The sequence below is a fragment of the Rhipicephalus microplus genome, unplaced genomic scaffold (assembly GCF_043290135.1).
Source record: "Rhipicephalus microplus isolate Deutch F79 unplaced genomic scaffold, USDA_Rmic scaffold_50, whole genome shotgun sequence".
Lineage (NCBI taxonomy): Eukaryota > Metazoa > Arthropoda > Arachnida > Ixodida > Ixodidae > Rhipicephalus > Rhipicephalus microplus.
Genome location: NW_027464623.1, coordinates 2,064,001 through 2,208,179, shown reverse-complemented (window position 1 = coordinate 2,208,179; position 144,179 = coordinate 2,064,001). Strand labels below are relative to the sequence as shown.

Genomic DNA, 144,179 nt, shown 5'->3' with positions numbered 1-144,179 from the left:
TTTTAAATCAAGGTTTAAGCGTGTCCCGAGAATCGAGTTATACTTTTTAAAGTGATTTTTATTTCCCCCTTTCTTTATGAAGCCAGGCTAGCAAATCAGAACACGATGCGGTTAGGGCCGATTACACTATTGCTTTTTCTCTTAACTGTGGAGCTCAAGTGTTGTCCTACTTTTTTTTATTCTGAAATGCTCTATATAGTTATTCTACTTCCTCACCTGACATCAAGCCTGTACTTGGTCTGTTTGCAACGGTGTTTTGAACACCTACATGAATATGTAGTGAAACACTATAGGCTGCACATGGAGTGCCTGGGTTTAAATACTATTTATCTTGGATATATTTTTAACGTGTATATTATTTATTCCTCCGTTCACGTGATAGATGTTACGGACGCAGCTGGCGGCGGCGGACAACTACGTGGCCAAAATTGGCCGTTATTGTCATCTCATATTAGCTTTCGCCGTAAATACAAACAAGGATACAGGGCACCTTCACATTAGCCCCAACTAGGCTTCAGAGTGTAATTAAGTTTCGGCCTTGAAAACAACATAAATGTTGGGGCGACGCTCATCATGCGCCGCATAACAGTTTGTGCCCAACTTGAATTTTTATGACAAAAGTAGCGTGTTGAAAATGTGTGAAAGAAAAACTGTTTACCATATTCTGTGCATAATATGAGCGAAAAGATAGATTATTGCGCCTGCGTAAACTTTAAAAAGGGCTCAGCCATTCTTAATACTGAAAAGAAGGAATATAAACCTACAGTGAAGCTCATCCATTAGGTTTTTCAGTTTAACTGAAGCAAAACGCAAAAATTAAAATAAAGTACTCTCTCTATCCCACTATGAATAGAGCTGCATTGAAATCTCACATGCTCTCAGAATATCAAGTTTTTTTATCATAATATTAAGTTTTTTAACTCTGGCGCTCTTCCGGTGTTCCGAGGAAGACACTTATCAAGTGATGATAGATTGTTAGCCTGTCGTCACCGTCAATTATTTATGCGCAAAAACTTATCTATTCCTATCATCGACAGTGTTGTCTTACTACGTCAAGAAAAATGACAGCCAAGGAGTCATGTTACGAAATTATCTATCGAAATGGAGTGACTGTTTAGCCTTTGAAAGGTGTTCGTGAAAAACACCAAGAATTTAAAATTATTTTTACGCGAATTCATGCTGTCAAGGGCGAAAATTTGTGCTACCTCAATTGCACGCGAAAATTTTCACGAGTTTAACGCGTCGAAAGAGACGTAGATATAATCCCTTCTAAAATTGATGCGTGGTAGTCTATGAAACCATAATTCATAGCTTGCTACAATGTTTTTGAAGTGGATTCATTAAAACATGGCATCCAAATGTAGTGATTTCTAAACTGGTACAGCAGTCCTAAAGATCGCACTGTTTCACCGAATAAACAAGTCAGATGGTTCCAAATACGACCAAGCACATTTCATGAATAATGAACATGTAGCACACACTTTTTTATCTGTTTGAATCCCCCTTTGCATTGAACAATGCAGCCAGGAGGCATATGTAATCGGTGCACGTCCAGTCTTCGTCCCTGCATTTTTGCATTTGTCGCTAGTTTGCCCATTTTTCTTTCAATTGTTTGGTCGAAAACCTATACGATCGTTATTATACTTGATGCAATCTTCAACGCAATGCTTATGATATGGTTGTTCAAAAGTAAGTGATCTTTTCTAGACAATTAAATATGCTTAAAGACAATTTATTTCCAGTCGTAGGCTAAAAATCTCAAAGAGACCTTCATGCTTTCAAATCAAACACCTAAAAACTTGAAAGGAATTTCTTTTTCTTTTCCTTGCCCGCTTCACCTGTGCAGGGTAGCCTACTGGGGCTCAGCCCTGGGCAACTTATTTGCCTTTCCCCTTATTCATTCTCTCTCTTTTCTTTTACGTCAATGTGTTGACCCTCCCGTCAACCTCCTAAAACGTTCTACACCTGCATCGGAAGGTTGCCTGTTCGAATCTCGTCCGAGGTCACCAACTTGTGGGAACAGATGACGGGAAAAAACAACAACCACATTCATTTGTTGGGTGACTATAAACTGATGTCAGGGCTTTGATGTTCGAGGTTCTCTGTCTCTTCGCCTTTCGCTAATGCGAAGCACACTGCACACTACAATAATCGTGCACTACACGAAATGGTTGGCTCATGTTTGACGAAGTGACAATGGGATGTAAAATCATCATCACGTGACCTCAGTCGTACATTCAAAAGTTCCAACACCTTTCGGAAAGTCAACACGCTTCAATGAGAAAATGAAATGTACGTGTAGCAACATTAAAGTCATCAAGTTGGCACTCCGTCGTCGTGTTGACCCAACGCGTGAAATTTTTCGGTGGTGTGTCTTCTATCAAACAGAACTTTTTAGACAAACTCCGAACGGAAATACGACGACGTCTCAGGAAGCGAAAAGAGAAAAAAACTAATATTGCTGACGTCCGTTGCCATACACAGGATAATTGAAAAAGTCCATTAGCTTGTATAGGTTGTCCACAATAGCGGAATCACATGTAAATGAAGGCTCTTTTGTGAACCGGGCTCTCGCGGCCTACACTCCACAAGTGCTGAAAGAAGTCACTGATGAAAATCTTAGTTCACCATCTCTTCGCCGTCAAAGCGATGCCAAAACGAAATGTTTTAATACGTATGCTTGATGGGCGGGAGTCAACTTTAGGAACATGACTGAGTACTGTTGATTGAGTACGTTCCCATCCGCCTTCTATATTGAAAAACTTGGCAATGGTTGGAAGTTCTTTATTTTGCATCAAACAGAAGAACTGTTTAGGACGACAGTTAGGTCAAGCAGAATGAACAGAACACTATCACCATAAAACGGCACGTGATCTCTTCATTCTCTTCTGTCTCTTCTACAAAATTTTACGTGGGTCAGATGCAATAAATCTGATGAATGAGAACAAAAAACACAAGGACAGAGAGGGAGATCTAGGAAGATAAATGGAGATGTAGAGAGAAAGAAACAAATAAAAACAAAAAAAAACAAAGACAGCAAAATGAATAAACGAGTAGAGTAGAAATACGAGATTAATGACCAGGAATGTAGTAATAAGAGAAATCAAGGCAGAAACAGAAATAAAGAAACAGAATTAAAGAAACCACTAAAATGATAAACATAGAGAAAGAGGAAGCAAAAAAGTATAAACAGCCACAAGAAAAAACACAGAAAGAAACGAATGGTATCTCCACTATACTGTGAAACCGACGGTTATGTTAACATTTTAGTTTTTTGGACTGGGACACTCGGACAGGAATATACTTAATGCTGTCGAAAAGTTAATAGGCGAGTAAGTTACTAGTGGAATCAACCGCTCATAATCTTTCTGTATGTCATCCTAATAAAAAGTATGTGGTCATTGGGAGGTCACGTAAGATAGTGCACTCTAAAATTATATTCATCATAGTTGACGTTTAAGGCAATCATTTTTAAAATGGTAATACTAAATCTCTAGTCTGAATGATCCACCCGGCTCTTGGCCGATCCCTTTATGTGGGTGCTCGGCAGAACGAATTTGATAGTGGCTTGTGAGAGCACTCACTTCGTGGGAAATCGGTGACATGGGACCGCCAAACTTAACATTAAGGTCATCCTCTTTTTGTAGCGTTAGCTACACTGACCTCGCTGAGCCAATTTCGCGTGGCACTGGACTGTGCATGCGCAATGATACTGCGCCACCGCCGCGCGCGGCTCGCCGCTGGTGTGCGCGCAATTCGATGCGCTGCGCAGATGATCAGTGGTGTCACGCACCGGAGCTGGCACCTCCCTCGCACGCAGCCGCGGCCGCGTGCGACTCGCCGCTGCTGGTGTATGCTTTCCAGAGAAGTGCCGTCATAGCCTTGGTAGAAATATGGACACCGACGTGCGCGCCTTCCCAGTGCAGCCACCATCTGACACTGCGCTGGAGCCGCTTGATAGCGCCTCTGACTGGCGTTTGCCACTGTGGTATATCCATGGAGAAGGAGAGTGCAAATGCTGCTCAACGGTGCAGTAGAGCGGAGAAGCTATCAGATCCCGAAGTAGTTGCCCGGCAAAATAAATATACATGTGCCACATACTACGTATACCGTGCGTGTCATTGAAACAGCTGTAAGCGTGATGATCAAGCTAATTCTAGACAATCAGGAAAGCTTTCCAGAGGAGTGTTGTCATGGCCTTGACAGACATATTGGCGCCAGCGCGGGCGCTGCTATGCTATCATAGAAAGACAGACAATTCCAAATACCGTGTTGGGGCCATAAATTTGGCAGCGTGTTACTTCACGGACCACCGAGCCGCATTTGTGGCAATAGAGAAGCTACCTGGACGTCGAGCAGAAAATATACATGTGCCACATGATACGTATGCCATGTGTGTGCCATTGCAGCAGCAGTAAGCATGATAATCAAGCTAATCGTAGACACTCTGGAAAGCTAAGAATAATCAGCTGAACCTTTGCTAACGCTACGTATATCCTGGCATAGCTGAGCTAAGCCACTGCCATTCCAACATATATTTAGAATTCTTTTCTTCTTTCATTATTGTAACTTTGCGCGACAGTGCTTGCGGAGCCTGGTGGTGGCAGACAATTACCCAAAAGCCATTGCCGCTGTGATCTGATAACAGCTTTCGCGGCGAAAATAAGATGCGAAGGCATGTGCACATTGTTTAAGGCCGACAGATCCTCTATGTCGGCAAGATACTTTATCTTCCTCTACAGCAAGTTGACGGGAGCATTTTGACGTTTTGTCATTTTGATGTTTCGTTTTGGGACGTTGAAACAAGATATGAATCAATTCGATGTATCGCTGTTCTGATTTTTCGGCACATCATATTTGCAGTTTTCCGTCAACTCGGCCTTTTAAATTTGCGTTCTGCATACTGATAATTTGCCATTTTGTTTATTTTTGGTGTTTTGTATGCCCCCAGGTAAACATCTCGTAATGAAAAATCTTCATTTGATGCTGTGTGGCTTTTTGTACAGCTCCATCAATAAGTACGGATAAAGCATGGCTTATGGCTGTTGGACACACATGGAAGTGGTGTATACGAGGCAACAAGTGGCAAGTGGGAAAAAATTCCGTGATTGAATGTGCCCTACCACATAACACAGTTAACGTCACTTGCATGCTTCTATACACCCCCCCCCCCCCCCACACACACACATGGTATGTAAAAAAAAGGAACCTTCAGTATGGTCTGCGGTTGTCCCTGCCAGCTTGTCATCCGTGTTTTCTCCCACGCAGTATACATTGATTCTGTTTGTACAGCATGCTAGCCTGCGTCGTTTTTGGCGTCTATGCCATATACTGGAAGCTGTCTATATTGCCAGTGACGTCCTGAGAGCTGGAGTGTAAATCAACATGGCCGCTCACCACTTAGACGCCAGTGAGTATTGGAACACACTATAACACATAAATCATTGGCTACAATTGAAATAAAGAATTTTATTGGAATAATATTTAATTTCGGAGCGTAAATGTACTTGAATTAAGTATCAACTGATTGACAGAATAACTGATGAAAATTGATCTTGAAATGTGGTCAGGAGCTGGGATTTTCACGCCACCTGGTGGAGCAGATCACAACGCATGTCTTTTCGCATGGCCTCTGAGACGGTTTTAGGCAGCGCAACAAACCACACTATGAACAAAAAAACAAAAAAACACGAAGGCATAACAAACAGAAAGCTCAGCTTGTTGCGCCTGTGTTTTATTACTGCTGCAGGAAAGGTATCTGTCGCACGTATAATCAATGTAAGCAAAAAAAAAAAAATTACGCTAGCCATTATTCAAGCGCAATCAAGATTGACTGCTGGATTCAAGTTTATAATTTTAAGCCGCCTGGCTCGTGTGTCGTTAACAAGGTACTCACGGGCAACCAATCACGTGACATGACGTCATTACCTGTCAGTTCCGGTAGATGCGTTTCACCCTATTTGTTCAAAAGCCGGACATGCAATCTTCCAAGTGCAAAGGGAAGGCAAAGCGGTGCATCATTGAAGAAGAGCGTGTTTTGCAGCGCGTATTACGGGCGTAGTGTGTCGCTGATATTTTTAAACACGAACGGCCCCACTGAGACGCGGGGACGCTTTTTCTATAAGGCCCAGATTCTCGCTTGACAACGTGCCAGCTTTCGCCCCTTACTAGCGCAAAATAAGTAGATAACGTTTGTTGACGCAGACAATACGTAAAAATGAAAAATTAATAAAAAGGAGGTGAGGAAAGAAACAGATTGATGCCAACAGGAACAACAGAAACTGCTCGTCATTTAAGTGCTTTACTAACTTGTTAACCGCTATTTTGAAGTTACAGCAAGGTATTCAATAAATACTTAAATCACCCTTAAAACAGCTTTCACTTGGCTGTGGTGGGCCGCGGAATAATTTAAGGCACATTCGATTCGTCAACGTACAGATACTTTGTTTTTTATTTACCAGGTTACAGGCGAAAATAGACGAAACGATACTCAAAGACGGGTACCACGCGACTACTGACTTTCAGTTGAAGCTTACTAAAAAAGAAAGCAGGAAGCAATCTCTGCATTTTGTCTTCATCGAAAGGCGGCTGCTACGTGTGACATTAGATTCCGTGCTCAGGTACTCAGCAGCGAAACTACACATTTCGAGGGCTAAAAATAAACAGAAAACGAGCCGAGACACCGGAACCTTAATCAATAGCAACAGAACTGAGAACGCAGATAGCGGAGCTAGCTGGTTAGTGTTCGACTTCATAAGAAACCAAAAGCAGCGTGCACACTCTAGACGTTTCGACACGGGTCCATGTTTTCAGACCTTGTGTCTTTAACAACCAAGCTAACATGTAGCAGTGCCAGGACTCAACCGCTTGCGGCCATGGCATTTAGAATGCAGCACAGCACTACAATACCGCGGTCGCCAGCGATCTTACTGCACCACCCAAAACAACATTCCAGAGATTTGATAAGAATTATGGATTGAAAAATGTCATACCTTTGCGTACGGTGTGTGCATCAATTCCTGGAATGGCGCGCATCCGTTGATTCCGAAGAGTGCTCACAGACTTTAGAAAAGTGAACGTTTGCGCCAGGGCTTGACTCTTTGTCGCTGATAAGGTGATCGCTTCTGAAACGTAGTGAACGGCTCTTGCACGGCGTCGTATTTTGATTGTTCACACTGCATGTAGTTCACACTTCATGTTGCAAAGCGGTACCCGACAACAGTTTGAGGAGGCACGCCTGGGGGCACGTCAGCGTGACAGAAGATCGATTCTCGTACTGTTCAGTCAAACACTGTCAATTACGGGTGCCGTTCACATGCCAGATAGATGGATGAATGAATCAGGCTGTGCCCTTTAGATCAGGCGGTGGCTCAAGCAACCTAGCCATAAAGAATTTCACTGTCACCTCGATTGTAGCCACCAATCCGTTAGCCTCCTCCTGGTTATATATACCAGTTTAAAGTCTAATTCGCCTTCACTGTCCCTAAACTGCAATGCTTTGAAAAGCATTGGGGTTCAGGGAAAATGATGAGATTAACGAAAAAAGTGCCCCCTACTTCTCATTCTTCATTCTCAACATAGTTTTGACGTGACGTAGTTTTGACGAATATTAATGCAAATAAGAGCAAGATAATGCGCTTCCATGAGCGGAACAGTGACACGTAAGATCCGCTGTCAGTCACCCAATTTTAACTCCGATTGTGTGACCAGCTGAGCCCTCTAACGCACCTGAGGGATTACGATATGGCTTGCCACTTTTCGCTGCAATGTAACACGCTTTAGTGACATTATGTTAACATGCTCAATACTTTGGGAGTTCCAGAAAAAGCGCCCCCAACAAACGTTGTCATACAGCTATCGGCTTCGTCGAGCTGGTTCTGCAACGTGTCAGAACAATCGACCAGCTGGATGGGTAGTAGAATTTTTTTACTCAGGCTACAAACTGTTATCCAAAAGGTCAGGCTTTAGATCTAGTAAAGATATGGTTACACATTCTCGCGCGGCTTGTGTAAGAGACGCATTTTTTTTGTGAGATCTTTGTCTTAAGCGGTCATCTTACACTGGTGAAAGCACGCAGTGATGCCTTTTTCAATGTCAATGCTTTTCTCTCTCTTTTTTTTTTTGCTTTTGGAGCTAGGCCAACGGCCAGACCAACCACACGTGCGTAATATGAACGAGATGAGGTGGCTTTGAGTGGTGAATGCTAAGAATAGCATAAAAAGGATACAAAGCGTCACTCTACAAATAGCATCGCCAGTTTAAGTCGTGTTTTTCTCACCTTCCCTTTTTGTTTCAGAAACAGTCTGCTCTAAATACATGACAGCATAAGGGCTGCACGTCGCCATGATGGTATATGGTGGTTACAGTATTCGAATGCTGACCCCAAAAAACAATCATTATATCTCGGTTGAAAAAAAAAAAACTTATAAGACAATTGCATTTATTGCTGTTCTAAAAAGCGTTGATAATAGGCACCTATGTCACCTTGAACTTATGAACGGCGACCAAGAAGACAGCATCACATGTTTGATAGGCGGTTATTGTAATTGCTTACAATAATTTCTTTCGCAGCCGCCGCCCCCATAATATTTATGACTAGCCATCTAAGTCCCTTCATGTCACCAACTTCAATAATATGGCCTCTGTACTGACTGAGTGCAGGCCTCCATTTCGATATTTCTTAGCGTTAGCTACTCCTGCAACACAATATCCTGCACTATCAACATTATAAGGACCGCCCCACACTTTTATATCACAAACTTATCTCGGGTTTCCCGACGAGCGCACCACGAGGATGACTGCAGTCAAAAGAAAGGTGAGGTAAAACGTCACTTCGAGGCTCGAACTAATCAGTGTAATTAATCTCCGTCAGAATGTTGAAAGCTTTTAAAGAAATGCACGATTTATATCCGACACGTGGGGTTCACGTTTTTCAAAGGAAAAAATAAAAAAAAAGGTGTTTACCTCGCGAAACACCTAAATACGACAATCATTCTAGAAGTACTTTAGCGCGATAAATTTTGGCCTGTCTGTTATTTTTGTCTTGTTCTCCGGCTGTCACATGATTTAGTCACCTGGCCAAAGTTTAAGCACGCCGTGAAGGCTAAGCCATCTAAAACTGGTGGCTGCATTTAAACTTGTGAACTTCTGTGTCAATGAAAAGTGAACATTGCGCATATCTAAAACGCAACATCAATAAGTGCGCAATGGTCGGTATGTTTTTACTGCAAAGTACATACATGCGTTATTCTAGAAACCGTAGTGTTTCTTACGCTGCACTGTTGATGTGACGGTATGGAAGAAGAAGCCCTCTGCCAAATATATGGGGCTGCCACCTGGCAGGACGAAAATGGTGCGAAAACAGCTTCACGGGTGGCAACGGATGAGACTAGGACTCACGTTGCACAACCAACAGACGATTGTCTTTCGACGGCATTTGCAGCGCCGTGCGCAGACACACGGCTGATGTTTCGTCTTCACTCCTTCTTCCAAAAACGCTATATCCTTTTCAGCACTTGTTAATTAAAAAAAAAGAAAAAAAACGTGGCTGATGTAAGTAGCAAGTGTTCAGCGAGCTTTCCGAATACTCGCTATTGTGTCCACCTGTGCCGTCGAAGACGCACAAATCAAAGAAAAATAAGTTTATCGCAGATGATAATGTCAGACAACGAAGGATGTGCACGCGACTGCATGGCGAAGCAGGATAGAAGACAATTTATCACTGATATGCTTAGTATGCGGAGTGAGATATTTTCTGAAGAAAGCTTAAGGACACAACCGACGTAAACAAAAAAAGAGGGGGGGGGGGCAGGATGCTGTCTTCTTTTTTTTTTCGTCTACGCGGATCGCGTTCTCAGCCTTGTTTAAGCATGAATCTATTAGCCAAACAACACATTCTAGTAAGCCTATTTTCTCGTGACTTCACTTGAACAAGAGTGCCAGTGTGGTGAATGGTCCCAACATGACGAAAAACGCCAGCAGAAAATAACTCCCTGAATCTTTTTTTTATTTTTTATATGTTGTTTAGAGCCACTTCGACTGATTACTCATGCAGGTGCACCGGAGTGCACAGACAGAAAACCCCTTGTCGTGAAACAGCAGCATTACGATAAGAAAAAAATACGAAGCGTTTACCCTGCACATTTCAAATCGTTCCCAATGACGCTCTCAAACAACTCGATTTGCAAGAGTGCATGCAAGCAATTCTTAAACAAGTAGCCGCCAACGCACCAGTTGTAAGTCGGGTTGATTAATTTTCTCTATTTAATTTTATCTGTTTACAAACACTGTCTATTCAAACTTGGAAAAGTGTATCAAAGGCTCTTGAGTAAGCTCGAGCTTTTTTGCTCCTAGCCGTAACGGAGACCGTCACTTGAGCCAAAATGCCTTGCCTGAATAATTCCCAATGCTTCTGCTTTTTGTTAGCGAAGAAGGAAGCGTTCGTCGAGCTCCGGAACACAATGAACACTCCGCGACAATAACTAGATTTTCTTGTCCCGTGTTTTTTTAAATGTAACACACTTTGTTTGGAGAATCAGCCTCGGAGCACTACTTCTTGTGCATACTGAAATGGGGTCGTTGGGTACATCGGCATCTGCAAACGCAGTTTCTGACTTCTCGGTAAAATGTGTGAATCACATAACACACAGATCTTCAGAACTTATAAAAATGTATGTATAAGGTTAGAGCCATTAAAACCTGTGACCTATCAGTTTTGATTATCGCATTAAAGGCATTATGCTTGAAAAAGTGAACGCACAGATATATCTAGGTGTCTCGATTGATTCAAATTTTTGATGGGAGGCGCACATCAACAATATAACTGCAGTTACTCTTCGCAAGCTGTTTTATCTTCTCTGATGCCTCCGTGTGGCCCCTCAATCTACCAAGTATTTAGCCTATACCACGAACATTAGATCGGTATTAGAGTGATTGATACGTGGGGTTTAACATTCTAAAACGCACATATAAATAAAATATGAGAGACGCTGTAGTGGAGGGCTGCAAAAATTTCGACCACCTGGGGTTATTTAACGTGCACCCAAATCAGAGTCACCAACCGCCTTCTCGCCTCCATCGAAAATGCAGCCGCTGTAGCCGTTATTCGATACCGCGAAGTGCGGGTCAGCAGCCGAGTAGTTTAGCCACTAGACCACCGCAACGGGGCAGAAAGACCGGTATTAGAATACGCTAACACAGTGTGGTTTCTTTACATACTAACTAACATAAAAAATCTAGAAAATGAACAGAGAAAGACCGCGAGATTCATCTGCAACAGATCTAAGAGAACTGATATTCCCCAAAAATATGCTCACAAGCTCAGGCCTCCAAATACTAGCAATGAGAGCAATGCAAGCGGGCATTAAATTTTTTCCAGCTTCTTCACAACTAGTCTAAAACTGAAAGATCATTTTACATCCGCTCAACAGAGTGCCACACAACTCGACACAAACATTCACTCACAGTAAAAGAGTACACTTACCACAATAAAACTGTGAAGCACTCGTTGTTTCCACGCTCTGTCAAAGAGTGGAATCGCCTGGATCCCTCGATTACTAACAAAATTTTATCGTAAGATTTTGTATAAAAATACAAAATATCATCTGGTTGTACAGTAACGTTCCCTGTAGCTGAATCATTTCATCTGCACTCCAGGCATGCCAGTGTTCTAGTGCATTGTGCAGAGTGTTTTCTGGTTTTCTGTAACGTATACACGCAGCCCTCCCATTTTGTGTACTTTTTGTAATATTTGTAAATGATGTCTTTTTAAATATTTCTTGGATATTTCAAGCTGATTTGTATACTTCTTTGGGATGTTTATATGTACATACGGTTATTGTTTGAGAGTTAATATTAACAACGGACATGGCATACCTCTTTCAACAGAACACTGCATGGCTGCTATTTTTTCTGTTTTGTTTTTGTGTAGATTTTTACCTGCTTGTCAAACTCTTATGCTCACATGCTATGGGGTCGGAGACTGGCAGTATTCAAAATAAAAAAAACAAAGAAAAAAATAAAAAATAAATAACCTAGGTCAAGCACTGTACAGCTAGTTAGATGGATAAATTGACAATTCTTTTCTTTTATTGATTCATAATAATAATAATATTATTAATAATATTAATAGTAATAATATGTTGTCTATGTTGATAAAAATATTAACATTATTTTAGTAGTAATAGTAATATTTACTGGAGAATTAAGAAAATGTAGCAGCTGCAGTGAGAAATGTCTGCATTGCTCCACAGCAATGAAATGCGAAAAGAACAGAAATGAGCAAAAGGAACAACCTGGTGCTACCAGTACAGAAGGTACGTGTTTGTACCGGCAAAGGGCACCACTAGAAGCCGAAGTATGCGGAGCAATAAGCGTCTCAATTGGTAGAGCATCGGAGAGAGCTATACTGCGCTCCAAGCCCACACCACCAGCACCACAAATGACTACGTCAACAACTACACAACAGCAAGTATACGTAACTGTTTGCCACTGCACAGGTAATTAGCACATTTTCTTCGCTTTTTTCAACATGGTAATACACAGCTCGCAGAGCATGCAAGGCACAGAAGGCAAGAACGGGTTGCTCACGGATTACGCAAGCGCGAGAAGAAAAAAAAATCAAGACAGCTTATTGTGCAACTGGTTGCCCCGTGGTTCTTTCGAACCCTCAGCGAACCCTTCTAACCTTAGATAAAAACACGCAGCGGCAAATTACCGCTGGCAGCAGCTGCCGAGGGGATTCGCGTTAGGAGATTCGCGCTTGCAACGTTGTTTACGGTGCACCCCCACTGTAGCAGAGTATCAGGCAAGGAAACACTAATGCCTGTTCAGTGGTTTTGGCCCGGAAAGTGAGCGCAACTACAACCATCGAGGATGATGGTAAACAGGGAGGCCCGCAAACATTAAAGAGGGAAATGTGGGGAACTGTGCCGTCGACGCATCAGAAACAGCACTGTTGCTGCTCCGATCTACGTGCAAAGCGGGTGGGGGCTTCTGCTCATTGCGGAGAACAACACAACACGGTGTACTTTGGGAACTTCGTAGTGATGAGCGTGAGGTATAACCACTAGCTGCTAATGGGTGAGATTTAATTAGGGCTGGAGCTGGTGACGGGATGCACTTGTATTATATACGAATCGATCGCATGCTTTGGTGGTCGTGCGTGGTTGTTTCATTAAATGCATTTGCGGTTTTGTTATCGTCCTTCGTTTGTCTTTTCTTGCCGTGCCAATAAAAAAGTAAAGTTATTGTTGCAAAGCTTACGAACTATTTTTTTCTGCTTGTTGATCAGTTTACACAATAACCAATGAAATACAACCATAACTTCTCTCGATCTTGGCCAATATTCGAACCACAGCGGTGACTGCATGATGAGAGCGTTCGCTTTCAATGTGGGATGTAACAGGTTTGATTCCCAGTGTCGACCGGGAACTCGGTGGTTTTTAAAAATGTGTAAAGGCGCACACCGCCATAGCGCTCGGTTGTTTGAGTACTCATCCCGAAATGTAACCCTATAAGGTTTGGTGAAAAACCCTAGGCGTTAGGAGGAACTTGGACATTGGGAGGTCACCAAATCCGTAAGAAATGTGCGGCATGGGAGGGCCAGGCTTAAAATTAGGATCAGCCGCTTTTTTTTTCTTATTCCAGAAGATACCGCCACATTGGAGTATTCTGGCCACTGAAAAAACAGATATAGTGGCACGCAGAGGCCCGCAGAATCAAAACTATATGTTAACTTATTTCGATACCTTCAAATGCTTCCTAGCTGACAAAGAGACTTGCTTCCGAAGAAAAGAAGTGGAAGCTTCCAAAACGTTATTCTTTTTTTCTTTACATTAGCGAGCCACACCTCATAACGAAACTCGCCGCTATATTTCAAGATCTGGAAACTCTGTAGCACCGTCTTCGACTACATAGTCCTCTTGCAAACAGCTTGCGGTACCGCTTCGTTCAAGCCGAAAATTCGCACGGCAATAACTGTGGCTCCATAGAAATTGTTAAGCATATTTTGTTTGAATGTCGTGCGTATGCCCACAAGTGTGTGCTCTTTGAACCTTGCACGCTTTCCTTCATACAAAAAACTTTATGTATTGACTGTGTTTCGGTCCGTTTATCGTGCCTTGCGCAAAACAGGCATGTGATGAAACTAGTACTTAGCTATTTAGAGCATGTCAGTCAGCCCGACAATCTTTAGTGACAGCTTTAGTGATCTATCTTTAGTGATCTATCTATCTATCTATCTATCTATCTATCTATCTATCTATCTATCTATCTATCTATCTATCTATCTATCTATCTATCTATCTATCTATCTATCTATCTATCTATCTATCTATCTATCTATCTATCTATCTATCTATCTATCTATCTATCTATCTATCTATCTATCTATCTATCTATCTATCTATCTATCTATCTATCTATCTATCTATCTATCTATCTATCTATCTATGTAGCCGCCTATGACATTTAGCTCTCCTGGCCATTTCGATAATGGTATTGATCCAAAAATTGGTATGGCATAACATGACTGTATGAAGAGCATATTTGACTAGTCACAACATGAAAATCATGACATGTATGTCATGAATGTCATGATTTACATTTCATGGTCCTGCAGCTTTTGCGGTGGTTTCGTTCACATGGCATGTTGCAAAACTGGTTTGGTATGACATGATTGCATGCCGAATACAAGCAACTGACCCCAACTCGAAAATTATGATATGCGTGTCATGTAACAACATGAATACATTCAACGCTCATGATGCGCTCGCGGCCGTTTCGCTAGCGTCAAATATACCAAATTTGGTATTGCAGTACGTGAATGGATGGCGAAGGTATGTGACTGGTGCAAACATGATAATCATGAGATGCGTGTCATGTAACAACACGACCACATGCCACACTCATGATTCGCTCACGGCCGTTTCGCTAGCTCTCCATGTATCAAATTCGTATCAGATGGAGTGAATAAATGATGAAGGTAAATGACAGGTCCAAACACAATAATTATGACAGGGAACTTATGTACGGCATAGTTCACCTCCACCTCGTAACGTTGTTCTGATTTTAAACGGACATAATAACGTTCCTCATTCGTGCTTCGCATATCATTGATTCCCACTGTACGTGGGATCAGCCAATTTATTATTTTTATTCACATTTACCATAGGGTGGAAGTGAAACCTGCACTGCTAATACTGTTTCGCAAAATAAACTTGCATTCCCCATTTTCCTCCATAGTTAGCTAATTTAATGGAAAGCTGTAGCGCTAGCTTTCTTTGTTTATACTCCCCACTGAAACAGTCCTGTCACGCTAGAAGTCTGATCTCGCTGACAACACCGTCGTGTCTGTCACGCGTACGCATCTCCTCATTAGTATAGTGGTCAGTATCCCTGCCTGTCACGCGGGAGACCAGGGCTCGATTCCCCGACGGAGAGCACTAATTTTAAATGCGAAGCATTTCTTAGCGAACTTCAGTGACATTGTACGTATCTATCTATCTATCTATCTATCTATCTATCTATCTATCTATCTATCTATCTATCTATCTATCTATCTATCTATCTATCTATCTATCTATCTATCTATCTATCTATCTAGCAACCAACGACTTTTAGCTCTCCTGGCCTTTTGGATAATGGTATCAATACCAAACTTGATATGACACAACATGACTGTATGACGAGCATATATGAGTAGTCATAACACGTAAATCATGATATATAAGGAATGTCATGATTTACATTTCATCGTGTTGCTGTTCTTGTGGTGGTCTCATTCACATGACATGTTGCAAAACTGATATAGCATGACATGATTGCATGACGAACACAAGCGCCAGACCCTAACGTGGGAATCATGACATGCATGTCATGTAAGTCATGAGTCATGACTACATGCCATTCTCATGATGCACTCGCAGTCATCTCGCTAGCTCACATATACCAAACTCGGCGTTACGAGATGCGAATGGATGACGAAGGTATGTGACTGCTGCTAACATGATAATCATGAAATGCGTGTCATGTGACATTATGACTACAAGTCACACTCGTGATGCCTTCGCAGTCGTTTCGCTAGCGTCACATACACCAAAATTGCTATTACGGGACGTGAATGGACGACAAAGGGGTGTGACTGGAGCAAAATAATAATAATAGGATGTGTGTCATGTAACAACATGATTACATGCTACGCTCTTGATGAGCTCGCTAGCTTCACTTGTACCAAATTCAGTATTACGTGACGCAAACGGACGACATATGTAAATGACATGTCCAAACATAATAACCATGACATGTGTGTCTTGTAACAAACAACAAGACTACATGCCGCACTCATGGTGCGCTCGGGGCCGTTTCGCTAGATTCATATATGACAAATTTAGTATTACGTCATGTGAATGGATGACGAAGGTATGGGAGTGGTGCAACTATAATAATTAGGAGATGTGTGTCATGTAAGAACATGACTACATGCCACACTCAAGGCTCCAATACACTTAGACGTGACCCGGTGCGCGTGTGCTCCAGCGTTCGTTTCGTCGCGTCATGCCGGCTATGCCACGCCCGGCGCCGATCTGCCTGGCATATACTCGCAGGCACGCGCCGCACTGCGTTGCTTTGACGCATGCGCGTTTGAGCCTGCCCCGCGTCCCTTCGTCAGAAGCTAGGCAGACGTGGTGCATTCTGGGTAACGTGATCGATGCGAAACGCGATGTCGCACCGGTTGCTGCCAGACTGCGCTGCCAGACGCTGGTCGCGTCTGGCGTCAGACTATAGAGTGTTCGCGTTTTGCTAACGTAGCGTCGCTGCGCCCAGGGTGCGCTCGTCAACGTTACGTCGCAGTAATATGGGCCCTTCATGATGCTCTCCCCACCGTTTTACTAGCCTCACACAATCCACGTTTGGTATTACGGGACGTAAATAGACGATGAAGGTATGTGACTGGTGCAAACATGATATTCATAAGATGCGTGTCATGTAGCAACACGACCACATGCCACGCTCATGATTCGCTCGCGGTCGTTTTTATAGTTTCACATATACCATATTGGTAATGCATGACGTCAATTGACATCAAAGTCAAATGACACAATTTGTCAAAATGGTTGATTGGGCGAGTTGGTGATACATGACTAATTATGAAATGGAAGCGCACAACGTAGAAGCAGACGGAAAGACAGGGACAAGCGCTAACTACCAACTGAAAGTTTATTCGGAAAAAATATGAAATATATACTAAAAGATGATACAGTGTCAAGGCACATACGATAACACCAAAGCACAGACCAAAAATGGCAACACCGATAGAATATCTTAGTGCGTCAGCCCTACCTTACCATCGCTTACTGTGCTTTACATTGATTAGTTAACTTCTACGGCATCTGCTAATGTTTAAAAACGCTAGCTCCTTATCGGACAAAGCGATTGATGGTTTGCTGACGCAAGCCCCGTGTTCCGCTATGTGTGCTGCTTCAATTATAAGCCTTGTGCGCTCATCTTTGTGCTTTTGGAGAACTACTGTCTTATCAAATTGTACTTCACAGCCACATCTAGTGACATGCTGGGCAAGAAAACCATCATTGCCGCTACGAACATTGCACGCATGCTCACGCAACCTGTCGTTGAGGCATCTTCCAGTCTGCCCAATATAACAGGCACCGCACGAAAGTATGATCATGTAAACTACGTCACTAATGCAGTTGACAAAACGGTTCCTGTGCTTTGTTTTACACCGCTGTTCCCTGTGTCTAGCGCCACATGTCAGTCTAGCCAGCTGAGAAAGCTAGCGCTTGTCCCTGTCTTTCCGTCTGCTTCTACGTTGTGCGCTTCCATTTCATAATTAGTCAAATGACACGTCCGAACATGATAGTCATGATATGCGTGTCATGTAAAACATGACTACATGCTACGCTCATAGCACGCTCAAGGCCATTTCGCTTGCTCCACATATACCAAATTTGGTATCAGATGGCGTGAATAGATGTAGGTAAATGACACGGTCAAACATAATAATTATGACAGGGAGCTTATGTACGCATAAGTTACCTCCGCCTCGTAACGTTGTTCTGATTTTAAGCTGACAAATAAACCTTCCTCATTCGTGCTTCGCATATCATTGATTCCCACTGTACGTGGGATCTGCCAATTCTTTTTCTTTCTTTTTCGCCAGTGCCCCCCCCCCCCCCCTACTATAAAGCCCGCAAACTTCGAAATATAGTTTTGAGCACATGCGGATTTTTCTCAGAGGCATTGCAATTTTAAGTGTTCTACTATGGGGGGCGCCATTCTACAGCAGAATAAAAACCCCACTTATAAATAAAACGCCCCAGTGCTAACTTTGCCTCTCGTACTCCTTGACCCGACATTTTCAAACGAACACAAAGTTGTATAAAAGCAGGAATCAAATGTTTTCTCGCCTTATAGAAGCTTCGCCAACAGCGCGGCAGCCTTTTCGACTGAAAGAAAGGGCGCCGCAATGCGGAGAAAAGAGCGAGCCATGCCCACCTTTGGAAACACGCACTCTTGGTCTGATTCTGACGGCCGGAGAGAAACCCGCCGTGCGCCCGCAATCTCAGAGGCCATGGTTGGGGTCACACGCTTGGGTTGTCACATGTGGCTAAATTAAAGGTATGCGTGAGGCCAGCCATACAGCACCTTGGCACGCACTGCGTGCGCTTCGTCGCGCGGGCGACCAAAGATGCTTCGGGAGCCCACACTAGTTTTTGACTTTTGGGACATGAGCTGTGGTCCTGGGTCCACAAGAACGCAGGACTCCAAACTTGGCTTCGGTTGTGCGAATTTGCCCTGGAGGGTCGAGAACTTGATTGATTGATATGTGGGGTTTATCGTCCGCAAACCACCATATGATTATGAGAGAATCCGTAGTGGAGGGCTACGGAAATTTCGACCACCTTGGGTTATTTAACGTGCGCCCTAATCTGAGCACACGGGCATGCAGAGTTTTCGCCTCCACCGAAAATGCAGCTGCCGCAGCTGGAAGCCGATCCCGCGACCTGCGGGTCGGCAGCCGAGTACCATAGCCACTAGACCACCTCGGTAGGCGCTTCAACTATTTGTGGCCCCAACTCTCAAACTCTCATATATTCACATCCTAAAACACCCCATCAGAAATGCCGTACAGGAGGGCTTCGAAAATTTTGACCATCTCGTGTTCTTTGATGCGCACTGACAACGTACAGTACACAGGCCTCTACAATTTCGCTTTTATCGAAATGAGAGCGCTCCGACCGAGATCAAACCCACGTTCTTGGAGTCAGCAGCTAAACACCGTAGCTACTATTCCACCAAGTTGGGCGAGATACAACGTGCTACAGAATTATTCTGGTATGTCCCACAATGGCATAGATTGTACTAAACTAGTATTTATACGAACGTAAAAGTGAAATATTTGTTCTCAAGGTAACCTCAATTTCAGGTCACAAAAACCACGTTTGAGTGCATGAGAGTTAAATGACATTTTAGCAAACACTAGCATCAGTATGGTAGTTTAGTTACAAGTGCTTTGTCTTACTAAGGACAATTGAAAACTTGCTAAAATGCAGCTAAACAACATTGCGGGCTACGTATTGCGTTTCCTTTTTACAAAGCGTGGCGCGTCCCAAGAAACACGTTCGACACTATGCCTTTATTTTCATACATTCATCCAATAGTTTAGCTAAGAAAACACCAAGTAAAATATTCCTATTATCACAGAGTGACAGTAATCAATATATCTCTCTCTTTTTCTTCGTTCAGCGAACTAGGAGCGCAGAGAAAACACAAAGGACGAAGCGAGGAACCACACAACACGAGCGCTCAACTAACAACTGATTTATTTTCCACATCGGAAGGACATATATAAACACAAAATGCGCATGAATTTGCATGAAACACAAAATGAATTACCAACTGGCCCACATTTTGATCCTTTTGCAATATATCTCTCTCTTTCAACTTATTTGCATAATAAATATGAGCCCCGAGTCAGAAAGAAGGATTATAAAGAACAACACCTACATATGCACCGTTCATTGCCAGTCTTGCTGGCTACTGGAGGAATAAGCCACAAATAGAGCTAAGCTTGCGAGACATGTTGGGGCGCTCTGAAACTTTCATTAGCTACAGCTGGTTGAGTGACAGACTACTTCCTCCGCCATGCTGCTGTAGGGGCGGCCCACGTTGCGTGACCTGGCACGTTCGCGATGGTTGTTCTATGTACGCATTATTTATACCCGTCAGCAGTACAGAACATTTGTAGTGAACCTTTACCTGGTTGACAAGTGTATGATAGGGCGCATTATGTCACTGCAGTTGGTGGGATCGTGGCGACAGGGCACCGCTGACGGGGTCCGGGCCAGCCCTCTCTCGAATTTGTCTGTTTTATATCGTAGGGAAATATCCATTGAGTGAAATGGGGCAACAATATTTAGGTCTTTCGAAGTGTGAACTAGCAGGTAGAAGGAAGAAAAAAGAGAAGTTGTGAGAGAGGGAAGGGGAAAGTAAATTAAAGAGACTTGTAGGACACTCCATCTTTGGCTTCAAGGTAGAACGCGATAGAGTGACTGGCGCTGTGCGCAGAGTGTTCTCAATGGCTAGACTTACCTGTCTTTCGTTTTCTATTTTTTCCCTCCCATTTCCCCTTCCTCTGAGCAAGGTACCAAACCGGGTTCAATCAGGTTAATTCTCCTCCTGTTCGTTCGGTTTTCTTTCTCTCTCTCTGGCTCTGATTTTCGGTGAATGTATCAACCCTGCCGTAAGAAAAACGAACAACTATGCTCATGACCATGGCCCTTTCAAAGAAGGCTAGAATGCTTTATGCAAGTACACTTACTAAGTGTTCAATTGAGTGTCCACTTAAGGTAAATGCACTGGACACTTGTTAAGTGTTCAGTGCAGGGCCCACTACCCATGCGCAAGGCAATACACAAACCTATGACAATGCCTGACCTATGACAATAACTATGGCAATACACGAAGTTATGGAAACACGGCATGCGAATGTGGTGAGACAGTATGGTAGCGTCCCTATATTTCCACTCGTTGTGCTTTTGCCGCATTTAACTCCATAGCGACCGTGTTTCCCCGAACAGCAGGAGTCTCGTCCGTGAGAATGACGACAATGAGGCATGAAAAGCCTATTGTGATTTTTGACGAAAACATTTTTTCTTATGGGGCTGTCCTCACTAGCAAGCACATTGCCAATGACTGGTGAAGGAGTAGCACTGCCATACGGCAGTGGGTTTGCGTACTGTATTTATGTAACTTGGTATAGCCTCGTAATGCCGTTGCTGCTGGTGATGAATAAATATTTTGGATCTTGAAGGGCTTTTGAAACACCCAATCTATGAGCAATTCACATACTCTGACAGCCTAAGTGATTTTATGCTTTTACCACGCATGTTACACGAGTTTAGAACAGTCCTACTCATATAGCAGGTTTTATTTAACACGAGAGTGTTTTATGACGCGGTTCCGCTGACGTACTTCCGTCATCGAAGTGAAGTTGAAAATTGTATGCCGGAAGATCGCGAAGAAAAAAAAAGCAGAAGTAAAGCACCTGTCACGCTTAATCGAGCCAGCAAGCTCTCGAATCTCAACGTGCGGCGCTAAGCACTACTTTTCAAAACGTGCGTTGTTTGCTACGCTAAAGGCAAGTCATTTATATACACCATACATGATATGGAAGTTCTCAGAGCTTCAAAAATTAAGAGCTTCTTCACTATCAGTGCGATATGGCACGACGGGCTCGCGTTAAGCGCGTTCTAAAAATCGTCGCCTCCTGGACGTAGCACCTGCAGAGAGCCTGGTTTTTCGGAAGTAGTTTCAAGCAGAAGCATCGCACTACTGTGTAACAACTCCATGCACACAGGTGATCTGGGTTCGAGTGGGATTCTAACCACGGGTTCGAGTTGGATTCTAACCACATATATTTAAAAATTATTTTATTTGAATCTTCTTCAACATTTTAGTCACCGACAAGATGATTTGTCGGTCACAATCAATAACGCTGGTGCCAACGCCAGCCCATAATTTCTTTAACACGACCTCGTTAACACTATTGCATTAAAAAGAAGAGGCCAGGGTAGTTGACCAGATACACATGTCTGGATGGCTGCTCTACACTGAAGAGCTGGAAGAGAAGGATCACAGAAAAAAAAAAGGAGACAAGGCGCAATAACTGCGCTGGCACGTATGCGTCCGCTGCACTCTACAAAAGTCACAGGAGTGCACAGGGGCCTGTCCTTCTCAAAAAGAACAAGTGTTATTAGGGGCGAAGCACCTTATGGCATGTGTAATGAAAACCGACTTTGTGTGCACAACAAAAAAAATATAAGACAGTACAATGGATGATCACCAGTGCCATCCATCTGTTTACTCCTCTGTGCACCTGCCCGTCTGTCCATGCGTCTGTCCGTCCATCATGCGTCCACCCATCCATTCACCTGTCCGTCCATCTTTTGCGCAAAATGGCGACTTTAGGGTAGGCATTAGAGACCCTAAGACCTAGCTTTATCCGCTCGTCATCATGCAACTCCTGGAGATATGTGTTTAATAAACTGCCTTGTTGAGCCGACGAGAGATGAGAACAGCGATTCAACAGTGTCTCAACGAACAGCGTTCAATGTAACAACTATCGCAGCTTGTCAGAGAATTGTCACCTTCAGGAAGAAAACTGAGAGCAGCGCCATATCCATGCCTACATAGGTGCCACATACCCCGAATACCACCTTGTCGATAGTAGAATTAGGGCTTCGTTATCCCCCAACTTGCCACTGCTGCAATAAAACTATAATAATAATAATATTTATACTACTACTACTACTACTACTACTACTACTACTACTACTACTACTACTACTACTACTACTACTACTACTACTAATAATAATAATAATAATAATAATAAGTTGAGTTTATGTCCGAAAAACCCTATCAGATTATGACAGACGCCGCAGTGGAGAGCTCCAGACATTTTGACAATCTGGTGTTCTTTAACGACATCACAGAGAACACGGGCCTCTACCATGTCGCTTATTTTGAAATGCGACAGCCACAGCCAGGAATGAACCCGCGACGTTCGGCATAAATAGGAAAGTCGGCAACAGGAAAGAAACGCGTGGGCAACAGGAATAGGGCATATGAAACTAATCACTACTGCTCCTCTGAAATAAAGGGGACACATGAGCGGAAAATGTAATTAATATTCCTGACTAGACATACGCAATAGTCAAAGAAGACCTTAATGAACCGTCTGGATTAACCCAGAAAAAAAAGAGGAATAAACTGAGGCCAGACGTTAACTCTGCTGTTTAACTAAATGCAATCAGAGCTCGGACAGAGCTTTTTCTTTTTAAGGTGAACTGATTTAGTAAATGATTCCTTGTGTTTTTTTTCTTGTGATAAAGTTTATCTTCTTTTTCTTCTCCGGTAAACTCGTGAACTCGGCCGGATATGCCGCACAGCAAATGGGATGCTCCACTACCGAGTAAAAGGGAAACCAGGTTTGTTCGCACGGACAAGTACCGCCGATCGTGCAAAAATCCACTAAGCTGGAACGCGTGTTCTTCGTCTTCTTCTTCTTCATCTTCGACCTGGCTCTAAGAGTGCGCTCATTTGCCCGGCCTTGAATGCAATATCTAGAAAGGGCAAGATAACAAGTACAAATCGAGAGGAAGCAATAAAAAAAAAAGATAGAGAAATATGGAGATGGAAAAGATAAATGAAAAATAGAAAGAAATAAAGAAATAATAATGTAGAACGATATGATAAAAAGATATGATAATGATGAACTATATGATAAAATAAATAGAAAGAAAGAGACAAAAAATAAAAACACAGCGAAAAAAACAAAATCTCTAGAAACAAGGAACAAGAGAGAAGGAAAAGAAAAGAAAAAGCCAGAAATAAAGAGAAAGCGAGGATTATAGACAGAAAAGGAGGGACGAAAGAAAAAAATAGAAAGATCGAGACACAGAAAGAAATAGATGATGAGATAAAGAAAGGAATGAAAAAAAAACAGTGATAAAAACAATAAAAAATAGGGAGAAATTTAAAAAAGAGGAAATAAAACGAGTAAAAAAAAGCAAGGCCACCATACTCCACTCTTCCATCAAGGGCCACTCAGCAGGCTTTCAAAATGCAAAAAAAAAAACCACAGCACATTCACGGAGTCAATGACGACGAATGGGGCGAAGTTTAGCGGGCTCTCGATTCAACTCGTCCGTCTGCCCATTCATCGGCCTCTCTGTCTCCCTGTTCATCAGTCCGTCCGTACGTATCTCCGTCCACCATCCTATCAAACCCCTATCAAGCCAAAACGCACGCAACACTCGTCCACGCCATCCAGTGATCGCTTCACGTACTGCAGCAATTCAGCGCCATCTAGTGAACAGTGTGAGAAGTGAGGGGTGTTTACTTCAGAGGACATACTGAAACACAGCGTAAAGATCTTCGCCCCTAAACGAGCACGATTTTCTCTCCTGATACTTATTTATATTTCTTCTTGCGCAGTACTGTGACGCAGCCTGTAAGTGTTGTGACGTCCTAGTGTACATTCTCTTGACTGGTTTATCATCACGAACTAAGAGACGTAATTTGTCTCCTGCACTGCATCGACATGCAACCTCACATTCGTTTTTTCTTGTGTCACATCAACACCGTGTAAAATCAACCGATCACACTTCACTTAGTGTGTTTACAGCTGCGCAAGTGTAGATAGCAGCGTGTAGACCAGAAGGGCCAAATCCTGATAGGCACTAGCGCTTAGTGCTGACATTTCTTACATGCTTAAATTAACTAGGGCCGAGGCGGATACATGGCATGTGCGAAAGGTTGCGAAGTAGAGGAGAAAACCACCCTCTCACCTTTGAACGCCTGGTGGTGACAGGCCTTTTGAGGCCCAGCATCGTTAGTGCGAAGCCTTCAGTTCGTTCGTTTATTTGGTTGGTTGGTGTATAACCGGCTGATGTTTTGATTGATTGATATGTGTGGTTTAACGTCCCAAAGCCGCCATATGTATCCGAGAGACGTCGTAGTGGAGAGCTACGGAAATTCTGACTACCTGGGGTTCTTTACCGTGCGTCCATATCTCAGCACACAGGCTCACAGCATTTTCGCCTCCATCGAAAATGCAGCCGCCGCAGCCAGGCTTCGATCCCACGACAAAAGGATCAGCAGCCGAGTACCTTAACCACTTGGCCACCGTGGCGGAGCCGGGGCGATGTTTTTGCAAGATAGCTGAAGAACAGAATTAAAGCGTGCCCAAAAAACGGGAGGTTTTTTGGGTGAGCATTGGAAGTGTTGTGGCTGTACTCCCGAATTTCAATGCGCACAGTTTTTTTGAGATATTCGTGGGGAAAGACAACGCTGAACGAAATATTGTAGAAAGTTTTTCATCCATAAAGCAAGAACAACTGTGTTAGCAGGCCTTCCATAGTTTCTTCAGACGCTAGGGTTGATCATCGCGAAGGCTCTATTTATTTTTCGGTTCTACTGGCACACCTTCGTCTCAGACGTCTGCTAATTTTGTCGTCATATTCATAGTTTTTGTTTTCGAAGTGCCCTCCTGTGCTCACGTTTTTTTTACTTCTTATGGTGCTCTTTGATTCTAGCACGCTTGCTTCAAATAGTTTTCTCTGCCAGCAAAAAATAGTTACGATTGTTTTCATTCCCTTTTGTTAAGTTAAATCAAAACGTGATTGTCACAGTGATTTTTGAGCAATAATTACACACATATGTATACCCTGAAGAAGGCAATAGAGCCAGTTGTCAGCACCTTTCGCGTTTACTGCGTGTTTTCTGTTCACTTGTTTCATAGCGGAGTACCCTAAAAGTTCGACTTTGGTGGAAGGCTCCTGACACTTTTCCTACCTGATGTTCCTTAAAGGGCCTTGACGTCGCACAGAACACAGGCCTCCAGCATTTCGCTTAAATTATTATTATAATTATTCCGCTTAAATTGGGATGAGACTACCGCGGCTGTGATCGAACCTGGGGCCTTCGGGTCAGTGTCCAAGCATTTTGACCCCTACGCCACAAGGGCGGGTAAGCGTTAGTGCAAGCTTCATAAAAGTGCAGGCTTCATAAAAGTAAAAGGGGTAAGACAACGTTTCTTAAGTTCTCTTGTGTTCCTACGTATAGACACCAAGCACCTTTCCAGGACTAATATGCTCAGAGTGGTGATCAAAATGGCATGTGCTTTGCGTAACCACAAAATGATGACAAAAAGATCGTGGCGAACTTCCGTAAGTGGAGGAGTGGTAATAGAACACCAGGAAATAATTTAATTAATTCAAAAACTCGCCAACAACTGCTAAAACTAGGCGATGCTGGTAGTATACGAGCTAGTTTAGTAGCATTCACTTGAGCCAGATCTTTTTGTTCGAACGTTAACCATTTTTTCAAATGTATATTTAGTCCTGACTACAGATCGCTAGAGTAATTCCAAGTTCTTTGCGTCACATGATTGATACTAGTTTGATACCAGTTTTCACTCGCAAAGCGTTTCACTAACTGAAAAAAAACTGTTTTCGAAACAACAATTTCCTTTCCACAGACTATCTCGTATTTCGAAACGCAGCGCCCAAACATTGCAACATAAAAATGTGCTCCACGAAAAGTTGGACCAGATAGCAACGACGAATTGCCGGTTCATGGAGCGGCACACTGATCGATACGCGACCCTCATAACACCACAGACTCCGTTTCATACAACCAATGGCGGGAAAGAAAAATATTGGCCAAGTGCGGTCGTTCGCTTCGGCTGTGCTACGCATCGACCATCTCCAAGGCCATTGCCAAAGGCCCTCAGTACTCATTTTTTCAATAAAGATGGCACCAAAAATAGGCTCACTGCCTGCCCCAAAGTAGCAAAATGCATTGAAAAGCTTCAACCAACAAAAACGACGTGCATGGCTTTATAAATGCAGCAAGGTAGTCACAAAAACAAACTAAACTAGGATGTAGTATGTGTCAAACTCACGATGTAACAAAAAGCACAAAGTCCTGCTGGAGTTTGACAAACGCGAAGCCTTAGCAGGTAACTGAACACGGCTGACCTTGTAATTGGACTCCGCCCATTTGCAGCCGCCCTGAACAAGAATAGAGCACGTGCACTCGAGATTAGCGAGAAAGTACACTCGGCCGACAAGCGGCCATAACAGGAAAGGTATTTACAGACAAGGCTAAACCAATTACGGTAAGGCTGGTATTTTTCGTCACATGTTTCACCGTTTTTATGATGGCGAAAGCTTTAGATGCCTCATCAAACACAAAATCTTACCATCAGCCTGCCATGGCGTCAGGGAAGAGCGACGCCAATAATCGTCATCACGATCATCGAGGATATGCAGAATAAATTTAGGTGAAGAAAGGTTTAGGAGAGTGGTAGGGCAGCATCATTGGATTGGCTGAGAGCAAACAAAAGTATTAGCTTTTGCCTTCGAGTAATCCTAAGTGAATTCAGAACTCGGCGAGTTTCGTTTTTTTTGCTTGATCTCACAAATGGGCGAGAAACACAGAAAAGAGTGAGAAAGGGAAGGAAAGGTGATGAGGCCATTTTTTAACCAACCCGCCCAACTGTCCCTGCTAATTTAGGGAGGGGAGGGAATGCAAGAATGACGACGAGAAAAATGAGTACGAGAAGAAGTAAAAGAAAAAATTAAGCATAACACAGACAAAACGCTAAGAAGGAAAATAGTGTGAAATAAATAGACCAACACAAAAATAGAGTGACACAGAGACAAAGATAAAAATAATAAACTGAAGGAGCAGGTACACAGAGAAAGAAAAAAAAAAGATAGGGACAAGTTAACAAAAATAGCAGATCCCACGTACAGTGGGAATCGATGATATGCGAAGCACGTGTGAAAATTTTTGATATGTCACTTTAAAATCAGCCCAACGTTACGAAGTGGAGGTTAATGATGCCGTACATGACTTCCGGATCATGATTACCATGTTTGAATGTGTTCTTTGCCTTCGTCATCTATTCACGTCACGTGATACCAAATTTAGTATATGTGGAGCTAGTGAAACGTCCACGAGCACGTCTTGAGAGGGGTATGCTGTTATGTTCTTACATGACACGTGTGTCAGGATTATCATTTTTGCACCAGTCATATATTTCGTCATCCATTGACGTCACGTAACACCGAATTTGGTATATGTGCAGCTAGCAAAACGGCCGCGAGTGCATCACGAAGGGCACAATATACTTCAATGCATCGTTGACGCACGCGCACGCTGAACACAGTGACGCTACGTTAGCAAAACGCGAGCACTCTATAGTCTGACGCCAGGCGCGACCAGCGTCCGTCGGCGCGGCCCGACCGCAACCCGTGCGAAATGCGACTTGCTGCATTTCACGCCGATGCGTTACCCAGACAACTCTGCGTCTCCCTCTTTGCGTGACGGAGGGACGCCGGACCTGCTGAAACGTGCATACGTCAAAGTAACGCAGCGCGCGCCTGTGAGTATATGGCAGGGACGGCGCCTTGCGTGGCAACGCCGGCGTGATGCGACGAAATAAACGCCAGCGAGCACGCTCACCGCGTCACGTTGAAATGTATTGGCACCTTTACTGTGGCATGTAGTCATGTTTTCACATGACACGCATCTCATGATTATTATGTTTGCACCAGCCACATACCTTCGTCATTCATTGGCGTCACGTAATACCGAATTTAGCATATGTGAAGCAAGCGAAATGACAGTGAGCGCGTCATCAGTGTGGCATGTATTAATGTTGTTACATGACACGCATGTTGTGATTATCATGTTTGGATGTGTCATTTACTTAAGTCGTCACTTCGCATCACGTAATACCAAGTTTGGTACATGTGAAGCTAGCAAAACCGCCACTAGCACATCATGAGCGTAGCAAGTAGTCATGTTGTTACATGACACACATCTCTTGTTTATCATGTTTGCACCAGTCACATACCTTCCTCATCCATTCACGTCCCATAATACCAAATGTGGTATAATTGAAGCTAGCGAAACGGCTGCGAGCGCATCATTAGTGTGGCTTGTAGTCAAGTTGTTACATGACACACATGTCACGATTTTCATGTTAGAGTCTGTCGCTTGTGTTCGCTATGCAATCCCCCCCATACCATACCAGTTTCGCAACATGCCATGTGAAGGAAACCACCGCAAGAGCTGCAGAACCATGAAATGTAAATTATGAGATTCTTGATGTACATATCATGATTTTCATGTTATGACTAGGGAAATATGTTCTTTTTACAGTCATGTTATGCCATACCAAGTTTGGTATCGATACCATTATTGAAACGGCTAGGAGAGCTAAAAGCCATAGGTAGCTAGATAGCTAGATAGATACACTCAAAGTCACTAAAGTTTGCTAAGAAATGCTTCGCGTTTATTAAACTAAGGAAATAATAGAAATCAACGTAAAAACAGACGAAAATGAGCAAAAAAGAAAACAGAGCGGAAGGAAGAATTCTTTTTTTATTATCTATGTAAATACTTAGGTGCGTTTACGCTAACCTCTGCTTCAAGTTTTATTGGCTCGGTTCCATATCAGTATTCTCTAATGCAGTCGTCGTTCCACGTGATGGTAAACAACATCCTGTAACAGCACCTTACAAGTTGTTTTTGCCACACAAACATAATGCTTGCAGTGATGCACACTTTACACGAAAACATGCGCTTGGCAAGACTACAGCAAAGCTTGTTTAATTGTTTTTGTTGTCTATTTATTCATTATGCGCGTTCCCGGTCACGTTCGCTTCAACTTTTTTTGCCACCGTTTCGTCTCAGTATTCGATGAAGCAGTCGTCGTTCCTTTCGACGATAATCAATGTCTAACACAGAGCTCGTAAAGTTGTTTTTGCCACATAAAACCTATGCCCACAGTGATGCATTTTTTAGAGTGAAACTTGTGCTACCTTCAAGTACACGCGGAGCATGAAGCACTTGATTTTTAACGGCGGAAAAAGGCCCAGCGACGTTGTTTCATAAGAATATCAGGAGCCATTTTACAGTAAGCTTTAAAGATGACGTTACTGATAATAGTAGTCCTATACGTTTGGGTTTGCGTCAGTTACGAAAAATCACTCTTTTCTTTCGTGGGGTCCTATCCCACAACATTCGTGTATCACCGAAAAAAACTGCGATTTTTCACCCAATTCAATGCTTCGAAGCTTTCTTAAGGATCGTTACAGCACAAGAAACGAAACATAAGTAACGTTCCTGTGATTTATTCGAATATGTGTGTTTAGAAAAAGTGGTTAACGATTTGGAGTTAGTACTCTACGAAGAGCTTAGGCTCGATGTTTCAGATATACATTGCTATCACGCACTGTATGTGTGTTTTATTACATGCGTATAACACACAAAAAAACTCAAGTGTTAAGTACGAATATGCAGTTTACTAAGAAGTTTATAATGAGGCGCCTTTCATCGCAGCTAAAAGTCAAATGCTAGAGCATCGGATACGTAATTCACTGCTTGTGGGCTGTGATCCTATGAGAAATAAAGGTGAATATCATGTTCTTTAATTCATTAGTACTTGCGGAGGTACTGATACGAAATTTCCACATATTATTCTTTGTGTGAAATGATATGCCAACTCGCCAGAATGTAAAAAGAAAATGTACCGGTAAGCGGGAGTGCGCCATGAAAAACTAATTACAGAATTTTTTTAAAAAACTAGTTTGGTTCCTACCGTACCCCGACGTTATGACATAGTATGAATAGTGCCATCATATGGTAGTATGGGCATGCGCAAGTTTTCTTGGCGTAGCCGCATTTACGCGTCTCTTCTTTGAACGATTCCTGTGCCCTCTGATAAGCGTATATCTTGTATTGGCGCACACGTAGAGTCAGCGAAATCTTTACCTATCATAGAGAAGGGACAGTTTTAGGCGCGAAGCTTCTTAAGCCGTGGGTCTGTACATGCCTGTCTCTCTTGGTACATAATCGCCTAGTTCACTCAGCAGGTGTGGACGGACAGATGAATGGACAGACGGACGGACAGACGGACGGACGGACGGACGGACGGACAGACAGACAGACAGACAGACAGGCAGGCAGACAGACAGACAGACAGACAGACGGACAGACAGACAGACAGACAGACAGACAGACAGACAGACAGACAGACAGACAGACAGACAGACAGACAGACAGACAGACAGACAGACAGACGATGGACGCGCAGATGAACGGACGATTCCCGGTTTACCGATAAAACCTTCTGAAACTTCGCCCCACTCCGCATCATTCACTCCATTGATACGCAGCAATTTTTTTGCAGCAAAAGCTATTATGAGATCACAACTCGGGTCACGCGAAATTGTCCGCCGCCGTCGCCTGTGTCCGTAGCACAACGCACGAAATTAGCAAAATAAAAACCTAGCACCAAAAACACTGTGGGGCTTAAAACCCGGGTCTGCTGGGTGCCATTCGCTGGCACCCAGTATAGCGAATGCCGGCCTACTACTCAAAAGATTATGATTAATGCCCTAGTGGGTATCAAGCAAGTGCGCTTGCAGTAGTTACCCAATGGGTGCTTTGAAAAGGCTCTGAAAGGCTCTTCTAGCATTCGCTGTGACTACGCTGCGCCTTTCGCGCAGGCCTGATGTTTTTCTGTGTATATTTGCATACGACTAAATTAAGTTCCACTTGATTTAAGCTCAAAGTTATGCCTATAAAGCTCACATCAAGGAGCAATATTTTGTAACATTGTTCCCTAATATGGCGCTGACAGACAAAAAAGTCGCCGCTGTACACAAGAGCTGAAGTTTCGACCAACGGTACGCTGATTTGTATGGCAGAGTAAACTTGCTTTCGAAAGAGGGGAGTCAGTACCTTTCCAAGTGCCTATCTCTGTCATTTCACCTCTATCGAATTGCGACCACCGCCAGCGGGTATCGATCTCGCAACCTTCGAACACTAGTCGGTCACCGTAACGACAATACCATCGTGGCAGGTTACCATCACCATCTTGAGATTCAGCACTGAAAGCAACGTTAGGTTTAGCCACATCTAGTTCAAAACTTGTGAAAATCATCACTTTTCTTTCATTCGTTTATTCGCTCCCCCACCCCCTTCCTGCCACGGGTCGCGTCCCATGCGAGACACCAGGCAGACACGCAGAAGGCGCAGGCCTGATTTAAAATGGCTGCGCTGTTTCAAAAAGTGAGATAAATGTAAGGGAATGTGAAAGCAAAAGAACAGGGTACCAGCCTTGAAAAAAAAAAAAGTGATTTTGAGTGTGGGCGCGGGCGTGCGTGCGAGAGAGAAGAGGGAGAAAGTGAAGGGAAGACAGAATGCGCGTTGAAACAAGGGGAGAAAGGGAGAGTCTAGGCTCCGCCTCCCGGGGTTGAGGGAAACGGCCGTCGAACTGCGCGCTCCCGGCTCGCCCAGAGCGGGCTCCAAAAGTTGAGCGCGCGGCAGCGTCTGCTCTTCTCCTGGCGTCGAAGTCGGCGCGACACTCAGCGAGCTCTGCTGAGAGTGAAGAGTCTGCCATTGAAAGTTTTGCGAGCTCCAGAAAAAAAAAGTACGCTGGTGCTGTCGTGGAAAGACCAAGAAGAAGAAATGGGAGGAGGAAAGCGCTAGACACCTTGGTTTGTTTTATAAACCTAAGGCCCCATCAAGTTTTGTGACTGTACGTTGACTTCTCTGATTCTGTGACTATACCCGTGAAGTTTGAGTGTTTCGCTAGACGACTTACTCTGGGAAAGCACCGCAAGAAGAAGGAAGCGCTTGTTGGGTCGACCGGAGAAAGGTAAGAGTTATCTGTGTTTTTATAATAAATAGCGGTCGATTTCGTTCGCTTCAAGAAAGTTGGAAAGTGTGTGATGCATGGAGGGATAATATGTAATGCAACGTTCACAGTCGTTTAATCAGAACAAAAAAAAAGTGGGAGCAGTACCCTAGAGAAGTATTTGAGGACTCTAATTATGGAAAAAGCTCTCTATAGTCTTTTGATGGCCCTTTTAACTCGTCAGGGATAGGATATGGTAAGCTACAGTTACCGCCTTGTGCAATCTGCATCTTTGAATCATGCGGCTATTTATTGAAAAGCTCGTTTTTATGTCAGTAAACTTTCTCGATCGCATACACTGCAAATATGACGACCATGTTTCTGTTATTGATGTTTGTTTATTATTATTGGTAGTACTATTAGTATTGTTATTATGATTTTATTGTATTGCGAGACTATTATGTTAAGCTTTGCAAGTGTGGTTGCGCATTAAGGAATATACCTGAAAAAGTGTGCATAAGGCAAAATCAAGACAAACAAATTTATCATACAACTATTTACAAAAAAATCTAACGACATACAAAGACTTATATAGCAATATGAAAGATACGCACGAAGAAAAAACACGATGTTGCGCATGCATTCTTTTTTTGGAAACTGCTTCAACTATGTGCACCAACATCTTTTCACGTTTGGTTATCTCACGTGTTAGATAAATCACTAGTTGTGGTGTGTTCGATTTTTTTGTTTCATGAAAGAATAAAAAGTGCGAAAACAAGCCGAGCATTTACATGTGAGGTGCATGAAAAAACGCGTCCACAAGCGACACGTCTGTAAGTGAGGCTGGTTTTAACGCTACAGCCATGAATAGCTCGTTTTTTAAGAATTTCGAAGTCAGGGTACTTCGAAAATCTAAGCGAAAAATCTTTGTCTTGTTTATAACCAAAAAAGTGAGGAAAATGCAAATGAAATAAATGAACAAATTTTAAGTGCGAGCGGAAATCACACCCAGGCTGTCTGTGTGGTGAGCAGGTAATTTACCACAGAGCCGCGATATTACCAGAACCTTCCACGGGGAAAAATTTATATGTATGGTATGAAGTGGAATGTAATGGGTGGTCCTCTAAAAGGTCCCCTTGTGATGCAACGCACATGTTTTGACATCTAAGGAGATTTTATTATTCTGCCACGCAACCATACAACCGTTAAAGGGACCATAACGGATATCTTACCGGTTGTAATATTGCGCTTCAGAGGCATATTATCGCACCAGACATCAAAACACGTGAATCACACCATGAGTTAGTGTTATAAAGGCCCACCTATTACAAAGTGCTCTGACATAATCATCAACAGCTGCTAAAGTGTCGAGAAAGTGGGCAGGTTGACGCGTTTTTCGCCCTTTTCGCAAAGTGAAGATATACGGCTCAGTAGGCTATTAAATAAGTTGTTATTGCCCACTTCGCCACGCAAAAGATATTCTAAAATGCCAACTGCAAGTACATATCTATATTTGCAGTAGACATTCAGTAATAGTTTGAAACTGCTAATGTTACGTGCACAATCGTCCTGTTCCTTACGACACTAAAGTACTCTAAACACTATAGTCTAAAGTACTCGGCTGCTGACCCTCAGGTCGCGGGATCGAATCCCGGCTGCGGCGGCTGCATTTCCAATGGAGGTGGAAATGGTTGATTGATTGAGTGATTTGTGGGGTTTAACGTCCCAAAACCACCATATGATTATGAGAGACGCCGTAGTGGAGGGCTCCGAAAATTTCGACCACCTGGGGTTCTTTAACGTGCGCCCAAATCTGAGCACACGGGCCTACAACATTTTCGCCTCCATCGGAAATGCAGCCGCCGCAGCCGGGAATCGAACCCGCGACCTGCGGGTCAGCAGCCGAGTACCTTAGCCACTAGACCACCGCGGCGGGGCGGAGGCGGAAATGGTGTAGGCCCGTGTGCTCAGATTTGGGCGCATGTTAAAGAACCCCAGGTGGACCAAATTTCCGGAGCCCTCCACTACGGCGTCTCTCCTAATAATATGGTAGTTTTCGGACTTTAAACGCACATATCACCAAACTCTCCTAATGTAACTTTTACAAGCACACTGTCTGGGCACCCACTAAGCCATAAATAATCATAATTATATTTAATTCAGTAGGTCAGCATTTATTATGCGATCCTTCGTCATTTTCGGGAGAAGCGTGGTATCCGCTACACACTTGCTAGGAATTTCGTGAAATGCTTTTATCCAGTTGCTGACGACGATGAAAAATTATGTCTAAGTGGATATGCGCCATATTTATTAGGTGATCTAATGTTTTAAGTTTTTTTTATTGGGTTGGAGCTTATAACGACCCACTCCTCAAGCAATTCGCATTTTGTGACGCTTGATTGTTCCTTTGATGTTCCGAAACGCCTTAGTACTCATATTTACGCCAATCTTTCCCGAAATCAAGCATGCTTAAGGTCAGTTTAGAAAATAATTTCCAGCTGCGGTGCGGCTCAGTGGTAGAATACTGGGCTGGCACGCAGTGGAAGTGGGCTCGAATCCCATTGTGTCCTTGGTGTGTTATAATTGCTATGTTTTTTTTTCTTATTTCTTGCGATACTGGTTACGTACACCGGCGGCAGCAGCGCCATCTACGGCACCGCACGTGAGCCGTGTTTCGATATCGTAACAGCTTTCGCTGTAATTGAGAGCCCTTTCACTGCTGCGAATATGACTCTGAGGGGTGCATGGTATACAGCATGTTGCGCTAGTAACTTTATATGCTTTCGTTACTTATCATATTGAGGAATCAAAAAGCCACATACTCAACGATCCTCGCTTTTATGTTGCGCATTGACTATGTTATCACACTGGCAGGAACCGAACGAGCTCTAAAAATTAAATGCTGTATTACACAAGAAACGCGCTTGTTTCGAAACTACAAAAACTGGCGTGACGTTTCCTTTCTATGCAAACGGTGACACCTTTGAGGCAAAATTGTTCAAGTCATTCTGCCATTTATACGAATTATTATGCCTTTTTTTTCTTTACACCCTCATTAAAACCAACACATGCAAGAAAGTTTGTGTTTTAGAAAAAATTGTATACGATTCAGAGTAATTACTGTTCAGGGTTTACGATTCAGAGTAAGTATACCCCACAAGCGCTGTCTGTGTATTTAGAAAAACTGGGTAACGATTCAGAGTACATAGGTACTGTACTATTAGTTTTTGTAAAAGGTTCTTTCGAAGTGCGTCTTCTGGTTTAAGAGAATTTTATTTCCAGATATATCTTTCATCGCTTATGTGCACACAGAAAGATAGACAATGATAATCATGCATATGTACAGTGCCAGCTGTTATATACAGCAAAAATAACTTGTGTTTAGAAAAAAAATTTTAGCATATCCACGGGGGGAATGATAGAAAGTGGGGCGAAGAATCCATTCGTCTGTTCGTCCTTGCTTCCATTCGTCCATGTGTCCGTCTGTGTTACCAGCCATGCGTCCATCCACCCGTCCGTCCGTGCGTCTGTTCGTGCATCCGCACGTCCATCCGTGTGTCCATCCCTGCGTTCGTCCATGCATCCGCCGCTGCGTCCGTTTATGCGTCCATCCATCTGTGCAGCCAACAGTGCCTCCGTCCATGCAACTGTCTGTTTTGTCCGTTTTCCATCCAGTCAACACTCCAAGTACCACCATCTTACCATGTTTTCATCAAATATTCCGCATATGAAAGAACCCCCACGCAGATGACATTCGAAGGACTAAACAAGAGGTGGCACACGCAGACTTTCTTACCGCTTACGCTTCTTGTCTACTTCCACCCTTTAACCACCTCGAGTTCATGGTATATACTAGTTCACTGCATTCACGGCACTGGGGCCCAACGCTCGCTAAACCTTTCTAAAACCAAGGAGGTTACGCCCAGCGAATATAACGCAGCACCCTTTCTTGTCAGATAGTGCTCAATGTACATGCCGATGGCTGATAACGGCGAATGAGAGACAGGAGAATTCGGCTTTTAGTTAACTCGCGCGCTGCGAATTTTTAATTGTTCAACAACGCACAGGAGAACTCTCCCACTGGCACCACCTTGCAGGTCAAAGCATAAGACTGGTAACGCCCTACGACTACGACGAGGGACGAACGGGTGCCGCTTTAAGAAGTTTCGCCCCTAAAAATGTTTAATGATTTCAAGTACTTCGTACTCATGTATGGGAAAGCACTGAGCGGTCCCGCTAAATTACTAATGCCGCGTATAGCGGATAGAACTAGGCGCGGACTAGAATGAGACTGTGTTTAGAGATAAGTGGTCAACGATTTCGACTACTTCGTACTCTATGGGAGAGCAGTGATTTAAGAGAATTTCATTTCCGGATATATCTTACACAGCTTATGTGCACACAGAAAAATGGACAATGCTAATCAATGCGTATGTACAATGCAAGCTGTTATATACAGCGAAAAGAACTTATAGCGTATGCAGTGACGTACAATGCGAAAATTGTACAACAAAGGCAGGACGTTGATGACGTCGAGATGATTAAACCTAAATATACAGTAAGGCTACATGGACAAACAAGGGGGGAGGGGGGGTCATTCACAGTGTAGGGTGATGTTTTGCATTCACCTGTGAGGACAGTTTGCTCTCGCGCTCAAGAAAAATATTGCACAAAAAGGACATGTTTCTAAAGAAGAAAAGGAAAATACACACTGTAATGTCACAGTGGTACAAGCTCTAGCCCACCTCCTCAATAGGGGAGGGAAGGCATGGACACTCTGTTGTTTTTTACGATAATAAATCGCGTAGACCAGCGTCGGAGGAAAGCCTCCTCTCCCAGCATGACTAGTTCTGCGTTGAGATGCATAAGCATTACGTTTCTGAGCCGATGTAGCAGAGGAATCACTTCTCTCTGAGGGCGTCCCCTCAGATGGGCCAGTCCCCTCCGCTTCCATAAGACGAAGGCTCCGATAGCCACTAAGATTTCGACGAAGTTATCCCTGTGGCTAGACTTCCACTAAATGCTTATTTGGAACATTCTGGTAACCATGCGCCAAATGCTGCGCGCTACTATACCTTCATGGAATACATGGTTCAGCGTTTCGACGCGACCGCATTGCGGCCTTGTGGTGGAGGGCACCACGCTGCAAGGCGGTCGGCCGTTGGTAAAGCCTCCCATTCGCTAAGCCAGCTTAGGTCACGGACCTCGGAGAGACGTGTTTGTAAGAGTCCAACATATTTTCTCCCGGCACTTCCGGTGTTGTTTTTCAGATAGGCTTTTCAATGCTTCAGATTCGCTCATGTCGGTGAGGGACATTTCCACAAGTTCTTGAACTGGAAAATCATTTTGCCACTGTTGCAAATATTTTATAACATGTGTGCAATACGCCGGTGCCTGTTCGGCAGCTGGTCCCGTGTCGTTTGCTAAACCAAAACAAATGTTCTATAGGTTCCTAGCAGATACACTAGGAGTCTCCTGCCTCGATACGATGAGTTCCCTAAGAGTGCCCAAGGTGTTTTTGAGAGCCAACATGCGGCACATTACAACTAGGTTGGGTATGCTGAGCCCTCCCAATTTTACTGGTAGGCAGACCAAGGCTCTGAGAGAGCAGTGAGACTTATCAACTGAAGGCAGTGACAATTTCTAATCACCCCCCCATTGAAGGTTCTAATCATGTCTCTTGTATATGCGAAACCTCGCAAACAGTGCAAGTTAATGACTGCAGGATTATACACTTCATTTCAACACCCTATTGCTTCAAATGATCATACACTCATACACCTTATTATCAGACACCTGACATCATATCCTTATTATCAAACAGCCCATTATTTCAAAGGCTTCTCCGGTATCACAGGTACGCTTGTCCTTGTGCCTGTTCACTACAGCATTTATTTCAGCTCCACAGCATAACCACACAGCCGGCCACATAGGCAGTGCAAAGCATTACTACAGTTCAGTGATGCCAAGTTTTCGTATCTACAAGACACCAGATTAGAAGCTTGGCGAGGGGTAAGTGATACAAGTTCATTCGGTCTACAGTAGACGCGAGTAAACTCAACGTCACCGGGCAAAGCCCACCCTAGGACCATCAGGTCAAAGCTGACGGCCTTTGCACAGGCCCTCTGGATGGACAGGGTTTAAGATGTTAGGTCCTGTGCGTTGATGAGTTCCTTCATTTTTTGAGCGAAACAAGGAATAGATAAGGCGTAGCTCTGGAGGACGCGCTCAAAGTCAGCACAAGCACACCGAAAGGGGCAGCCTGGACTTCAGACGCTTGGTGCAGGGTGGTAATGTTTTGTCAGCTCGTCCTTTCTGTTTTATATATCACGTGTTTTGTTTTGTTCAATTTGAAGGTGGTAGACTGCGCTTGTGACGTGTATTTTTTTTTTTCAATTCGTGTCTTGTGTGTGATGGCCGGAACAAGTACGTTCCAACTTGTCAACTTTTCTGCGTTGTCTCTACGCCCTGTACAGTTTTTTTTTACGCGAAGATACCAGATTACTAAATTTTATCCGCACGCTACAAGTACTTCCTTATTGCGTCCATTTTTTTGTGTAGCTGATCCTCTGGAACCCAGACGTTAAAGAGCTTCGCTTCAATATTTCTAATTAGACAAATTTACGAGAAAAAGCGTTCTGTGCCCAAGCAATTTTCCGGAAAATGCATGACCAACGCAAAGTCCGTGCTCCCCAACTCAACTCCGGTAAAGCCTAGAAGTGTCGGTTTAAAAAAAAATGAATAACGATTTAAAGTATTGAGTACTCTACTATAAGAGAGCATTAAGCCATCCCGTGAGCCTCGAAGTGTGTTTGGAAAAAGTTTTGAACAATTTAGAGCACTCGGTACTCTACTACGGGAGCGCAAAAAGCCGTCCCTCGACAGAAATTGCATAGCTCTAGGAGAGCGCACGTCCAAAGTGGTCTTGCCACTTCCACATGCTTAGTCTGTCACATTATACATTTATGCTCGAATAAGATTAAAAGTGATGGCACGCAGGAATGTTTACGTACTTGCATATATTCATGGGCATTAATAAATAAAAAATTATGTGCAGGAAATTGTCCTCTTTTTAACCAATTTTCACTCCTCCGAGTACATCACACCAATAAAACATTAAGAGATTTGCAGTTGCTATGCCTGCAACATTTGCTGGCAGAAAAATGCATGAACAAGTGAAGTTTCAAGTACTCTAAGTATTATACTAATAAACCGAAGATGTAATTCCTAGTAGGTATCTATGGCTGTAGTCAACATACACAACGTTCTATCTTAATACTAGCGTCCTAGGCCAACGGCATTTAAGGTAATAGGCTTCCTTTATATAGCATCGCACGCCAAGTTAGAAAAGCTAGACCCCCCCACCCCTCATTCAGGAGCTGCATATTGATAGGAAATCGCTAGAGTGGTTCCCTCATATTGCTACAGAATTGTAATTAATCACTTAGATTAGTCGAAGTTAATGACTTCAAAGCACAACAAAAGAAAGCTTTTCCTCGTCTGGTTATGAGACGTTGTATTTCCTTGTTCTTTATTGGTATTCGTCGTAGCCCTCGTCATTTTTTTTCATTCCTAATCTTCTTTCCTCTTTCATCCCTCTAATCTTTGTTTACTGTGTTTCTTCCCTCCCTCCTTCCGAAAGAGTGAGCTGGCGTTGTGCCCCTCAAGGTGGCAGTTGCCAGCATGCTCTCTCCCTCTTTCCTCGGTATTCTTGCGTATCTGTGTATTGTGCATACAAATCAAATCAAATAAATAAATGAATACGAGCTCACTCATATATCTCGCCTTGATATGTTTGAATAATTAGTAGCGCGTAAACAGCCACGGGCTGTGAGAACAATGCTGCCGTAGCCTTGTGCAGCCGAACTCGAAAAGCTGAAACGCCTTTCATTCCTCTTTAGTTTCTCTTGCGGTTGGTCTCTGCCGTTTTAATGAATAACGGTTAATTGCTGACCAGACCAGCTTCCGAGGATTGCTGGGTTTCATGCACGAACAACGGATATAAACGAGTGTATCAGGCTTCTAATAAACTTGGTATGCCTGCTATCACCACCCCCCTATTCCTGTGATTAGTGATTTGAATAAACAATTTCGACCTAATCCATCTCTTCATGTTATTTCATTCTCATACTTAACTAAGGTCTTGGTGCTGATGAACTCGACATTGATATATGATTACCAGGTGAAGACGGCTGCATTTAGAATGAAATGCAAAGAAATAAAGAAAGTAAGAAAATAAAAACACCAAAAAATGTAGAGGGAGAGAAAGTAAAGACAGAAAAAGAAAGAAGGAAAGAAAGAAACGCACCCATGTATTGAAGTGCCCGTTATCGCCACTTAGGCAGTGAAAATAACCCTAGAAATTTCTGGAATAAACTGCCTTTTTTAGCTAAAGTATAACTGAGTACATCGTAACTTTCCTTTCAAGTTTAATCATGCGCGTTCGTTCAGCGTCTGAGAAGTGGCGTTGGTATACTAGAGAACGCTGGGTGGATTCCCAGCCGTGGCGGCACCTTTTTAGTTGAGGCCGAATTCGGGAGAACACGTGCTCTTGAATTCAGGTGCAGGCTTAAAGGTTGCCAGAAAGTAAATCTTAATACGCAGGCCCTCGCTACGACTTGACTCGTAATCATATCCTGGTCAGAAAAAGGAATCCCCTCCGAAATGAAAAAAAAGTGTTAATAGTTGAAGCTTTAAAAATTACCATTCAGTTCAAAGCCTACTCTTGATTGATATGTGGAGTTTAACGTCTTAAAATCACCATATAATTATGAGAGACGCCGTAGTCTAGGACTCTAGAAACTTCGACCGTCTGAGTTTTTTTAACGTCACCCAAATCTGAGCACACGGGCCTACAGTATTTTCGCCTCCATCAAAAATGCAGCCACCGCAGATAAGCTTCGATTCCACGAAAGCTTAACCTTGGTTTCTGAGTTAAAAAAATTAACTTCAAAAAGATGAGGGCTGACAGTAGTAAAATCTTGACAGAATGTTTCCGGCGTGTACGCCGGAAATCCCTATACACGCTCCTGTTTTTATTTCTTTTTCGAAAGCGTCAATAAAGAGTTCACAAATATGAAATAAAATTAAGCGGCACAGAATCTGAACTAAGGAATTGCAAACACAGTAAATTATAAAAAAATTGTTTCAAAATCATCGATCCTTTTGAAGTTATTACACCCCAAGAAAACTACCATTTAATTATTATCACTATAAAATTATTGTAGAAAGCTACAGCAGATTAGCATAACTTATCTAATATGTGTTATTTAGCGGCGAAATATCTTACGATCAGTATCATAAGATCAATTTTTTATTTTGTAATGTTCTTTCCTGGATATAGGTATAATGTGCCTTGTATTAGAACAGGGCTCTGGAGGACGGCTCTGGAGGTGGTTTGGGTGCAACATAAGGTGACATGACGGGCTGTTTCGGTGCAGACATCATTAGCGTAGATGAGACAACATCAAGAGGCTCCGGAATCATCAGTGGCCCCAGTGGGTCTTTGAGTACTGTGATGGGTGCCGCGTGCTGGTCTTGACTTTTAAGAAAGTAGTGTGTGTCAGGCAGAAAAAGAACTGGCACCTCGGTGTTCACACGCGCTGCTAGTCATCGAGGGCACGTCATTGACAGTTATTACTGGAAGAAGGTCGTGTTCTCCGGCGAGGAACAATACTGGTGGCCAGTGTTGCTGTCTGCCGCGTAGCCTTCTTCGATGCTCTCTGTTCGGGAGCTGCAGGGCACAACTGCGCCTTCTAAGTGGCTTGCGTTGCAGCTCGCATTCGTGGTGAAGCGGGTGCCGGAGGAGATAGCGTCACAGAAAAGAAGGTGAAATTTATTTGTGAGGCTGGTACACGATTTAAGCCAAGATTTCTGATTAGTGCCCTCGTAAGCATGCCATACCTCGGCGGCATCGCGAGGGTGGTCGATGGCAACGATTCACTTGCAATACTCTGGCAGAGTGAGGAGGATGCCGAGAATTTAATGGTCTCGACCAACAGGAAAACGCCGCCCAAGGTGCCGCAGAACACTGGTACTGCCCAAAAGGTCAACAAGGGTGAAGGGGCCAATTATAAACCGGAGTTCCCTGACGGCACGTTGCGGACTGGACACGATAGATCTGAGGGCCCATGCCGGCATTCCGCCCAGTTGACCGGTTAAGGCAACCGACGAGTCCTCGGGGGTTTACCGGGGAGTGCACGGTGGTCCCCTTGCTCCATGTGACTGCATCCTTGGCTGAGGACATGAGGACGACGTCCCTTGTAAACAGGTACTGCAGCAATTGTGCGGAACTGCTCAGGTGGCCTAGACGCCGTCCGGAAATGGTGGTGGCAGTGATGGCAGATGAGCAGGTGCCGAGAAGGCTGAGACGCGATCCTCAAATTGCGCTTACTACGGCTGCACGCCGGTGGGTTCCATCGATCAGGAATCGAAAATGCAGGACTTCGTTTTCAGCGACTGCATCATTGTAAACGAACGACACAGAGACATAGTTAGAGTGTCTGTTCACTACATCAATTGTTCCTTTATCTGCCTTTCTGTCTTCATTCGCCTCTTATTTCCATTAACCGTGTTCATGCCAGTGCAGCAGCACCAATGTTCTGTCAGTACAATATATATATATATATATATTCATTTTTTAAGGGAAAGAATTGTATACATAAAGGCTCGTTTTTCGGTGTGTTGACAATCATATATAAACCCAATAAAGTGGCTGGGGGGATGATTGTCGTGGTAGCTCAGTGGTAGGGCACCGAAAGTGTTATTCGAAGGTCACAGGTTTGGTTCCTGCTCACGGAAAGTTATTTTTTTACCCACTTTGCTTTGTTTACATTTACATTACAATAGGGTCTAGTAACTTCCCCTACACATTCCTTGGCATTATTGTCTGTTAGATCTCTCATACACATACACACCACACACAGACGTATATATATATATATATATATATATATATATATATATATATATATATATATATATATATATATATATATATATATATATATAAGGAAAGAAGTGTATACTCAAGGGCTCGTTTTTCCGTCTTTTTACACAATATTATTGAGATCTAACACACAATAATGCCAAGAAAAGTATTGGGGAAGATATTAGACCAAGTTGTGATGTAGTAAATATGAAGAAAAGTGGGTGCAATGGTAACTTGCCGTGGGCAGGATTTGAACCTGCGACCTTTGAATGACGCGTTCGATGCTCTACCACTGAGCTACCATGACAACTATCCCCCCAGCCACTCTATAGGATTTATATGTACATTAAACGTGGGAGTGTCAGTTAGCGCCACCAGTAGCCATGGCGGTGTTATGACCGGCACAGCAAGGACGTGGCTTGCAAGGGACGCTCATCGGCGTGGCGGTGAAATTCTGTCCACGTCCTGCAGGAACGCGGGAGGCGTCTGTGTGCGCCGTAGGAAACGCACATCAGCGTCGCTGGGACACACAGCCTGCGTCTGAGAAGATGCTCATGCACGGACGAGGGGTATAAAAAGCGTCTCGCGTGTGCGGTCGGAGCTCTCTCTCTCTCTGGACTTCACTGGCCCGCTCGTCTCGAGTGCGCTCTGGGCCCTTGCGATGGAAAGGCGCGTCAGTACGCTCTCGTTGCAATGTACTTTTCTTACAAATATGTAAATAAACGCATCTTCTACTTGTTCGTGAGACGCGTCGCAAGAGTCGTTCTTCGCCGGATCCTGGGTGGCAGCCTCAACCCCTCCCCGGGCATATCAGCGGCGAGTTTGGCACACTCTTTTGAGCGTGTTTGGCGTCATGTAGCACGTGAACTATATATATATATATATATATATATATATCTGTGTGTGTGTGTGTTTGTGTGAGTAGACGCATAGCTACGCGTATATAGCATGCCCAATAGAAAGCGAAAACTCGTTGATTCAGATTTCCCCGCATATAAAAAAATTTTAGAGTTAAGAGATTGCAGACTTATTGAATATATCAAGAGAAAGATAAAAAATTGCCTATTACCACAAAGCGTTTTTATTCCCGTAATGAATACTTAAATCTTGTGTACACATTTTCTTAGCACACCCATCCCTATTTTGTCTATCTGTGAAGCTGACTTTGCGCCCCCCACCCTTCTTATTTTAAGGAAGGTGACCACCCTCTTTGCCTCCGTCCCTGTCCCCCCCCCCTCTCCACTTGGGAGCCCGCCTATGTCAGCTGTCGTTTAGATTATTCTACAACACCGTTACCACTCATTTAAGTCACGCACTTGCAGTGGTTAATGCTTCACCCCAACTGGCAAGGATGAATGGATGGATGGAGGAAGTTTATTTGTAGTCCCGGTTGAAACGCGACTAGCACGCAGCGGGGTTCTCCCAGGTTGGGACGGGCAGACCAAGCCTGACCGCCGCATGGTGGGCTCTCTGGATGGCTGATCCCACATGTTGGTGGGGAGGGAATCCTCCCAATTAAGTGCCTTGCGGCCAATTTGCATTGAATCGACGAAAACTTGATGCTATTGAACAATATGTAAATTGACTGGGAATAGAGAACCTGTGCAAAGTATGTCGTGCAAATCACAAGGGGGCGAATTGGAGAGTTTTTATGGTAATTTCACACAAGAATGCAATGCCAAATTATTATGCACAGATAGAGAACGCTTTCATGGCTGCGAGGAACGCCTGTAGTTGTTTGTCGTTATTATTTTTGTATGGGCATATCTGTGAATATTTAACTAAAAAAACCTCCGTTGCAGACGGAAACACATTTCCGGGATGTGTTCGACAATTGCATTTTCCACATACATATTTTTCATTAGTAAGATATCCGGAGAGCTTCGCAGAGCAATTTACACGGCTACGTTCGAGCACATTCATTGTGGGCCGTTGGAAATCGGTTGGTGTTGATTGTTTAGACAGTTGATGAATATCCTCAGGTTATTGAAACAACTTTTTATTTGTCATAAGCGCTCAGGGCTGCAGATATTTGCAATGAATCCTTTAAATGCGGAGGATTCTAAAGTTGCACCTACTTGCAAATTAAGCCTCGGCCACCCCACTAAGCACGTCGCGGGTCACCTGCGGATTCTATACGATGGTATCCAAAGTACTCCAACCCATGTAGTACGGAAGAAGTCACTCAAGTTAGAAATCTAAGCTAAGGGTCTCCTGTGGGTAATTAACGACAGAGCACTCTTTCTCATCGACGCTTGAAACATCCTTTTTGTGCTTATATTAAATAAATTCTTTGGATAATATGACCCTAATGATGCCTGACATCGCACAGCTCAGGCGCTTCTATGATTTCACCTCATTCGAAATGCTACCAGCGCATCTCAAATCAAACCCACCACTCTCGAGTGAGTAACCATGCACCATAACTGTGACCCTACGGTGTCTAAGTCACGTGTTTCATGAATGCTAACCTAGGGCTGCAGTACTTAGAGTGACGCTACAGTTTGTCAGAACAGCTAAAATTCTAAAAAGAAAGAGCGGTCAGTCTTACATTTTTAGCATTTATTCAAAATAGCAAGCAAATATTCTCTCAGGGGTTGCATCGTGCAGGTGCTGCTGGTAAGAACATGTGCATTAATTGTTCCTAATGAATTCTCGGTTAGTTATCTTATGCCCCCACTTAAAGTCGTAAACATAATGATAAATGCTTAGGGTTGCATCAGTCTACATCACGCCTAAAATAATACATAGGCCACTCTTATTTTGGAGAAATCTTGCTCGGCAATAAATAAAGCAAAAAAAACAATCATAAAACAGGGCGCGAAGAGATGATTAATTATTATGTTTCCATTAGTATTTTTTGACCTTGTCAATTTCTACAAGATGTCTTGATATATCGTTTGTTATTTAGCTCAGATATGCCAATCGATTAGTATTTTCAGGGAGCGTAACGTTTACTCTACCACAAACATTCACATATCAAGCATAGCATTTTAGTTAGTTACCTAAGAATAGCTATTTAACCACGCAATAGAATAAATGTAAAGAAAATGTTTATTCTTTTCTTAAGATTATGAACTTGATATCTCACTTTCCGCTAAGCTGAGTGTACATCACTGACGAGACGTCAGCCATTAGTTATAGAATTTCATAATAATCATCCCCACGTCACTAACACAATTTTGGGTACAAATAAACAGTAGAGAAACTTGGGGTGGGGGGTCTGCTAGGTATATTGAATCTTTAGTTGTTCTATCAGCTGTGTCACAGCACTTATTTAACAAAAGACGGTGCCGTTGCATTCCTCGAGTGTCTCTAACACAATGGCCATACCACAAGTCAAGTAAATGTGAACTCTTACTTTCCCTCTCTGCCAAAAGGTTACAGGAAGTAGCTTAACAAATCGCATTGCAGGATGAAGTTAGGTTGGCTTAGACACGCAGCGCTGGTGACTCGACAGAGTTACGTCAGCGCAGCTAGATCAGTGAAGACTTTTAGAGCTTCTTTTTTCAAAGTGTCGTGCATTACACTAGCCTCTAAGGCTTCTACTATTGTAAGTTCAATTAATTAATGGGAACACGACAATTCAACTCCACGAAGTTTGATGACATGAGCGTACCAATTATTGATAAAATGGGACACATTTACTGCCGTTTTTGCTTACTGATTTGAAGAAGATATATATTTCAAATATAGGAATTATTTGCTGCTCATATAAAGAAGAGATATTTCGAAATATAGAAAGACAACCACGAAGGGGAATATTTACCGCAAGTATATTCCTGGCATGTAGCTATACACAAAGAGGGCCAAAACGAGCTAAACATAGACGAATCTTGCTACCTGAGTGAATATGTGGCCCGGTTCGTGATTCGAACACAAGACCAGTAGGTTTCAGAGGTTGTGGTGCCAGAGCGTGAGCTAAGCAGTCGGATAGGACAGTGCAGAGTGTGGGTGACTAAATCAACAACTGTAACCGTAAAAAGACTGGACATTGACTGTTAGCATTTTTTCCCCGAAACCTCAGAATACATTTGGCGTGATGTGTCTCCTTTTTGTGACCTAGCACCTCGTCCTCAAGCCCGACCTTGACTAGAATTTATTCTCCCACTGCAGCAGTTGTATAAGAGCGTAGCTCTTTGACATTTTTTTTTGTTGCTATAGTGCCTCATTAAAATGCACCAGTCTATTCTTTCGAGTGAGCCGATTCCATTCATATTCTGAGTAGAAGTGTAGCACTCTTGTTGAGTGGCGCATTCTTCTACATCTGGGGAAGTTAGGTTTTGTTTGGACTGGGAAGTGCAAGAGAATATAAGTGTAAGAAATGTAGAAAAAGAGGTCATCATTTCCTAACTTTTTATCTTGCACTGACCGTAACATGACTGCCCAAGAACACACATTTCGCAACGGACTATTTTGTAAAGCGAATCGCTGTTTTATCTCTCAGCTGGCTTTTTTTTCCCCGGACTTTCCAACTCAACGCCAAGTGCCACAGAAAGCTGAGTCCGAGGAACTTTCTTATTTCGCTCCAGAGGACCGAGCAAAAGAAGTCACTCTGAGAAGTGGTCGAGTACGGCGTTCTTATCTCTCCAGGCCTCACTGTTATTTTTTTTGCCTCTACCCCTTTTGTTATCTCTCGCGTGATTGTTTCTTTCTCTCTTGATTCTACGCACTGCCCGGAACACGACGTCAGAGCATGTTTCATTCGCAAGCCACAAAGCGACAACGATTCTTTCACATATTGTTAGCTTTTTCCTTTTTTTTTCTGCTAAGAGCCGCAAAGGTGAAAATCAACCTCTCCGCTTTTTGCGTGCCAAATATGCGACCTGAACCTGATGCAAGATGTAGTGGGATGTCCGTCGCGGTGGTGTATTGGCTGCAGTGCTCGGCTGGTCGCCCAGAGGTCGCAGGATTGAACACCGCCAGTGACAGTCGAATTGCCATGGCGCCGAAATTCGAGAAGCCCATGTACTAGTACTGTGCGATGGAAGTGAATGTTAAAAAACACCGTATAGTCAGATAGTCAACAATTTCTTGGAGCCCTCTACTACGGCGTCTTCAATAGCCATATCTTGAATCCAGCACGTAATACACAATATATATATATATATATATATATATATATATTTATTTATATATATATATATATATATATATATATAAATATATATATATATATTTATATATATATATATATATATATATATATAAATATATATATATATATATATATCTATATATATATATATATATATATATATTGGCAGTTGCACACTCATTCTGAACTACAAGAAATTAACACGTGTCATATAACGCCATGCTCTCGTAACGATGGAGTGTACAGTACTTAAACCAAAAAGAGTTGAATTCTTTGTTCGCAGAAGCTGTGCCCTACTAAAGAAGTAACCATGACACCGGAGCGATAGCAGTGATCACAATAGCCGTCGTCGAAAAATCAATGACTGCCAGAACACATCGTCTTTTACGTTTGAGTGACAGAAAAGTCCAGCCCTGTCAATTCTGTTTTCGTAAGCTCTTTAACAAAGTCGAGTGTAGTTGCGTCATGCGCTGATATTTGTGGAATCAGTAAAAAACTACTCCGAAGTTTTCTGAAACATTGCTTTGTTGCTTGAGTCGAGTGCTGCTTTTTTCACGGCTATAGGCCCAGTCACAAAAAAAGTAAAGGCGTAGCACTTTTCAATAATATATTTTTTATTGCGTGAGTATCTTCTTTTACAGCGGTTTACATCGGACCGAATGTATTAAAAGCGTTAAATAGGCACTAGAGGAAAGAAATGTTCGCATCAAATTAGGAAGTTATTCCTTCACAATTTCAGAATCACCACTCTCACCGAAAGGAGACAGATCTACACAGCACCTGCTAAGTCCTACGCTATTCTTAATCAGTACAAATGAAGTTCACAATTCTGAGAGGGGGCCGTGAAATTCACATACCAAGTTTCAGAAAATTTTATTCAGCCTTAAGACATGAAAATAAAGCACATTGAGATGCTAACGACAGACGTGAATAAAACGGCATGAATTTTAAACATGAATTTTCAACCTTCCTTACCTATAATAATAAAACTACATGGGTAAAATTATGGATATTAGAGCTTTTACAGCAACATATATTGGTATAAACTAATTAATTGCTTCATTTTAGTGCAAGCGTGTGATGTCAATGCGTGTCACAGAGGTATATTTTAGTATTTACGAAGGACTGTTGGAACGTTGGAGAGAATCCTGATTCATTCGAAGCAATTTTCTTCTTGGAACGTTATTCCTTTCAACGTTCTCAACTGTGAGAACATTAGAAGAATTATGTAAATTACTCAATGATTGATATGCGTCCATATTATCGAATTGAATCTGTTTAAGCTAGCTGTAAAACGTCAACCTTGCTGAAAAGATCGGGAGATCCCTAAGCTTCGCCTTTAAGAGTTGAACGCGATAGCAATATTCCGCCCCAAATGCGCACTTGAAACACATATACTCACTATACCTCACTACGTTGCCTTCAGGAATAGGTGCAGTATTTGTTTGTTTGTTTGTATCCTTTAATTCATGGCTCGTACCCACTCTGGGGGATTGGCCAAGAGAACATATATGTGCAGTATATATATAGAGAACAGTATATATATAGTATATATATAGAGAACATATATGTGCAGGTGCTGAAACGTGAGTGCCTTTTGTAGTGAGTGACTGGCTTTAAACCACAAAGTCGTTATGATAATCACGTGTTCTGACGCCTGACGGCAATGCACGCTTGTGCGATGCATTACTACAGCAATATTTCATGCTGTGTCATGAAGCATGTATGCAGGACGCGAGTGTTTGTGAAGCATTAAAGCTATTTTCATTGCATTTTCAAGGAGAGGAAGTTCTTTTCCCTGTACGCACAAACAAACGCGTGGCCATGTGGCGAAACATCCGCTTGCCTCGCAAACAATCCAGTTTGTAAATTCACTCAATCCTGGAGTTTTTCATTGTTTTATTTGCATCCTTCTCAATTTTTTTTCGTCACGCACCATATTTTTTGCTCAGAACTAACGACACCGGAATTTTGGCGAAAGAGCACATTGAATCTATCGCGTTAAATCTATCGTCATTATAACCGGGTTTGCGTAAAAGATGGGGTGAATCACACATACTCCCTACTGGTACTGCAAAATTGAAGAATCAACAGTTAGCCCGATAAATGGCTGCGAAGCGACTTCGGCGAGCCGAAGACCCCGGGTGCGCGCGTGTCTCCTCCTTCATTGAAAAGGATGCGACCCTGCCGCTCCTCTGGTCCGGCTGTGGAGGTGGCCACCTAGTATTACGACGACTACATACATCGCGGACGCACGACCCACGGCATCGGAAGCATCGCCCCCAATAACCCAACGCCACACAACGAAAAACTAGCAACATTTTACAAACAACTAGATTAGATTTCATAATCGTCCAGGTTCCCTGTTTCGTGACTTACCCGTCTTTATTGCAAGCTTCGCCTTTTTTTGTGTGTGTTTTTATAGTGACTTCTATGAGCTAATACTCGCGATAATCATTGCTTGTAGCAAGAAATCTGGGAACTAAAGGTGAACGAACTGTAGACACTGCAAAGAAGAACACGTGAATGGCGTAGCCGTCTATTTTCTGTAGATGTGAAAGTGCTCACAGTGCAATAACTCGAGAGAACATTTCATAAAAGCTACATATTGGAGGTACTCACCTAAAGGGCAGTAACATGGATGCTTACAAAGAGGGTTCCGCTTAAACTGACGAGGATGCAACGAGCAAGGTATAAAGGAAAACGATAAGTGTAAATTTAGGAATCAAGAAGATAGCAGGGTAGATCAGGCAACAAACGCTAATAGTAGAGATGACGAGAGAGAAACCACTGTCTCGCCTTGAACTCAGCGTGGTTCAGGGAATCTGTAGGGGCCTACATAATATGACGGTGGATCAGGCAACAAATGGCGGTTAAGGACGTTTTCATCGAAATCAAAAAGGAGTAAACATGGGCAAGGTACTAAGCCTGTAGGCAAGATATTCACTGATCATTATGAGTAACTGATTGGATTTAAAGGGAATGCATCAGGATGGCAGGAGAAATTAGAAATTTTTTCGGTTATAGCGGGGCTACAGCAAGCACATGACCAAGTTGACTGGTGGAAAATTGGAGAGGACTTTGTCCTGCAGTGCAGAGCAGGAGGAGGAAAAGTGCTCATCGGTCGAACATTACAAAATAATGGCAGCGGAGGTGTCATTTACGTGAAAGTATGAGCCTACAGGTACGCGTAAAGAACAAAAACGCTCGTTTAAAGCACTATCTTTTCCTGCACGATATGGTAATTTATCGTACCTAACTCTACGTCTATGTGACGTTGTTCGCAAGCAACATTTGTTCCTTAGTTTTTCTATTGTTACGTCCTAACTCATGGTCAAGGCAAGTCAGGGTTCCGATGTTAAAGAAGTTATCTGACATTTCTACGACTCGAAGCTAATTTGAACATGATAATGAGCCTTACCCACAGGACTTCGTACAAGATACTTATAATATATTTCAGTGAAAAATCAATGAGTCATCATTAAAGAAGTTCGAGTCGGTGATACTTATACATGAAGGCCTGTCTAAAATAGATATAGTGTAATTGAAAGTGGATGTTCATTTTGATCAGACGTTGTTTCAGTTACTTTAACGAAGTACGCCTAGAAAAAGAAAATTGTGTGACAGGATCCTGCTATAGTTTTTTATAGTAGAGTTGTCAATTAAAGCTCATTGGTCACGTAATAAAAGAAGATTAACCCGAGGACAACTATTCGTCAATGTTTCCGACAATAAAGGGGCAGCTGTGGCTTGTGCAGGCGTTCGCTCTGATCTCACATCTTTCTTGACTCGGCAACGACTGCAGTCTGAAAAAAAAATTGAATCTTCGTTAAAGGATCCTGTTCGATCAGAATAATTTATTGCAAACAAGCCATCTTTATCAGTCAAACAATATTATGACGCCATAGACCTGACTATTTTTTACTCAATATTCCACGAAACGAGATGCGCCACGTGCTTGAAAAATTGTCAGATTAAAATGAAAATGCACTTTGGCATATCAACGTGTCCCCTGAGTGTCACTTCACCTTTATCGGCGTAGGGCCGCACCTTTTATCCTCACAGTTATGAACCAACTAGATTGGCAACAATTTTTTTCAGACTTCTCTAAGCAGTTTAAAATTAGACACACTTCCCGTTCAACTCCATTATTCCTCCCATATGAGAAGGCGAACCAACTCGGTATGGAGGCACGAATGTTCGCATACTATTCCGCACCGAAAAACAGCTATAACTAACAAAATTTGCGTATTTGGTCCACCACGTAAATGTTTCTTGTCATGTGCGTACAAGAAAAAAAAAAGTCGTTTTAGAGAAAAGTTCACCTGTTTCAATCTAAAAATATAGTAGAAGAATGCTTGTTGATTGCATCAATCTTAGTATCGCGTTTTAAAAATGAGAGTATTATCTGGGGTTTTGCGTACCATGACCTAGATATTATTTTTAGGCCCAGCGTAGTGGAGGAGTTATCACCATCGGGTGTTATCAATAGACAACGCACATTACACGGACCTCTCATGTATTGCCAGCACCAAAACGTGACCACCACGACAGTACCATAATTGTATATTGCTTTATTATTGTTGTGTGTATATTACTTTAATATTGTTACTTTGTTGTGTAAATGTCACCTATTGCTTCCTTACACTTTTTGAGATGTTCAAGGTGTTATTACTTTTGAGCTATGCTGTACTAATTAAACACTCTCTTTTTTCGTTTATTTTTCATTTCAAAGCACTGTGTGTAAATATCAATCCCTTACAAGTACGTTCTTGCCCCTCCTGCTAGGGCCCATGATGGGCCTGCAGTATCTCTAAAATAAATAAATAAATACATAACACGTGACCTTTGGGTCGGCAGCCCAGCACTATAACCCAAAAAACCCCGCGGGATACACTTTCTTTATTAAATATTGATGTCGAAAATCCCCTTTCTTGCACTGAACACACAAAAAAACCGAAAACAATGAAAAAGTATAAACATTGTAAAACCAGTTTTTTGATTAAAAACAATCAAAGAAATGACCGTTCATACAGGTTTCAACGCTCCACTCATTTCGTGTTTGGTCGCCGAGAGATGCAGGCCTCAATGTTTCCTGCTTGCGCCCCACCCTCTTCCCAAATACGGAATGCTAGAAAGATGGCAGTCCAAAAAGGAACATCGCAAACACTGCGAGTAATTTCTTATCGGCATTGCACACGGCCTCAAAAACGGTTACATCCGTAATGCATTTCAGAACCAAAGTGTGATGTAATATTGGGATTTTTATTGGGCCCAGGACCGCCAGCCGAGGAATTTCAATCGATTCAAGAGCGCACACACAAAAACAAAAATGTTTTTTTCCAGTAAACTGCAAATGCTAATGACGCATAATTAAAGTTAGGCTGTCCCGTGCAGTCCTATGCTCTCCCGAGTGAGCGGTGACCAAGAAATGACGGGCAAACACGGCGAAAGACGTTTATTCCACTCGCGCATTGAGAAAGGACTGCACGGGACAGCCTGACTTTACTTATGCGTTATTAGCGTTTGCATAAGTTATTGTAAATATATTTTTGTTCGTGTGCGTGCACTCTTTCTTAGATCAATTGAATTCCTTGGCTGGTAGTTCTGGGCCCAACAAAAACCCTGATAAGACATCCCACAAAGAAAGCTCAGTGGGTCATATTACCAACAATAAATAAATAAATAAATAAATAAATAAATAAATAAATAAATAAATAAATAAATAAATAAATATATACATATATATATATATATATATATATATAAGGGAAAGAAGTGTATACCTAAGGGCTCGTTTTTCCGTGTTTTAACACAATATTAATGAGATATAACAGACAGTAATGCCAAGGAATGTACAGGGGAAGTTATTAAAACCAATGGAATGTAAATAAGAAGAAAGAAAAGTGGATGAAAAAATTACCAACTGTGAGCAGGAATCGAACCTACGACCTTCGAAATATATATATGCGTTTACCGCCTCTCTCCAAACAACAGCAGCGAGCGAGCACGCTTACCCTAGCTTTGAAGCGCGCAAACTTGGGCAAGTTGGTAGGACATAACTCTATATACGAACAGCAAAACTTATAAGTAGGTACAACGTAACAACGGAAGCGAAATACAAAATTATAAAAGAGCGCCATTAAGAACAGCGCTCTTTTGTATCCTTGTCTTTTCGCTTCCGTAGTTAAGCTGTAACTACTTCTAAGTTGCGCTGTTCATATGTTCAATTAACCTAGCCCCTAGCAATGGGAGCATATGGTGTGAGAGAGAGTAGGAAAGGTAGTTGCAGTGCACCTCCTCTCCTTCTCTCGCGGTTCACTCTCTCTTCTCTCTGCGCCCCACTTTCTCGTGCGCTCGCGCCTTACTTTCGACCGTTCAGTGGCTGGGAGTCTCTCAAGAACATCTGGAAATGTGTGCTCGAGAAGCCGCTGTGGAACGCCAACGCCAAAGTGCCAACGTTGTTTGTTTTATTCACTACATGACATGTTTCTACAGTGCACGCTAGCTCCTAGAGCTGAAAAGACATACCATGTTCTTCACGACAGAAAAATGCCACGTGAGGTGAATTACACTATTTGTTGCACGGTGTAAGCAAAAAATTGGCAGATCCCACGTACAGTGAGGATAGTTGATATGCGAAGCGCAAATGAGGAAGCTTGATTGAGTGATATGTGGGGTTCAACGTCCCAAAACCACCATATGATTTTGAGAGACGCCATAGTGGAGGGCTCCGGAAGTTTCGACCACCTGGGGTTCTTTAACGTGCGCCCACATCTTAGCACACGGGCCTACACCATTTCCGCCTCCATCGGAAATGCAGTCACCACAGCCGGGATTCAAACCCGCGACCTGCGGGTCAGCAGCCGAGTACCTTAGCCACTAGACCACCGCGGTTCTTTGGGGCAAATGAGGAAGGTTGATATATCCCTTTAAGATCGCCACAACGTTACGAGGTAGAGGTTAATTACGCCGTACATGACTTCCGAGCCATGATTCACATGTTTAGATTTGTCGTTTACCTTCGTCATCTATTCACGTCAGCTGATTCCACATTTAGTATATGTGGAGCTAGCAAAACGCCCGTGACCACGCTATGAACGTGGTATGCTGTCATGCTCTTACATGACACGCGTGTCTCGAATATGATGTTTGCACCTGTCAGATGTCTTCATCATACATTAACGTCACGTAACACCAAATTTGGTGTATCCGGAGCAAGCAAAACGGCCACGACTGAGTCGTGAAGGGCCCGATATACTCCCACGTAGCGTTTACGCGCGCACACGCTGGCAACAGCGACGCTACGTGAGCAGAACGCGAGCACTATAGTATAGTCCGACGTTAGGCGCGACCGGCGCGACCAGCGTCCGTCGGAGTGCCCCGATGGTAACCTGCGCGAAATGCGACATGCTGCTTTTCACGCCAATTCGTTACTCTGACAGCACTGCGTCACATAACACCTGACTGTGTCTGCTGCTTTTTGTGAAGAAGCAATGCTGGATGCACTGAAACGCGCATGCGTCAAGGCAACGCAGCGCGGCGCCTGGGATGGCAACGCTGGCGTGACGCGACGAAACGAACGCCCTCGCGCACGCAAGCCGTGTCACGTCGAAGTGCATTGCCGCCTTGATTGTGGCATGTTCATGTTTTCACATGACATGCATATTATGATTATCATGTTTGCACCAGTCACATACCTTCGTCATCCATTTGCGTCACGTAATACCGAATTTGGTACATGTGAAGCTATCGAAATGGCCGCGAGCGCCTTATGAGCGTAGCTCGTAGTCATGTGTTTATATGACACGCATTTCATGTTTATCATCTTTGCACCCGTCTCGTACTTTCGTCATTCATTCACGTCCCGTAATACGAAATTTGGCGTATGTGGAGCTAGCGAAATGGCTGCGAGCGCATAATCAGTGTAGCATGTAGTCATGTTACATGACACGCATGTCAGGATATTTATGTTAGGGTCTGTCGCTTGTGTTCGCCATGCAATCACGCCATACCATACCAGTTTTGCCACATGCCATGTGAACGAAACCACCACAAGAGCCGTAGGACCATCATATATAAATCATGACATTCATGTCATAAATATCATGATTTTCATGTTTTGAAAAGTCAAAAATATTCTTCATACAGTCATGTTATGCCATACCAAGTTTGTTATTGATACCGTTATCGAAACCACCAGGAGAGCTAAATGTCGTAGGTGGCTAGATAGATAGATAGATAGATAGATAGATAGATAGATAGATAGATAGATAGATAGATAGATAGATAGATGGATGGATAGATAGATAGATAGATAGGTAGACAGACAGATAGATAGATAGATAGATAGATAGATAGATAGATAGATAGATAGATAGATAGATAGATAGATAGATAGATAGATAGATAGATAGATAGATAGATAGATAGATAGATAGATAGATAGGTTTTGTCTACTGTAGGTTTTCACTAGGTTTTGTCTACCGTACTACTTCGCAACGTGCTGTTGCCACTACCAAGTGTTTCACTTTTGCCCATTTTCATACTTGCTCGCATCTGTAGTAGTTCGTGCCCCTATTCTTTGTTTGAATTAGTTTTTGTGATTTCTTCCATCTGACTTTGTTAAAGTTATTTATCATTTACGTTTGAGATTGTCGTGGTTGGCTTTTCTATTACTTATTTACATTTACTTTTCATTACTAAAGCTATAAAAGTTATATATTATAAACGACTCACTGTTCTCCTAGTTTCCTGTAAACCCCCCTTTACGTTTTGTTAGGAGGTCCCCCCGACAGTTTTCACTCCGGGACCTCTGAAGTAGGCCTTCTTGTCTACCTTGTAATCTCGTCAATTTTTATCAAATACTTAGTGTATCCCTACTTCTCAAGCACTTTCTGCAACTCCATTGTTACGCCGTGTTTACGTTGAGGGATACTGTAAATAGCTGGGTGGATGGATAGATAGATGCGTGAACTTAATCGGGTCCTTCGGAACGTGCTTTATCACGTAGCGGGCTGATCCTATGCCAGAACATGAAGACCAAGTGTCTCTGCTGCGTCACGGGCTCGTTCGATTAGAGACTTTTACTATAACAACCTTGCAAAAATAACAGCTATCACGTTTCTGACAAGTCAACAGAACCATTCATGCCTAATAAACCAGACACGTCCTGAAGAGCAGTGATCGGATGTCTCAGTGATGGGCATATCTTTTCGCAGGCTATGTCTGGAATAATTTGTGTTATATAAAAAAAACGTGCTACTTCAAATGAAGCTGTGTGAAGCAGGACTTTCTGCTGATGAAAATCTCACTTCTGCTTTTACATCTCTTTCTATAGCGACCCCTATTTATGAAAAAAAGCAATACATGACCTCTTAATACTTGAAGTTGTTTTTTTTTTGAGCGACAGGAGTCTCCGATTTAACGACCAACGTTTTCTTGTTCTTGTTTTCGTCGTGTGCAACCATTCCCGAACGGCTCCACAAGTTGTCTACGTTGTTATGGCAAGATAAGAAAATGCTTATACTTGCGAAAAAAAAATCGCTTCGCGTCAATATTGTTTTACCCAGGGGCACGGAAATTTCAAGTGAGGGACGGCTAAACAAGATATCGCTAAAAAAGGACGGTTGAAGCGGACTTCAGCTTTCCAGATGTCACAAACATATGGCCGATTGTATAGTACTTGTTTTTCTGCTTGACACGGGGCAGATGACAAAGCCTCTTCGTAGTGCAGTCGTGGTATGAAAAGGACAAAAGAAGAAGAAACTAAAAAGAAAATGCATTACTGGAACGCAAGCCGCACATTCTATTTGAGTCCTTTTTTTCCATTCGAGAATGAAGTACGGACAAAACGCATCTTATGACAAACATTTCATTTTCCAGCTTAAGCCATTCGCTGTTTCCATAGCAACCGTCGCTACAGTGGTGTGAAGCTTTATCCTCGGAGCAAATTTACGAGATGGAAAAAGGAGCCTTTAAGTTGCCCGTCGAGTGTGGGGTATTATCGACCTAGGGCTGTACCACGTTTCTTCAAATGGTAATACAACAAATATATTGCTGCCACCATTTTTTTTTCTTTTCATCGTAGTGAACGTCATATATACCTCGCGAAATGCGGAAAATGTCAGCACGAGCGTCAAAAGTACTGGCGAAAAATCTTCTCCGATGATGTTACCAATAATCCTTATGTGATGACGTCATCCTATGAAATTGTCGCTATGACAGAGACAGACACATCACAGGGATCATGTGAAAAACTCGGCTGATTCCTTTTCTTATGAATTGGTATAACACGAAAGTGAAACGTGGGTTCATGGAGGTAGTTGAGCGTTTGATTGCCCATACTTCGCCACGAGGGCGAAGGGATGAATGATACAGCAACAGACTGCATAGTCACGCGAAACGCTGAAAGCAGCTCAATACTTGCCGAGTGCACCCGACGCAGGATGCACGCGAAATATGAGAATAGGCAGAACGAGCGTGGACCAACAACTGTCGCAGCTGAGCACTTAAAGTGCGCTGTTCAAACAGAAAGATGCCCGAAACGAACGCACAAGTATACGCACGACAAACGCGAACAACTGTCACAATTCTGACGCACTCTTGAGTGAGCAGCGTACTCCATCCGGGAACGCGGCCGTGGCAGCGAGCGAAGTGATATTCACGTTTTCCTCAATATCACGGTATCTCCTGCGTCCGCGCGCAGGAAAGACCCTGCTCCTGGAGGCGGTGACTCATCGATACACGAGAGGCGATGACATTTGGAGTGCCCCAAAGTGAGCCCTTTGAGCGATCTCGCTGCGGATCATGAAATTGCGCTGAAGTTGATAATATTCGAGGACAATGAAACGGTATAAGGTGTATATAATTGTGTTTACTGTTAGCAATCTTGAGGTCGCACGCTTCGTGGCCTAGTGGTCAGCGCCGTGCACTGCAGAACGAAAGGTCGCTCGTTCAGCGCTCCGCGAGAGAACATATCATTCGTTTTGTCACAATGTGTTAGCATTTAATTTAAAACGTCATATCCGAGACGGAAATGTGTCAGCGGAGCCGTGGTGTACCCCGGCATAAAACACTTTCGAGGTAAAACTAGGTGTGATACCAATATGATGCAACGTCTGCGTTCGGGAAGCAGTATGAAATTCCGTTAGGCGCAGAAGTCTTACTAACGGGTGCTGGGGAGTACTAACACATCAAATAACAAGAATAGCAACAAAAATGTAAAAGAGATGGGTTTCACGCAAGTGTCCACAGAGGGAACTCATTAGGGGCCCAGAGGTATTTTTTCAAATGATACGCGGGATAGGTTGGTGCATGTTGCGGCGGAAACTACTACTACTATTTTTCGCCAAGAAAACGTGGTATACAATACTATAAATAGAACTGAAAGGGTGTGAAATGTATCACACACTAGACAGAAGTGTCGCACAAGGCGTCATACAGCAGACAAAGACGTGCTCGCAAAGGTGTGCATGCACAGCACAATCAAACAGCACACGAGTGACAACTAGTCGAACATGAAGTCAAGTTGGCAAAATAAGTACACATTACACGTGCAAAGTCAGTTGTCTCAGTGGCTTGACGCACACAAGAGAACGAGTAAAAATAAATTGTTATCGTCGAAGCTCCATGAGGCTCTGCGGAGCCCCACTGTTGGTGACCAAACCTGGGTGACCCAGCATGCCCGTGAGGCGGCGTCGAGGCAAGCCCTTGACGTCCCCTCATGGGAGGCCTAGACCCAGCCACCTAAACCTGCTGGTTTCTTATAATAAATTTTAATCCTCCTGCCTCGCATAGCCTAACGTTATGATCTCAATATTATACAGTTCTGAATATATACAAGCATATGTGTTGCATTTTGCTTTCAACATAAAAAGTACCTCTATTATAAGTATATGCTTTCAAGAATTTAAATGGTCTCTTTTTTGTCCTAGAATCTAATGAGTCGAAGTGAAGTTTCATATCAGTGGGTGAAACACATGAGGTTTTATAGGAGCTGTGGCAGTTAACCGCATAGAGCGGTAGTCACATGACGCAGATAAAAGATAAAAGTTAAAGCTTTTAGCCACGCAGGTCTAGTTTCAATCGGATAAAAATCAAGGCAGCATGGGAATCAGGAAAAATTGCTCCCCACGAGATAAAAAAAAACCGGTTCCTTACGCATCGCCCACACAGGAGAGTTCAGCGAGCGTACGATTTTTCATGTCGTATATATATTTACTTACTTTCAGTCGTGAAGAATCGGGTGTGTTGCAGCAACACATCACCGCGTTGTGCGGTGGACAGGGCCTCATCAAGTATGAGGCCCAAGGGACGGCTATATGCTCTCCCATGGTAGAACAAGTACTCTAAATTGCTGACCACATTTTCTGAGCACACATAACTGCACTCTGAGGCATTTTATTTTAGACCAGTGAGGCAATCCCCGAGATAGTGCATGGGCTTGCGTTGCGGGAAGGTGTGTTTGCGTAGTACAATGCAGGTAGGTGAACGAAATCTCATTTCGAGCGAATTTATTGCATTACGGTTTTGCCGGTTTTTGCCGGTTGTGGGTGGCACTTAACGTTTATGCTTCTGATTTTCTCGGTCGTTCACGTCCCGCGATTCTTAATACTGGAAACCATGGCAACGGCGTGTTTTTGTCGTGTTTGGAAACGACGACGCAAAGGGTAGAACAGAAGGTGTTCAGGTGACTTCGCTAGAACAGGATTTTGTGCTTGTAAGAGTGCGTCTACCACGATGTGAGAAACTTCAGTTTTGCCCTTGAATTAGGAATGAAAGTTTAGCGATGCGTAATGTTTCTGTGATCTCTGTTTTTTTTATTTTTTAGAAGGCGAAGAGAGTGGTTGCTGTTTACTCATTGGGAACTGGGTGAGATGATGGAGCCTGTTTCGACCATGCAACAGATATCTTTCTCCTTGCTTCTTCACCCCACCCGCCCCCCTACCTTTTCTCTATAACTGCGTTACCTCTGATAGCTAGCTTTATGGTGCAGGTGTTTTATTAGCGTCCTGTAGCCATAAAGAACAGGGAAATATTTTCCTAAACTGACTCCGATATCATTGAATATAAAAAAATAGAAAACCGAACAAAGATAAGAAAATTTACGCCGCTTCTTCTTTTGTAGCTAGTTGATGCGTAAGCGATTCGCTTTCTGTCTCACGAAGACTCGTGTTGTAGAATTCAAGATAGCGTTCATCTTTCACCTTTACCTCGGCTAGCCGCAGGCACCAAAGGTAGCTGTGTCTGTGAAGCACGTCTTGACTTTATCTCCAATTTTGCATCCATTTCGGATCTCGTTTTCCTACAAAACCAACGAATGGGAGACGCTGCCACAAAACTTGCTCCCACACCTCCTCTGCGCACTCATGTGGCACTTACTAACGAGATTCATCGAGAGATCCAATACGATGACATGCCGTTTTCCAGTGTTTTTTGCTGTATATTTTGAAGATCCTCGTTTCGGTAGTTTAAGACGGAAAAAACCCGCCGACGATCGCAAGAGTTGGCAAGCCTCCTTCCCCACACCTTAGTTTGAACGAGATGAAGATTCATTATCTGCAGACTCTGAAAGGTAGCTGTTCTGTGTACATGCATGAGCGTCTTTCCTATTTTCTTCCGACCCTGACAAAAGCCAGAACACAGGGTTGCCTAGAGACCGGAAACGCGTTCCAGGAATCGGCATTCAAAGTTTTGCCAGTATTCTTTCCGAAACTATTGGGAACTAGAACGCAGAACACTGCCCCTTCCGTTTTGTCTTCATGATTTCGTTTATCAGGTAACAAGCGGCTCGCAATTCGGGCGTGTTATCTGTCTTCCACTAGCTCCTTTGCCTTCTTTTCATGGTGCGTGTTCTTGGAACAAGAATGAAGCAGCGTTTGAGGGTTGGGTGGAGGCACAGAGACCTAGAACGCGTTCTTGCGAGGATTTTGCCTTTATGTCAGCATTTTCTCGTTGGGTATAGACGCGGAACAACGCCAACCCGATAAAGAGAAATCATGGCTATGAATGTGCGGTTTGAGTTAGATGCATTCCAAATGAGGTTAACGTAGGGGTTTTTCACTGCCTCTATTGCATTCCAGTATGGCTTAGTTTCTTCAAGTGGAGCTTCGAATGTGTTATTGAACTCGATGAGAAAAGCGTATTACACTGAGAAGCTCTTTAGATAAGTGTGAACACAATCGAACCATGTAGATCTTTCCAGATAGGTACGCAAGTTGTCTCGTAATCTTCAAATAAATTAGCATCCTCAAACTGTTATGATGTACCTAGTTTTTAGCACTTATCGGCATACGTGAAACGTATGAATCTGGTTCCATGTCGATACCTGGAGTAAGTGTAGCAGAAGTGCCAAGAATTTATGCTTTCTCTGAAGCAGTTGCGTGCAAAGTGAATTCGAATGTAAAGCTGCCAACGCGATTTTTTTTCAAGAAAATTTCAAGATTTTAAGTACTTGACACCGTAGGGCCATAGGCTGTCGTCTCATGTCTTCGATTGTCGTCCCAATCAATGTAACAAAATAGTTCAAAAGAGGCGTTACAGATCAAACCACCATCAAAAGCTATGAGCAGATAGCACCACAGTATCACAAATGAAGGTTTCCTTACACGGCGTGGACGCCAAGTTTAGTGTACATTCGAGAGTGTACATTCGCCAAGTTTAGTGTACGCTTGCATCTGAGCATCTTTGTCGAGGAAAGAAGAATTCGTCTGTACAAGCCAGAGAAGCGATAGCAAAACGCCAGCGCTCGAAAGTAGATGCAAATGGATGGAAGAGACGACGGGAGGTGAAACAAAAATATCGCATTAGAATGCAAAAAAATGGCAGCATATCCACGGGGTGAATGATGGAGAGTGGACAGAAGCATCCGTCCGTCCATTCGTTCTTGCTTCCATCCATCTATGCGTCCGTCTGTGTGATCGTCTGTGCGTCCATCTACCCGTCCGTGCATGTGTCTGTTCGTACGTCCGCACGTCCAGCCGTGCGTCCATCCGTGCGTTCGTCCATTCATCCGCCCCTCCATCCGTTCATGCGTCCATCCGTAAAATTCGCTGCCGGGTTGCCTCCCTCAACTTTTACCTGCATAGAGCATGTCAAGCATTGTCTACATTGTGTATCTTCTGTAAGGAGGAGGAAACGATCAGTCATTACTTTCTATCCTGTTACCACTACACGTCATTGAGAAGAAAATTCATAGCACCACCTCTTCGAAACTTGGGTCTGAAAATATCCGAATCAGTTGTTCTATCGTTCGGCGCCTCTACTCTGGGCTACAGTAACACGGTATGTTTACTGCGCAATAGAGAAATTTATCACTCACACTAAAAGAATATAGAGCTAAATTCTTCATTTTTTAAACGTTTAAATATTATTATTTATTATTTGTTGTGAAACCTATCCCTAGAGTATACGAGTAGTATTGTAAAGAAACGAAAAAAAAAATCACCTAACACTTTGCCAATCCCCTGCAATCGAATCGCGGCTGCGGCGGCTGCATTTCCGATGAAGGCGGAAATGTTGTAGGCTTGTGTGCTCAGATTTGGGTGCACGTTAACGAACCCCAGGTGGTCGAAATTTTCGGATACTTCCACTACGGCGACTCTCATAATCATATGGTGATTTTGGGACGTTAAAACCACATATCAATCAATAAACTTGTTTTTCGCACTTCACAGATTCTAAAAACTTTTGCAGTGGTCGATTCATGAGGCAATTAACTTATTCAATGAATCAAGTTACATCTTAACTTGCCAAGTTGAAGCCCTGTGTAGTTTTTTTTTTGTATACGTACATCGACATTTTTTACTTCGACGACTATCCACTGTGCCGCAGAACGTAGCCCAACGTATCGACACCAGCGAAGACAGTCTCCTTAACAAACACCCTTACCGAATGTCGCATGCTGAGCGCCAATTTATTCACGTGGAGGTAGAGAAAGTGCTCGAAAAAGACGTTATAGAGCCTGCATTCAGCTCTCGGACATCACTTGTGGTGCTAGTCAAAAAGAAGAACAACAACTGGCACTTATGCGTCGACTATCAACATCTCAATCGAATCAGTAAAAAAAAAAAAAAAAAAAACGTCCATCCTCTACATCAAATTGACGAGGCGCTCGAGTGCCTCAATGGTGCCAAGTATTTCTCCTAACACAATCTTTGATCTGGATACTACCTAATTTCAGTAGAAGACTGCGACCGCGAAAACACACCCTTCATCAGACCTGATGGCCATTACCAGTTTAAAGTCATGCTTTTTTTTCGTGGTGCAATGCTCCAGGAAATATTTGACGCATGACGAACTGTTTTAAATGATAAACGTGTCTTTGCTATTTAGACGATGTCATCGTGTTCTCGCTCCTTCTTCATCTGTCAGCTATTTTTCGCGTTTTTCGCCATGCTGGCCTCCAGCTCAATTCGTGAAAGTGCACTTGTCGGCGCCGTCATGTTAAGCTACGTGGCCACCTTGTCGACGCCACTGGAGTCCAACCCAACCCCGAAAATGTCCGCGTTGAGATTATATATATTTATATATATATATATATATCTGACAACGTCGCCGATATTGCTTGACCTCTCTCGCATTTTCTCAAAAAGAACATAGCTTTTTCCTGGTTGTTTTTTAAGAAAGTGTATCGGATCGGGACCCCTCTAAAAAGTTTTGAGAACATTTGTTTAAGACACCATAATATAGTGGGCATGAATGGGCAGACTGAAGGTATATTAAAGTATACCAAAGCTAGCACTCCCAAGCCCACTCTACTTACCATTATAGCACTTTGAAACGCGGTTCCGAAAACACAGCGTGGTTTATTAATGCATCTCCGCCATTGTTGTTGTTGTTGTTGTTGCCCCTTCGCACTGGCACATACCCACTATGGGGGATTGGCCATGAAATCTAGAAGTATCCTATATGAGATATATTAAAAGGTTTATCCTTAATGAAAAAACTAATGATGTAATAGAAAATAATAATTAACTAAAAAGGAATATTAAACTAAACAAATAATTGAAGATTGAATCAAGAAGAGAAAAGGTGAGGTAATACTACAGTGGAAGACAGAAATTTTGAGTAGACCAGACAATCGAGCTTATCTCACCCGGTCACAATCAAATGAATATGCAAATTTCATTCAAAATTAGACAAGTGTCTTCAGAAATATATTTAAGCAGGCATTATTATGACATGCGCTTTGATTCTCGAATGAAATTGCATACAGCATCGAATACGCTCCTGTGGCAATGTCCCAAGCTAAAGGCACCGAAACTTAGAACATTATCTGCAGTTAAATTTAAGCCTACTGCTTGAAACGGAACAATTAAAAGTCTTTTCCATTGTTCCAACTACTTCCTCTTTTCTCCTCAGCAGACTACCCACTACTAGCTTACGTCCCAAGTGTGTCGTGCCAGAAGAAGAAGAAAAGTATGCCACAGATAGGCCCCCAACCGGCAGACAAGTGGCCGTGGCCACTTGAAGAAAAAAAAAGATCAGATGGAGCTTGTCAGAATAGGTGCCAACTTGATCCTTTCAATGTTCGGATCACGTCCAGGTCACCAATAAATATAGCACTCTGAAACGCGGTTCCGAAAACAAAGCGCGGTTTATTAATGCATCTCCGCCATTGTTCCAACTACTTCCTTTTTTCACCTCTGCAGACTACCCTCTACTACCTTATGTCCCAAGTGTGTCGTGCCAGAAGAAGAAGAAAAGTATGCCACACCATAAATGATCGTTCCTGTCGGCCATTCAGAGTTTATATAGTAGGCGCCTGAAGCTGTTACTTTAGAACCAATGTTTTATATTTGTTGCAATTATTCAAAATAAGAGCGGAGAAGGTGAAAAGAGGACGGTTGGAATGGGAATACTCTTGGGTTTGTCTTTCGGGACACTTCGCTGTAAATGAACACCTGCGCTTCTCATGGTGTAGTTGCATAAGGATCGCAGAATGGACGACGCCGCGTGCAACAGCTTAGGCTCCATAATTCCTCTCGAACACTGGGCAGGGGATCTACGTCCTAAATCGCCGACATAGCCAGCAAAAAAAAAAGGGGGATGCGGGTGGTTCAAGTCCTTTCTTTACTGCCAAATTTTTCATGTTTGGGTACACGCGCATGCATGAAAACTTGCGCACAAATATGCACAAAATTGTGGTTGAAACGCCTTCTCCCCAAGGAAAAAAAATTCTCGCTACACCTCTACCTTAAAATGTATGTTTATGTCTCATTTCCTACGTTAATATTTCCCCATTTTGCGCATTTGCGTAATGTGTCGCACATGTTTTGCGCCCGGCCGTGGAGGTCTAGTGGCTAAGGTACTCGGCCGCTGACCCGCAGGTCACGGGATGTGATTATGGCTGCGGTGGCTGCATTTTTGATGAAGGCGAAAAGACTGTAGGCTCGTGTGCTCAGATTTGGGAGCACGTTCAAGGCGCGTTCAAGGAAATTTCGGCCAGGTGGTCAAAATTTTCCGAGCCCTCCACTACGGCGTCTTTCGTAATCATATGGTGGTTTTAGAACGTTAAACCACACACATCAATCAATCAATCAATCAATCAATCAATCAATGGATCGATCTATTGATCGATCAATCAATCACTTGTTTTGCGTATACTGGCCATTTCGCAACCTGCAATGCAGTAACAAAGTTAACACTCATCTTAGTGGTTTTACGCAACAAAACCACCTTATATTTATAAGGCACGCCATATGGGAGGGCGTCAGACTAATTTAGACCACGTAAGTTTCTTCAGCGTACACCTATATCAAAGTCTGTGGTGTGTTTTCTCACTTTCCCAAACACTTTCGAGAAGGTGTTACCGTTGCCTGGAATCGTACCCACGTCTTCCAGATTAACGAGGTGACGCTGTACAATCTGAGACAGTCATTTGACTCAATTTAGGAAGTTTTAACTTGTCCCATTCATTCCTTTCTTTTGTGACACAAGAACTTCCTTAGGAGTTTATTAAACTTTCGTGGGAGTCAAGTAATTCACAAGGGAGTGAACGGTTTACTTTAAAGGACCATTCACTACCCTGATTTGAAATACGGGGGCTGGTTTACTCATCTCCTTTGCTACCCCCCCCCCCTCGTGATGCATACTCCTTGCCCCTTTGTTTAAAAAAAAGCACGTTAAGAGCAACAGCACCAAGCGTTATCAGTATTTCGAGCTTCTCCGCCACACGCTGTTATTGCCGCTTGCGCAGTTGTAAACATACAAAATAAAGGGTGATCAGTTGATGGTGCAACATGTTTATGCGAGACATCAAAAACAAATGGGTGGCTGCATGGCTAAGCAGTGCTAGAGAACAATGACATTTGATCTTTCACGTGTATGGACCAATCAAGAGCGTGAACACTATAGACGTCAAGGGAACTACTATCTGCGTCACAGGATTGCGCGAGAATGACAAGAAATATCAAGAGAGAATATTGCACTCCTTTTTTGCATTGTGAGAGACTGGTTAGTGGCCCTTCAAAGGGAGTTTCACAAACGGCACGCCAGAACTCACCAAAAAGAACAATATGCACTTTATCAAAACGAAAACCTTATATTCCTTGCTAAATGCAAAAGTTGGTGATCGGCGCCACACAAGTGATGCAAAGATTATCGCGTGACTATGTAACTGTACGAAATCATATTGACGTCTCGCACTACCAAAATGTGCAATTGTATGATAACGTCGTATGATTGCGATATCACGTGACATCGTAGCCAATTCAAAGATAAACCAACCGTGGAAGAATCGCAAACCCACAAGAGAGATAGAGGGGGGAATTAGTAATAGAAGAAAGCCAAGCAGGTAAGCATGAGTGGAGTTCGGCAGGCTACCCTGCACTGAGAAAAGGGCAGGGGGAAGAAAAGATTGGAGAATAGGAGAGAAAACTCACTGTTTGAGCCGAATCGAAAGTTCCGCGTTTGGTGTCGTAAACGGCGGAACATATCAGCCGTCTTGAGGAAACGCCACAGCTTATTTGCGATGCCTGTGATCCTGGAAGCGAGGCAAAACCTTTCGAAGGGGATGGGTGCCGTGAATACATTGGCTTATAAAAAAAGGATGTGGCTCTCCCCTTAAAGTCGTGTCAGGAGAATGTACAAAAGACCACAATAGTGTTTTTTTCTCAGAGAATGCACCAGCCAGAGTTCCATGAAATTCATCAACAGCTTGCGATGCAGCGAAAGTACAACCGGTATTCAAAGAGCTAGTGGACATTTTGTTCATCGCTGTTCAAAACAGTGAACGGCTATACAGCTGACGACGTTAGGACAGTGGAACAGCAACATGACCCAGCATTCGCAGTAAGACGACGCTGGACGTAAACATCATCAATTCGTATACTGCACGACACACTGCCGCTTTTAGCGACGAATCGCTGCACTTTTGTTGCGGCCCCGTACACACCGCTATCTGGCTCCTACTCCTTCGGTCGTGCCTGTCTTCTCATAGTCAGATTGCGACGTGCTTACGCCCGCAATTTCCGCCTCAGCGTCATCTCGTATTCGTCGAGCACGCAGTCACTGGCCCGCTGTCGACGTAGGCAGGGCCCTAAATGATTGATGGCGCCGCGCAGCGAGAAACGCTACGGCTGCCTCCGTTTGTGCTACCGCCTTCATCCCCGAACGCCCAAGAGTGGCACGCGCACGTCATGACAATCAGACGTGCGAAAGAATGAAGACAGCGTTGTCCCTCGACACGATGGTGTTCAGCAAAGACTGAAGCTTTTGCATATGGACTTTTGTCCGGCGCATAGTGGTTGCTAGGAGGAACGGCAATTTACTACGTAAGGTTCACTAACATAGCATAGTCCTGGCTTTGTTTACTGCTGACCACCATGGCGATACAGTGACTGCTCTGCTCAAGAACTGCTGACCAGAAGGTTCCGGGTACGATCCCTCGCAGTCTCTCCCTCTCTCATTCATATATATATATATATATATATATATATATATATATATATATATATATATATATATATATATATATATATATATATATATATATATATATATATATATATATATATATATATATATATATATATATATATATATATTTATATATATATATATATATATATTTATATATATATATATATATATATGCACTGCATGTATACACTGATCACAATATGTACAATGTACATGATGATATATGTATAGAATTTACAAGACTTTGTGAAGACGTTAGCAAGTATACACAACAGGTATTGAGATTCGTGAAAATTTTATAACTTACAGCGTTAGAATAGATCGCACATGTACAACAACTCACACCAACACGGGGCACACACAAACACAAAGAAATAGTAAACACATACAGATTACGTCCACTAATCAGACATTGAAAGGTGACCTGGCTATAGAAACCAGGCTAGGCGGAAGACTAATCAAACACGTCTGTCAACTACGGAGAGAAAGCGGCACGACCATTGTCGTAGAAATTCGTCCTCCACGAGGAAGAACGGTTCCCCCGACAGAAGCGATAGAAGTTCAGGGTATAAGCGTTCCAGAATCGGAAAGAGAGCACGATGACGATTACCTGCCGCAACAGCCTTGCACCTGTTACGCAACAAACAAAAAGATCCCGCATCTATTAGGAGGCGCGCAAAGCGACTACGCGAGCAGCGACCAGATAAAACAAAGCGAACACCTAGGCCATGAAAATCATTGTTAACGGCCTTCCAAAACACCTTTGCAATGGCACATTGCTGCCACATATGCTGGTTAGAATTCTGTAGCGGGCAGTTACGACAAGTGGAATATAGGACCATGTCCCACTTCTCTGGTCTGTCCCATGTTGGAAGTACTCTCCATCCAAGACGCCACATGAAGTCACGGTGTTGACCAGGCAAATACGGTGACGTTATCGCACTCCATGAGACATGTCTCGATTGTGCTAGACGGGCTGGAGGAACCAGAGAAAGCAGAAGAGCCGCTGTTGTATCTACAATGCGGTTTTCGAGAATGCCCACATCGGGACAAACCTGCTGCGCATGTCAATAAAATGCTACTGCCGTTGAGTAAAATGCAGGCACGTGAAGTGTTTGCGGTACAAAATTAAGCCGTACGTCTGGTAGTAAATAACGTATCTTGGTGCCTAAGAAATCGCAGCAAGATCACGTGCGGGGCACGGATCACCGTGCAACAACCGAAGTAAGAAGAATCGCAGGGCAGGCAGCCGGCGACGAACAGATACGGATGGGAATGCGAATCTACCTGACCAGAAAAATGAACCAATGGAGGATTGCACTGACCTAGTTATTCGTAATGGGAGCTCTACGACATGAGATATATACCATGCACGGCATGTGTATTTGGTAAAAGTTGATTTAGAGTACCTGGTACTCTACTACCGACCCAAGGAATAAGTAGAACGGCGAAAGGTTTACTTTTCCTCTAACACCTTCGCAGTGGTCTTGGGGTTAACTTTTTCCTAAGTGACCACCTGTCTTGATCTGCTTTTACCCTTCATACGTGCTGACATTGACACTAAAAACACAAATATTACGCATATTTTGGCACAGTATCAGCAAGGGATTATTAGGTAGTGTGTTACTTTATTTCTAAAATGAATATATACGTAAATATAAGCACCACATTGCTAATTACCTGGAGTTGGCAACGCGATGCTATGACCGCAGAAAAGGGTGTCTCTTACGCTTCACGAAAACTACGTGGCGCTGTCAACTAACAGTGACGTTGCGTTCTAGTAAAACTTCGTTTCGTCAGGTAACTGCTAGATGGCGCCCATATCTCACGCAGCACCTATTCACCGATTTTCTTGCGCACAACGCCAAATGAAGGCTTTTTTTTCTCTCTCTCTCAAGACAGAAGACAATCATCTATCGATGACGTTTGCTAGCAAAGCACGCAGATTCGCCGCCATTGTTTTTTCTATAAGCGAAACAAAATGAATTGATGGTTATGGCTGTCTGAAGTAAGCTCATATTGGCACAAAATGACTCTTTTTTTCCTGAATAAAGCAAAAATATTATTTCAAAAACTACCCATTGCTATACAGCTTCCTCGAATTAACAAGAGGGTACCCTGGCACTGCGTTCACTCAGTGACCATGGGAATGATAGGTAGTACACGAATTTGCCTAGCCTTAGTACTTGCGGGTGGCGAATTGCACTTGTGGCTTCGTTTATTGCTGTGTTTTAGGTTTTGTTTCGAAAGAAAGAACGAACCCTTTTGAACTTCATGACCCAATTTGAAATGCTAAGCCTAAAAGAATAAGGTGGCAAAGCGCAACCACTGAACGTTTGCTGATTTTTGTTTCGGGAGAAAACAGCTTCAAGACACACGAACTCACACGACGCCAGAAGTACGAAGATTCGACAAATCCGTGTACTACCCATTATTCCCATGCCAGATGAAGCGCTGTGCTTCGCACCTCCCATAGACACTAGCGCCAGAGTTCCCTCTAGTGTATATATAGGAAACCCTATGCCTATTACCAAATATATTGACAGTATGAATGAATTCATTCGTATAACAAGGCACCGCCCGCTTCATGGCCGATCCCCAACGGTGGGTTGTGCCATATCCATAAGGGTCAACCAATCCACCAACCAACTATTCGCTGTCGCATCTCTACAGGGCTGGACACACGAATTGCCAGTGGAGTCTAGATCTTGCGACCCGGACCCACCAACGAAAAACACAAAAATAAAAAAAACAATGCAATGAGCAGCTAGGAGAAGTCTATTGCACATAATTGATCCTACTTCTGCGAAAAAAAAAACAACTAGAGACAGTGTTTGTTGCTAAAGGCCCGAAGGACGCAGGCTCCGGATTGGAATGACCCCATCATAAATGAAGACATATCAAAGCAACGCCAGTTGAGGTTTTGCCTCCAGACGCGGTAAACAAGGTCGGTTGATTGTCTTCTTCCTTGGGAGGTCACGAGATGTCCTGCCAGAGTCGATGGATATGTGGCGAGAAGGTTCGTGTCTAGGGAATGCCTCGTTTGGGAAAATGGCTTTTATCTTGTTCTTGTGCGCGATGCCTACTGGCAGTTATGCGCATGGGCCCTTATATTCACTCACACTGCTCTGGTGTCAATAACGAAGTTGGAGCTCAGTTACTCCCATTCGTTGCACCCGCGAATAATCACGAATGATGCACACAAACCATGCACAAAAATACATTTCTGATGAAGGCGACAAAAGAACATCCCCCCAGCCCACTTAAAGGGACACCAAAGAGAAACAATGACTTCGTTTGATTGGCATATTGCACTGGGAGAACACTGTCATATATTTTTCTGTCATAAGTTCATTATGAGTGGAGAAAATGAAGGTTGATGTTTCGCTTTCAAATTTCGCGCTGGAATCCCACACGTGGCATGAAAATTTTTAAATGTATTTTTCGTTATTTTTGTGATATTGGGATGATGAAATTTAGCCTCTTTTTACGCATGTAAGATCATGCTCCCTTGATCCTACTTTAAGCTTACGGCTTCCAACAAAACTTCGATGAGGTGACGTGACTGCTCTGTGCAGACTATAGTTGGGAGTCACGTTTACCCGTGCGTACGCATTCCGCATAGGGATAGCCAACACCACCACCTGGGAACGCTGCGGAGATGAAGAGACAATTCGGCACATTCTGCGTGACTGTCCGGAGTATAATCTAGAAAGACAATACCTTTCTAACGCACTAAACAAGTGAGATGACCAGTCGGTGTCAGAAGAAAGTATACTGTGCCATTGTCATGACTCATCATCACAGAATAAGGCCTAGCAAGCACTACTGGGCTTCTTGCGAATTACTGGCCTGTAGGAACGCCTCTGAGTGGACTGATTTTGTGTGTGCGTGTGTGTCTGTGTTTCGCTCTCATATATTTTTTAACTCTCTTTCTCTCTTTTTCGACCCCGTATTCCCCAACCTAAGTGCATAGGTAGCATACCAGATACTAGCATCTGGTTAACCTCCCTGCCTTCCTTTTTTTTCTCGTTTCTCTTTCTCTCCGAAACGTCGTAAGCTAGATCTATGGCCCCCACATATGACAATGTACTTATGTTTTGACGATTGTAAGCCACGTGAGATCCAGTAGGCCCCTTCAAAAGCTATGACGTCAGGGTGTTTGGTGAAGAAGTGTCGAGATGGCGTCTGCACCCACATCATCTTTTTGTGCGCGTTTTCCCGCTCACCAAACGTCGTGTCACGGTAAAAGTAGTGTCTTCGGGATTGTATATAATTGTACTTTACTAACAAGCCAAAAACTATTTCGCTCTTCCGTTTCCCTTTCATGATGTCCCCGCCTCCGCTCCTATGCGGTCAAGCTATTGCTGTCATGCCTTCGGTCCCGAAAGGGCTGAAATACAAGAAAACGAGAAACCTGTAGATAATCTAATATTCGAATATATATTGGTGTCCTGACATGTTGGCCCCCGGACGTCCGTCTATGTGAATCGGATTGTTCACCGGCTCGCCATCTCAAAGTGAATTACAAGCATCATGTTTCACTCACTTGGTAGCGCGACCACCTTGTAAAACGTGTTGGCCCCGAGTTCAATCTGCCGACATCGATAGCTTCTGCCTCAACTACGACACTTTGCTCTTACAAGCACCTATCATTTTCCGAATTACCAGAAGATGTGGTAAAAAACAAAGCTGGTAGATACCAATATTGGTAGACACCAATACTGTCTGTTCAAGTTAAGAAATATATTTGATGACTTTATTATCAAACCGTAAGTTTTCTTATGATAAGAACAGAAGAATCATCAGAACAATAAGTCAAAAATAACTGCTTATGTGCTAAATGAAAGTGCCAATGCTTTCCTTGTGACCAGTTAGAATGGTTACGACATGGATATTTCTATATATACACTATAGAGGGAACTCTGGAGCTAGTGTTTATGGGAGCTGTAAGGCACGGCACTTCAGCGAGCATGGGAATTATGGGTAGTACATGGACTGCCTGGTCTTCGTACTTTACTATCCTTTTGGCTTCACGTGGTATGAAGCTGCTTTGTTACCAAACAACAATCGGCCAATTTCCAGCAGTTGCACTTCCACACCTTAATCCTTTAGTCTTACCATATAAAATCGGGTCACGAAGTTCAAAAGTCTTCGTTCATTCCTTCAAAACAAAACCGAAGCACACCAATAAAAGCATCCACAAGTGCGATTCACCGCCTTCTAGTACGAAGGCTATGCAAATCCGTGTAGTACCCATCATTTCCATGCTCGCTGAACGATTGCAGCACCAGGGTCCCCTCTAGTTCACTTTAAGAAACTCTATGGGTTACGGCATCTGTGGAAACACATCTCAAACCACGCGTTTCATGGCAAGTTGCCTAAGCGATCCGTTTCAGCAGCGTGAATAGACACTAAATTTGCCAGGCCACATGAACATCAAAGTCCTTGCGAAACCTGTCTCCTGAGTGAATGTTTCGCAGCCACATCTGAATTGTTTCCTTTTTTTTTAACACGAAAGTGTTTCATGCCTGGGTTCTTCAGGTACTCAATACCGCATTTCTGTCACACATCGAAGAAACTCGCATAATCAGGCGGCAAAGAAAAAGCTACATCAATGGAAGTCGAACAATTACCTCTTAGTCGAAGCTAAAGATTGCCGAGCACGCTGTCCACTGCGCGATGGTCACACACTCTTGAGAGATGGAGAACCTCTTTAGTGAAGTGGTCGAGATGTGTCATTTTTCGCCTGACATGCTACTTTAGGTAATAGGTGACGATTATCACATATACGCTGATAAAAGATGCCAGGCCAGCCCGGAAGGCGCATCACAGTCACAGCGAAAGCTAGAAGAGCGGCCTTTCAGAGTCTTTTCTAGGGTGTATTTCAATACTCACCGCAAACGGCTGAATAGACAACTAAATGGACAGCGGCCATCTTAAGTCCCATTGCAATTCTCACGTAGCAGGAAAAGTTGACAGTTCCGAGAAGACCGCATCGTAGACAAATACGATGCAGGCTACTTTGCTGTCTAAACAAGGTGGTGACTTAGCAAATCACTCGGACAGACCAAATTTCGCCGAAACGGTCATCTGCACGCAAGTAGACGCTTCTCCAGAAGCTCAAAGTGAGTAAAGTTTAATTTTTTTTTCAAGTTTTAGCTCAAGTTGAGCCAGAAAATACAGCTGTTACGTTTGTTTACTTTGGTTTTCTCTTCTCAATACGAGGTGGCACCTCGTCGCATAAAAGCCGTCCAGACGTGTGCCAATTCACGCACAGCATGGGCTCGGTGCTGTCTTCTAAGCAGTCTGCGTAGACTGTCTACGTGCTGCCTAAGAATTGTAACACAGACCTAAACACTCATTGCGCAGTTGTTGCAAGCACATTTGCTTGATACCCACTACGGAATTAATGATAAAAAATTTAGCGTAGTAGGCTGGCATTCGCTATGCTATTTTTCGTCCTTTTTCTGAAAAGCGTAGTATCCGCTAAACAAGTGCAAGGAATTTCATGCCAATTCTTCATGCAGTGGCTGACGACGATGAGGAGTTATGCATGAAGTGGGTATGTGCCCCAGTGAATAGCTGAACAAGAACACGCTTTTAAAATGGGTTGGACCATTAGACGACCCTCTCGTTACGCTACTCACCTTGTTCAATGACTGATTGTTCTTTCGCTGTTTTCAAACGCTTTATAAGTCGTATTAACGCAATTGCTTTCTTGACAACTAGTCTTCCTTAGGTAAGTTTGCCCACATGTCCCAAGCAACGGTGTGTCTCAGTGGTAGAATACTAGAGAGGGAGAGAGAGAGAGAAGACATATTTCACAGGATCCTGCATGGGGTAGATGCCGACCTCGCAGTGCGCGGTCTACCCTTCTAATGTTCTAGTCTATGCAGTCCTAGAAACACTGGGCCAAGAACTCGAGGGTTGAACTTGACCCGGCAGAGGATACATGGGTTCCCGCGCCCCGCGCTTGTGAGTCACGAGTTCCCGTTCTCCTCTTCCTGGCCAGGGCTCCCTCGAGCCACTGAATCGACGACAGCACCACCCGCCAAAAACTGCCAGCTCAGATGGAGCGGTGGATCCGCTCGCTGGACTGCCAATCTCAGAAATGGGCTTAGGGCAGGCAAAGACAGTGAGCGGGCAGCTAGCACGAAACACCAACTCACGCGAAATGGTTGAGTGGCTCCAGTTTCCCCGGCATGGTTCGTCGACGACTGCGACAAGTCAGAGGACTCGGAAACGTAGACAAGGCGATGATGTAACGAAACTGACTTTATTAGGCAGCAGCTACGGCATCAGCACAGTCATGGTGCACGCGCGTGCCTAATAACTACAAAACAGCGTCACAACTAGATTAACATGTAGCACAAGCTTACCACATTACGTGCAGTCTCACAATAAAGCGTTTTAAAAGAGCGAAAAAAAAACAACCAATCGTCACACAATGCGAATAGCGTAATGAGTGGCTCGTCCAATGCTCCAATCCGTTAAAAAAGCCTGTTCTTGTTCCCCTATTAACTGTGGCGCATACCCACTTCAGCCACTTTTCCTCATCGTCGTCAGCCACTACTTGAGCAATTTGCACAAAATTCCTTGAAAGTGTTCAGCGGATATCACGGTTCTCAAAATAATGACGAAAAATAGCATAGCGAAAGCCGGCCTAGTACACAACATTTTCTTATTAATGCCATAGTGGGTTTCAAGCAAGTGTGCTTGCAGTAGGTACCTAATGAGTGTTCTGAATAGGCTCTGAAAGGCCGCTCTTCTAGCTTTCGCTGTGACTGTGCTGCGCTTTCCGTGCAGGCCTAGCGTTTTTAAAGTGAAATATGTTATGAGACCACTACTCGAGCCACTTAGCCGCTGGTCTCCATAACCACATCGTACGAAATTAGAAAAAAAAGCTAGCCCCAATGATACAGTGGGGCTCGAACCCAGGTGCGCTGGGTGCAAGCCCAGTATTCTACCACTGAGACATGCTGGTGCTTGGGACTTTGGGCAAACTTGCCTTTCGGAGACTCGTTGTCGAGAAAGCAATCACGTTAATACGACTTATAATGTGAGGACTCGGCAACGTAGACAAGGCGATGATATAACAAAACTGACTTTAATAATAACTGACTTTAATAAGACGGTCATGGTGCACGCGCGCGCCTAGCAACAACTACACAACTACGAAACGGCGTCATGACTAGATCAACACGTAGCACAAGGTTGCCACATTACATGCAGTCTCGTATCCCATAAATTTTCTTAATATACACTGGAGGGAACTCTGGCGCTAGTGTCTATGGGAACTGCAACACACGGAGCTTCAGCGAGCATGGGAACGATGGGTAGTACACACATTTGCCTAATTTTCGTACTTATGGCCTGCTTCTGGCTCCATGTGCGTTCGTGTGGCTTGGAGCTGTTTTCTTACGAAACAAGTATTAGCAAATGTTCAGCGGTTGCGCTTCACCATTTTATTTTTTTAGACTTACTTTCCAAATTGGCTCACGAAGTTCAAACGCATTCAATCTTTCTTTCAAAACAAAACTGAAACACAGCAATAAACGAAGCCGCAAGTACGATTCGCCGCCCGCAAGTACGAAGACTAGGCAAATGTCTGTACTACCCATCATTCCCATGGTCTCTGAACGATCGCAGCGCCAGAGTGTCCTCTAGTTAATTTTGGGAAACTCTATGTCGTATCCAACCTCTTTTTTTTTGTAAAATGCTCGATTGGCTTTTTACATCACATCCCGTTTTTTTTTAAATGTCTTATAAACTTACGACTTATAAAGCGTTTTAAAACAGCGACCCGTGGCAATACCGCATATACCACACGTGTCTAGAGCAAAGGGCTTCGCCACGTGGGCGACATGATTTTCATTCAACTTACGTCGTGACAATACCGTCACTTTTTTTTCAAAAATTTCTTACCGGCTTGTATCAATTTTGGTCTGCGACAAGGTGAGGTGGTTATTACGACAGCACCGAGACGTGGGGGGCTGGATATAAACGTAGATATAAACGCGCAAAGCACTCTGGTTACAATGAGAAATAACCGGCTTTTAAAAGCGACAGCTGCGAATTCATGTGGGTAGTTATCAGCCTGACTACGCCCAGCAAAGGACAAACGCCTCTCCCACAATCCGCCAATCAACCCGGTCTTGCGCTTTCTGCTGCCCTGTTATACCTGTGAGCTTTTAAATCTCATCGACCCTTCTAACGTTCGGTCTCTCTTCGTACGTTAGCCTTCTCCGGGAATTCAGCCTGTTACCCTTAATGAGCAACGACTATCTTGCCTACGTGCTACGTGTTCTGGCCCATGCCTATTTCTTCTTCTTGATTTCAACTATGATATTCTTAACCTCGGTTTGTTCCCTGACCAACTCTGCTCTCTTCTTGTGTCTTAAGGTTACACCTATCATTTTCCTTTTATTTCACCTTATGTGGGTAGTGTTGTACAACAAATCGGTTGGCAGAGAAAGCAAACTCCGCAAGAAAAACCATGAATTATTCGAGCGGTATATCGCCCTCTCAACTTTAATCGCTACATTTTGTTTCACAATAAGCTTGTGCAATTGCCTCATTACCAAAACTCTTTAAACATGAAGAACGCCCCCCACGCTTACGCAAGCGAACGCTAAATGCTGAGGTGCGCGTGTTACTCCAAGCAACCTTAACTGAAAGGCAAGCCAGATCCACAGCTGAAGCGGGCTTTCAGTAAGTTCATTACTTCATAGTAGAGGCCTAAGTGCCTCCTAACATAGTAAGACAAATGAGGACAGCGAGATTTACGGTTGTGAAATGGTGGTGGTGTCATATGCGAATGCATGGGTTGCTAGGAAATGCCACGTGCGGCTCGCTAAATGTGGTGCGTTTTTGCACAGTCCGAAAGCTCTCGCATTTGATTCACATCGTCGCATGTCTAATTTATGACACTAACGATGGAGACCATAAAAGATATCCATGTTTACGCGCATTGCGTGTTTGTGCTACTTTCTTTCATTTTACTTGATGGTGTGTAATCCGAGTAGTTGATGTAGAGAAAATGTTGATGGTAATGAACGCGTTGTGAAAATGTGTGCACATCACTGCTGTCACAGGATCTGTCGCCAATATATCAACGGGTTTGCACGTTTCTGCGTTATCGAGAAAAATAAGTAATTATTTAGAAGGATGACAATGTCTATTGCAAGAGTCCTTATGAAATCTTCCCTAATTAACAAAATGAATAACGAAGACGTACTTACTGTTTGAAGTATTACGATACCCTTGATGACACTACTGGTCCATTAAGGATGAATAAGGCAACAGCTGGTTCGAAGAGACAGAGAAATAACTACAAGAAAGAGACAGGGAAGTTAACCTAGAAGAACTGGTTTGCCACTCTGTGCGGGGGTGGAGAAAAGGGCCGGAAAGAGGATAGAGATAGATAGATAAAAAATAAATTAGAAAAAAATTCACACGCGCACACATTCAGGGAGTTCCGATCACAGTCGTTTGAACAGGCCGGTTGTACTCAAGAAGCGCAGGAGCACCTTCACAGCCTTCTTCGGCGACATAAAGTCCTGTCGGTAGCGCAAGATTCTTTCTTCCGAAAGAGTCTGGTTGTCCAGTTCACCTAGTGCATTGCAGAGGGACTGTCTCGGCGAGCAGTATTCTGGGCATTCACATAGAATGTGCCAACTCGTTTTGTCACTGCCGCAATGGTGGCATGCAGCACCGTCAGCCATTCCTATGCGGAACGCCTAAGCATCGGTAAATGCGACGCCCAACCATAATCTGCACAACATAGTAGCGTCTCGTCGGCGATGTTCCGGAGAAATTCGAAGACTGAGAGTTGGGTCTAAGGTACATAACCGTGCATGGATGAAATGTGACTCGTTCAATTGTGACGTGGTGCGCTTGCGAGCAAGCATGCGGAGTTTCCATGCAGCGTCATTTCTGGAGAGCGGAATTGATATTTGATCGCTTTCAGTATGGGCAGAACGGGCAGCTAGATTGGCCCGTTTATTATCACTTATTCTACAATGACTTGGAAGCCATTGCAAGGCTATTTCATTTCCTTTCTCAATGAATTGGTGAGTCTTTTCTGCAATCTCAAATACCAGCTGTTTGTACGGGCCGTGGCGTAAAGGTGATAGAAGGGAATACAGTGCCGCCTTTGAGTCACTGAAAATTGTCCATTTTTGAGGCTGTTGATCGCTGATTCGAAAATGGCTGCGAAGCAAGGGTGGTGAGCTAAATAACGTAAGTGTGTACCGTGACAGAATGCTAGAAAACGGGAAAAGCAACGGCGACAGCGAGAAGACAGCACAGCGATGAAAGGCCTATGCCAACGACAAACACGGCCGAAAACTTATGACATGAGCGAACGCTAGGTTTCAGCGCGAGTTACACTGTCTTTGGAGTTTGTACATCCATGGCACGTCTCTGACTGTCTCTGATTAAACTAGAAGCCATCTGCTCTGAAACGTAGCAACAACCATAGCATCATCTAGATGAAGCCTAGGAATGACACAGAGGGAATAAGTTAAAACTAGAATGTACCACTGTCCGTGCATAAGATGACCGTCCAATGGGGGCCTCTCTTTCCTATGACGTGAAAAAGCAAAAAAGCGGCAAAGTTCGCACTAATTTAAGCCACGCAAGGAAGGAAGGAAAATAGGAGGAAAAGAACGGCAGGGAGGTTAACCAGCCTACAGGCAGCCGGTTCGCTATCCTGCGCATGGGAGGGGGATGGGGGAGATGAAAGATAGGGAGAAGAGAGGAAAGAGAAATAAACACAGCACATTAGGCAGCAAACGTGCGCACACTCAGTCATAGTCCAGTCTTGTCTTTCGTGGTGTGTTACATTGCTGTTACAGCCGCTTTTCAAGTCCGTGTCACGTAAGAATTTCAACAGTGCTTTTGTGGCCTTCTGTTGCAATGTCTTCTCTCTCGCACTTGAAAGAATAGTGTCCACAGACATTTGGCTGTTGTCGATGCGCGCAAGAGCGGACGCCAGTGACAGCCTCTGGATGTCATACAACGGACAGTCGCACAGGATGTGGTGTAGTGTCTCTTCGCAATGACAGGCATCGCAAAGAGCGTTGTCGGCCATTCCTATGACAAATGGATAAGATTTTGTAAATGCCGCCCTTAGCCATAAGCGATGAAGAATGGTGGCTCCTCTTCGGTCGAGCCCAGTGGGCATGCGGAGAGCCATCAAAGAGGACAGGTGGTGTTGACGATTCGCCTCGTTGCTTGGTGGGCGCCATAGTGAAAACGTGATTTCACGCGCAAGTCGTCGAAGATTATTGGCAGCATCGGTCCGTGAAAGTGATATGGTTTCTCATGTTCCTTCAAGAGCTGTCTGTGTGACAGTATCGGCATGTTCGTTTTCTATGACGCCGCAGTGACTTGGAAGCCACTGAAACGTCACATGATGCCCTTCCTCGTGTTAGGTGTGGAGAAGGCATCGAATTTCGAAAACAAGCTGTTCGTACGGCCTTCGACGCAGTGCTGAGAGCACAAATTGTAGGGCAGCCCTTGAGTCACTGAAAATTGACCATTGTTGCGGTGGTTCCCGACTAACCACACAAAGTGCAGTGCGCAAAGCTGCTAGTTTCGCTGCTGTAGATGCCGGGGAGTGGTCAGTCTTAAAGCTGATGGTAACACCTTTTGCCAGGACAACTACTGCACCTGACGAATACTGGCAGTTTGTGGAGTGATCTGAACACTGTCGGAATAGTTCTCGTGCAAAAGACGAAGAGACAGTTGTTTCAGCACAAACGATGAACGCTCAGATTTTCTCGGGATCCCTGGCACATTAAGATGCACTGTGGGTCGAATAACACATCAAGGGGTATCGATGGTTTGAATGCAGGAGTGAAGCCCGAGAAAAGTTTCTCGTTGTACTTCACAATCATTTTAGCAAACGATGCTTGGCGCATCTCTGAAGGCAACAGTGCAAGGTGATGACAGGGAGCACGTGCTAAGTGTCTGATGTGCGTTCTCAGGACCTCTACAACAATATGAGTTTGTATCGGATGGTCACCAGTATTTGCAATTGTTGCCTCTGTTGTCGTACATCTGGGCAGACCAAGGCACTCTCTCTGTGCTTCGGCTTGTACTGCTTGTAGAACAGGAACATCGGTCTTGCAGGTATTGCTCAGCATGGGCAAGCTACATCTCAGAAAACCGAGAAACAGCGGAACCGTATGAATCTGAAGACTAACCTGGGTGCTTTTGTGTTGTTTGTATACGCCTTAGCAAGGCGATGAAGGTTATTTCTAGGTTGCTTTTAGGTCATTCGTAGCCTTTCTATAGGGGGTGCTAGGTTGTTCGTACGTTGAACCTCAGCGCAGAGAAGTTCAACTTATACCACAGACAGCTATCGACACGACGCAAGCACGTCCTCATTGACGTAGGGTCTTCTGTTTCTTCGGGCTCTTCTCACAGCCAGGATTGCCTGTCCCGCTCCCTAGTATTTCCTCGTTGTCCATTCTCGGTATCTTCGGCTCGCCGCCGTCACCTTTGTTGCGTCGACCTTATTTTTTAGTGACCTTGCGTGTCATGGCACATACCTAAGCTCTTTGGCACATACCCCATTATGACTATAATAGATTTCTATTATGACACGAGCTCACTTGCTTGGCTAACTTAATTTTTTTCAGTGCACATCTATTTGAAAAAAAAAACAAATAAACAAATAATTATTTAAATAAATAAATAAAAGTGGTGAGACTTACCCGACTTCTTTGGCGCATGTTCGTTTTTCAAGATAGCTTTTTGTACGGGCTGAGTAAGAGACAATTTGCTAGACATCTACGCTGTTAAAGTGTACGATCGAGTGTTTTGCTGAGAGCACACGTCAGCAATAAAAGAAGTGGCTCACTCAGACTCACCTCAGTATTGTATTTTGCTTTCGGTGCTTACTCGTACAATGACTCACCACTACAATCCACAACTTAACTCCCTTAAACACAGATTCACTGATATTTTCCTTATGCGCACTCACTCGAACTCAAACTCGGCAAGATATTATTCCCCTGGGCTCAGTCAGACTCTGACCCACTACCCGATTTGAGTCTGAGGGAGTTTGCCGACTTAGAACTGAGACGAGGGGCGAGACACCGCTGCAATGGGAGCCGCGATCCTGAGTGTCTTCCCATGTTGGTTTCTTTCGCAAGATGATCTCCACACCGTTAGGCACACATAGCTCAGCGTCACTCTAGCCATTCGTCATTGGATGCAGTAGATGGTTGTGGTTGGAGCTGTTCTGAAGTAAAGCGAAGTGGCAGCAGCAACTCGCAACGCTATACGTGTTACCTGCATCGCTTGGGAACACTAATGAGGATCACAACAGTTTGTTTGTGAAGATGCGGAGGCACTCGAAAAAAAAAGTGCCGTGAGGCCTTGAGGATTGAGCTTTTTTTTATTACGTTGCGCCCATCCATAGACCGCTTTGGCAAGTGTGTTTCTAGGCAGCTGGAAAGCCGCAGAAGGAAGTAACAACGCAGCCGAGTGAAAACTTTGTGAGCACTCTGGTGATTGTCTCTCAACTACAAAGACTTTTTCTTGTGCTTCCTTCAGTTTCAGCTAAACGAGCTGACGGTATTTTTCTCTAAAGTCAGATCAGCAGGTTGTCATTCTGAAGTTGTAGAATCAGTCTCATTAGGTTAGGAAAGAAAAACGATACTTTTACTTAATGAATCCCGGGTGCAGGGTAGACTGTAGATCTTCCGACAATCTTCCGAAACTTCCTTGCCGCCGCTTAACAATCGCGCGAGGTAACCTGAACTCACGATTCGTGATCGTTTTCATCGTTAAGACCTTAAAGCACGAAGACCACAGCAAACAATACCACGAAATCGGTAACGGAGCTGCCCTCTGAAGCTGAAGTTTAAAGTGTACCATTACTTAAACAATTCTTCTTGCATCTATATTCATTCTGCACTAATGAATCTGCTTTTATTTTTCTAAAGTACACAGCTACCAGCGACGATGGGAACGAGCGTTAGAGGAAGCAGTGTCACATCAATAAAATGGAAGCGTTGAAACTGTAAAACTATAGTGTAGTGTTTCGGTAAAGCCAACTGTTACACGACAGAGATATGATCACATTCATAAAACCTAACATAAGAGCATCAGCCTCGCATGCAAGAGGTGCGTGGTTCCAATTCCGGTGCCGCGCAGTTCTCAACCAGATAAAAACAAATCCGCGTGGTGAAAGAACTGCAATAATAGGCCTGGGGTGCAGCCTCACCTACGACCATTGCTGGTAACGCCCTTCCTCACCAGAGGATTGGCCTCCCTGGTGCAGAATCTGGCCACATTCTCCCACATGCATATGTCAGTTAACTCACGGCCCTCAGTCCCCAGCGGCCCCCAGCGGCTGCAAAGCAACAGATCCAGGCGGCGGTCAGATCTGCAACACAGCAGAGGGTGCTATGAATCTCTGGGTCCGAACAGGCCGTCATTGAAACCTGAGATTGGCAACATTTAACGCTAGAACCTCATCTATTGAGGCAAGTCTAGCTGTACTATTTGAGGAGATAGAGGGTGTTAAATGGGATGTGATAGGGCTCAGTGAAATTAGGAGGACAGAGTGGGCATGTCCCTTCTTATCGGAGCTTGGCTGACAGAAGAGAACTGGGAATGGGGTTCCTTATTCAGAGGAACATGGCTGGCAACATAGAGGAATACTATAGCATTAATGAAAGGGTGGTAGGTACTGTAATTAAACTGGATAAAAGATACAAGATGAAGGTGGTAAAGTCTTACACGGCTACATTCAACCATGATGACGCGTCAGTTGAAAGCTACTATGAAGACGTGGAATCGGCAATGAGTAAGGTAAAAACACATTATACTATATGATGGGAGACTTCAATGCAAAGGTAGGGAAGAAGCAGGCTGGAGACCAGGCAGTAGAAGATTATGTCATCGGTACTAGAAATGCCAGAGTGGAGCTACTAGTAGAATTCGTAAAACAAAATAATTTACGGATTTTGAATACCTTCTATTGAAAATGAGGGAACCGTAAGTGGACATGGAGGAGCCCCATTGGCGAAAATAAGAATGAAATAGACTTTATACTGAGTGCACACATAGGCATAGTGCAGGATGTGGAAGTGCTTGGCAATTGATTTGTGGGATTTAACGTCCCAAAACCACTATTTGATTATGAGGGACGCCGTAGTGGAGGGCTCCGGAAATTTTGACCACCTGGGGTTCTTTAACGTGCACCCAAATCTGAGTACATGGGCCTACAACATTTCCGCCTCCATCGGAAATGCAGCCGCCACAGCCGGGATTTGATCCCGCGACCTGCGGGTCAGCAGCCGAGTACCTTAGCCACTAGACCACCGTGGCGGGGCGAAGGTACTTGGCAAGGTACGATGCAGTGACCATAGAACGGTACGGTCTAAAATTCGCATAGACTTGAAGAAAGAACGACAAAAATTAATACGCAAGAAGCTAATCAATGAGCCTTCAACTAAGAGGGAAAGTACAGGAATTCAGAGTCTCGCTTCAGGGCAGGTACTCGGGTCTTATCTAGGAAACCAACCTTAGCGTAGACGCAATGAAGGAAAATCTGATGAGTATCATTACGAAGTGTGCAGTGGAAGTTGTAGGTTCAGAACTTAGACAGGACACTGGTAAGCTGTCCCAGAAAACGAAGAATATCATTAAGAAGCGTCAAAGCATGAAAGCCTCAGTACAACAGAGAAAATAGAGTTGGTAGAGTTTTCGAAGTTGATTAATAAGCGTAAGGTATCCAATGTAAGAATGTATAACCTGGAGAGAATTGAACACACTATGAAGAACGGAGGAAGTGTCAAAGCAGTGAAAAGGAAACTTGTGATAGGCAGAAATCGAATGTATGCACTAAGAGACTAGCAAGGCAAAATAACTACCCATATGAATAGGAAAGCAAGCTGATGAAATCATCAGCATTAGTTTTTGTGGTGTTCGCAAAGTGGAGCTGGTCGTTTTTTAAGGCGAGTTCAAGCAAACGAGACTTTTTTGATTTCATGTCAAAACAAGTTTTTTTTTGTTTTTAATGGCATATGCACCATGGGACACACTCTTTTTTGCTCAAAGCGCTTCCGATATAGCACTTCCTTCCGGTTAACCAAGCCTACGGAAAATGTCTCGCAAAAGAAGAATAAAAGCGGTACAAAATTACCGAGGGTTCTATTTGAAATCATAATGATATCCTACATATATGTTATCGAAACCCAAGAAGAAAAGCAGAGCACATTTAAGAGCTCGTTGTTTTTGTTGAACATAATAACAATGAGATCTAACAGAAAATCTGCGAAGAAATTCTTGGCACGACTGTCTGTTATATCTCATTGATATTGAACCATACGGCCACTTAGGCTAAGGTCTGGATAATTGTCAGAATAAGTAACGTAGATTAGTTGAACGAGGTCACTGATAGGGCAGACGTTTCTTTTTGACAACAGGTGTGATCGTTGGGGCGCCTAGCGGGGCGGAACTAAACAACGTGCTACCTGCCACGAGGCTTCTTAGATTAGCTTCAATAGTTGAACGAAACACGAACTTGACCCGGGGAACGCAGCAGGACAAACAAACACCGACATGTGAGGGTGCCTACCAGACACATGAAGGGACATTGAAGAGCAAAACAATTTTTCGCGTGTTAGTAAAGTACAGTTTTGGGATCTCGAAAACACCACTATTACCTTGAAGGACGCTTGGAGGGCCAGAAAACGCGCGTAAACAAAAGCTGGGTGGAGATGTCACCTTGAGATGCTGCACCAAATGTCAATACGTTTTGGAATTCGAAGGCGTCTATTGGGTCCTTGGTAGCTTTTAATCAATAAATCAAAAACAATTTCTAATCTGTGGGTGCCAAAGGCATAGCATAAGAAGTATAAGAAAATTTCAGCCAGCCAATGTAGCCAAAATAGGAAAAATACATTTTGATATTTTTGACGTAACGCGTGTGAATTTCGGTGCAAAATATAAACGTGAAATTTCAACGCTGATTTTCGCCCCTACTTATAAAACTATTATAGGAAAACAAATGTCATTAGATTTATCAAAGTGCACTTTGTCAATCTAAACTAAGCGAGTGTTTCTATTCATTGCCCTTTCGGCCAAGTATTGGGGTCGCAACCAAATCTGCCTAGTCATTGCTTTTGTTTACTGTAGTTTATACACGACAGGTCTGGATACAATAACTTCTAGGTATCTGAATAAACATACAGTTGTCGGTGCGTCATCTTGTTTTTTTTGTGTGCCTTCACTTGCATCCACGCATTTCGCGCTAACTCAATCACCCTTATTCTTGACTAAAAAAACACGTTTTTCAGGAAGACTATATGCGCAATCACGTCGTCTTGGGAGCACTTGCTCTCAATTTCGATTGCGAAGGTGTGCCAGGTTCCATGCAACGTGGAAGACACATAAATTTCTTGATCAGCAATTTACGTTGGGAGTTCCACATGTGAGATCGCGTCATTATTGACGAACTTTGGTATGTGTCTACACAGCATTAATTACAGATAGCACGTCTGCTCACGTCTCACCAGGCCTTAATTAGCTTAAGACGAGAGTTCTAATGATTCTAATGCTTGAAAACAGAGGAACTAACTTGCGAGACGAGACAATCCCGCATTATAGGCCTGTGTTCATGCACTGTCGGACTTGCAGAGAAGGCGCATACGCTTTCGACATCTAAGACGCTGGGAACACCTGCTCACATTTCGCCACAGTTTCACCAGGACTCTGTGCTGCGCAATCTTTGAGTGCCCCCATGCTATTTTGAAATCGAAAGCTCGCTCTTCTCTGTATCGATGCTTGTTAGACTTCTCCGCAGAAGCACCCTTTCATTAAGGCACAGATGCGCGTTTGGCTTCTCCGCAGAAACGCCCCTTTAGTAAGGCACATATGCGCCGCGTTAATAATTTTATCGTGGCCGTAATTGTGAACTATAGCTGACAAAAGTCGACGAGTAGCCATAACACAATAAATAGGTAGCCAACGATGGCCGATAAGTAGCCGAATGACAGTAAGTCGATGAGTGTTTAGATGACAATAGTCGACGAGTAGCAAACAAAAGTTGATAAGTTATAGCCGTTAGAGAAGTAATCGGGAAGCAAGAGGTGGACAAGAAGCGCAGGAAAAAAAAACAAGCTAAAATTATAAGAAGCCGAAACTAGCCAAAAAGCAAGTAGCCGGGGTCACATATACGCAGCTTCTCGAATGTCAGTACTAAAAAAAAAAAGACATCAGTTTCAAGTAGTTTCTCACCTTGTAAATTACGGATGCAAGTAGATGTATAGATGTTTCCCATATTTATTGAAAGAAGAAAACCACCAATAAGTTCTGGAAGGAAGAGAGCTTCATAAACACTTTGAATACACACCAAGCGATGAGCAGTCAACGAAAACGTCGCAGCTACATGCAAAGAGTAAAGAGAACTGTGAGACCAATGGGAATAATAAAAAGCTAAATATTTTTTTCTCTCATAGTAGTTGTGTCACGTATGAGCAATGTCGGGTGTGAAAATGTGAAGGAAACAGTGACTATGACATTCAAGAACCGTCCATGCAGTTCTAACAAGCGATAATGTTCCACATGGCGTAAAATGGAATAAAATGAAGCGAGCAACATTTCAATGAAGCTCCCTCGTCGAAGAATACGTGTACGTGTGCGCGATGAAGAAATTCCTATTTTCCGCCAATAACAGACCAACAGCATGAAAAGGCTGGTAGTCATGAAAGTGGGCGACTCGGGTCACATTTACTTTAAAGAGAACCTTGGTATCTCCCTGTTGTAAGCTTTCTCGTCTTAAAGTTTACAACCAGCTGTTTCGCCAAAGGAGCCAGGCTAATTATTTCCCATGTGAATGACTCCTCTAGAAACAAGCTACGCACAAAGAAACCAGCGCCGAAACGGGCAGCAACCCTTAGCAAGTTTCAAACCGAACTCTGTCAGTACGCTACCGATAATGGGTCAATCCCGGGAGACCAGGGACCGACAACTCAACTACAGTTTCAAACTTTCGGTGAGCAGGGCATTAAGTTACCCTACACAGGGATTAAGGCTTCATACCACATGGGCATCGGCTGGGCGGGGCTATAGGCCATATCACTTTAACCCGGACCTGTAGAGAGACGGGGGAGTTCTAGTAAGGGTGCTGAGTCGAAACTACACTGAGACCAGCCAAACACTATGTGCATATAGGAAACGGGATTCTGCGGTGCACTCCTAGCTGCCTCGCGACTCAGCTGTACGTGACCGGTCGGGCTTGTTGGCGTTCCCTTTGCATATCTGCTTCGGGGAAGATGAAGGGAGACCTTACAAGGATGTTCGTGAATGACTTCTCTAAGAGGAGGACGCTGATTAAGCCTGGCCAGTTCTTTCTTCTTGTTAGGATTTGTTTGGCGGTGCTGCCCGGTGTTCTCGTCCTCTATAGAGAGCCGCGAAGGAGCATGTTTGCGGGATCTCGCAAGTCGCAGAGGCAGCGTTAGAAGTGGCGGGACTCCACGATAAGGCGTCGGTGTTCTTGGGCGGTCGATCTCTCTTGGCGTCAAAGAAAGTGCCGGACATGGCAGGCAGCAGGAGTAGTAGTGGCCTTCCAGGAATGCCGTTTCCTCTGAAGAGAATGTTGGTATATAGGTTTTGTTTCTGGACCCGCGCTGCCAATATGACTACTGGAATATTGGGTTTTCGTGGAAGTGTCTCACGTTTCTGCCTACAGAAAGACGCCTGGGAGTCTTTCTGCAGAATATACAAAACTTACAAAGTATATAGAATACACAGAATATACAAGATACAGTGCTTTTTCTTAATCTCCAGGTTTTTCACGCTCTAAGCCACGATGAATGTTTAACAACCCTCCCAGTTTTCTATCTTGCTGTGAGGAAGCCCTAATCTCCCACAGACCGAATTTCTTTTTCTCCTTAAGGAAATCATTAAGGGTGCTGTTTTAAACGCTTATATAGGATCAATCAATAGCCGTAAACATTCTCTCAGTACGTCTTTGTTATGATTAGAATATACCAAATACAGAAAGTCAAACGATGTGCTTGTGGTGCAGTATGTCGTTACATTTGCATTAGCGAGGCTTGCTGGGCAAGCTTGTGATTTGCGACATTGAGAAAAGAGCGAACATAGTGCACAAGGTGACGAAAGAACACAAACAGTTCTCGTGTCATCGTGTGTGCTCCTTCATATTCATGTGCTATTATGTTCGCATGTTCGCGCTGTTCTTATAGCCTGATGACTGCATGGGCTTCCGCTGAACAAGTTTAGACTTGGTGGCTAAACTGGCCTACAACTACACGGCCAGGTTGAAGAGGTTGTTATTCCAGGAATATCATTTTCAATTTAGGGGCCTGGATTGCCACATTCATAGGAGTTTTTTTGTGTGTAAGTGTTTGCCTTTCTTGGAAGTTTTCTGCAAAATCATGACATAAATATGTATATATATATATATATATATATATATATATATATATATATTGTTAGCCTCGCATTCCAATCAATGATTTCCTTTTTTTTGCACTTCACGAAAACACGACAAAGTGTATAAAAGGTTTAGGATAGTTGGTATTCAACTTCCTAGTGTAGTGCCCAACGACTGGAATGGTTGGAGAAATACGAGAACAGAGATTACACGCGAAAATGATAAGATGTACATAGGATACTATTCTTGCCAATGCGCACAAATATGAAGAACGTAAGTTTAGGTTGCTACAGACAAGTACATTTCCAAATATTTGTACGCTACACCCAATATACCCTCAGAACAACTAGGATGACGTGTGCCACGCATGTGAAGAGAATTCGGCGTTCGTACGCATGTTTTGGGGATGCGGTAAATCAAGCCCTGATTACATCATGGCCAAGTGGGAGGCGGCCAATCGCAGCTTCCTCCTGGCTGACCAGGTTCTCCTGACTGACCAGCTGACCAGGCTGACCAGGAAGGAGCCGACAGGCATGACCTGGCGGTGTCCCCGTGGGAGTAACCCACAGCGCGCTAAGGCGCCTCTCATAGGGCATTTTTAGTGTTATCTTGATCAAATCTCATATTACGCAGCAGAAACCACAGAAATGCTCCGCATGACCGGATAGACAGCAGTAGTAGTAGATTGATTCCTTGGTTGTCTAGTGTGCACCAAAGGTTGTTGGGAAGGGTGGCAGAATGTCAGTAAAGCGGAACGAGTGGGCCTGCCGGCATTGGTGGCGGGTAGAATGCATTTGTGGTATGAGCAAAGTCCGTGCCACGCGCCAGCCCATGTGACGGCCTTCTCGCGACGTCAGCGTAGGTCAAGGGTGCGGATGCAGGCGTTGGCTTGTGCGTGGGCGGAAGAGCTTCAGATACTAGCTCCTCAATGGTTTGTCGCAGCGACGAGTGTGGCCCAAGCCAATGTGTGTCACCAGAGAAATAGGGTGCGAGAGACAATTTCGCGCAGCTTTCTCGTGGATGAACTGCTGAATTCGATGTGTCAATACAATTGAGCCCGGAGAGAAGGCGCCTACGGTTATTGTAGACATTTATTTATTCACGATGCCTTACAGGTTACCATAGGGACATTGAGTAAGGTGGGCGAGAAAAGAAAACACAAAGTATAACAGAAGCAACGGAGTACAAAACATTACAATGTGGTAATATAACATAACTTACAGAGGACGGGCATGCAAAAACAATGTAGTTACAATGGTGGTATCTAATACAAAGTTGAATAAATGGCAGGTACACGAAATAAATGGCGCCAAAACATGAGCACGAGGAACAAAGTCAGAACCCATTTGCAGATACGTACAGGTATACAGAGGTACATTTTTATGGAAAGTAATGCCGGTACACTTGGTTGCGGAATAGTGTATGGTCAGTGATTGGAACTATTGTGTTAGGAAGATCATTCTATAGTGTTACGGCTGTGGGCCGTGTCGGCACTAGAACTTCACGCGGAAATGTGCGGCTTGCGCAACTTGTCGTGATTCTGGCCACCCAGAATGACCTCTTAAGTCTGAGAGGTCTTCGCCACAAGCACATCGAATGCATCGTCCTAGATGCCCCACATGATATGGTTCATGATGCGACATGATATGAAGCAGTTCTGTTCATGACGCGGTATGAAGCGGCGACAGTGGCCTACGACGTCCTGAATGTACGTGATGTAAAACTTTCGCGAGACTGTTGAGCGCGATCACGCAAGTGCTGCTTAGTGCCGATCTTGTGCACTGTCGGTCCGCTAAATGCATCCGCGAAGGTCACTTAGAAGGAAACCCGGGTAGTAATTTCAGCCTCCTTGGTGTCGAACCAAAGCTCCGGTACTCCTCAAAGGTAGAACTGGACACGGCCGAGTATGCCGTTGTAGCGTGCATTTCTGGCTGCGCGGTATACATTCTACAAATCAATAAACAACAATGAAATAAATAAATATAGATATTTCATTATTTAAATAATTATTTCATTATTAACCAATCAATGAGCCATCCAATCAGTGAATCAATCCATAAATCAGCGGAAAGCATTGGAATGAGTCTAAAAATAAACTGACAAGTGAAGTCTTTTTTTTTTTAAAAAACTGCTTTTCAAGAATCCGAAATGAAGCTTCATTTGACAGTGCCTTAGCACAGAGCAGATTAACTTCGATATTCGCTCTGGTCGGAAAATATTTAGGCATTTACGTCTCAGAGGACAATTTTTTATTCATTCTTCGAAATCAGTGTACTCCAAGAGCAACTAGAGCGGGAAAAGAACAAAGCAGTAGTGAAGTATTGTAATTACTGCTCTTGTGTGTGTGTGTGTGTGTGTGTTTGCATTTGTGTGTTTGTGCGCGCGCGCATGTGTATGTGTGTTTGTGCGTGTGTGTGCGTGTTTGTGCGTGCGATTGTGTGCGCATAGTTTTTAATGGAGTTTAACGTCATCACCGTATGATTACGAGAGGCGCTGTATAGTGGTAAGCTCTGGAAATTTCGGCCACCTGCAGAGTTTTCTAACGTGCACCTAAATTTTAACGCACAGGCTTCCAGCACCTTCAACTCTATAAACAATCCGGCCACCACGGCCAGGATTCAATCCCGCCATCTGCGCGTCAGCAGTCGAACACTATAACCGACACCGGGGAGGGTTTCGGATAGAGAACGATGGTAGTTTGCCACTACAAAAACAATAAAAATTCGTTTGGCAAACTGAAACCAACAAGCACGTGAGAGCTACAAAGAGCGGCCAGTAAAACTCCTGAAAACAGTTAACATTTGTGCACAATATAAATTAAGTTTCTTCCTGGAGATTGTAGCGTTGACATCTTTTTATGCTTCATCACTCCTGATAACGCTACAATTATATCGGCTCTTATAGGCTCAGCATACCGCAATTTAATGGTGTGGGTGTATAAGCAAACAGAGATTTAGCCCTTCCTATCATAATGAAAGGCCTGAGAGTATAAGCAAACCTGTAGCTTATAGGCGACTGTGCAGATTCCCAGCACTTGGGTTCGATAATCGCCACCGAAGGTCTTTTGCGCCAAGCTGATTATTAAGTTATTAAATTATACAATCACCTAGACAAATCTGTAACGATGGGGAATCCCTGCTGCCACCCGACTTAAGGACGGTTCAGTACAGTGACTCTAGTGAAATGAAACAAATCACGTTTCGTTACAAAAAAAATGTTAATACAGCGGTTGGTAGTGAACCGCAAATGCTTCACTTTTGTTGATTGAGGCACTGTTGTCGCGGCCATATTTTATTAAGGGTATCTTTAGCAGCTTGGGCAGCCTGTTGAAGCATGTTCGTTCTTGTTGTAGCGAAGTTGTAAAACGACATTAGCCTCTAGAAAATTGTGAATGCAAGAACCACAAAGAAAATCTCTAGCCTTTTTACAACTTGGTGAATAGGGAAAGCAAACCTCGACGAGTGCGTGTCACATTTATGAAATTTATTTATTTACTTATTTATTTATTTTTTCTAATTAATGAGACGACTCGTTCAATAAGCTTACAAACCTCACAAAGTCACCTTAGTTGCATGCATTTTCCGGCTATTATCCTGTTACTTCCCTGGTGAACGTGAATGGTCCTTTCATCCACAACACCCGGATGATTGTTTCTGCCGAGACACAAGATGTATAGATTGAAAAAAGGGAAAACCATGGGAGAGTGTAAGAATAGACACATAGTTAAAGAGAGCTGGGCTGGCACAATGCCCTCACGATACTGACTAAAATCTACGCCTGGCGGTTGCCATAGTTTCCTGTGAACACACCCAAGCCATGAGGTTTCCTGCGTAAACTAGGGCATCACTTCAAACGCCACAGATCCTCCAAAGCAATTTAGCTAAACCACTTACCCGTTGGCTACAAAGTTTGCATCGGGCAGGCTCAAACACCCGAGACACGGTGTTAGCAGCCCTGAATATTTTGAGCTTAGTCTTCACAAAATAAATTGTTCGACTTGACACGTTAGCTGACTTATCAGGTTATGGTCAGTCCAAAGGAATACTGTCACCTTGTTCTTGTTTGCGCGAGCGCTTTGAGAAGATATACAAGTTCAATACGGGCATAGAAAGTGTTGAACGAAAGTGTTGACAAACTCGAACACTTTGAAGAGAGAGAGTTAAGGTCGCATGATTGGACGTTTGTAAGTGGTTGACTCCCGCGTTATTCCTAGCTATCTCTCTGTCTTTTATTTTTAAGTGAAGACAGATACGTTAGAAGTAGTGTTTTCGAACGTCGTACGTACAATCGTGACAACTAAGAATGAAAAGGAGGGGGGGGGGGTGTAGACGGTGCTTAGTAAACGCCTGGTGTTTCTTTATAAAGTATCAGTGCTGTGGAGGATGGACCTTACTTTTTTTTCTTACGTAAAACTGCATGGCTAAACACAATTAGAAAAAAAAAACATAAAGAGACGTCTAATACAACCCTTTTCTTTGTTGTATGCCATTCTTTAGCTCAGTTTGACCAAGGAGAACGCGTACTGGTTTGCCAAAATTTCTATGATGCATTCCTAACCATTTATGAAAACTCGACAATAGAGATGGGACTGCACTGAATGAAACAGAAAAATAACACACGTGCGCATGTTTCATCTTTTTGGGGACAGGAATAAGAGAGGGCAACACCGCCTCCGAACAACGCCTCTGTGAACACTATACCGCTGAAGCCAGTACACACGGTAGCGTTCGGTACACTAGAATGCCTGCAAATGCGGAGTGAATAGCGTTAATCGAGCTTCCTACCGCGCGCTTGTTTTCCTTACCAAGTTAAGCGCTACGTTTGTGCACTCATGATCGATTGAGGTATGCAACAATAGGAACGCAGCGGCAACTTGCAATATTTACAAAAAAAGAGTTTTTATTGCCCGCTGCAAGGCTAAACATTGGTTGGCAGTCTCTTGACTCGAGCGCACTGCTTGAATAGCGCGAAAGTTTTCGTTGGCGTCGTCAAATACATCGCTACACAATGGAATTTTTTTACGCTTTTGTCCCTTGAACTGGCGCCCCCACGTCGTCGCTGGCGATTTTATGAATGCCAAGCCAGCGACGTCGCCGAATCGAGACATTAGTTCCGCACGGATGACACCGCCTGCGCTATTGATTTCGAGTAAGGTATCTCCCGATATAACTACGTCCACTGTTTATTATCATGAAAGCGTAAAAGGTCGCCTGCACCATAGCAAACGAAAAATTTGTTAGTCTCGATGCTGAACCCACAACTGGAGGGAACAATCATTTTCCGCAGCTCAGTTGCTTGAGCGAAATAAACTTGTCATTGGTAACGCATCGCTCATTTATTAAGGCTGGTGTGAGTGAGCAATGAACGCCCCTATTATAATCAAGAATGACACGACGAGTAAAGAGAAAATTAAAGCAGGTTTGGCCTAAGCGCGCCAAGCATGGAGGATATGCGAAGTTCAGAAGCTTTTTGTTTTGTTTTGTTTTTCACGCTCTTTCTTTCTTCCTTTTTTTCTTTTTCAGTGTCTTTTTGCGTTCCTTTTCTTCATTTTGCCTTATTTCTATCACCAGCAAGGTGCTCGAAGCACGAGAGGAAAAAGACTTCTCTTTCGCGTGAGCGCGCGCTCGAATGGTTTTGCCTCGGTGGCATATACGTTGGAAAAGCAAGCGAAACATTAAGACAACCCGGTCACCTTGAAGAGATCCGTGCGTAAAAGTCCAACATACTGGCATACCGTTTACGTGAAGCTTTACTGAAACACTGTCGTGATTCCGGAAGAATTCCAGGGTGCTGTAGAGAGAAGAGAAAAAAAAAAAAAACTCTTTAGGAAGTAAACTACGACAGAAGATAACCACAACTTGCAGGCCTTGTTGTCATTATAGGGTATGATGAAATCGGGCGCAGGTTCGTAAACTAGCTTGCTTTCTGTATGACGACGTTGTGGATGCGATTTGAAGACAAGTACAATATGGGACGAGACACAGTGCGACTTTCTTCTTTCTTTCTTTCTTTCTTTCTTTCTTTCTTTCTTTCTTTCTTTCTTTCTTCCTTTCTTTCTTTTTTTCTTTCTTTCTTTCTCTTTTCCTTTCTTTTTCTTTCTTTGTTTCTTTGTTTCTTTTTAACTATTCCACCATATTCAAGCACACTGAAGTAATTTGATATGATTAAAAAGCAAGACTGTGCGATAAAGCTTCAAAAGGTAAAGTAACCACGTATGCTAGCGTTTAGTACCACGGAGTACACGATTTCCTTCGCATGCTTTTGATTTGTCAGCGAGTTTTTTATATATATACTTTTTTATAAATAAATACGCTCAGACAAATATGGCAGTGGCGTGAATCTGGAGAGTTGAACGTCATTCACATCGGAAGAGGTTGGAACCTAAAAGCACGTAGCTTGAAAATTTTGTGTTAATGGCCCTATTCAGTCAAAAAAGTTTCATTTTACCTCACTCCGCAAATTGATGTAGAAGCTTTAGGTGAAAAGTAATAATTTTTTGTCTGTTCACACGAAGGTAGTGCTACGTTGAATACGCCCCTGTAGTGTTTTCAAAAAAGTTTACAAGCATGGTATGCACCCCCAGAATAAATTAAGTCTTACCGGGTCCGACCTTATTCAACCCTTCTGACTTCGTCACAATTCGAATTCCGAAATAACGCGGCTCTTCCAACACTCGAGTATTCTACGGACCCCCGAATAAACTTAAGTGCGTGGTTCCGGAGAAAATCGCATGAAGACAGCATAATGTCTCTATGTGGCAATTTATACCGTCACGGGGGGGCGGGGGTCGATAATGAAGCATTAAACACGATTGGAAAAAGACTGGTGGCTGGGGTGTTCGTTATTACTTTACTGTTAGTCAGAAATTTAGTGAAAGCTGCAGATATTCCCTGTATCACACATAATACTGATATTTAACTACATTTTGTGATGCTACAGGCGTACTCTCATTCAGTGAAACCCCAACAAGGACATACGCTTGAGCTGGGGTTACAGGTGTACTGAATCAAGCGATCTATTCGTAAACGTCTGGAAAGGTGTATTTTTGTAATGAAATTACTATTAGTTGCGCTGATTGTTTTTGAACGTCCCTAAATCCAGATTTACAATAAACGTTACAGCAGGAGAAGTTGGCAAATTACAGTCAGCTACAAATAGCTATTTGTCAAGGTGGTATTTTTCCTTGTCTTTTTAGGTGAGGTCTAATTTAGTTAGCATATGTCTGCTTTGTTTCGAAATGGTAAACTTTAGAAAAGGCTAATTATCAAACCATTCTGAAAGGCAGAGCAGTTCTGAAAAATTATCACATGGAAGCAACGTATGCAGCAGCTATTGACATGTAATGAATAACAATATTGGCATAGCATTGAAAAGTGAAGATCACAATTAATGCCTAATGTCTCTAACATTTAGAAATAGTGCCTACATAGTTCACACAATGCATCTAGATTACAACATAGTTCGTGGTATGTTTATTATAGCTTTGCGCAGACACAAGATCAAGAATGTGAAACAGCACCTCATACCTATCTAAAGACGAGGTTGTTTGTCTCGCAAAAGCTGCTGTATAAAAATATTTCGACCTGAGTATAATGTAATAGGGGCTATTATTATTTGGGAAGGAAAGATTTGCTTAATTAACAAGTGATACCAAGCAAAAACAAGAACTACAAACAATATAAGAAGTAAGCACCAATCATAGCAATAAATTACACACGGGAGGCATGCTCGGCCAACACTTGTCTCGGAAAGCAAGGCCAGGTAAATGAATTGCTCGTTTCGTGTAACAGATGTTAGGGTGACACCTTTATTACCCGCTTCGGTTAGCTGTGCAGGCTCGTCGCGCACAGAAGTTCTAAATCCCAGAGCAAGAACAACGAAAAACGGTTAAGTCATGGCGGATGCTTGGAGGAATACGAAACTTATGAGGCGCTTCAAGGATGACTCAGATGAGGAGAAGACCAAGAGAAGGTCTCGGAAAAGACAACGAAGCTATGATCAAGGCGGCGACACCGCACAACAGCAGAGCACACTGGACCGCGTGCTTCCAAAAGGCAGCGTTCGTGTGCAACACCCACAAAGACTCCAGAAAGCCTCGCCGAGGTCATCTTAGATGTACTGAAGGAGACACGAGCGCCTAATGAAATTACTGGACAAAACAAAGCGATCCCCACTTTGTTATGTACGAGCAGGCCTTGCTCGCCGGCTGCCACACATAGACAGATGCTTCGATCGACCATATGCACTCCGTTACCATCATACCCGACACCACTCAGCGTGAGTTACTTGGAATCAAGTGAAGCCTGTACACGCTGTCGCAGACAACCGGTCGATAGCGAGTGCGTCATTTCCTTTTTTCTTGCCGAGTGCGATACGCAACCTGGAAGGAGCTCTACAGGAACACCCCATATACAAGTGTCACACATGTTTTATTATTATTATTTTGTTTCACGCAACGTAAATAGCTACAAAAGGAACGCGGCATGCTTCGACTGAGGTGCAAGACATTTGACGATTTCCCGTTTTTGAGTGGAGGTCCTCCTTCGCGATGAAACCAGGCTGATTTGTGACGGGCTATGTTATTGATTGCGAAAACGGGCAAGACCGCACACAATAGACCGCGGACCCATATCGTTTCAGTTGAAAGCCTTGTCAGAGAAGCAGTCATATGAAAGCATAATAAGCGAAATATGTTGCTGTTTCATACCCACTAACGTTCGTTAAGCCCGTTGTTAATATAAAAAAGTTTGAAGGCACCGTCTGCAGAAAAAAGCCTTCATTGAACAAGCCTCCTTTTTTTACTGATTTAACTGACCTCTAATCCTGAATCTCTTCGTGCCCTGGGAACAAGCCTCCTTCTTTTACTGATTTAACTGACATCTAACCCTCAATCTCTCCGTGCCCTGTTTCCAATTCAATATTTCACCAACCCCAAATCTAGGTAGCATGCCGTATACTACCATTTGGCTAACCTCCATTCATTTTTCTACTGCCTCGCTATTGATCACAAAAGTGACTTGGCTCTATAGATTCATAAAATATTTTTGTTTTTTTTTCGTACTCCTCATCTACGACTATGTACGTTTCCTGCATATTTTATCTTTCTGCTTCCCCTCTACTTCTTTTCGTCCATCTCTTCCCGCATAAGGCGGAAGAAGTTGACCTTCTATAGCTGGTATTTGTGAACCTGCTGTCTGCACATTTTCTGTTTTTTTAAATTTATGTGTGTAACAACTACGGAAATTAATAATAATAATAATAATAATAATGATAATAATAATAATAATAATAATAATAATAATAATAATAATAATAATAATAATAATAATAATAATAATAATAATAATATATTATTATTATTATTATTATTATTATTATTATTATTATTATTATTATTATTATTATTATTATTATTATTATTATTATTTGTTTTCTGCATTCAGCGAGTGCAAGAAGTGTTCAACTTATTTCAAACTCAATCCCACTAAACGCCTGTATACACGGTACTACAGTTGACATGTGTAGTTTCAAAAATAATAAACAATATCCCTCTAAAGGAAACCATGCATAGCTGTGAAACAGCGGGCGCTACCGCTTATACTGGCGGCGGCGTTGACACTGGCGCTCATCGCGGGGTAGCGCAGGAGAGCTACCTGCGGAGGCGCAATGCACGCAGTGATGTTCCGGTGTTTCCTACTGAAACATGCTAAAGACTGCTAATGGGCAATGAGAGACAGAAGACTCCGATTGGACACATTGACCCGCAGTCCGCTTTTAGTTAACACGCACGCTGAGATTTTTTTTTCGGTCAACAATGCACAGGAGATATCTCCCACCAGCTTTACCTTGGAGGTCATAATACAGCACCTATTTGTACGGAATGACCAGTGAACTGTTGTCTAGTGTGAGTGTTTTTTTTTTTTTTGGTCAAGAATTTCCGTTACGGGGCGGCTTCCTGCTCTCCCATAGAAGAGCACTAAGTACTCTAAATTGTTCACCACTTTTTATAAACACACAGAAACTTGCTAGCAGATGCTGCCTGCGTCGGCATTGCGAGGGGGGAGCGTAGGAGAGGAGAGAAAGGAAGCGCGCATGCACAATGAGGGTGCAAACGCCACAGGGAGGGAAGCGTAGAGGCGAGAGAGGGAGGAGTGTAGGAGAGGAGAGATATGGAAGATATGCGCATGCCCAGCAAGGGCGGTCACACGGCACACCGGATTCAGGTCGACCATGAGACACTTCTGATCTGAAAAATGCTTCTGGTAGCCCAGCTGAGTTGTTAAAGTACGTACGCAAATGGTCTAGCAAAAGCGGGGAGTCTATCAGACCACTGAGCTTACACGGTTTTGAAGTGTAAGTCGTTGCTAACTGTTTTGCCACGCATTTCTCATGGCTTATAAGCCCAGTGAGTATCTCTGATATTAGACAAGAGCCCAAGGTAGTTAGCTCATCTAGTGGTCTATCGCTACATGAAAATATTCTCTGCTCATGCGTTAGGCGCTTAAGCCCATCTTTACTATATGGCCCACACAGATGGCATGCCCTCCTCCATATTTAAACTCATAATTTTCTCTAGGCTGGGTGTTCCTGTGCACCGTTCTTAAACGAGACCAGCGTTACAAGGACACCTGGCTATGCTTAAAGATGGTTTACGCGGAAACTGTTCTTGTAGCATAAATTTTCATGAACTGCCCTTTTATAGTCAAGCGGATCTACACACAATACAGGTCATGCTTCCTGTACGGCTGTTGTTGAGATTTTACGTCGGCAAACTACAATATTATTATGAGAGTCACCGTAGGGGAGGTCTGTGAATGTTTCGACTACCTTGAGTTGTTTTTTTTTACATGCCCATAAATAAAAGTACAGTGGGCTGCAGCATTCCGCCTTCATCAATGCGGCAGCCATGACTGACATTTTGTCCCGTTACCATTCGACCAGTCTAAAAGCATAGTAACCGCTTAACCACCAAGGTGGGTAATCCTGCCTAAACGGCCTCTCAGACAAAGTCTTATCTGTAGCGGCGGTTGCTGTGAGTCACTAGTGATAGTTACTTGAAATAGATGCATTTTACGGAGTTCACGAAAAAGAAAACAAAAACAGTGCAGCCGCTTCCGACCGCGCTGTTTCTCCGATGAGCAGGTCATACCAATTGGCCGTGGTTGGTATGCATAGTTACTTGCCCATCAACGCGGCACCTAACAAAATTCGTTAAGGTAATGCCATATCTTCGACTGATCCGGTACGAAAAAAAAAGTGCGCTTTAACCGGGGAGGCGAAATAAGATGAAGATATGGTCGGCGCGTCATCACGTCTGAATTGGTTCCCACTATTGCGCGGGTTGAGATGTCACGTTAGCCGCTCGAGCTCCGCTGAGGACCTCACGTTGGGAACAACGCGCTGCTCGCATTTCTATGGCACGCGCGAGGATGACCGGGTCTTCGTCCCACGGGTAATCAGGGCCGTTGTGTGGAACATCGCGGAACACCATGACCTACATATATACGCCCTTTTACGACAACGACGAAATAAACCCTCCCCCTCCCTTCCTTACCTCCCTGACAAGCTCATTGTGAGTGGCGCTGCTTTCACACGGAATGCTGTCAGGGCACTCGCCATTCAACCCACACGAGCGACGAGACCAGCGTGACGGCTTAGCGGTTCGCTCATAGAATCGACCCATCAGCACTATAACTTTTGTTACTTAGTCTATTTTTGTTTTATAGGTATACTTCCTGCTCTGTGAATGATTCATACGTGCTGAAAAGCTACTGCAGTATAGCCTACAAGGCTTCCATGCTAACATTGTAGGTTGAAAGCGTTTTTATTTTTGTGTATTCATTTTATTCTATTGTTCTTTGTTTTCAGGTACACGAAAGTCACCCAGGCTTTTCGTTCTCCAAAGAAAAAAGGAGTACTATCACGATTTCATTTTTTTAGCGTGAAACTGTGTCCGGGAGGTTACGAAACATAATAAACGGAAATAATCGCCAGTAGCTTGGAAAAATTTTAATTCTCCATTTTATAGGGCCGCCGAGAGGGTTTGATTGTGTAAAACATTTCTTACCCTCTCTATTCTTTATTTTCTGTTAGAAAACTTATATCACGCATAGTGACTCGAGGGGGTTTCGGTACAAAAAAAAAAAACCAATTACCTGCGACCACCGTTTGACACTATCAAATGGGCACAGTCGGCTGAAATGTGGGGCTAAAATGTTCGAAGTTTCATTTACCGGCGGAAACCATTTTTTGCGTATCCTTGGATACTGGTTACAGTTACTGAGCACTCAGCGCATATGCTTAAATGGAATAGCAGCAAAACAAAGTATAATGGACGCAGTAAAATTCTAGCGCAATAAAACGAACACGTCGCACTCATTCGCACCTTATACGGTGAACTCACAGTAAGCGATCGATGCGTGCATTGTGTCGCAGTACCTTGAAACGTAGTTACCAGGACGAGAAGAAAAAAGTGCCTTAGGGTGCGAATATTTCTCCCGCTTACGTCGTAGCTAATGCGTAACGTTGCGACGGAGGCTATAGCATTATCGACGACAGTGGTTCGTTCCGGCCCATGTTTCTCACATTGGGTGAATCGAAACGATAGACGACAACGTGGGCTTTTTTTTTCATTGTGTTTTTTTTTTGAACACGCCAAACACTGATTCGGACCGCGTAAGCACGCCTTGTTCGTTTTCTACGCACCGACCTAGCAGTACTCACGCTTGCATACCGTTATTCGAAGGTCGTGGGTTCGATTTCTGCTCACGGCAAATTTTTTTCAGCCACTTTTCTTTCTTCTTATTTACACTACATGAATTCTAATAACTTCCCTATACATTCTTGGCAATATTGTCTCTTAGATCTCATTATTATTGTGTCAAAACACGAAAAAACAAGCCCTAAGTATACACTTCTTTCTCCCATATATATATATATATATATATATATATATATATATATATATATATATATATATATATATATATATATATATATATATATATATATATATATATATATATATATATATATATATATATATATATATATATATATTCAATCTCGTAATTTGGGCTGCAGCTCCCCCGACACCGGCGTGTTCTACAATCACTAGCTGCGTTGAAGATGCGTACTCACGCTCGAGTATTTTCAGCACTATAAGTAGGGCAGCAACAACATTCGTTTCCAAAGTGTATCGCCTAGATTCCAGGACAAATTTTCGATTTCATCAATTTTTATTGTGACCAACAAGTAGTCTTAACGTAGCTCAGTGGCCCGCTCGTTGAACAGTTCTTCGCGTTTTCTTGTGTTCCACTTTCACAACCACATGACTGCTGTTAGGTAGTGCCTGCATGCAAAAACATTTACGTCATGGCATTTTGTCATGAGCGCCTAGAAGCAAAGTCGCGAAGCAAGCGCAGGGCGGAAAGGTCAACTAGAAAAGGATTCGTGCGACTTTCTGAGGCCGGGGGAATCACAGCCCCACATAGAAATATTTAAATAAGAGATATAACGAATATGCTTTGTTTCATATATTATAATATTACTTTTTGTTGCCGTTAGCGTTAACAGTAATGCAAGTTTATCCTAGTGTTTCTTTGAGCTCTCTTTTGAATCTTTATGGCCAGATGCAGATGTCGCGAATTCGCGACATACCGAAAAACGTCGAACAAGTAAGTAAAAAAAATGCTTGACGCCTTTATTACCAGCTGTCAAGTACTCACAGGGTATGTAGCTTTCAGAATGAGAAATCTAGCGCAGTTTCGTTCAAGCTATTCTAAGCGAGAACCAATTGTACTAGAGCTCATAGAGAAAAGCACGATCGTGTTCAACAACTGTCACTTTTTTGTTTTTTTCTTGCCTTGGCGCCGTAAGTTCTATATCCAATAATTTGGTTTATTTGGTGTGTGTGCACTTAAGAGATGGTACACAACGTGTTACGCAGTCCTGAAGTACGTTTTTGTTGCTATTTCTTCGCTTCTTGCTAAATAAACTGAGACTGAAACTGAAACAATTCACGACATACGCAAAAGTATGCATTAAAGTTGAATTTTGAATAATTTACCTGCGGAATCACATATAAGTTGCTACTTAAAGCTGAAAAGTGAAAACAAGTTTTATTTTGCTCGGCGGTTTCAAATTCAGGCATTAAAGGAATTAATTTAAAACGCTTACCTAAAAATTACCTTGATGTTAACTTTGTTCCATATACTTTTGTTGTTTGTCAGAGCAAAAATGTAGAGTGTGATTCAAAACATGTATCCTCAATAATTTCTTCGAGGCAGCGCAGGTACGCTGCAAATCAATAAATGAACAAATAAATAAATAATAGGTCTGCTAAATTCGTTGCCACTCCCGAGACTTATAATACCTAGGGTTTTAGGCATCAAGATCGCCAAGCACGTTATAGTGATAGACTCCGCTTTTTTTTTTTTTTTGACGCAGTGAAACTAGTTACAAAAGCGGCACAATCTGCTTGGACTGAGGTGTACGACACTCAACGATTTCCCGTTTCTGAGTGAATGTTCTCCTTCGAGACGCAGTCATGCTAATTCGTGGCCTGCTAACTCATTGATCACAACAACACACATGACCACGCCCGATATAGACCGTGGACCCATACCGTTTGCGTTGGAAGCCTTGAAACAGGCGCTTTCACCTAAACACATGGAGAGGTGAAATTTTCTGGTCTTATAAACGTGAAGTTTATTATTTTGTGAGTTTTTACACGCCGAAACCACGATGTGAATAGAGACGCCGTAGTGAAGGGCTCCGAAATGTTGAAGCATCTGGTGTTCTTTAACACGCACTCACACCGCACAGCATACATACGGGCCTCTATCATCGCGCCTTCATTCAAATGAGACCGCCACGACCATGATCGCACCCGCGACCTTCGGCCGAGCACCTTGTCAGCGTAACTGCTACAACGCTACGGTGGAAGCTTCTCTGTCGTCTTGGCTAAGCACAGAGGAGGAAGTTATATAATTAGCAGAGAAACTTCAGCACACTAGTTTAGTGCTTTATTTGCACTCCTTGCCGTAAGACCTCGTGGCAAATCATTTCGCTGCGGTGATCTAGTGGCTAAGGTACTCGGCTGCTGACCCGCAGGTTGCGGAATCGAGTCCCGGCTGTGACGGCTGCATTTTAGATGGAGGCGAAATTGCTGTAGGTGCGTGTGCTCGGATTTGGGTGCACGTTAAAGAACCTCAGGTGGTCAAAATTTCCGGAGCCCTCCACTATATGGCGTCTCTCGTAATCTTGTGGTGGTTTTGGGACGTTAAACCCCACGCATGAATCATCAATCATCGTGGCGATTCGCCCAGTTCGTGAAACAAATGGCTATCTCTACGTATTGGGCTCACGTCGGCTTTATGTATACTTCAAGGAGAACTATATACGGCGACGTAGCGCCACTCCCTCACTGCCATTATTCTGAAAGACGATACGTCGCCACACGAGTAAATGTTCGCCTAGAAGACTGCAAGTATACAGTGTCGACACAAAATAATGGCGAATATCCGAGGCACAACCAAGATTGCTTTTCCTCTGTGATTCCCCGCAGTGAAAGTGCACGAACATCTCTTTTCTATTTCCTGCTTACTATCTCGCTTGCGTGAAGCATGGAAAGGTGGGGCAGCCTCTCTTGTAACAGCAGACATCGCAAGCAAATCATTTTGGCGGATTCATCTTTCGGAGTCGTTGTTCAGCTCTCAGTGGGCACGAGGAGAATGACTCTCCGTAGGGCGCATACCGAAAAATAACACGAGCGCATAGTCTACACATCATTTTATGCCCTCGACGCGTACTGATGACCAGCGAGGTGGCTTTCTTGTTACTTACAAGACCACTGTTATCGCCTTTCATATCACATTCCGAATGGTGGATGGCTGATTGTTTGGTTGTTTTCTTGTTTTTTTTTGTTTTTCGCAGTGCAAAACTCATGATAAGAAATCAGTCAGACTTTGTGCAGTACTATGAGAGAAATGACGTATAGTTTTATACGTTGCTTTATTTCGATTTTACAACTGAAAGTTTTGATAAAGAACTTGGAGAAATTAAAGCTTGTTTAACAGGCCACAGCAGCAGATCAGTGATTTCGCTGCTCGGCAGCAGAACCGAAAGACACGGGTTTGATCCTTGCCACGGTGATCACATGTCGGTTGAGACAAAACGCTAAATACCAATAACCGCGTACTGCTGCGGATGTCAGCGCGCGTTAACGAACACCAGGTGGTCGACATTTCCGGACCCTCTTACTATGGTGTTGAGCCTTCAAGATGGCGTCACCACCCACCTGCTCTTTTTGCGTGTTTTTTCCTTACCAGTCATCATCACGTGGCAGCTGTGGTGTTCTTGGAGTTACGAAAGAATAATTTTCTATCATGAAATGAATTGTTTTTCTCTTCAGCCCCAGTCTCTTCAACAAATCGAACTCCAGGTGCAGGTAAATGTGCTTCCTAATCAATGTATCTTTATATTGCCGATTTAAAAAAAAAAAACACTGGCTTACAGGACGCATCTAGAGTTCCAAGAAAGTACGAACGTGTTATATAAAGACGAGATAAAAAAAGCATGACATGGTCGAGTATATTCCGCCCCAGGGAAGACATCCGCGAAAACTTTAGAGAGTTGTTTACAAAAGCTCAATATTTTTATCGCAACCTTTAAAGTTTTTTCTTCTCCTGACGCTGGGTAGAGTTTCGTCGTGTCGCTCAACCAGGAGCATCGTGTTTGCGCAAGGAACTGCCGACATTGACAAATCGGAGTACGGCACCAGTACTCCGCTCAGGTAAACACCCACCTGCGAAAAACGCAGGCAAACAAGTCTTGTTTTCCACAGTACATTACGGTACACTGTTTACACAGAACATGTGTACGAATACGTCTTCTTGGGCGGAGATTTCCGGAGCGACTACGCACATACTTTCAGAAGGGAGCAAAAAAAGATAGATAGATAGATAGATAGATAGATAGATAGATAGATAGATAGAAAGATAGATAGATAGAAGGATAGATAGATAGATAGATAGACAAAAAAAGAAAGAAAGGAATAAAGGTCACTGCAATAGAGCATTTTGGCAATGACATCAAAATTATTTACGAAGCTGGCACTGCGCGAGTGAACGGGGCCGTCATACATTCAAAACCAAAAGTGTGATGTAATAGTGTTACAACACATTTCTTTCATGTTTCCTGTTTCATATGGTGTGTCTTTCCTGCTTCGCAATATTTTTTTGTGGCGTACCATTCAATCAAAATTTCCACAATTGCATGTCCACTGTAATCACGCTTTATTGCCGATTTCTCGAGTAATACATGCTGTGCAGGTAATAAAAAGAAACGGTTTTATATCATATCGATTGAGCAGAACACTGTGTAGTGCAAATATGATCATACAATGTAAACCACAATGTTTCGTGAAAGAGGTGTGGCATGTTTTTTTTTAAATAACTAATGAGTGTTAGTACAGTGATCTCAATACATATTGCGTAATATAGATGGTTCTAACGCTTTTTATCATTTTCACAGTAACCACGCTGAAGGCGGCGCTACCACTCTGTCTCAGTCGTACGCATATAAACGCTCTGTTATGCTTTTTTAGTTGTTATACACGATAGTGAATAATGTTTTCTTAAGCATTTTGAGGCGTACACATAGTTTTTTTTTTCACTGAACTTCATTTCCTCGTGTTGTTCAGCGCTGGCGTAATTTGCAGCATGGACATAGATGCAGAAAAGTCTATTTCTCAAGTTGTAAAGAGACCACACAAGCAGATGATGATGGTCACAAAAATCACAGCTAAGTTCATCTGGCATCCGTTCGTCCGCATAATGTTTAACAACTTGGTTGTCTCTAATGTGCACTTTGGTCTAAGCTCACGGCAGTAGATACATTTCACTCCCCAACCACTTGTGGCTGTATTAGCTGGGAAGAGAACCACTGTCCTGAAGCTTAACAGCATGGCTCCTGACCTGCCATAAGCATGCTCCTATTAAGTCGTTGGAGATCATAAGATGGCAAAAAATAATAAATTCACTCATAGTCACTAAAAACTTCTGCAGATGCCCCGCGCCATGGGAATCGATGTTGTGTTAACCATGAGGCGGAAACATGAAAGTGGAGTAATTTTACTGAGCAAAATATAACAAAATCACACTAATGATATACATATGTTGAACAGTGGCATGTTATATATGTAACCAGTTGTTTACAACTTGCGTAACGGTGGCAATCGCAACATGAGTATCATATAACACAACAATCGGTAAGCTGCTATGCAGTGCTCGTGCTTGGCAGGGTGATAGTCCTAGACAGGGCTGCGTAGACTGGCTTCACTGAGTCCCGCTTAGCTACATCTGACGCTAACTCGATGTCACAACTCTATCAGGGGAGTACATATGCAATGTCTTTTTAAAATTACGTGAACAGCACTGCAACCCCATTTGGCGATTCACCAACATCATGCCTGCATAGGTTTTTTTTTTTTTTCAAAGAAGTTTCGAGGCCTGGTGTGGCATGCTGACGTAGGATACTTGATCGCGCAGAATACTTGGGTTAGATTGCTGCAGGAACCCTGAATGTTATTCTCTGCATTCGTTTGTTCAGCGCTGCCTATGTTAGCTTTCAAAGGGTGTGCAGTTCACTAAAAGATTCCTCCCGTTTGAAAACTATATTATGCGCTTAAGGTTTACTCGGACTCAGACCCACTATTATATCCATCAATGCGACTCAGACTGACCAAACTTTTCTTTCAACTGGGCTTACTCAGACCTAGACTCACCACTCTATCTGTATTTAAGTTCGAGTGAGTTGCCTCAGGACAAAGTTTATCCATACGTGTTGGTGGTACCCTTCACAATATCTTGATTGAACGTGGGCTTATCTTATACTAACTTTATCTTATCGCTCACTATATTCTCATTTGGATACCTGTCCCGTATTCAGTCCTGTGAATAGTATCAGGTCAGAAACACACTCAGCCGGGCATCCGCTGCATGCCTTATCAGATATTCCATGCGGCTATGTCAAATATGGCCAATATTTACTGAGCGAGAGGTTGTCATCAAGAAAAGAGTGTGGAGGGGGTGGGCACGCAGAGGCGCCTATACCGCATATCACCAGCACTTCACTCGAGTGCATTGAAACATGACAGGCCCTCATTCTCGAGGGCCTCAAAATTGGATGCGGATGCGAAAGTCGATGATGTTATTATTCGCCTGTGCGGAATAGATAAGAAACATTGTATAAGACACCGACGCTGGCGTTTACTCAAGCCGCAAGGTTTATCAGCGCCGTATCGGTTATGTGGGCGGGCTTTTTTTCTTTTATTTTTTTTTCTCGAGTGGTCGGATGGCGTGCTTTCAATGTGTCACCTCACTGCTGAGAGGCGTCAAACTCCGTCTAAATTATGGTGGAAAAGCGGCATCAGCCCCATCAGCCCCATCAAGGAATGGCAACACCCTAAGCCAGGCTCACGGATTGAGGCCGTTAGTGAAAACTATTTTGTTTATTTTTATTTTAAGTCAATTTTAATGGTTGAACCTAATTTAAAAGTTGTGGTTTAGAATCCTAGTGACCTAAAAGGTGGTGTTTTGTCCCTTTTATTAATTCATTTGAATTTAGGGCACAATGACTAAATGAAAAGCTTGAAACCACAGTTGATGTCTCGTATGACTTCCATGTCCTAGCTCTCTGTTCAATTGCAGTGATTGTGTTCAATAAGCTTAGAGTAGTTTTGAAGCAAAGAAAGGACAGACAGACAGACAGACAGACACACAGACACACAGATAGATAGATAGATAGATAGATAGATAGATAGATAGATAGATAGATAACAAAATAAAACGAAAGAAATTGAATGGAGTCAAAAGACGGCAAGGTTTGTGCAGGACCCTGCAACCCGCCACCGTTCCCCCCTGGCGCCTAATGAAGCACTACAAAAACCCGGGTAATGTCTTCATCTACGCATCTAAGATTTATCCCCGCGTACACTTTTAAGCCCTCAGGGTTGATCAAATGCCTCTGACATGAGCTTAGTGATTAATCGTCTTGTCAAGAGCGGCCACTCTAGTGACTGCACGACATCGTTCGCCCAGAAAACGAGCGAACTCTAACGGAGGTTTTAAGGTGGCCTATGAATCATGCAGCGAAGCCTCCGTGATGATTTATGCAGAGCAGTTTACGCAAGGCTTCACTGCGTCTCCACTTTAGAGCTAAACTATGCGTCAAACCTTGGTGGAAAAAAAAAAACATTGCGTCGGACGAACCTACGGGCAGACATGAAGACGCCTCACTTTGGTTCCACGGTGGCATGGAGGCCTTAGTCTAGATATTTTTGTAGTTGTAGGGCTACTCTACACATTAGGTCAAGTGAAATATTTGCAGGGCGTTCCAAAAATTTAGGGCGTTTCGCTTCCGGTTTCATCGTTATAGTTACCTTGACTCTCTATATGAACAGATAGATTGATATGCGAGGTTTAACATCCCAAAACCACCATATGATTATGAGAGACGCCGTAGTGGAGGGCTCCGGAAATTTTGATCACCTGGAGTTTTTTAAGATGCACCCATATCTGTGCACACGGGCCTACAACATTTCCTACTCCATCGGAAATGCAGCCGCCGCAGCCGGGATTCAATCCCACGACCTTCCGATCAGCAGCCTAGTACCTTATATAGCCACTAGAGCACCGTGGCGGAGCTCTATATGAACAGGGGGGTGGTGGTATACATTTATTAAAACATGGAGGTTGCGAGGAGAACCAGCTCTTGTAGAGTGAGCTTTTCGCCGTACGTATATCACGGTATTAACGGGGTGACGCTAAAGATAATGTTTCACGAAAATTCTAGTGTTGACATCAGCGTCGTAGGCTGCGAGCGAAAAAACAACGTTGATCGTGAGAAAACAAAGTCAGATAGTAGCTGATAATGAAATGAAATACCTTTGAACAGAGTGAAACTCACGACTTTTGCGGGGCAAGCTGGTGTTCTAATACAGACGGACTCCCATGCATGAAACTGTTTAGGATGAATGCCCTATATACGATATCATGTTGCGCAAGGAAAGTGATAATGCGTGTAATTTGGCATGACAGCTGCATAGAATCTCGCAAGGTAGCAATACACGTACATTGCACAAAATGTCATTGGTTTAGAGGCCTACCTACTGTTGAGCTTACAGAAATAAATTGTAATTGTCCGCACCAACAGTATTTATGAATAGACTGCTGCGCAGGTGTGGACGTTGGCTTACGGATGCCTGTTTTATGTACGTCATCAATTCTCAATATGAGCAATAATTTCGTGGTGAGAACTCGGCGATTTCATTTATAGTTGGCATTCTCAGATTGTTTGAAGGAGGCTACATTGGGCACTTAGACGTTCTTTTTTTATTCAGAACAGTAAAGCTAGGCCGGGAAGTGAGGCCAAGCTTGCAATTTAGTGAGAGAGAGAACACAAAGAGAAAAGCAAGGAGGTTAACCAGGGCTGAGCCCCGGTAGGCTACCCTGCACTAGGGAAGGGGAGAGGGGGAAGGAAAGCTATAGAGGAGAAGAGAAAAGGTCACTGAAGTTTCCACTTTCGGCGCTTTTCTCGAGTTGTCTGTGGCATACCCATGTAGAAGGTTTCAGGAGGAACTGTTGCGCGCAAGCTCGGCGCCACGGCTGCGACGGGGTGAACGACGTCACTCACAAGGCAGCCAATAGCGTACTTCCTTGCGTACGACATTGCGAACAATGTAACTGATAACGCAGCCAATGGAGACCGCTCTTGACAACGCTGCCGGACGGATTTTCGTTTCTCTTAGCTATGTGTAGTCTTCGCCGTAAACATAAAAATCACGACCGTGATATCGGTTCGAAATGCTTTAACGTGGAGGCTAACTACCAAAGCTGTCGGATTAATAAATGCACATAACGGTGATTTTTCAAGAGCAACAATCGGATTAATACAACGTCCATCCCCTCAACCGCAGACGACCCTATAATGCTTCCGGCGCTGCTACAGCGGTGACTACGGTCTACGACGCTGATGTGGAGGGCCGTGCTTGTTCGCGCTTCCCTAACCACGCCTATTTTGGCCTTGGCACCATATACAAGCTATTGGAAACTTTAACTGTTGCGCTGTTTAGGCTTAGCAGAACACAAAAATTCTTCGCACAAAAACTTGGACACTTGAGCTTTGCCTTCAAGAGTAGAACTCCATTGCGTAATCGGGCTCTTTGCGAATTGCCATCGAAACTGCTATACGAGCTTCTGTTTCCGGTGCATGCCTAAACCGTGTGCAAAAAAAACTAAAAAAAAAACGAATGACTGTGAGTGTCACATTGGTTGTTTGAAACTATCCTAGAATGCCTACTGCAAGTAGAGTTGTCAAAAAGCCCGTTATGTCATAGCTCTTCCTTTTTGCGAAACAGGGGAAGGTACACTACACGTCCGTAAGGCAACAAACAAGCCTGGGAAGCTGTTCATTGTGTTTAAGACTTGCAGCTAATGACGATGAAATATGTGTGGTCGCTTTGTATGGATGGGTCTTTAAAACACCCATTTGTTGCGCAATTCGCACGCTTCAACACCTGGCGTGACTCTACGCTTCTTTTACGCAATATTACAAACGTTAAAGCGATTTCTTTCACTACATGACATTCGTATATCACTGTTTTCCGAAGCGGTTTCAAGCAGTGGTGTAGTTCTGTAGTACAGCACGTGCTCGCCTTGTGTACGACCTGTGTTCAACACTCATTCGAAACGAAAGTATTTTTGTTATTTATTTTATCTGAATCTTTTTGCAAATAATTGGTCAACGACCAGATGACTTTCTGCTTACAACCAATGACGCCAACGCCGACACCAGCACCGGGATTTCCGCGAACCAATTCTTTAACGCGACTCGCTGGATACGTGAGCAGTATCTACAGTGTGACGTCGCGAGGTGTGGGTATACGTTGCTACACATAGCATGGACGTGGCCACAGTACGCTGACGCATCACACACAGAAGATACGTGGTAGTACCTTCTGCGTACCACCGACTCGGCACCGTAACGCCGGGTAATCTCACGCGCATTCAAGGCCACGGTGTCCCTAGGGATACCCGCTGGCCTCCTCAAGGCAGTGTAACCGACCTCTGGGTCGGTCCCCTTTTTTTGGGAGAAATAATGTTTTGATCATTATCATCATCATTGGATATGTGCCACAGACGGCACGAATATGCCAACCAGCTCCTAGCGCAGAGTAGTGATGTTTGTTTATTTGATATGTCAAACGCTGTCAGCCTTTGACAGCCCGTTACATGAATGTATATATATATATATATATATATATATATATATATATATATATATATATATATATATATATATATATATATATATATATATATATATATATATATATATATATATATATATATATATATATATATATATATATATATAGGATCTTGACGTGTGTCAACAATTTCTGTTGGATGATTACACTTCTGCAGCAAGCAGCCACTAAGGCATTTGTTTCAACACAACCTTATTAAAATAAGCGTACATTGTACCCATGTAGATATATTCGACGTGCATGGCCTTTGGTCATCTGTGCAGTCTCTCTAATAACCGTCCAGACTTCAATAATTTGGCTAATATGATAAGTAAGTACAGCAAACTTAAACAGAAACACTATGGCTAGTGCTAGCTGGGACAACCAGCAAACACGTGCATCATTTCCTGAGCGAAGCGATCATTTTGTTGCTTGAAGTCTTTGCTCTACACTTTGCGTGCTATTACAGTAAACGAAAACTTTGTGCATCTCTTTTTAGGTAGATGGGGGTGAAGCTTGTGCTCCATGCGAGGTCCGTGAATTTTCAAAACTCCCACTTTGTAAGCTGTTTCACAAGGCTCTATAGCCCCACGTGAAATTGTAAGCTGATAATATACAATGATGTCACTATTGTCGTTGTCTAATATCATTACCTGAACATGGGGATCACACATTCATAACTATGACCGCACTAGTCATCCTTGCAATTACCAAGCCTACGTTAGGCAAAATTAGCAATCAGGTATTCGTGTTTAGCAAGTACTAGCCTATGGCTAGCTACACATATTCTTTGTTTAGTCAATTAAATTATTACCCCACAGGTACGAATGCTTGAGCGTAGCAGGGGCATAATTTTTAGTTTGTACCAGTCTTTTTTTCCTTTCCTGTCAGTGCGCAGTTCCAGAGAAAATAGTCCAACAATTCATCTGGTTGTAGTCTCTAGCATTATTGCATTGTTTCCAAGTTTACCTTGTACTCGTGTTCGTATTTTCTTGTACATTTTGAAGTTTCAGACATTGCGTGAACTCAGGTATCTTCTGGTGTGTGTTTTTTTTTAACTAATGCAGGTCTTGCACTTTTCGGCAATGCGTACCAAGAACGAACGGGCAAAGCGGTAGTGTAACGTCGGTGACGTTCAGCTCAGAAAATTGAGACATGGACGACCTGGATCCAGCCCCTCTGAACGAGACTGCTGGTGGAGTCGGCCTCCAGGTACACGGAAACGGCTCCTCTTGCGTCAATGAACTGTGCGTCTCGGAGGCCGAGTATCTGGACCTTCTGGAAGAGTACATCTTTCCTTCCTCGTACGAGTGGGGCCTCATCGGTCTTCACGTGGCCGTCTTCGTGGTAGGGCTGGTCGGCAACTGTCTGGTGTGCGTCGCCGTCTACCGGAACCAGACCATGCGCACGGTGACGAACTACTTCATCGTGAACCTAGCCGTGGCCGATTTTCTCGTGATCTTGGTCTGCCTACCACCGACGGTGCTCTGGGACGTGACAGAGACGTGGTTCTTCGGGGCTGCTCTCTGCAAGATTGTCCTTTACCTTCAGGTATGGCGAATATACTTTTAAGTTCAGGTATGAGAAAAGTAATAATTGTCGAGCTTTTGCGGCCCAAAAGCATATATGATAATGATGGATGTTGTAGTAGAAAGCTCCGAAAATGTGTACCAGTTGTGTTGTTTTTTTTTTCAACGAACATTAAGATCTGATTCGGAGGGCTTCAAGACTTTAACCCACATTGAAGTGTGGCCGCCATAGCCTGGATTCGAAATCGCGACTTCTGGGCCAGAAGTACAGCACCATAACCGCAAGGTCACTATGACGTATATTGTACGGTGAATCTAATAGCGCTTTTGTTGCTTGATAAATGTGTAAACATGTATTCCGAGAATTTTTACGCTGCTTTCGAGAATTTTGTATACGCGGAAGCCTCAAATACCGAAAGAAACCCTAAATATGGCCGTTGGTCTTGGCAGCGTCGGCGTCCACATGAATGCTGCAAAAGATTATGACCAGATGGTGACGTAACCTTACGACGACCTCACCAAGTCACATGATGACATAATCCAATAACATTGTCGACTGGTCAAAATATGTTCTGCCACTGAGTCAGCGCAAGACTAGTGAGGTTTTAAAGCATCATGAGGTTCTGATTCTGATAAATGTACAATAATGCATTATGTGTGATTACCTTTCGGGTGAGTGCTGAGGAAGATGAATATATCGACCGTGAATAAAAAAAATATGAATTTTGCTCACTAGTCGACTTAGGCAAACAGAAAAGAGACCTTGCGTATTTCTTTCTTTTCTTTTGATTCAGAGTTTACGCGTGTTTCATTTCACTTCTTTCACGTTAAAAAACCATGGTCTGTGCTTTGCACGATCTGCTGCTGCGATCCACGTTTTTTGGAGGCGAAGACTCCGCTCTCAGCTGTTTTCCTGGTGACGCAAGTGTATGCGTAGGACATAAAAGTAACGAGTTTCATGCCAAATAAAACAGCCTGGAGCGCTGCGCCGTCTTTCTTCCTGCTGCTGTAGGCAATTGTGTTATGCCGGGCCCTGATGTTGTGTCATGTATGTCTTGTAACAAATCTTGTTTCGTGCTGTTTAATGCAGGCTATCAAACTTCCCTCTCCTTGCGGGCCACAGTCACAAATGTTAGTCGCACAAGTCATTTATGAAGGAGATTTGGTGTCATGATTCGAAAAAGATATATCGATGCTAATTTCCACAACGACTAAAATGTGAATGTCAATTCTGAAATATGGACCCTTGTTTTGACTGTGATGTTTAAATTCGCAGCAAAAGCACGGAGTGCCTCGCGAAAAAATAAAATACGTGATATCAGAGCAGTCTCTGTAGTTGACCCGAACAAAAAGCTATTAATTTCAATGGGCAAGGAAGTCATGTCAGTACTATTAGCAAAGTCCAAAAATTTTACTCGGAGTCAAGCCGTAGGCCGTATCTGTCCCGGGTGTGCATGTACAAGACATAGGCAAGACATAGACATAGGCCCCTGGTACCAGACATAGGCACCTTGTAGTCAAGTTTTCATGTGTGACTGCAGCGTCGAAACGCAGAGCCTCGTCGCATGGCCGCAAGAAAAATAGACCTTGTTGCGCACGTGTTCACCTATGCACAAGTGTACAGACTATAGTTGAGCTAGAAACGGTAAAGCGTTCGTGCATCTGTTTTCTGCATGCGCCTTGGTGACAGTGTCGGCGAACTTCAGAGTACCCACAGCCAGAAACGCAGCTTGCTCTGGCCAGTGAATGGTGTCTATTGCCAAGTGTCTGCACCAATATTTCGCCTTTAAGTGTTGATTGATTTGTGGGGTTTAACGTCCCAAAACCACCGTATGATTATGAGAGACGCCGTAGTGGAGGGCTCCGGAAATTTCGACCACCTGGGGTTCTTTAACGTGCGCCCAAATCTGAGCACACGGGTCTACAACATTTCCGCCTCCATCAGAAATGCAGCCGCCGCAGCCGGGAATCGAACTCGCGACCTGCGGGTCAGCAGCCGAGTACCTTAGCCACTAGACCACCGCAGCGGGGCCGCCTTGTAGTGTTGCAGAGTGTAACATGCTGTTTAACTGCTTTGCAACTTACTTTCGTGCAGTGCGTGTCGGTGTCTGTATCGGTGCTGACGCTCACCTTCATATCCCTGGACCGGTGGCGCGCCATCTGCCGACCACTCCGCTCTCAAGGATCCACTGGACCACGCGTTGCCATTGGTTGCATCTGGATTGTGTCGTGTCTGGTCATGTTGCCGGAGCTTGTTGTTCTGGACACTCGCCGTGGTCCAGTCGTAGGTTAGTGTACACTGCGTTGCATTAGTGAGGCTTAAACACGTGTGCCACCTGCTGTTTCAAGTGACGTGTACATTTCAGATAAAGTGTGCATAAATGATTAGAAAAATAGAAGCTCGGTGGGATAAAAAAAGAGCACGACCAAGTTAACCGCTCATGAACACTAGCAAAGCCAAGAGTGATTAGGCGTTGGTTAAGAAAACGACCAACAGCCACATCTCTTTCTAGTTTGCAGGTGTGAAATTTACAGACACTGGCTACGCAGTGCTTACAGTGAGGACCGTTATTATGTTCTAATTGCCTGATGAGTGCCAATAAATGCAAGCTATGTCAAGAATTGTAGAGGGATGATATGATTGCATTGGAAACATTTCCTGCGACACAGAGATGAAATGAGTCAACGCCAGAAGACGCCATCGCGGCGTATTTAACGCGATGACGGTAATAACGTTATGGCAGAAGATGTAACCGAAGGTTTGCCTGATTTCAAAACTTTGTCGAAGAGGCCGTTGAAGAAGCATGCAGAGAGAGTCCAGTAATAACCAAGCACCGAGTCAAGCAAGCATGGCTTAGTCCCGGGAAGATCACATTCAGAATTACAGGACCACACGTATTTAGGCTGTGACAGGGTTACAGTCTGCGTGAATAGTGAAAAACTCTGATAGTATGTCGGCTCCCAGCATCTCCTTATCTGTAATCTTTTGTATTTCAATATCGCCACCCTACAGTGCATGGTAACGTAACGGTCTTTTTTTGAAGATGGGGGGGGGGGTGCTGGAAGACAACAAAAGACTCGTCTTCAACATTTATGGGCGCATGGTGTACCTCTGTAGGTTTGATAGTCAGAAAAGGGAGAGTTTGAAGGCGAGTGAAAGAAAGCTTCAAGGATAAGTAACATGCTGGAGATGCTTACCTACACACCCCGGTTACCCATTCTGCCTGTCTAAGAACTGGCTATCCTCACTGTCTTTCCAGTTATTTCTATCTCTCTTCTTTCCACTTTCCTATCTGCCCATAACCTTTTAGCAAAAAAAAGGCCTCAATTTTCTGCCTCGTTTCGTGGGGTTATCACAACAAACCTTTGGGAACAGGGGGTGGGGGTACTAAATATCAGAGCTCATGAGGAGACGTGGTAGAAGTTATATCTAGAGCAAAGCAGCTTCTTTTTTCGTGTAATATATATTTTTTTGCGCAGTAGGTTTCTTGAACTAACGCTAAAACTAAAACAAGTGACTGGAAAAAACCTCCAGCCCTGCAACGGACTGGAATTTGTCACTTACAGCACGATACTGTACCACTTCGTTGTTAACCAATCTTCAATCCTATTCCGCTACACGCAGGTGCTCTGTACCTGACGGACTGCGCCTACACGTGGCCCGCGGGTTACACGTCCGTGTACCAGCTGTGCCTGGTGGTGTTCCTGTACGTAGTGCCATGCCTGCTCATGTCCGCCGCCTACTACCAGATGGCGCGCGTGCTGTGGCGCATGCCCGCACTGCACGAAACCGGCTCGCTCACGGGCACACAGCCACCACCGCAGACGCTGGCACGACGCAAAGCGGCCAAGATGCTCATCGCCGTAGTCAGCCTGTTCGGACTCTGCTATTTGCCCGTGCACACGCTCAATCTGCTCAGGTGGGGTGTCGCGAGGCCTCACTCACCCGCTATTTGACGCACAGTGGTATAGCCACGTATCCGTATTTCTTCAGGGGCGAAGCTCCTTAAGGTGTGGGCTGTGCGTGCCCTGTATGTTGCCACCTCTCGTTTAGTTCTTGCAGAGTTTACTAGGTGGCGGTACCGTCCCCTGTATGTCACGGGAATACACCAAATCTCACGGGAATACACCCGTGCTCACGGGAATACGGGAAATAGCTCACGGGGAATAGCTCACGGGAAATAGCTCACGGGAAATAGCTCACGGGAATACACCCAATCAGGGAGTACAAGGTGATATGGGATGGACACCATTTGAGGGCAGGGAAGCTAGCAGCAAGATAAAATTTGAGAAGCGATTTAGAGAAATGGGGGAAGAGCGTTGGACTAGGAAGGTTTTCAGCTACTTGTATATGAAGAATGTCGATACAAAATGGAGGAAGCGAACCAGGAAGTTGACTGGTAAATACTTAGAAAACAGCAGGTGGCCAAACCAAAAAGAACTATCGGTTAGGAAGAAAGTGAAGGAAACGGAGACTGACATGTGGAGAATGGGCATGATTAAGGAGTCCACACTAGAGTTCTATCGAACTTTTAAGCAGGAAATTGCCAAGGAAAGGATCTATGATAATACTCGGGGTAGTTCTCTACTGTTTGAGGCCAGGACGGGAGTACTGCGAACCAAGACATATCGGGCCAAATACGAAGGGGTAGACACAGTATGCAGTGCGTGTGGAGAGGAAGAAGAAACTGCCGAACACTTGATAATGTTCTGTAAAGGGCTTCACCCTATAGTTCAGGATGATGGCGCAGAGTTTTTCAAAGCACTGGGGTTTAGGGACCGGGAGGGCAAAATAAACTTTAAGCGGGTAGACTTAACTAGAAAGAGGTTATTTGATTGGTGGCTAAAGTCAAGGCACGAGTGAAAACTAAACTCTTCACTGCAAAGTACGAATCCTCAAACTCACTTTTTAAGGAAAAAAATAAACATAGTTTTTGGTTCATTAGGTATAACGGCTTGGTGGCGCTAGCCACCGCCCGATCTAAAGAGTACAGCCATATCCATCCATGCATCCATCCATGTAGCCATCTCTTGTTTAGTTCTTGCAGCGTTCACTAGACGGCGGTACTTCTAGTTGATGATGAAAGATGCGAGATGTTATAAAATAGGAATGATATCACATATGACGCGTATCATTGGTAGAAGGCAATTGTTCGCTTTATTGCGGCGACGTAGGCTAGGGGAGCGTTGTAATAAAATCGAGTGGGCGAAATGTACAGAAGATTCATGGTTTACCAGGTTACCTCCGGAGCTTCGCCCACTCATTATCACTGACTTCGTGGATATGGCAGCACTTTTTTTTTCTTGAACGCACGAGCGTCAACCACAGAGTCTTTGAGCGCCTCTCCCGAGCGTCCTGGTGTCCGGTCACCAAAACAACGCAAGAGAAGACAGCTGCAGAGGACTGTTCATGGCAGGCATACACGTATTCTTGTTTCAATTTGCCTCTGTGCTCCGTTAAACGCCGCATATCGACGAGGTGGTCGACGCCCGCGCGTCCGCGTTAGAAAAAAGGGCGACTGCACATTACTCATGTCTAAAATTATGAAGTGGAGCGCTCAGATGAGTGCGAGCGACATTTACAGTTCGAAATCAGCCACGTGTGAGCATGCGTGGCCCCATTGTGGTGTCAGCCTTGCTATTTATTTCCTTGTCTACCACCACGGCCGCGATGATTGCTTTGCTTTGACAACCACCACGCTGATTTATAGTGGCTCAGCTACTCGGCTGCTTACCCCCTGGTCATGGGACTGAATCCCAACCCCGGCAGCCACAGTTTCGACGCAGCTGAACATGTTTGAGGCTGGTGTCTTAGATTTAGGTGCACGGTAAAGAACCCCAGGTGGTCAAAATTTCCGCAGCCCTCCACTAGGGCGTCCCTCATAATGATATGGTGGTTTTGGGATGCTAAACCTCAACAATCATTATTACTTGTTTCGACTGTCGGAAGCGCTGTCAAACATATATATCCGAAGCCACAGAAAAAATATTCATCAGGTAAGCAAATAAAAATCTGTTGCTGGGAAAATGATACACAAAAGGAGTATAAGCATGCAGCGCAATTTGCATCGGGTGCTCGAGAACGGCTCGCTTAATTTCCTTTGCTTGTTTTGTTGTTTTCTTTTTTGACGTAAACTTTTGGCAGCAACTTCAACGGTCAAATCGGCTGCTGAATCAACGGTGATAAACAAGCATAAAGAAGGCAAGACAGAGGCGTCATCGGCTACGCACATGTTCAAATGTGCTTTATGTGTGGGGGAAGAAGTCGCTAGTGCGGTTCCGAGTGCGATTCTCGGTCATTGAAGACATAAGTGTTGACCAATGTTTGCCCTTTAGGGTATGCAGTGCTCAACAATTGAAACGCGAAAGCTCGGAGTGTGTGGCTGCTTGCGTTGAGAGTGTGAGCATTCGTAACACATGGTGACTGCACCAGCTAGATAACCGTTCAGTCTATGATTTTTGATGGCACCAACAGAGTGCTTCTTGCCATGATTTTAAGCGTACGTATACTCTCTAGCAGCTAAAAAACATGTGTAGTGAACGTGTGTTCGTGTTCCCATTCGCGCTTTACGCGAAGCGGCAGCGATGTCTGCAGTCCCGATTTGTCTCGTTGCGTTTTATTCTTCGCAGTGACGTCATGCCCAGTTTAACATTAAATATTAAAGAGACGAGAAGAGAGCAGAGTGGATTAGGGAACAAACGGCGGTTAAGGATATCATAGCTGAAATTAAGAAGAGAAAATGTACACGGGCCGGGCATGTAGCGCGTAGACAGGATAACCGCTGGTCATTAAGGGTAACTAACTGGATTCCCAGAGAAGGGAAGCGGGTTAGGGGAAGACAGAAGGTTAGGTGGGCAGATGAGATTAAGAAGTTTGCGGGTATAAATTGGCAGCAGCAAGCACAGGACCGGGTTAACTGGCGAAACATGGGAGAGGCCTTTGTCTTGCAGTGTACGTAGTCAGGCTCATGATGATGATGATGATGGTTCGTTGTTTGCTTCTAATATCTCCTATCTGCCCCTGTCTCTCAGTTAATTACTATTCCTGAGCACCACTGGTAGACCTGCGTGGTTCCATCTTGCGGCTAAGTGCCCGCAAGCTGCTTTGTCAATGGCATAATCCCTTGGATGGGCCCCTCAGATTTTACGCCACGCATGCCACTGTTCATTCTTGGAGGCTATGTTTGACAATTCTTCGTGAGCAGATAAGGACGCCTCAATGGCGATGCTCGCTTCTGACTGGTTCTTATTTTGCCACTTGCCACAAAAAATGTTCCGCAAGCATTCGCCCGTTGCTGCAGCTCTTTCTGATTTCGGCCGCTTGCAACAGCGTTGCTTGCAGTTGTTGTTATGCTCGGGAGTCCAAACCAAACTTCATTGGTTCTTCAAGATATTCAAGCTGGTATCGTGTGACGCAGACTGGCTGATGAAGCCTGGTGGTTTTGGGATGTCATATCCTACATATGAATCAATGGCTGATGCAGCCAGCGTGAAAATCTGTGAGTGAGCCAGGCTGATGCAATCAACGGCCGCTCTTGCGATGCGTCTTACGCAACGTACGCCAAGCTCCCTCAGCGAGGGTCCTATTCTAGCCAACGATCAACGGTGGTTCCTAACTGGAGGCTTCGAATTATACCGACTGATGCAAGGGTTCCCCATCAGGGCATACAAAAGAACCAAGCGGTGTGAAGTGAGACAGAGCAACCGAAGAAATCCCGGTTCATCGTCACAGCTCAGTGCGAGCTCCTTAAGCTGTCGGCCTCAGTGCAAAATATGTAGCACCTCTGTTTATACTGCACATAAATGGTGCCTTAACTTGCCGTCGCTTTGTCCACTCCGTCTATCATCTGTGCGCAGATGCAGCCGCTAGCCGAGACACGCGATACAGAACACCTTACGCGGCGTGTGGCATGTGTTTTTCCCACATATGAGTATATACCGCGAAGGCCCAACCACACGCACGCAATTTCCGAGTGATAGTGACGAGCAACAGTCGCGGCGACATCTGTCACCACGTCGCTTGTCACGTCATGGGCTTTTGGAAAACTAGAAAAAAGTAACCTGACTCCCGGAAGCGAGCGTGACAATTTCCGGCCACAAGACAGCAGCCTAGATCCTCGATTCGGTTGCGATTTGTTCTCGATGCTTGTTCTTCATGCCTACTCTAAGGACAGTAAGGTATAGTCTGCCTTCTCTACAGCCATATCTCACACCGAGAGTGAGTCAGTGGACGTATTTGTGGCCGATCTTGTTATCGACGTTTTTTTTCCCTCTTTTGGTAGCAGCTTGATGAAATGATGGTAGCTGGCTGCAACGTCAACTTTGGCATGCAAAGTGTGTCGTAGCGTACGCTTCTGGGCACCCCATGCGGTCAAATCTCCTTTTACTGTCACGGATACATGTAATTTTTCGGCAGAAGAAAACCGCTAAAATCTTTTACAGAATTCCTTAACTAAGTCACTCAACACAGCAACATGTCGCCATGGATCAACTTTTTAACATTATTTCCGCAATTTATCGGCGTGCCATCAATAGTTTTGAATCAAGCAAGAACGTCAATTTGTTCCAACAGGCCCCGCCGCGGTGGTCTAGTAGCTAAGGTATTCGGCTGCTGACCCGCAGGTCGCGGGTTCGATTCCCGGCTGCGGCGGCTACATTTCAGATGGAGGCGGAAATGCTGTAGGCCCGTGTGCTCAGATTTGGGCGCACGTTAAAGAACCCCAGGTGGTCGAAATTTCCGGAGCCCTCCACTACGGCGTCTCTCATAATCATATGGTGGTTTTGGGACGTTAAACCCCACAAATCAATCAATCAATCAATTTGTTCCAACATGGGGTGCCTCTCATCGGAACGTGACAGTGCGACGGAGCCCGTTTTTCACTGTCGCTTGTCGCCGTGACTCGAGAATCGCTTCCATGTGGTTGGGCCTACATAGACTGCGCTTACGTGCTATACCACGTGAATCAGCTGCAGCAGGCTGGCATGCGTAACCAAGTATTGCAGCGCTCAACCGGCGGCCCTGAGAAACACAGACTGAACGGCTGTTTACTGGATGTAGTCACCATGCGTACCTAACACTCTCGCGCTCACCATACCACACACTGACCACTGGCCGACACGTAGATGAGTTATCACGTTTTAGTCGCCGAGCATGGCACATTACCTGTAGTTGTAAGCAGTAGTTGTTGCAGACACATTGAGTGTACGTATATAAATAAAACGTCTGGAGTTATACGATAGATGTTACAAGCAATATAAAAGAACGAGTCATCGCATCTTCTGCGTAAAACCACGTAGATGACTACTGGGATACGTTTCGATGGGCCTATTGATGAAGCAAAATTTGCTTCTTTTCGTTCCGACAAAAAAATGAAGGGGAAATATTTGGGCACGAAAACATTTCCTCACTATTTGCGTGACCCGTTTTCTAAAGAAGGATCTCACCAACAAGACACATTTATTGCTTTAAGTGCATACTACAGTGAAAGTATGAATCAGTTTAGATAAATAAACTTTACTCTGAATTCTGCAATGTTGCTAATGTGATCACTATAGACATGCTGATAAAGGAGCAAATTACGCTCAAAATTTCAATTTTGATTGATATGTGGGGTTTAACGTCCGAAAACCCCCACATAATTATGAGAGACGCCATAGTGAAGGGCTCGAAAAATTTAGACCGCCTGGGGTTTTTTAACGTGCACCCAAATCTGAGCACACGGGCGTATACAGCATTTTCGCCTCCATCGAAAATGCAGCCGCAACAGCCGGGATTCGATCCCGCGACAGCCACTAGACCACCGCGGCGAGAACAAGGTTTCATTTTTTTTAAATGTCTCACAGAATCTTCTCACTTGACGTCACGGCTTCCAAAGTAAGCTCACGCTTTTTTGGTGACTTCGTCTGAACAACATTCATTGAAGTTTAGCCTGTTAATTCTCTTGCCCTTTAAGAGAACAGTGTACGTATTAGTTACCAATAATGAACTAAGCACAGTCTAGTAGCCACTATAAATATTTATATTGTCACGGCGTTTAGTGTTTAAAATTGAAAGTGATGTACCCACTAGGAATATTCTGCGTGTTTGTTTTCCGCTTAGTGAGAGTATTCCCGCCGCCGCAATCACGTTGATAGTGAAGTGACCAAGAGCAATTGACTAATACGAGAAAAATTTTGTTTCTGTTCACAACCCCTTTATTAGCCTCCTGCCTCTTCAAAGTAAAATGAATAAAACTGGGGCTACCTGGTAACAGCCTTTATGAAGTCCTGGTGCTATTAAATGCTCGTCCAAGCTGTAATGGCACCAGGGCTTCATAAAGCATTCATTGTATGAACTGAGGCAAGTTCGGTGGTTTAGTAAGAGTTGACGAACTAAACGAACCGAGGCATGAAAAGCTCAAACAACCAAAGCTGAAGTAAATAAGACCAGCGGCGAACATCAAACTAAGTTTGTTAGCAAGGAAAGAGAATAAATTCAACTTCAAGCACAGCAATCGGACATCATTGTGTCGGCATTCTCTGTTTTTTTTAGCTGCCTTTCATGACACGGTTTCTCGATGCTGGAAATTGTACGGCGTTTGAGTAAACATTCACAAGCACCCTTGAAGTGGCATTCATCCAACGTAAAATTGCCATTCCAATGGAGGTATGTGGTTGAGCGATGATTTAAGAGGGCTTGCTCGTTTTCAAACGCAGGTACACGACAGATCTTCCCCAGACGCCGCTCATGAGCGTCGCCTCCCTACTCTCCCACTGGCTCTGCTACTTCAACTCGGCAATCAACCCGATCGTCTACAATTTCATGAGTGGTGAGTGAGGCAAACGTTTTTGTTCTGTTTTCGACAATAATATGTCCACCATTTGTGGAAGTTCACGTATGCCCTCATCGACAATTGAGCAAATGGCCTTCATTTTACGTCACATGCTTACAATGTCATAGGATGGCTGTGCACACCAATACATAGCAACAAATGCTGTGAAAAAAAACATTGAATTGAGAACTTCAAAATGAAACTTGAAAAACTTCAAAATAAAACTTCAAAATGAAAGTCGAAAATGAAACTTGAATGAAAACTTCAGTCAAAGTAAAATATTTTATAAGTGTTGTCTGGCTCCGCTGCGCGAGGAGCGTTAATAGTGCGCACCACGGCAACAAAAAATATAGCTTTTAGGATTCGTAAAGGTGATGTGAGTGTACCTGTAGTTATGTCGTGCGTGAAGTGCTATATATAACCGCGATAATAGACTACTTCGGTCTATTCTTTAAGCTATTGCTAACACTTATTGTGGAAGTAGTAATAGAGCACACATTCGAAACAGCTCACTTAACATAACGTGGCTTTGTAAAAGTTGAGCTAACTGGTCTGACATACTCTTAGAACGAAGAGTGTTTGTTACTCCCTTTTTTTGGAGTTCTGATCTGGCACGATTTAAGTAGTTGTTAAAGACACGTAAACTCTTTCGAGTCCCCATGTTGTACGAGTAGAGCTCGGTTGTTTTTAAAGAGATTTCATGCGTCTCGTTACAAGAAGTTCATGGCTGATTAGTGCTTAGGGTGCTCATCTTTTGGACTAAAGTGGTTCGAACGCGGCCGTGGTGGCTGCACGTTGATAGAGGCATGATGGTAGAAGCCCGTATACTTCACGAGGTAAATGCAGGTTGAAGAACACCAGATATACGAAATTTGCGGTGTCCTCCTCTACGACATCTCTCATAATTGCTTCGTGGTCTGTTGACATAAATAGTGTTTAGCAACTCTTAAAGGGCCAGTCAACAGTCTCCGAAACGCGCAGGAAAAGCTCGCGCATTTTTCCTGCGGGTGACCGATCTCCTTATACGCGCAGTGACGTAAACTCGGCGACTGGTGACGTGACGCAGCACGCAGTTCGTCGGTTGGTCTAAACAAGGTCTCAACAAACAGCAATGAGGTCAACGTCAACGATCAGCGAGCTGACGTCACTGCGCGTATAAAAAGGTTGGTTACGCGCCGTTAAAATGTGCGAGCTTTTCCAGTGCGTTTCGGAGCCTGTGGATTGGCCCTTTAAAAAATAGTCATATACATTTTTTTTTGCTTAGGGTTTGTAAGCAACACTCTTTTCTGATTTTCTCGTTTTCTTTCCCTTTCCGCTCAACAGGCAAATTCCGCAAGGAGTACAACAAATCATTTCGCTGGCTGCTCAAGCGGGTTCTGCTGTGTGGTATCGGCCGGCGAAAGTCGAGTGCCGATGCGTCCGAGCTATAGCATACAGCTGGCCGGCTTCGAGTGAGTTCGAGGCTAGCCAAGATCAACCAGAGTACGCGACAGCGTTCGACCCGACAGAGCTCCTGCAAAAGCACCTCCGCCTGTACCGTCTGTGAACTCTAATTGAAGGCACCTTGTGCTGACTGGAATAGACTGAAAAAATGGGGTGGGGGAGGACCATTTTGCGCCAACGTGTTTTATACCCGGTGCACGTTGGACTTGTGACTTTGAGGACGTCAAGTACTTTGTGTGTGACAATGTGACCAGAGATGTGCTTCTGTCTTTCCCTCTCTTCCTTTCTTGTTATTGTGACTGACCAAACAGCTGTTCTTCTGTGCCCAAGTGTTGGCACACACTGCTGAGATGTGAAGTGTTGGTGTATATGACTGAACCTTGTATTTCACCGTTTACCGTACGTGAATACTATAAGCGTCAATATCAACCTAGAGCTCCTATGAAGTGTGGGAGAAAGTGAAGCGTCGGAGTTAGTGTGTGTGCGTGCATGTCATTTGAGTACACTCTGGTCTGTGTGAGCTGTGGGCGTATCGTCGTATCCGCCGAGTACATAGCGATATCAAGGCACATAACGTCCTCATAACGGTTATTCGCGTTGGAGCCGCCAAAACACCTGCTCTCGCTGCCTTTCCCAGCCTTCACAGCTAAAGAAGGCAGCCTTGATTACGATGCTTCCTTTTTCTCGAACCTATTTTATTAGCTCTCACTGTTTTTCCGAAAATTACTGTAAATATGAACAGTACATGTTGAAGAAAAGAGAGGATAAAAAATGTCTCTGACTTCTGAGTATATTTACTTTGTCTCAATCAACATCGTGTGACAGATCTGCTGTTCATTTGTTCATAGTGAAACGTAAAATTAGTGAGAGCTTTGACGATGTAATACACCCCCCCCCCAATTTGGGTTTAAATGTGTACCATTAGCTTGAATCAAAGAAATTTCATAACTGTCAGTTTTACTCTACAGACAAGCTAATTTGCAGTGATTTTTTTAAATTCCCATTCGGGGTGGCATCCTTACAAAGATTCAATAAAACTTATATTTAGTGACAGCCATTTCTCAGAATACTTTAAAAGACATTTGGCATGATGTTTGAAAATAATCAGACCGAATTCATGTGTAATTTCGCATAGGTGCTTTTCACACACTGAAATCGTTGTTACGCTCCCCAGTGCATATTCAGTGAATGACATACCCCGGCCATGGAGGTGCCCTATCAACGGCACGTGAAAAACAGGGTGATACATAGCCCACAAAATGTATTTATTGACTGCAGTTTAAACAAAACTTACTCTTAAAAATGGCTTCTAAAGATATCGATGCCAAATACCACAAAATATGGAGGATTTAAAGCCATTTAATTGTGTTGATTAGCTAAAAATAGGTAAATCCTACCCTTTGATGCACCACACCAAAAATCTTGCTCAGATTTAATGATTCAGGAGCTAACAGAGTTGCGTGTTTACGAAAGCACGTTTTTGGGCTAGTTCTTCAAGAATAAGGGTTGGTTTTAACATATTGTCGATTTCTTGTCGATTTCTTTTGTGCCATACGAGACATTTGTGTGCTACTGTTCCCGTCAGAAACATTTTTGTTTGTCACGTCGCTACGACGCTCTTTAACGACGGTCGAATTGCGAACGCCTCGGCAAAATGTAATCATCCTTGCATATCTTGACTGAACTCTCACAAACCGCATACCAATGTTCACGGCAAGGACTGTTATGTGCGCAGTGCCAATAAGTGTCTATATTGTACTCTTCATTCATTTTAGAGCACTAATAAACATCGCTCATTGTGATAACATTCTATGACGGCAGCACACTATTTCTATCGTGTGTGCGTTCAATCCCCTATCCCCATCTTGACCTATCCCTGGAAAAAATGTTACGCTAAAATATTTCATATAGAAAGGCATTATAGTATGAGAGACGACTGCTAAATCTTTATGCATTCCAACTCTGTGACTGCTTTTAACTCATATTGCAACGTAGCAACGACTGCTTAAGGAAAATGTTTTTCTGCTTCTTTAGAATTCGATGTTTTTGCCCGAAACATTTTCCTTCAAGTCATAACACATATGTTGGCCGCTGGAAAAATAGCGGAGTTTCAAACAGGGTCACATATTGTGCATCACTTGTTGTTCCCCCAGCATGAACCCTGGACTTATGGAGTAAGTGTCCTTCCATCGTAACCCGACAGCTTATCGGAGGCTTTCATAAAGGAATGAAAGAACTCGTAAGGCGAAATCTTATCTATGTATCTGACGTCAGTAATTTCTTGGGGCAGCTCTGCTATTTACATTTATCAAGCATGCTGAAGGCCCTAACAAATGGAGTAAATGTAAAGTAAAAGCAAAACATGTATGTCAGCTTTGCGAACCTAAAATTTTATCAGGCGACAAAGGAGCAGTGACACCATTGCTTATGGCAGTTAGAGCGGTAGTATGAACTGTGACTCCTATAAGCACACATATCATTTCTGTGTGTGTGTATTAGCTTACCGAAGCAACAAGTGAAGTGCACAAACAGGTGTAATCAGTTATCACTTTCATAAAGCTTTATCAATAACACACCTGTATTGTTTAGTGTACTGTTAAAAGAGTGCGCTATAAACATCAGCACGAGGAGTTTGGTGAGGTTAGATCAACACTGAACAGTTGCGTCAAGATTGAATTAGAGCACAAGCCGGAAATCTCAGTCTCACTTTTTCTACTTGTTGTTCAGATGACGTTTTCAAGTGTGCCTGATGACATTCAGTTACTGTGCCTGTTTGATATCATTTGGGCGAAGTATAATAAAATTTGAACGTACGTAATCTGTGACACAAGTGGCGAAGTTGTTGAGAGTATTTTACTTGTCTATAAAATGTATAGCAAATACATCTTAGTATACTAAATAATTTTCTAGAATCTTGCAACCTGCAGTGCTGTATGGCAACATTCGTAACCCTGGTTACTTATTGATATTTAACAACTGAAGGGAGCAAAAGAAAAAAAAATACGGCGTTAGAGAAGTGTGGTCTGTAGTGACATTGTTGCATGTTGCTGACGTCATGAATTGTTCTGGCGTCACAGAGCGCCTGAATCAAGTACGATGTGTGTGTAACAAAAATGTGAGATCCACATAAAACGCCTTTTTGGGACGTCTCCTTTGAGTTATTCTCACAATTATTGTTATCCGTTTTTTCGCCAGCAACAAAGAACCCATTATTTTTGTTTCTGCAACATAGGAAGGTTTCTTCTAGTGCCGAAGAGTTCACAGCATGCAAAACTAAAAAAAAACAATGTGGGGGGAACAAGGTTGTCGATTGATTTTGAGTTTCAAGAGTAACAAACAATAAATGATTTTGAAAACTCAATCTTTCAGTGTTTGCAAGCTTTCTTTGTGAAAAGATCGCTACTCAGTTCGAGATATTTAACTGCGCCCAAGAGAATCGACGTCTGCGCATTCTCACGGCGGTAATATGGTTGAATGGCGATGCTGTGAGCATGTACATAGAGCAATCTACAGTGCAGACATGGTCTGCTGCACTGTCTTCTTCAGAGCAAAACACTCCCTACCTTTGTTGATTGAGGGGTGAGGGTTTAAGGGGAGAAAAAGGAGGAAGGGGCAAACATTGCGCCCAGCAACATACAGTAACGAAGCACTATTTTGCTTTGGTTTGCAAGACACTGCGATGGGGCGTGCATCACATTAAAAAGAAGAACGTGGCTCATGAAGCCCGCGCTGGAGTTACTTTGTGCTCATGTGTTTAATACTACCTATATTGCATACTGTGGCCTCCGAAAGACGATGAAATAACACGTGGTTGGCAATGACGCGATGCGGTAAAAATGCAGAGGCTCTGCTTCTAAGTTGTACAAGAATGGATACCGGAGGTGCGAACGCAAACGCGTGACAACAGACAATAAATCAAAGTGTTTGATTGTAGGCTGTCCTTAACTGCTGTAGCAATAAAAATGAGCGCGATAAGTAAGCTAATCATCAACATCACCATCATCATCATTATCATCATCATCATCGTCATCATCATCATCATCATCATCATACAGCCTGACTCCGCCCACTCCAGGTCAAAGGCCTCGCCCATGATTCGCCAATCAACTCGGTCCTGTGTCTGCTGCTGCCACATTATACCCACGAACTTTCTAATGTTACCCGCCCACCTAACTTTGTCTTCTCCTCACCCATTTACCTTCCCTGGGAATTCAGTTAGTTACCCTTAATGACCATCGGTTATCCTGCCGACGCGCTACGTGCCTGGCCCACGTCCATTTCTTCTTGATTTCAACTATGATATTGCCGCACGTTGTTAGGCATTTACCCAAGTCTTGTGCCCCTTCCTGCTCTTATGAATTCTGCCAGACATACTGACAAGCCAAACGCGTCAAGCTCAACGCGCCATGCAACGCTGGCTGCACGTGTCACCACACCACGCGCTGGAAAATGAAGGCTGGCGGTCTTTCGAAGTAGTGGCACGTGGTGAGACGCATAAAGAAGACGTTGACGAGGTTTTGCACTAGCGAGCTCAGGACAAGCTTTCTGTATTTAGTTGACAGGAACAAGTTCACCATAAATAAATAGTTTCTTAGCTTTCGGCGTGGTATTTGTTCGTTACAATATCCTTAACCCCGGTTAGTTTTCTGACCCACTCTGCTCTCTTCTTGTTTCTTAAGGTTGCACCTATCATTTTCCTTTTCTTTAGTTGTTGCGTCGTCGTCAATTCAAGCTGAACCCTCTTTGTAAGCATCCAGGTTTCTGCTCCGTAGGTAACTACTGGCAAGATGCAGATAAGTAAGCTCATTGTTAGAAAAATAAAAGCCGACATATCGATGAAGTGATTGATGATGAGTGGGCAAGGCAGTGGAATCGTTCGGTGATAACGTAATTCAGCCGTAACACTAACGACTCATGCATGTAAATGAATGCCAAGTGGATGAGGGTAGCGATTTGGGCTTGTTAGTATGGTAGCAGGATAAGATGTGGTAGTGCAGACAAAGGACATGGTAAAAAAAAGGCACATTCAGTGCTGTGTTGTCTTGAATGTGCTTACTCTTGTCAATGCTTTTTGTTTGCGCTACTGTATATTAAAGTGCCAAGTCGCGTACAGTTAAATACAATGCTTATGTTGTGGTGAGTTGCAATTTTATTTTACTTTCATTACTACTACTTTGTGGTATCGCATCTACCCTAAAATTGGAAAAAATAAGGTCTTTCCTTTAGTGGCTGTTGGTTGTTTTCAGTCATACAAAATGCATCACAGAGTATATCGAGGCTTCATATACTGGTCATTCACAAGCCAGTTAGTGTCCCTGATCATCAGCGTCATAATCTTCAACGTCATGGCATATAGCGGGTACCTTGCATGTGCTGCGCTGTTATGGTAGAAAGAGTGTGCGGTGTGACGTGCTTTTTCTTCATCGTCATCAACGTCATAACCATTGTCAGCGGTAGCTAGGGCGCACAACGCCGACGGACCAGCCTCCATTATGAGGAGGAACGCCCCTAAAAGATGGGGAGGAATAAAGTATGTAGGGAATAGGGTTTCAACTTCAGAAACGTGGAAAAATAGAAGGGGCGACGAGTGCAGCATTTTGAGAGTGATTTCTTTGATGATGGATGAGGCAGTATTGCTACCAAGCCTAAGACCGCGTATCTAGGGAAGGGCGTTCCTGCTCCACTAACCTCACCGGAAAAAGACGCGACCGTATGCAGCTCCCCCTACTGTACTTCTTATTCTTCTTTTCTTCTTCATTCCATACCCGGTTTCAGTTTTTTGTGGCATGTAGGCAAGGGAGTCTCACCTTCACTAGCCTCGTCGGTTATTCCTTGGGATCACTGTTGCTTTATTCATTTTTAATGAACCGGTGATAATTAGTGTGATTGACGGAATTGTCGTGGTGCATGCCCATTTATGACAAACCGCAGCCACATCACACACATCGACAACATTAGGCGCCGACAAGCAGAGACCTTAAGCGGCTTCGCACGTAAAATAAGTTAATGTAATTTACTAACTAAAGTTTTCAGGAAAGTGCATGAACAGTTCGATGGGCTCTCACAAAGTTTCGTTCGTTCCGCAAAAACTTTTGCAGCGCGACGCAAGTCTGAACAGTAACATCATCGTAATCGGCAAAGGTGAATACCTGATCAAAATAGGCACTTTGTATTGAAGGACAAGGAGGTATTTTTTGAACATCATGGCATTGCAGCGCTCGTTTCGTATAAATTCTTCTTGTTGGCGTCGTTGGTTGTGAGCGTAAAATCATCTTGCCCGATACCAAAAAAATGAGAAAGATGCAAATAAAACAATGAAAACTTTCAGACCCATTTGAGGATTTTACCATGTTTGGCAATGCAGTGAAAATATGTCTTGCTCATCAAACACGTGTTTTGGATGCAGGCTTTACAATACAACACGTAATATCACAGTAATATCGTGTCGTACAAGCGCACATCGAGTTCCTGGGTCAGAACATGTGAATAACATTATCTTAGGACGTAAAAAAAACTCAAAATAAAGACAAGGACTGAAGAAGTGATGACAGGGCGCTGAACTTAGAATTACTATTTTTTGGAAGGCGCAGCCGACCTAGTCACCTCGTACACCATCGCGTCTGCGCTGCAGAGCAAACAGGGCACGGAAAAGACCCAATCATGGTGAAGAACAACACGTGTATAAACTTGAAAAAAAAACTTACTGGCTAAAACTTGCGTAACAGTCCATAAAAACTAATAATCACTTTAGCACGGCAGCGCTGAACCCAGGTATCGAACATCCTTTTCCCCAAGGGCTACAGACGATTAACTCATGCACCTTTTCACCCCCTTTTCAATGTGAAAAAATCCTCCATCAGCTCCCTAGTGCATTTGTTCGATGGCCAAACAAACAAGTGGTTCCCTCTGCCATCGGCTTGCAGCCACACTCTCTCATTATATTTTTTTGTATACTTGTATATACAAGTACACAGACGAAAGAGGGGGAGAGCAAGCTCACAACTGCCACTTGGAGGAGCGCAATACCTGCACTGGCAAGTGTACACTGCCAGAAGTCGTTCAGGAGGTTAAGTGCTTCCTTAGTCTAACATTGATGCGCCACTCGATTTGTCCTATATAAACCCTTCACAGGATAACGACACTTTACACACACAACCTGATTTACATAGAAAATATCTATTCTTTCTCATCTCCAGACAGCACAAGCAGGCCTTGCGTGAATCCAAACTTCTGGGCAAGCGGGAGCAAATAGAGGAGATGTTATTGGGAGCCGACATCACAACACGTACCCCACACCCACTCGCCGCATTTGTCGAGGGCCATGGAAAAACTTGTGCACGTACAGGCACCACAACCAGTCTCTTTTCATTGCGCACGCCCTCAGTTCTTCTACGATTATTATTAACGCTTTTGACCCACTTGATTGGCTTCTCAAAACTCCTCAAGATTTTCCTCAACCCCGTCAACTTCAGCCTTTCAAATTGGCTCAAGAAACTTTCTTTTATCACAAGTGTGCATGTTTTCTGAAGCTCAGCTCACAGTGCAACAAAAACGATGCCGGACTAGACTATTTCTAATCGGCCTGAGGTAAATGGAAGACACCTTTAAGGGATCGGGGGTTCTGAATCCAGCACAGACGTTCTTTGTGAAAGAGCATCTAATATGTAGAAACTGAAGCTCTTCTTTTTCAGCCAGATTACAGGTGACCTTTTGCTCACGACCGGAATTTTTCAACATGTTTAATATATCAGTTCTCGTGCAATGCTGACAGTCGGTTCTAACTAAAATAAATAAATAATAAACATACTAAAAAATGTGGCCGGACAAGCTTTGAGACTTCTCGGCAACAGACCTGTCGACTTGACAAATAAAAATATTGCTTAAATTTAGTACCACTCAAGATCCAATGGAAACCCCAGATGTTGGGACATAAACGCCCCCTTTCTATACCACAAGCATAAGTCACAAGTAAAACGTCAGCGATTCTAGAAAGCTTTCAAAGGAAATACCCGAACTTTTAACTGATTTAACTACATCATGGTCCTGAGCAACACAATATTTAACACTCTGCGGAAGCAATTTGCAAGTACTCACAGAATATAGTCTGTTGCAACTCACACATCACAATCATTTTTCCGGCAGTGTGAAGCAACATAATGATAGCATAAAGGGTCCGAGAGACTACGTGAAATGGCATCACTTTTATTGTTTTGCCAGAAATTGTGGCAAAGCGCCATCGCGTCTCTTTATAAAGATTGTGGAATCCGGCGAACAAAGGGGAAAGTTAAATGAAAATTGGTCGCAAAAGAACAGCTTCTACAAAGTTAACAAGTGCAAGAGGGTTTTCAAGCTAAGACCGAAATCACTTGAATGTCGTCGCAGTTGAGGCACAGTGGTGATGGGTGTTAAGACTCACGAGTAGCGCACTTGAGCGCAATGATTAAATAAGCCATTAAGGAGAGAAAGCGCGCGCACGTAAAATACGACCGTAATGAACCAAATAAAATGCTCTACGCTGACAATTCTCGTGGAACATCTGGTAGCTTCACCATCAGGCACGCCGGAAAACAGAGCTGAGCTTTGTACCATCCGTGATTTCAGTGCGCATTCGCAATTAAGGACACGACGTGGGTAGTGCGGTGAGGTGAGATTTTCGAGTCATTAGACGTGCACGTCTAATGACTCACAAACACATTTCTGCGTGTTTGCTACCAGCTAGGTAGATGACAACATTTCTTGGGTTAAAAAAATTACAGCATATCCACGAAGTGAATTATGATGAGTGGGGCGAAGCGGCCGTCCGTTCATCAGTCCGTAAGTTCGTTTGTCTGTCTAAATGTATGCTGGGCTGGTTACGCCACCGGAAAGACGCGGGATTGTCCTAAACTATAAGAAGTTTCGCCTATAAAACATCTCCACTCATTGTCGTGCACCACTTGGTGCGCTTTTTTGTTTTGTCGTCTTTGCAATGATTTTCAGGAAGAAAGAGGCGTTGTGGCGTTGAATCAGGCCATATTTACACTTGCATTTGTGATCTTTTCTCTCTTAATTCCCAAATAGTTATTCTTCACAAGTATGCCCAAGCAAACCTGGGGTTCCAGTTGAATTCAATGAAAAAGAATCTTTTCGTAGGTCATTTTATTCCCTACTAAACAAATATTTTGGGTATTCCCGGGTTCATATCTAACAATACATTTCTTGGAACTTCCTGCGTCTTGATATCCGGTTAATCTAATGTATATTCGCGTCATCAGATATACACAGTTTTCACAGAGCAAGAGAATTGGGGGGGGGGGGGGGGGTCTGTAAGCTCCTACTTTCGTTCTTTTTATGAATGGAAACATCAAAAGACATAGTTCTTGACCACATTTACTAGTAGTACTGTGACACTGCGATAATTCAGCGACCATGCAAAGGATGCGTAGTACAATGATTTGCCTACTCTTTGTGCTTGTGGCCTCGAGTCAACTTGTGGCTTTGTTTAATCGTACGTTTTCACGCGATAGACATAAATACCTTGTTTCGGAGAAATGGCGGCATCAGTGTCATTGGCTGGGAGCGAAAAATTGTCATCTTGTTCTTGATCAAAAAATTGAGAAAGTTGAAAATAAAATAAAGAATAAAGTTTCATGGTTCAGGTGATGATCAAACCTGGGACGTTTGCACGGCGAACAGGTGTTCCCCCAAACAGCCACGCGTCTCCTTTTTTTTCTGGTATTTAACGCTGTATTTGCGTAGTAAAGACAAAAATTACAGCAATCAAAAATACAATCACGTGGTGACAGTAAGCGCTCAACCGTTACTAAGAAATATCCAATGGCTAACACATAACTTTGATTTTATATGTGGAGTTTAACGTCCCAAAACCACTATATGATTATGAGAGACGCAATAGCTAACCCAGCGTGTGTACTTCACATCGAAAGTTCCTCCCATCGTGTTATACAAACATGAAAGGGGGTGAGGCTGAACAAATAAACGAGATTAAGTACCGATCCAGTCTCAAGTCCAGGTGGAAATAAATGTCCTTAAGGTGAATAGGCATTGCATGATTTGTGTGCTTGAAGAGGTGGTGGGTTCTGCATTGCGGTCCTGCATACGTCTCTTCCAAAGGCTGTGCATAACCACGAGGAAAAACATATTATATAACACTTTATCGAGCAATGCTACCATCCAAAAGCTACGCGTATCCTTGTAAATACAGTGAAATTAACTTCATCTGCTTAGAAATTCTGTGAAAATAACTTTCTTGCTTTAAATACACGCGTCTCGTGTACAGGCTTTACAATAGCACATGTATTATATCAGTAATATTGCATGGTACATGCGTATATTTCCAAAAGACCTCAGAAAAGGTGAATATTATAACTACATTGTGGTTTAAAGCCAGTCACCCGTTACAAAAATCTCACACGCTTACTGTGCGTATTCCCTTGAGCCACGTTGACGGTGCATAGCAAGTTCTAAAACACTTTACGTGCCTAATTACTAATTGTCTAATGCGTGCTACCCATTACACAGAATGCAGCCATATGCGAAAGCTTCACCGGCACAAGCCCATTTCAACTTTATCGATTACATTGCACTAACCCGTAATGTAGTCTTCTCAAGTAACATTATCCAATAAAAACTATGCACCGAGTGGTTCAAGTGCTCACTAGAGACAAGATACCGCTATCGCGTTGAACTCTTCAGGATGCTCAAACTTTTGGCGGTTATTTATGATTAAAGAATGGATAGGCATAGATTTCGTGAGCCGATTTGACTCGGTGAGGTCATGCAAAAACGAGTGTTCATGCAATTGCCCAAGCCTGTTGTTGCAACGTTATGGACAGCACCCCCGTAAAGTAACGTGGCGGCTAATGGAAAAAATTGACCATACGGTCACTACACTAATCAAATAGATAGTTTCGATTCGCGGTAAATATGGTTTGTTATTTTGTGTTTGTCTCCGCGTGTAGGGTGCACTGACTACAAAGCGAAAAAAAAAAACAAAACATTGTCACACTCAGCGCATATTTGCACCCATAGGGTAACAAACAGTTCGTGTGTAGTATGTGCAATGTGTATCTCCTCCTCTCTCTTTTTCTCCCTCATTTCTCTCCCTCTAGTGCAGGGCAGCAAACTGTTTTTAGTCTAGCTAACCTACCTACCTTCCTGATATTTTTTCTTCTCTCCGGAAAAACACGAACATATATATTAGGTAAAAACCGAGGTGTCTTAAAAATTTACTTGAAAAAATCCAAACGAGCGGGAATAGTTAGGCTCATTTACAACGTGAACCAGTATACGCGGTAACCTTGGGGCAAACTTCACGCAGCAATAACGCCCCCTACATCGACTTTTCGAAAGAGTACCTGTCAGCGAAGCTTCATGAAAACTTGGTAAGTTGAAACAAAAGTCACTTTTCCCCCTTCTTTATGAAGAGTGATCGCTTTTTTGTTCTTTCTGGTTCATGTGTCAAAATAGGGAATAGGTTCAAGTGTGCTTGGTGCTTTTTCCAGCCCGTTACCACATAACTCTTAAAAAAAGGCAAAGGCCATTTCATAAAAGCTGAATCATCACTCCCTGCTAACACAGCAGCTACATGGCTTCACATGAACTCAGTGGATTATAGTTCAACTCATACCAGTGTTCTTAACAAGGCATAAAAAGTATCTGCGTGATTCGTGTTTGTAAAACCTAGTGTAAAACCTAGTGCAAGTTTCACAACTGGCGTTGGGAAAGTTGAATCTTTAGACTTCGAATAAAAGCATCATAATACGAGATCGCTTTTCAGATAAAAAAAGTAAACATGCGTGCGCGCGCCAAAAACTGATCGTCACGGTCGGGATAAGGCGAGAACATCGAAAAGCGTACCGATCGAAGGTGTTGCGTCGACTGAAGATAAACAAACGATTCGCCTTCAGGGAAGCGAGAACTTCGTGATGATGGAGCGCCGTATGGCGATCGACGAGGCGGTGATAACACAATATGGAAATCAGAAAAACCGCTCCTGCTGTACCCCGCAGCTGCATTGTGTATGACCTCGCTTGAGTGTGAAAAAAACTCAAAGTGCGTGGATGGACTCGAGGTGCCAGACTTCGCGCATTTAAGGCTATTGGAACACGCCTTCCGTGTAATGCGCACAAGGGTGTACGTACTAACGCCTTAGTGAGTACGCATGAATAATGTGATTCACTATTAGTAGTTCTATGTAACGTCCCAGAAGACCTGAAACAAGTTCTGTGTGAATGCAGGTGATAGACACCGCAGATGCAATTAATGAAGCTTGTTTCACGCTTTCAACTGGACGCGTTCTCAAAACTGAAGCAACGAAAAAACTGCAACAAAAATATTCACGAAAACCACCACGTTTCGGGACCGATTCGGTCGTTCCTCAGGGGGAATAGTGTAGTAGGGGGTATAGTGTAGTGATTGTTCAGGAAGAAAGTAAAATATGCTAATTTCTTGCCTAAAATGAGGTCACCCGCACATTCCAAGGGCGGGAAAGAGGGTGACTGCGTTGGTTAAGGAAGCATCTTCTTCCTTGTTTCACCATGGCTCAGACTTTCCTTTTCCCTCAAGCTTCGGAGGTCGTGAGCATACACAGGGGACATTTAAGGTGAGCACTTCGCAGAAGTCTGCCTGGTTAGGAGAGAAACTTAAGGAATAAAAAAACTGCAACCAAGATGTATTAGGAAAAATCCGATGTTGTGAAGCCGCTCCGGCTTCATCCTCAGCGGCTAGAAGGCTGGAGATGTGTGGTGCTTTTATGCGGTTGTTTGCCGTGCATGAGAGGCTCGCCGTCACTCATCGCAAGCCCTGGTAGTACGGAGAGGGCTATGTCTCCGTGTAGTGGTTGATGTTCCTTTCTTTTTTATTTTACACTGATTTCTTCTACCGAACGATTTCGCAGTAGCTCATTAACTGATGAGACCGTGTTGGGCCATGGCCAGACACCCACAGTGCAACTGTGGTCATAAAAGCAGTTATAGCTTTTTTGAAAGCAACTGGACTATATGCGGGGCAATAACAATTTTCTCATCTGGAAAGGATTGTATGTACTCGCCTGTCTATCTAACCATTGTCATCTGTTACTATTTCTTCTCCTCTTTCCCCTCCCCCAGTGTAGAGAAGCAGGCCAGAACAGGCTATAGCTTATAGCGACCCCTCTGTCTTTCTGTAAATAAACCTGTCTCTCGCTCTTTTTCTTTTTCCAAAATCACCGTGTCATCGGGGTGAATGTGTTAGTCAAATGACTCACATTGTTCTGCTGCTGCGCTCCGTTTGCTCTTCAATTGACGCAGGTCGTTCCAGAGTTGCTGCATTACTTCGTGAATACAGCACATTCCTTCGCGATTCCTTCGTGTTCCTGTTTCTCAATGTAAGAAGTGGGACAGTCGGCGCAGGTGATCCGGTACAGGAAGCCATCAGCACTTTTCGCAGGTGCTTCAAGTTTGAGCCGAGAGATGAAGTGACCGATGGTGGTAGATGGCTTGGGCTTTGGGCCGAAAAATCTCTGGAGTTGGAGCAAGCAGCTCCCCGAAAAGAGCTGCGTCACTGTGGCTCCTAAAGGAGCCATATATAGTAACTCTAAGCTAACAACTTTCATTCTGCCGCTCATTAGTACCGGGTCATACGTAAAGCGAAGGCGACGCAACTGTACTGCTCGGTGCTCGAAAAGATTACAATAAAAGGTGTGCTGCATTTCAACACTAACATGGAGACAATATTACCATACATCAGTCACGTAAAATCTACATCCACACCACCGCTATTTTTTCAACCAGAGATGCTAAAAGTAAATTTGAGTGAAGAAATAAAAATGTGAATCGGCGTTTACTGAGCCAGAGTTTCCTCTCAACAATGAAGTAGGCAATCCTTCTATTGGTGGGCTAGTATCAATTTGTGTACTGAGCGGTTTTTGGTTCCTCGCAAACGGGGTACGAGGCGTGAGATGCTCGCGCAATGTTTGCACATTCAGCGCACCCAGTTGAGCCCACTGAGCGTGCTAGCGGTGACAGTGCGAGCGCCTCAAAGTAGCTTCCTAAATATATCTCTCCAAATAAAGCATGAACGCTTCCATGGAACGCACTTTTATTCAAAGAGTTTTCCTTGGCCTAGCAGTACGGACATCGTCCCCCGCCATTGTGCTTCGGGTATGCGAAAGGACCTGCTTCCCATCCGCAGGTATTACTGCACCCTTCATTAAAAAAGCTCATTTGTGAATGGCGAAGCTCATTAAGTTTCCACATAGAGCAGCTTCTCCAAAATGTACCCGTTTATTAATTTTTACTCTTTCTGAGTGGCAACGTTTGCATAGGAGCCTTTCACTGAGCGTACACTGATTGAAAAATGAACTCCCATCTTGTCAGAAGTACAGTTAAAGAAAGCGCACATGAGTGTCGAGATAATTAAAATGTCCTTACAACAAGCTCGTTTTTTCCCTCGAAGAGCACCTGGAATGGACGACGAGATGATAGCAATTATCGTTTTGAACTGGCGCAATGACTGCAGACAGCGAGTAATTGAAGACATTGAAAAGCGAAAAAGGCAGCAGTTGTGCGGGCCTATGCTGACTCGGCACTCCATGCTTTAAAATACTCATGCTGCGTTCACCAATGAACTGACTGGTTTAAAGGTACACTAAAGTGAAGCAGTTTAATAAGAGTATTATTATTAATGTTTGGTTATGATGGATATCGTACACTCTCAAAAATGCCGAGGGTAGTCCAGGAGTTACTGAAAGGCCAAGTTACTTTTCACAGTGTTGTTCTACTCTCCCAAAACATCAGATAGAGTGAAATTCATTTTCACTCTCTATAAGACGAGAGAGTGAAACAGCTTTCTACTCTTCCTCTTCATGAGAGAGTGAATTGCGCGTATACTCTTCAGACAAGAGAGTAAAACGTGGTTATAGTGTTTAGCACTACCTAATACCACACAATTTGCAATAAAACGCACTGCATTTGTTTGTTGAGACGTCATAGATGATTAACAAAGGAACAGCGTTTCTAGCGCGCGCCAGTGAATTTCAGTTCACTGGAAGGCACTTGGAACTCTTAATAATCACGTCTTCAGTCTTGAAGCTGTGTAGTGAAATAAGCAAATAGTATCTCATTCAATCGGTCACGATCGAAACTCAACGCGAACGGCTATGACATTTTCAATATATAAATATTGTTGTTTTTCGCTACAACCATCGCTCATGGGCGATGGTGCCATAAGCCTAGTCTACGGTATGGCGACAGGGAAGTATGCTGGCTTTAGTCATAGAACGTGAACAAGATTGACCGAAAATGTGTGCGAGGAGGTAAAATAAAAACTCAATTGTTTAATGTACACTTCAAATGCGCAATGTTTCGTGGGCAGAAATGACAAACCGCTGAGCGAGTCAGTGCAAATGACGTTATATAATAGCTTGGGCCAATCTTCCTTTTTTTGCTGTAAAAAACGTGTCGGGTAGACGTTTGGATATCGTGAAGAACAAAACAAACACAGTAAAGACGTTAGCTACAGTTCGGCTGGTTTTGAAAAGCGCGGAGACACTCAAACCTACGCGTCTAAATGAAAAAAAATGCCATCATATTTTCAACAGTATACTTATGACATACAAATTAAACGCCCATTCCTCGTCTTTAAGTGTGATGTAGTCATTAGTGTAGTCTTTCAGTGTGGTGTAGTCATTTTTACAGCGTACGCAGAAGCTGCGTACAGTGTGAAAATTGCGTTGCGTACGCGGCAAGCGAAGCGTGCCACAACCATTTTAGTTTCACCTACTTTGATGCGTTTTCCTCATATAGATAAATTGTATGCGAGATGCAAGAGTTTGTAATGCTTATCAGAGCCACCAATAGAAGTATGCTAGGTCCCACTACCGTGGTCCCAGTAATAACGTGCCCTCTGTGAGCTTCAGAAAATGCGACTGCCAGGATAAGGGCCACCAGCGTAAAAGTCAAGACATGGCGTTCGCTATGTAG

At 43.5% G+C, this 144,179-nt stretch overlaps 1 protein-coding gene across 1 annotated transcript; it reads left to right on the top strand.

Annotated features, from left to right (window-relative positions):
- Window positions 1–32,419: 32,419 nt before the first annotated feature.
- Window positions 32,420–128,664, top strand: LOC142788271 (orexin receptor type 2-like). Its single transcript, XM_075884878.1, has 6 exons — window positions 32,420–32,764; window positions 115,502–115,985; window positions 118,059–118,251; window positions 119,589–119,883; window positions 126,659–126,771; window positions 128,098–128,664. The coding sequence occupies exons 2-6, from the start codon at window positions 115,590–115,592 to the stop codon at window positions 128,202–128,204; spliced, it is 1,104 nt and encodes a 367-aa protein (XP_075740993.1). The 5' UTR covers window positions 32,420–32,764; window positions 115,502–115,589; the 3' UTR covers window positions 128,205–128,664.
- The last annotated feature ends 15,515 nt before the right edge of the window (window positions 128,665–144,179 follow it).

Coding starts and splice junctions, on each gene's coding strand:
- LOC142788271 (XM_075884878.1), top strand. CDS start 115,590: ATGGACGACCTGGATCCAGCCCCTCTGAACGAGACTGCTGGTGGAGTC. Junction 115,986..118,058: donor AGATTGTCCTTTACCTTCAG/GTATGGCGAATA, acceptor ACTTTCGTGCAG/TGCGTGTCGGTGTCTGTATC. Junction 126,772..128,097: donor CGTCTACAATTTCATGAGTG/GTGAGTGAGGCA, acceptor TCCGCTCAACAG/GCAAATTCCGCAAGGAGTAC.